General features: G+C 46.2%; 4 protein-coding genes across 6 annotated transcripts; 2 read left to right on the plus strand and 2 right to left on the minus strand.

The window, feature by feature from the left end:
• Positions 1–9,666: 9,666 nt before the first annotated feature.
• Positions 9,667–17,344, minus strand: LOC126530991 (uncharacterized). The gene is made up of 3 exons (XM_050178347.3): positions 16,615–17,344; positions 15,723–15,896; positions 9,667–10,014 (listed from the first exon to the last, which is right to left on the minus strand). The coding sequence occupies exons 1-3, from the start codon at positions 16,895–16,897 to the stop codon at positions 9,848–9,850; spliced, it is 624 nt and encodes a 207-aa protein (XP_050034304.1). The 5' UTR covers positions 16,898–17,344; the 3' UTR covers positions 9,667–9,847.
• A 165-nt stretch (positions 17,345–17,509) lies between these two features.
• On the plus strand, positions 17,510–81,899 carry LOC126530987 (mothers against decapentaplegic homolog 3-like). Of its 3 annotated transcripts, none has more exons than XM_050178340.3 (8): positions 17,510–18,264; positions 24,166–24,380; positions 31,022–31,159; positions 38,707–38,775; positions 44,835–44,870; positions 53,291–53,503; positions 63,207–63,344; positions 67,755–81,899. In XM_050178340.3, the coding sequence occupies exons 1-8, from the start codon at positions 18,068–18,070 to the stop codon at positions 68,021–68,023; spliced, it is 1,275 nt and encodes a 424-aa protein (XP_050034297.1). In that variant the 5' UTR covers positions 17,510–18,067; the 3' UTR covers positions 68,024–81,899. The 3 variants fall into 3 exon arrangements, with proteins under 3 accessions (XP_050034297.1, XP_050034298.1, XP_050034299.1); XM_050178341.3 differs by having other exon boundaries at positions 24,187–24,380; XM_050178342.3 differs by lacking the exon at positions 17,510–18,264 and adding an exon at positions 18,833–19,215 and having other exon boundaries at positions 24,187–24,380.
• Positions 81,900–95,742: 13,843 nt separating this feature from the next.
• LOC126530984 (uncharacterized) lies at positions 95,743–106,312 on the minus strand. The gene is made up of 5 exons (XM_050178329.3): positions 104,753–106,312; positions 103,856–103,977; positions 103,237–103,423; positions 98,330–98,492; positions 95,743–96,597 (listed from the first exon to the last, which is right to left on the minus strand). The coding sequence occupies exons 1-5, from the start codon at positions 106,310–106,312 to the stop codon at positions 96,299–96,301; spliced, it is 2,331 nt and encodes a 776-aa protein (XP_050034286.2). The 3' UTR covers positions 95,743–96,298.
• A 350-nt stretch (positions 106,313–106,662) lies between these two features.
• On the plus strand, positions 106,663–112,214 carry LOC126530993 (E3 ubiquitin-protein ligase RNF180-like). The gene is made up of 3 exons (XM_055070899.2): positions 106,663–106,789; positions 107,263–107,470; positions 109,855–112,214. The coding sequence occupies exons 2-3, from the start codon at positions 107,279–107,281 to the stop codon at positions 110,089–110,091; spliced, it is 429 nt and encodes a 142-aa protein (XP_054926874.2). The 5' UTR covers positions 106,663–106,789; positions 107,263–107,278; the 3' UTR covers positions 110,092–112,214.
• Positions 112,215–144,179: the final 31,965 nt, after the last annotated feature.

Consider the following 144,179-nt stretch of genomic DNA (forward strand, 5'->3'; position numbering starts at 1 on the left):
AGCGGCCATGAGTGGAGTGAGCCAGTGTGTCTTGATTCACCTCCATCTCCCGAGTACCGATACTGTAATTGGTTCATAGAAACGAGTATGCTAGCAAATTATTTAGGGTGATCTGGCATTTGCTGTATATTTTTCTTTTGTTTAGAGGGCTTTGACATTTATTTAATGCAAGAGAAGGTCACCAGTTGGAGATGTTGCGTGGTTTCCTTTAATGCAAACCTGCTTGCAAGCTTTGGTTCTCATAATACCTTAGTGGGCTGAATAGTTCGGCAACAACAGAGTGGTCATGATCCCATAAATACTAGCGGATAGATTGTGCCCAGAAAGCCTTTAATGCTGCATACATGGCACCTCACGGCTTCAACTGTGTTGTAGACTCCAAAGAATGCCACTTAATTCATATGTGCAAGAAAGTTGTTTTCATTGAGAGCTAAATAATTGTAAAGCCATTGTCGCAGTGTCTAGCAATCTTTTCTTTAGGATAGCAGGAGGGACGAAATTTATCAATACATGGCAGCCTAACCTATTTTTTTCTCTTTAGTGTTTGTTTATCAACTGCCGCCTTCTCATTTGCTAGAAGACTGGAGGAATGTGAACTTGGAGTCATAAATAATCGCCGAGTGGCTGGTGTCTCCGTGCTGTCGCACTGGTCATGACTTCATATGCAGGGCACGATAGAGGGATGCATAGAGGTCGCAGGAGGGAGTGTGATCTTTGAGAATATGGGCTCTCTGCTGTAAGCAGTGGAACAATTTGGGGCTGGTGTGTTCATGGCAGCATTGCCTACAGATCACAGATGCTTTCTAGCAGTGTTCAAAAGAGTTGCCCAGGTGGCCGGCACGGTTGGGAGCATGGCCCTAGTGACGGGAATATTGCTCGAACCCATTTTTTTAGTTGACAAGAAATTCTCGCTGTTGTGTGGTGTGTAGTTTGTGTATATGTGCTCCATATGCAGGGGAACTGCCATTTGTTGGCAGCCATGCAGCGTCTGCAAAACGGCGGACAGCAAAGTGCCATACCGCTATAGTAGCATGGTTGTACGATTACCGCATTAATTCAGTTGTCCATTATTTTAATTTATATGTGAAATTCCGCTATTTCGTGACACAACAAATATTTTGCTTTTTCATTTCACAAGATACTTTGGCCATAATTTTGGATAGAACGAACTTCACATGCAATGAATCTTTCTCGCTAGCCTTTCTGTTTAGCCTTGCGATAGGGTATAAGACAGGGCTGGTTGGTGTTCCACCTTGCTTAAACAGCATAAAATGAGACAAAGGACGGCAGGAAAGGTGGGACGAAAACAAATACTGTCTTTGTCACACCTGTTTTGCCGTCCTTCGTCACATTTTGCGCTGTTTAACAAGATAGCCTTGCGAGCTGTGAGAGTATACCATGTTTCCGCTAATAATAACATTAACAATAATAATAATTAATATTCTTATTGTTTGCTTTACAGTCCCTTGTAACAAATGTGTCAATTGTGCTTTCAGGATATGAGTCGTAGCAGGGAAGATCTACTAAAGCAGACAATTGCTTTTCAAAATTTAATGTCGGGTGCTTCACAAGTTCCTCCCACACTGCACCTTTGTAAAGAAAGCAGTTGCTGCAATGCATTGTGCAAGAGATAGCACTAAAGGTATAGTAGGTGTGTAGCCAAGAAACATGGACACAACCGAACCTCGATATAACAATCACGGACGTAGCATACTATCAGATATAAGGGAGTAAATATAAAACGGTTCTCACCAATATCAGCAAGTAACGAATACCTGCCTATAGCAAAGCTTGTATATAAGCAAAATATTTTGGTGCTGGGTGTCACTTCGTTACAAGTTTTGACTATATATAAACTGTTCTGTACTACTTTAGTTGCCCGCACACTGAGCAATAGTCTTTCTAAAGTACTTGCTGAAAGATGTGCTTCCAAAGTTTTGATAATGAGAAAAATTACGCGTAATGGAGGTAGTGGAAAGATGTGCACCCGCTAGAAGTGGGGGAGGTGGGGGGGGGAGGGGGTGGCTTGGTGCGCATCTACTCTTCCACTCCGGTGGCTACCCGCACCCTATCTCCTATCTTGGAGGCAGCCTGCGATAGGTTCGAAGGCTAGGCGATCGAGATAGCTGATGGCTTTGTGTGTGTAGTGTTCTCGTGTGCTTAGTTCGCATTGAGTGAGAGGCAGCACGAAGGGGAATTTGCTCGCTGCTGCTGGCCGCTCCTCATTGCGCTAGCGTTATGACAGCATGTGTCCGCGGTCATTGATTGAGGAGTATTTGTGTTTGCCTGTGCACGTGTGACAGCGTGCTTGTTAACTTAGTAAGCGAGTGTTTACAGCACACACAGTTTATGCAGCTGATAAAACTACTAACTTTACTTATTTTTGTATAGCTGTCTAATAATTTGCTATCACAATCAGTGCTTCGCCTTTTGGGTGAAGCTGCGGCTTCTTTATGATATTGCACGATTGTTGACCACACGGCATGTCAGCGTCCTTGCAGCAGTGGGCCTCTTGGATAATTCGTTCCCGACTGTGCCGAACTGTCCGCGAGGCGGTGTTTTCAACCATGTGAGCATTGCATATGTAGCGTCTCGGAACTGTCTGGCACAGATCTATAATCGAAGAGGCCATATATAGATAGGCGGTGACCAGCATAGCACGTGCACACTCACATGCGCTCATATATATATACGCACATGCTTGTACATTTAAGATATGTGCATCACGTATACATGCAGTATGCTCTAAAATTAAAGTTTGCGCCCTTTGAACAGCATGCGTCTCATAGCATTCTTGACAGAGATAAAAGTATAGCGAGCACAGACTTTTCAAGAATCGAGAAGCAAGCGAGTTCGAAAGATGACGATTATTGTTTGAGGACAAGATACGTGTACATTCTAAAGAGTAGTAGTAGTAAACGACTTTATTGGGGTCCTGAGGAGCTAGGCGGGGACATGGTAAGTAGGTCCCTACCCAGCCATTGGCTAGTCCCATGTTGGAACAGAGAGGCCATGCCTTTCCGCTCGTTCACGGGCCCTCTGGACAGCCAGGAGGTGGACGTCTTGTTTCGGGTCTATGATGGTCTTCGTCCAGTCTTCTTCTCTGTTAAAATCCTGTAACACAGGGCACTGCCAGAGCATGTGATTTAATGAGCTAAATTCAGTGCCACAATCTGGGCAGAGTGGGTCAATGTCCGTGTGGAACATGTTCAGAAAGCCCCTAGATGGGTAGGACCCCGTCTGGAGCATGCTAGGTTGTGGCCTGTTGAGCTTATGATGGGGGAAAGGAAAACTCTGCCTATTCCCTCTGTAATGAGATGTGATTTCATGAAAAGTAACCAGAGGATCACTGTGCACGAGCTCTCCCGAACTCACCCGAGACACCATCCCATCGCTGCATACGAAACCTCGCGCACGGTCGTGGGCTGTCTCATTGAGATTCGGGTGACCCGGTAATATGTCTGGTCCCATGTGAGCTGGGAACCATACTATGTGGTGAACAATTTCAGAGGCGTTTTTGCCGTACAGAATTCTGGCTGCTTCTTTGGCTATCAATCCCAATGCGAATGCTCTAACGGCTGCTCGGGAGTCCGTGTACACCGTAGTGCGTTTTGAGTCCAGTAATGCGAGAGCCATAGCAGCCTGTTCTGCCACATCGACTAGGGAGGTCTTCAGTGAGGCTGCCGAGAGAAGTTCTCCCCTGTCATTGACTATGGCTACAGGGAACTTGTTCGAAAGATGATGATTATTGTTTGAGGACAAGATACGCGTACGTTCTAAAGAGTAAATTTTTAACAGTGTATACCGCAATTTTCATATTTCATTAACATGGAGGTACTACATATGTGTACGTGCCACTGGCACGCCATAAATTTAAAAAGACAATCCCTTTTTTTGGGGGGGGGGGGGGGGGGGGCAGGGGATACGTAGGCCGCATCCCTTGCGCACTTTTCCTGTCTGGACTGGACCAACGCATGCAGGGTGTCCAGTCTGACCGCATGTGCTTCTTCACACATATTTCGCGACGTCACCAGGGTAATAAAATGCAGTCGATTGGTCAGCCGACGATGAACAATAGCGCCATCGTGACGAGGGACGGCAGAGAAGGAAGAAGGGCTTGCCCATTTTGCACCACCAATGGCATCCACATTTTTTCTGGGGGGGGGGGGAGGCGGGGTAGCTTGGAAGGCCGCATACTAACACAGAAATTTCTGGTGGAGGGCGAGCACGTACCCGGTGTGCCACCCCGCTAAGCATCTGCGCCCCTGTGAACCTTTATCAAGCTTCCATTCAGTCGGCGTCACGTGGATCGAGGGCTGCAATTAGGGGCAGACAATGGAGGAGCCCTTTCTTCTAGTGTGTCGACGCGACCCGCAGCTTTCACTGCACTGCGTGAAGTTCGATAGAGAATGCGGCGAGCGCCAGTGGGGAGGCTAGCGAATGCGATTAAGGAACCGTGGCGGCCATATAGTTGTTCATCAAATTCCAGATACGCTGGTGGTAGAGTGTGGATTTTCCCCGAAGCTGTAGAGCGGTGATCGCATCCCGCCTTATGCAGCGCCTGGAGCATGTCAGCACCTTTAAGAGTGGCAATAAACAATGGATGGGTGAAAAAATGGCCGCTTGATCATTGTTACCCTGCAGATATTGTGGAATATCTGTGAAAATAGGTCTGCACCATTTTCCAAAGGTTAAGAAAGGAAAGAAGTGTACAATAAAGGTGAAGATTGCAAAAAATGTGAGCAATGAAATCGCCATGTGCAGCAAACATTTCAAAAGGACATTTGGAGCGACTTTGGCTAGTGTTTTGAATATTGTTATGGATTCATTCCTACTTCCTTTTTCTTTTGCAAGTTATTGTGATATGCTGTTGAAATTGAATTCACGTCCTAGTGAATGTGGCTGTAGAGGAAAGATGTTCTTTCAAGAATATACAATATAGCCGGTAGAATTTCATTTAACAAAATTTGACCCTAAAGCCCTTTTGCAAGATCACTTTATACCATACGAAAACACTAATCGCATGCATTGACGGTTGTAACAGCGCATGCTGGCACAGCTGATTGTCTCATGTACATATTCTTACTACTAAACTGAGCTTGTATACAAACAAACAAAAAGTGCTTACATTTGAACTGTTCATACAAGTAGATGCCAACCAGTCATGATGTCGAACATTTTGTTAGCAAAGACTTTCGTCAAAAGGCAAACAATACTTTAAACAGAAAGCTTTGTGTATCAGGCCTTGATTTAATTTTAATTTCAGGATTCTTGAAAAGCTTTGCACCGTTAAAGTGATGGAGTTGGACATGCCTCTCTTCGTGAATTAATGTAATATTTATTTTAGGTAGCAGCACGACTGCCAGCCCTAGCTTTGTTTACACCTGTGGTGTACCATGCACAGTGTTCAACTAACTTGTGGGTGCCTGTATACTCCTAAATGCTAGAAAAATATTAGAAAACACACAAGATTTACTGATGTTTACAGTATTGTTTCCAAAGTAAACATCAACCTTGATTGTATGAAGCAAGCTTTTCACTATGCTTATTTAAGAGCAAAGAACCTGAAAATTGACTGCGGCGTTAGTGGTCTCCCTAATTCCACTATATGGGCAGCTGATGTTTGATGAGGCACCTTTGTGTTCGTTTAGAATGTGGTGAGCAACACTAAATACTTGTAAGCCGCCCTATATTTTAGATGCGTGCTTGATCCCACTATCCCCATTATGCGCTGCGTCTTCATTCCCTTCTGTTGTCCTCGTGTTTTTTTGCGCTTTACCTGAAGTTATCCCCATTATGTTGGTATTCTGTCGCGTCACTTATTGGTGCTGGAAAGTGTGAATAACTTTGCTTTATAGCATCATTTCAAAAGATTCTTGCATTTGTACGACCATTGTGGAATGGTACACAGCTGCCTCTGTATAACAAATTTTGGGGCTCAGAGTGGTTTAGGGGCTAGTACTACTGTTTGATTTGTGGAAAAAATCAGTTTTCCTCCCCCGTTTCTTGCAGATAGTATTCAAGCTTTTTATACATCATTGCTACAGTGGGAATGCATATCACTCTAGTAGATATGCTTACTGCTGCCCAACACTGCTCAAGGGCCTTTAAAGAAAGTTCGCAACAGTGATGTTTCACTGTTAATCATGCATATTTCTGGTGATTCATCACAAATCACACCTACGTAATAAGGGTGTAATGCTTCTCGCACACTCCGAGTTTGTATTAGAATATGTCATGTAGAATTTAGGCCAACATGACAGGTACGGTATGAGAGGGCATATAGTGAATAGCTATAAGCCAGAATTTGTCATCCTTGTGCCAAGACAACAGAAAAGTCATTGTAACATAACTTCATAGAGGTTGGAAATGTATTGGCGACTCTTCGATTGCTCTGGGCAAATAAAACCCACACAGGAGATAGGGTCAGTACAACAAAAGTCTGAGATTGTACTTGACAGAGTGGGCATTAGTGTTATAAACTTTGCCACATACAGCTGCTTGTAAGGGAAGATGAATCGCTGTTTTATTTACCACGTTCATTGCGAAGTCACTCATGGGTGGGTCACGGCAGTTACTCCCACGAGCGGCAGTGCAAAGCTTTCCTGCAGTGTGCAAACATTGTCAGCAACAAATTAATGGAGAGAAAGAATTCTTGTTTATGATTCAACGTATCGTGGTTGGTTTTCAGTGGTTGAATTTTATTGTGTTTCATCTGTTCATGATAGTACATGGCGTTATGTAGGGGTGAGCCCGTGTACATGCAACGTGGACACAAACTGTGATTCAGCACTGCTATCTGCCTTCGTAAAGAGGCAGTGCGATTGTCTAGTTGGCCCAGAGTTATGAGTCTTTTTTGCCAGACATTGGCAAAAATGGCACCCTCTCTTCTGCGTGTTAGAGTAACAAAAGCTGTGCTGTCTCATTCCTCATGACAATTAAAGTACATGCTGCTTCCAGGTTCAGTGCGTTGCTGGCAGATACTCACCTAGTGTATGCAAGTATACAGGCTTGAAAAGTGCATTGAAGTACCTATCCATCCAACTTGGGATAAAACCTTGGAGTGATTAGGGTGTTCCCCAAGAAATATGTTTAAAACATTTTTCAACAAGACCAGATAGCGGCGCTACAACTAAGAAGGTACGGTATGATGAGATAGGAACGTGATGGTTACGTTCCCTTTTCCTATCGGAAAAAATAATGCACCGATTTCGGCAAGGAGGGGTGACTGTCACTGCAGATATTTGGTGAGGCAGCTCAAGGGTAGGCAAGAACCCGTCTTTGACTCCCAGCCCCCTGCACTGTTTACCCTGATCTACTTATGGCAGATGTGTGTGGGACTTTCACTTGGCATCATTTGGCAGGACAAAATATGGAAAGAGCCACATTTTGTTTAAGCGGGGAATACAGCTTAGGGTGTCATTTGTTTGCCCCAGGGTGTTATAAATTGGCTTGGAATTTCACTATTCTGGGCCCAACTCTTGGTATGCCAAGCTCAAGAGGCAATACAGAGTTCCCTCTGTCATGGTGCACTGATGAAAGTTTCTAGGCCACTATCTTGTAGCGATGCCTTTTTGCGCTCTTGGCATTCGTGAGTGATCAGAGCGATGTCGAATGCGAAAAGGCATTAGTGTCAAAAAAGGCCTAGACAAAGAATGGTGTGAGTTAGAGTGCAAAAGGTCTCAAAGCAAAGATTATTAGTGAACAGCATAGTAGTTGGCATGAAGACCTGTCTACCAGCCAGAGCGAGTCACTGCATTAAGCTGATAATTCACTGTATACCTCTTCCTGTACAATTACAAAGGGGGTATACTAAGTTGTTCTTGGCTATTAAGTTTACAAATTTACATGTGGCTCAAATTTCATCAGAAAAAACAAATGCGAAGGATCTCAGTGCATCTTGCTCATCTCATGTTATATTTAAAAAAAAAGGGAATGGAGGTACAGCCAGGCACAAAGCCTAGTTGATGTCATAGTTTTAATTATAATCCCATTATTTCCAATTACATTGGCAGAAGGTCTCCTTGCTGGTCCGAAGGCATGATATGATCTGTGTCTTAGAAGAGCTTATTGCTGGGCTAGTTGGTATACTGCATCGACCTCTAAATTTTTTTATTACCACAAAGCCAGACCACTGATGAGAACGAACTGTACTGTCATTTTCCTTGTACTGTCTTTTTTTTATTGAGAATGAAATAAACAGATGAGTTGTTGCAGTTTGCTGGCAATGGCTTTGCCTTTTCGCTTGGTTATTAATGCACAATAAAAAAAAAGAAAAGATACATCCTTGCATTAGCCAATACCTAAATGAAACAGAACATGACAGCACAGAATAAAAGTCTCTATTGGAAAGTTCTCATTGTAAAAATGTGTGCAAATGTCTCGGTACACAAATTTCAGATGGAAGAATGAGACACATGCACTGCGCAATCGAGTCAATATTCATCACAAATGCCAGTGTCTTCAAAGAAACACTGAAGTGATTTCATTGCTTTGCGCTGCAGCACTTCTGACGGGCACGGGCCCAACGCTTTGTCAAGTAAAAAAGTTGTGTGAATTAAGCTAATGGAGTTCATGTTCAATGCGCTGCCTATGTGTAATGTGTTTGGGATATGTCAAGGAATAGGGGGTATACATCCTTGTCATTGTGACCAAAGCATGTGGTTTGTACAAGCATTTCCAAGGCTGAAACAATGTAAGAGGGTCTCAACGCATCGTGATGGTACTCAAGATGTGGGTGAACTGCATACAAGATTGATTCTTTCGTGCTCTCTGCCAACCATTTCGACACGAACACAGTTTTTGCTTGAGACTTCACGAGCTGTTGGTTGTGTTATGTGGCACAAAAAGAAACCTAAAATGTCAATGTGATTGGTGTTGTAAACATGACAGTGTTAACAATGGCAAGGTGACATTATGCTTTTTAGAGGGCAGCTCTTAATGGCCCGTTCCTGCGGCAAACATCGGCAACGTAACTGAGTGAACGAGCACAACAGTGAAAGATGGAAGAGCGAATGCAAAGCGACAGATGAAAGACGCGAGCTGCGAAGGTCGAACACCAATGAGAGTGACCCCTTCAGTGACAAGCATGCAGAAAACTGGTTTCATGCGGACCCGCCTGGCCGCTCGATGCGTACTCATATATGGTCTCAGCCGGACTTCTAGTTTTGTAATATCGTCTACACGCGTCATCTCTCGCTCACACTTGTTTGGTTTGGTTACGTTTGCGCTTGTGTCGATTGTCATGGTTTTGTAATCTGATTGTATGCACAATACAAATTGTATAGTTCTTTCTGGAAGCCAAGTGGTGCCAGCGATTACACTGGAATCTTCGACAAGCCATATATAAAAGCCTATGCGCTTGACCCATGATCACATTTTCGACAATCGCCGACTCTGCTACATGTCTCAAATTCTTTACTTCACTATATCGCAAAATGAAAACTCGTATAGAGCTGCGCTCAAATTTCGCATTAGGGAGTACTGTAACAGTCTGTGAACTTTTTTTTTCATCTCATCTCAATTGAAATGCTGTTTCGCACACAGGAATTGGACCTGTGCCATCATAACCCGAAGCCAAATAACTAACTTGGTTTTAACAAATGCACCATGCCAGATACCCACCTACAACAAATTATTGAAACAACCAGTGAAAAAGTACTGATAGGAAAAATTACAAAAAGCTTTTAATTTATGGAATCAATACAATACAGTAACAACTAAAAAAAGTAATAAAAGATCAAGAAGTTTGCTATTTACAAGACAGAATACTTGCACAGCACTAACAATTCATATATATGTACAAAAGTACAAAAAAATTAAACGGAGTTCATGGTCCAAGCAGCACTTATGCGTCAGGGGTGCTGAAACCACCGTAGCCGAGAAGACTCGGGTGAGCTTCGGCAACACGCTTCTGGCAATGCCTGGCACTGCCGTAGAGGAGAAGGCCCCAGAGTAGAGTGATGGTGCTCAGAATAGCTGCAGGGTACAGTGCACCACTAGCCATGGAAAACACTGCAAAGACAACATGACACTTATTTTGATTCACAGATTGATCAATCAACAGAGTAACGTCTCGGAGCATCACAGAGGATATGACAGGCAGTGTCAACATAATTAAAGGCGGCCCTTGTCAGTGGATTGCTATAACCACTGTGGTGGGATCTGCCAGCAGCAAGCATGGGAAGAGGCTGAAATTCAATATTTAATTATTTGTGGGTACGCGTGCGTTAGATTCATCCGAGTGTAAAGACAAAAGATTGTGATGTAGCTTTAGCAGACAAGCAGAAAGAGCACTGCTACAATGTTCATAATGATATTGTATTCCTGCATGATGGAAGTGGATGTAACAAGAAACCTTAGATACATATGGTGTGTTTCGATTCACACACCTAATTGAATGAAATTAGCACACACATAAGGGCATTGATCTGAAAAGGTTCCGATAACCTTGTTAGTCATCATACAGCACATCTGTTTCCATTGTTCTTTTATGAGCGATGATAAGTGCACTGCAGCTTGTCCTTGACATATAGAAGGGCTGCTGCAATGTGGGTTGAATTGTATTGATTTTGTGTAAGAGTGATCGGGAGTCTTCTTGAAGTTGTCAATCATAAGCTGGAGATTTCAGCTTGCGTTCACAAAGCTTCTCTTTTGTAACATCATTTATTTGTCAGGAGTCTCGTGCCTGCCAATGAAGATGCTAGTGACCAGTGTGACAACGAGACGATTGCCGTGGCAACAGCCAATCATGGACAGAACTTATGCAAGAAAAGTTGTGAATACAGGCCCTGTCCTGCAGACATGTGATAAAGATGAAGCAAAATACACTTCATGTAACGAATTAGTACACTACCACAGCTGCAACTTATAGCCACTGTGCTTAATCCCTTATAACAAGATGGAAATGACAGCCTTCCAAGTGAAGTTATGGGCTCCCAAGTGCATCATAGGAGTGTCACGTCATGACAGTACTGTCTAATGACTTAGCAGATTTATTAACCACTTGCAAAAAATATTGCGTGACAATGTTTCAGAAGAAGAAACTGCTCATTTTTTGCTAGATAAAAAATAGCCTGAGACCATGCACAAAGCACCAATACCTTGACTTGCTTGCTCTAGTTGCCCATTGCAAAGTCATGACAGGCAAGTTTTCATTATGCAAGCAGCTGATTATCTTTGCTTTATTAAAGCATGATATAACAGCATCTATTATAAAATGTAACTGTGCCACTATAGATTACAATATGTCATTGAGTCAGAAAACTCTGCTCACGCAGGCAGCATGCTGACACTAAGGGTTAGCAAAGCTACACAAGTTTTCAGCTTTGTTCACAGTAATACTTGGAAAATGGTGCACATAGCACGGCAGGGTGCCTTTTACTGTAACTGTCAGCGGTGCTTTAAAAAGCAGTTAACATTCTATTTACTAATTAAAAAATGCCTTAGATAGTTATGGCAGGTTTGGAGAGAGAGAAAGAATCACCGAACCTTAGAACAGTCAACATGACTGCGGCCACATTGACATCACCTGGCAGCAGAGGCAGACAAACGAACACAACAGCTAAGCAGGTTTTCAAAAGCCGTTTTCTCGCAGAACTACCCAAACCAAGCTGTGATGTGTTGAATGAAATGTGCACCGCTTTTCTGCACCAAACCACGCATAGCATGGCTACTCAGAATCGAACAGGTGCACCATAAAGCATTGAACCAGGGACCTACTCAGGCCCCTGCAGCTTTGATGACAAAGCCAGCCTCATAAGAAATGTGACATAAAGACAAGATAAGCTGCATGCCTGTGAAAATTGTTGCGCATGCTTGATGTGCTCAGATTTAGGCAGTCTGTGAACATGCTCAAATGCAGGACTGCTCATGCTCCTGAATTCGTGGTATGTTAACGCTTTGCTGTGCTGGACATGGGGAGTTGTGGCTTTGGCAGGCACCAAACACTCAAGCGTCGAAATAAATTTTCACAGCTGGTTCACAAACCTTCTCAAACTGTGAAAAATGCTATATTAATTAATCTTAGTGCATGTGAGCATTTAAAGATTTGGTGTCTTGTTGCCAAGAACTGTGGAGCTTAAAGGCTGAGCTGGAATGCAACATAAAGGTGAACGGAATGAGGTCAATGACACAGTTTTGAAAAGGAATGCTTGGCCAAATTGGATCTCCATACACTGAGGGTAGCACTTGTCATGCCCCTTTATTCACCTATTTAAAGAGCCCGTTACCAGGTTTGGCCATTGTAAACAGACACTTGCGGTGCATAGATCAAGTGGTGACAATGTGCTCTGAAAAATCAGCTGAAGATTCGACCAAAAGGCCTGCATGCTCTTCTCCTTGAAGGAGCCACTCTGGGCACAAGCGAGCTGACGTGACAGGCACGGTGCTTTCATGTTGCACGCCGCCTGCAGCACACCACTAGCCTGCAGAAGCGATGGCAACAACACAGGCATTCCTGCAATATCCAGAGCACACAAGCAAACCCACTTTTGGAAATGCGTTGCTCAGTAGGAAAGGAGGGGAAAAGATGAACAGCTCGGTGATGAAAGGGGGAGGTGGGCCCTGGTCGAGGCAAAAGAGCCTCTGTGTTAGAAAGGTAGCTTGCCTCCTTGAACGACTGCTTCACAACATTGCTTTGCTTTATCTCAGCAACTACTAAATGCTTTTTAGAAATTTTTGTAGTAGAACGCTACTTTGTAAAATGCTACTTTTCCCTTTACAACACCTAGTACATAACCACAACTTCCAATAAGGCCTGGTGAGAAACCCTTTAACCAAGATTTTGCTAAATTTCTGGGAAATGAAAGGCTACAAAGCACTGAATGGTCCAGTTTGAATCTTTCTGCCTGTTACTAATCAATAATAGCAATGACAGTTGGGGAGGGTGCCGGGAAAGGAAGCAAACAGGACATCTCTCCACCTTAAACTACATAAATGTCCTCGACATGATAGCATCACACATGTAGTTTATTATTACTGATGCGTCACCAACAAGTTACGTCATGCGAATAAGATTTGTTTGTCATCCCACGCTTATCCTCCTCAGACCTAATGGAATCCTTGTGACATAACTTTATGATCGGTTCTTCCTCACAATTGGCCTCTTAAGAATGTGAAAAAATAATTGATGAGGAGATTGCACAAGTGCACATGCAAACAGCAGTGCCTCTATGTATGTGGAGAAAGAGTCCATTTCTCCAGTTTACTGGAATAAAAACACCTTTTGTTTGCCTAAACACAAAAACAAAGGTATAAAATCACATGGTGGTTCGTTACTGCTGCCTTTCATCCTGGATGGCTGCATCATGATGTGGCATTCGAAATGCAGCACACATTTTTCATTGTCCCTGATAATACAGTGGTACGTCTCACACATAGTATACATTCTCTTGAAAAGCATTGGGAGCAAAATGTTTGAACACTTGATATATGCTGTCACCTAGCTTAATATTGCACTGAACTTTTAAAAATTTTTTATAATATTTAAATTTTTTTAACATTTTCTCTGCTTTAATATTAAAATGGAGGAAAGCCAATGTCCACGAGCATATGGACACTGCCTACTAAGGCAGCAGCACAAAAAAAGATACGGACACAAGAAGTGTCAAACTGATGTCATGAATATTGTGTTTACGATGCCGTTTCTTTTTCCTTGCTCACCACACCAATATTTTGCACTTATATATGTCTGTTCATAAGCAATAAATCTCTGTCATTAGTAAGTGCTCATGGTGTCAGTTTTACGATTGTGTCCATGTTTTTCTTGGTCTGCTGCCTTAGTATGTCAAATCAACTAGCCCATCAACTAGTGCTCGTGGAACCTTGGTCTGAGGCGGTTAAGGAAAGTTTGACAACGGGTCAGTTGGTTTGATGCAACACGACAACAGCTCCACTAATGCGTCACTGCCCATGTAATGTTGCCGCTTATGTTGTTTTTTCCAACTAAAATAAACTGCCGATAGTTATGCTATGTGTCATGCATTGCACTGCTCCCCCCCTTTTTTTTTTACACTTTGTTTGTAACCTTAACACATAAATTTAACTGCCAGCCTTCTTTATTGCAGTAAGAAAATGTTCCTATGCTGCAGACCCCTGCAGTCATCAAGCGAGGCGACCTCGGCGCGTCGATACGGACAACGAATACAGCCGAAGCAGAAGAAGTGGCCGTGGCCCTCGCACTCGCACAACCGGGAGTGAGGACCGTGGTCAGACTCCCAGACCGCCTACGCAAGCTACCGCAAGGGGAACATCTCTCCCGCGGCACTAGCGATTCTCACCAAATGCAAATCACCGGGACGGGCCGTTGAGTTCGTGTGGGTCCCGGCTCACTCGCAAGTGGAAGGCAACGCACTCGCCGACCACTATGCCCGAGAACTGTCAATGTGGGCCGAGGACGAGCCAGAGCTACCGCACCCTGTGACAAGCTACAAAGAAATCATGCAAATGTACAGAAGCGGCAGATGTAGGCTTCCCCGTCCGCATCCGCAACTCAGCCGAATGCAGCAAACAATCGTGCGACGCACGCAAGCGGGGTCGCTAGCGCATCCCGTGCTCTTGCACAAGATGTTTCCAACAGAGCAGGACACTTCATGCCCTTTTTGCAGACGGTCAAAAGGCACTCTAGCACACATCCTTGCAGAGTGCACTAAGCTCAAGAACCCCCCACCATCCCTACCCCCCACCCTCCCCAGCCCCAACCCCCCCGAGCGATGGGAGACCTTGTTGTCCAGCCCCGACCTACCGACCCAGCTCGCGCTGGCGGCTAGGGGCCAGGAACTGCTGGACACATATGGGACCTGAGAAGAAGGTTCCACCCCATCTGGTGCCAGCGCACACCAACCGTCACTAAGGGCTCACTACAAAAGTTGTATCTCTCTCTCTCTCGGTTGATACAATGGCAAACGGTTTGTCCTGCTCCTGCACCCATACATTAGCGATATCATAGTGCTCTTGTTTACAAGCTAAAGCTGAAGGCACATGGTATGACCTGGCATTACAATTTGTGCCAAAAACTGAATCCTACAGATTCCAAACAAATCCCAGTGGCACGTCCTCTCTGACCTTGGTTTTTGGTACAATTCATATGCCAGATCATACAGGTAGTACTTCTTGACAGGACTTATTGGGCGATCTGTTGGATCTCCTTCTTGGCACGGCAAGTCACTTGTAAGATTAGACTTTGGTTTGTACTGTGTCTTCTACTTGACAATGAATTCAACTGGTTCCTACTTCACTCTGGTTTACTGTGATGCGAAGCCCTCTCGAAATGGTAGTCAGAGAACGCCTGGCTGAGTGAAACGTTCAGCAGTTCCCAGAGCAACCGGAGGAGCCCCGTGGCCATTCTGTGGGACCTCTAATGTGCTCTCAGAATGAAAAGAGAGCACCTTCAAGTGCTTCGAGCTGGAGCGTGGTGCCCTCAACGAACCTGGCAAATGTGTTCAATCAGCCGAATGTAAAGTGCACCACCAAAGTGCTCGAAGGCTACGAGTCGAACATGCCGTTAAGTATGTACGAGAGACCTCAGCCCAAAGCCCCTGCTTCCAATAGCTTCTGTGTGCTGGTGCGATGCTGTCAACATGGTAAGTGCTATCAAGGTTGCTGCAGTGCAGTGTTCTGTGAAGAAACAAAGTTCAGACTAATAAATTTTGAGTGTGCATTTCTCCTTCCACAGGTATGGCAAGTTTTCAGCTTGAAATTCGATGAACAGTATGCATTTTTACCTTCATGCCTAGTGATGACAAAGGCCCAGTATGCTGTGGATGAAACCAGGCTGCCAGCAGACACAATGACACCAAGAACTTTCAGTCCTCCGAGCGTGTGCACATCGTGCCACATGTCAAGCCTCTTTGCGAGGTGCAGAATCTGAAGGTGAAGGACACCTCCTGCAAAGATTGCTGAAGCACAACGTGGCCACAATAAAGTTACACAAGTGAATGTTGCCTGAAATTAATTGTGGTATTTCGGTATTTAGCTAGGAGCTTTGATATGACACTGTTGCATGGTCACATGGTAAGCACACACAGTTCACGCCCCCCACCACCCACATTTATTAAAAACTATGACAGGCAGTTTGACAGACTCATCAGGCACGAATATGAACAGCAGAAATATTTTCTACGCAGTTATGGGCAGACCGCCCTGTTGTGCACATGTGTAACCGATTGTGTTAATTCACTATAACGTTCGGCAGGAACAAGATAACACAAGCGATGACGCAAGCGGATAACCATAGCCTCCTCCATTTATTTTTTTTAAATATAGAGGAGGCAACGGAATAAGGGGCGGGACAAATGCGGTGAAACGTCAAAATGTTTCTGTATTCAATGCGATTAGCGCGCACGTATTGCTTAGAGACATTTACTGACATATGAGGCGGACTGTGAATACTCCGGAAGACGTTTAATTGACATGCATGTTTAGAAGGCGGCATCAAAACTGCAACATCTCCATAATCCCGAAACTCGCAACATGACTACTCGGCAACACATCATAAACATGAAAGAAGTACGGGAACTTTCTTTAGACAATCTAGCGAGACAAGCAAGAAACACGAATGAACAAAATAAAGATATAGTGCAATCATAAACGGCCCCATACTCCGGGGTCACTCACCCGATGCCAAGGCCCATATCGCCGCATGGTAGTGCTTGTAGAAAAAGAAACACATGCCAAAAATCGCGACACCAGCAAGAGTCCACGCAGCGGACAAAATCAGTAAGCCAAAGAAGAAAACACCTGGCTTGGGCGGAGGCATGTTTACGGTCACATTCCCTTCGAACGCCGAGCTTATCGACAGGCTAGTAGTTGTCCCTTTCTCCGAAAGGGGCTGCAGGGGAATGAAGTCACCCGCTTGGATCACAGGTGCCGCAGGAACCGCTTCCTCCGATGGATACATTTCGCCGTAATGCGTCGAAGACGCGGTTGACACCGCAATGAAACATTCATGATGCAACCGTACTGCTTATCGTAATATAAAGGAAAAGTTAGACTCGTTGAGACAAGCAACGCACGCTGAAGTTATCGGCTGCGCGCGCTATCTCCACAGCTACACGCCTCCCAAAAGTACCGTCTGCCGTGAGCTGTGCTAGCCTTGATGTGGAATTTGAAGTAGTACAAAACAAAAAGCAGTTCGTAGGACAAGTTAAATTGCCGACTCGGAATAAAACAAGGATTAATTAGTATTTCGCGTGGGCTTCGACCTGTCACTGTTGTTTTGTTATTTGAAGTCACGCGCACGCCTCATGTCATGGCATCAAAAACAAAAGCACGAGTTTGCGAACACTTGAAACGACCTTCCTTTGCACGGCCACGAGTCCGACCTCGGCACTGACTCTGTTCTTTACATCAGTCAGGCTCAACCAACCCACTTAGCAAACAGCTGGCCGCAGCCATGCTCAGCTGAGCAGCTGGTTCAATTCAAATCATGTTAAAATGCTACGCCAGGCTACGCCGCCACACCCTCACATCCTTCATCTATAATTCATATTGACTAAAATAGCCAGTTGTGCATATACTTGTTGAAAATAAAAAAAATATATATATAATACACTTGATAAGTTTGGTTTGTGAAATTATCTTCTTATAAATGTTCTGTAAGGTGGCGACATCTTTCTATTCTACTCTGTTATCATTAGGCGAGGCAAGCGTCGGTCTATCAAGTGGTGTCTGCGTATGTGTTTTCATTGCATCTTCGTTTGTGGTGGGTGAATTGGTCGCGCGTTCGCATTAGAGCGATTTTGTCGCCTCGGGCAGCTGAAGTTGCCGTGTCTGCAACGTCAACACAACCTGAAATCCTCCGAGGGCTGTAGAATGCAGCGAACTCTCCGGGACATGCGAAACAGCTCACTGTAAGCTCGCGCTTCACATGCGCTGCGCAGAAGAGGTATTCTGTGATCTACAGTGTGGCTATGCTCGGCAGTTCACTGTGATCGGAGCCGCCTAAACTGCCCGTCGAAGCCGCTGCCGCATGCCCTGTGCAAGCGTTTGAACTATTGCAACGGTGTCTACCTTTTAAGTTATGCGTCTCCGTTGAAGAAATAGCTGTGCAGTCTCGAAGCCCTTCAAAATGATATCGATTTTACCCTTCACACCCCCGGTTGTTAAGCGGTTGTTAGGCTGGAAGAAAGGTGAAGGAGAAGACAAATGGAGCGAGAAAGCCGTCAAAAGTTTGGTGAAGAAGCTGAAGAAATCTGGAGGAATGGACGAACTTGAGAAGGCGATTTCGACTCAAGATGCTCACACTGCATGCATCACGATACCCAGGTTGGTATTACAGTGGACTGTGTTGTTATTATCTGTCATGTAGTGCGTTCTTGTACTCTAATTGTTTTTGGCAGCAGTTTTTCAGTTACTTCACGATGCACCTTTGTGTTGGTGACACGACGAATTGCTGGCACCTGCAGTTTTGTCCTTAAATGAGGACGAAAACAACAAAAACACGCGTATTAAGCGGAAAGTGATCTTTTGGCACGGTGTACGGAAGGCTTCGTAATGCGAGAACGCAGCACCCAGAGTAAAGATGAAAGACCGCTGCCTTTCTCGAGTCGCCTCCCTCTTATCAGTGGAGGGTTTGATAAAAGCTGTGGTCCGAAGCGCGATCGCTTCGCTTGCGGTGCGGAGGGAACCGCACAAGGGACATGCCGCTAGGACGCCCTAGTCTTGTGGCGCTGCCAGCTATTGCGTTCCGCCATCTCTTAACAGAAGAGATCTAGGGGACTGGCCTTATCTACCCGCGCTACACAGATAGTCGATCTCGACAACCGAAACATGTTTTCACCACTGTTGGTGCGTAACGACTTACTGGGCGCGCACTGTTAAGACACTGCGTTTACAAACTTCGCGACGTCGTAGGGCGCCTGTTCCATTTTCAGTCATTATTTACTTCCTTTCCACCAGACCGTAATTGCTGGATAATCGTCGCGTGCCTTCGTTCGACCTCATTCTGGCCCGTCGTTAATCGAGGAATTTGGTCGGGTCGGTTCGGCAGTTTCCGCCGCCACCGTGATTGCTGCTATGAACGCATCGCGAACCTCTCCTCCTCGTCTCTGCTTTTGGGCCGAGGGCGAGAGAGCAGCACATGCCGCCTGCGGGCTGCTTTGTGTTGCAGTCAAGCCTAACTCGCGAATGCTTTCTTGAGCGTGCGCCGGACAGTTTGCCCGGGTGTCGTCGCCGTGAAAACGGGCTCGGAAAGATTCGTCGTCGTTGCCGAGTTCGGTGCGTGAGTGCATATTCGAGTGTCGCGTCTGGTGACCAAGGCTTCGCGCGACATTTTCGCCTTTGTTGTTGCGGCTGACACGATTGGTGGGCTGCCGAATTTTTCGGCCGAAGCGGCGCGCTGGTCGGTCGCTGGCGTTGGTAGGCCTTTGCGGTAAGCCTTTGCTCTCTCCCACCGGGTTTTCGCTCAGCACAGCGTGCAGACGAGCTGCGCTTGCATGTTCGCTCGCGGTCCACTCAGACCCGGTCGTCGTCGAAGGGTTGAAAAAAGTGTCGCAAGCTGGCCGGATGGTGTGTCGTGTTTTGAACTTGGTGCAAAGCTAACCGGGAAGCAGCCGTTTTCCTCGTACTACGGATTTTACGCCGGCGGTGTCCCGTGGGACTAAATTTTCGTGCAAATCGAAATCAACAAGTGACTCCTCGAGTGTTAGAGGTAGGGGCGGTGAGCCTCACTAGTCTCCTTGTCATTCGCCCGCATGCTCAACTCCCGTCTCGCAACGATCAGCGGTACACCCGTGCCTGTGTGCCCTTGCATGTGGTGTTGGGGCGGGCCGAACGGTGCTGAGCCGCTCCGGCGGTCTCGCTACCCGCGCGGCGAACTCTCGTTCGGAGGTGCCTCGCCTGCAACCGTGTGGTTCATGCCGGTGGCGACAGCCCGTTTCTCCTGATGATCGGGTGCCGTGGCTTAGCCCGAAAGTCGGGCGAGCATGTGCAGGTTCTTACCGCCGATTTGGTGACAGCTACGGTCGTTGTTTCGCCGTTTTCGAATGTCTAGGCGTCTGAAGCGGCATCGACGTTAGGCCTAACGCGATCGCTCGGCTGCCGAGAAAGAAAGGGTGCATTGCTCCCTCCCCCGCTGTCTGCCGAACGTCTCCCGTGGACGTCGGGTCTTGAGCGGGCTTTCCCACGCGTGAAGAGATGGTCGTTTTCGTCTTTTGCCTTCTCTTCTTATTCTTTTCGCGCACTATTTCTGTTTGTAGCGAGCTCTAGGTTTTATTTCTTTTTTCTTTACGCTTGTCGCTACGGCGATGTACCCTCACTGCGTATTTGTTCGGCATGCGAGTCGTACAGTCGCTTTCATGCTCGAGAAGGCAACATTAACAAACGGAATGTAATAAAGCGCTAGAAAAGTGGCGCGATGGCCGGTAACGTGCGGTGGGGCTGAGCCCTACCGCTGGCGACTGAAGTCGGCGAGGTCATAGCACCGTGGGTCAAAAGCATGCTTGTGTGCACGGTGCATTGTGGTGCTCCTTTCCGATAGAAAGGCGGGGAGCACAAAATAGACATGATTGCGCCGAGTTCTACTGACATGCGCTTTGGCATCGTGCCTCGTCTGTCACACGTAGCAACAGCGCGCGTATTTTGAGGCAAAGTAGACGCAGCGCGATAATAGCCGCCACATGCAACCGACACACGCAGTAGCCGCTTGTCTTTTTGTTGCCTCTTGTCGGCACTGCCGTGCGGCATTTTGCACAGTGAGCGAGGTCTACACAATGCCAGGTCTGTGTCTGACGTGCCCTTCTATCGTTATCGCGCATGTCTTGAACCGCTAGTGCGCAAACAAGAGAGGATGTCATCGTGGAAAAGAGGGTCGGAAATGCCCATGAGCAGCGGGGATCGTTCTGCTCAGTTAGCTTTCTTCTGAGGCTTCAGTCAGCAGCACTTAAAAACCCCGATGTAAACCTATGCAAAAGTGAAAAACACTTTTTTTGTTCTTTGCAAGAAGTAAACTAAAAAATTTACCTCCTTTTGCTTGTGCATTACTTTGCAGGAGCATAAGATCGCTTGAACCTATTTGTACTTGCATGCAATGTTCTCATTTTAATTTATTTTGAATTCCTGGCAAGCTCTCAGAATTGAATTTAAGAACAAGAGCTGGAAACTGGCCAAAGTCAAACATTGTACATTGCTTAGCAGCTGCTTTCACTAGCTGAACAGTTGGAACAGTATTCACATTGTCTAAACTTTTTTGGTCAATGAACGCAGCACTCTGTTAGAACACATATGTATTAATTTTTATTGTGACTTGTTTCTTTATGTATTTTGTCTAGGGAAACAGTTACCTCCTAGTAATTCTAGATCTGTCATTCTAGTTTTGTCAGGCGGCATATTCTGTGTGCAACAATATTTAATAAATGTAGTCTTAGATAGGTGATTGTCATAGTGTTCAGAATGAATGACTGGGCAACATGTTGTGTGTTGCCAAAGGACTGCACAAAAAGTGTGAGGCATGGAGTAAGAACATGTGAGCGGGCACTCGCAGCAGAATGTCATGGGTTCGATTTGCAGACGCCGCAGACACATTTTGATGAGGGTGGAAAGTAAAAGTGCTTATCTGCTGTCTTTTGGTTGTGCTTTAATATTCAGATTCTGCCACTGCAGCATCCATCATTGCTTGCGGGCTGCCTTGGAATGTTAAGCTCCGTAATGTAACTTCTGTGAATCATGTACGGCGACTTGCAGTTTTAAATTGGTACAGCTTTCTGTTTGTGCTTATGAGAAAACTGTTCAGTGCTCATGCTTTATGTTTGTTTGCATGCTTTACGTATATGTGTGAAGTTGCAATGACTGCACAGCGACTTAATAAGGCCAGTGAAAGCATATTTTTCTAAGTTCTCGGCTTGCAAATAGTGTTGTGAACATCACTGCAAACATGACTGAGGTTTCTTACTACTCAACCAGTACTAAGAAGCTCTTCATGAATAAATTCTTTGACTCGGCTGTGCAGAATGTTTTGGGTAAGCAAGTGAAGTAATGCACCAGCAAGTAAAACAGGCAAAAGTAAACATCCACTAAAGGTACCCACTAGGCACGATTCATTCCTTCACAGGGTGTTTTCATGAGCAAAAACTGAAAGGTCTGCAATGCCACATTCACAATTTTTTTCGTCTTTGACATCACTTCAATCTTTAATAAGCTGTTGCAGGGACAGCTTGCAGTCTTTAGTCATGCTCATTAGCCAAAGCTAGGGAGGCCCATAATGTTTGTAGAGTACCTATTATAAAATTAACTCAAGTTTCTTAGTTCTTTGTGGAACTGCGGGGAGCACGAAAGACTGAGGACAAAATTTATCATTACGAACTTGCCGAGCGTTTGGTTCTGTCACAATTCTCAGTTACATTTATGCGTTGTATCTGTGGGCAGAATCTCTTAGGGAAAACCAAGAGAAACCATGCAATCACTGTTGAAAAGGTACCGAAGTGAACCCTGCTCCAATTTTTGTGCAAGAAGCACAGTCTGTGGTTCCAGTTGTCCAATTGTGCTATGTAGCCTCACGCATTGTACCACATTTAGACAAAATTTTAGTACACATGCAGCTTGCCCTGGGACTTCACTTTTGATGTTTCTTCACATATTAAAATTCTCAAATAGTCTTGTATTGTACATCTAAAGTGTAGTGTACAGAGTTTGTGGCTGTCTTTGAAATGTGTGAATACCAAAACCAAAACTTTGAGAAGTAATTTTATGGAGTGCTTAAAAATTGGATTTTCGGTTTTTGCCTAGTCTGAACAGATTTTATTTAGGTATCTAGGTGACCAAAAAGTTAATGCAGTGCAGAAGTCAAGCCAATCCATTTCCATAGGGGTTTTATGGCAGTTGGCAACAGTTGTTTCAGGCATTCTTTACATGGGTTAATAAAATAAGTTTGCTTATTGTAGTAGACCATACCTTGATTTTTTTTAAGCTGTCAAAACTTGACATTGCCTTTGTCCTTGGAAATGCTTTGTCATGGGCTCAGAAGTTCTTTCAGTCCCAAGACTGTTAGCTATTGTTGTTTTGCATGTTTTGCCAGCATGCTCCTCTATGGCTGGATGCTACCCCCTTTTTGTCGTGCACAGCTATGAAAAAAAAAGTTGCAAAATACTGACTGGCATTTTACAACTTTTTGTTTGTTATAGTATTGTTACCTGTGAATGTAAAGGAGGTGCAGTGTCTGAAGGCTTTGTGAGAGCACGCACAGGTTTAGTCTTTTTTAAAGGACAAATGATGCTAAATTTTTCAATTGCAATGTGACATGTGTTGTGTGTGTTGCCTTGTGAGGTTGTTATGCACAGGGTGAGAAACCTTTTGGAGGAGAAACTTCAATTTCAGTGTTAGTGGGCATTCTTGTAACATTGGATAAAGGAGTGCTTGGAGCAAAGGCATGGGGTTGGGGAAGGCTTATGTGTCATCAGGTGACTGTGAAATGCGAGTGGGCACTTGGTTATGTGGTAGCAGTAGTGGCTTGGGGGGGGGGGGGGCAGTTTTAACTTATTCAGTCCCCTAGTGGCACCATACCCTGAGTGGGCATTACGTTCCTGTATACTGTGCCATTCCTTCATGCTGCTGCCAGCATCCCATTCTTATTTGCCTGTCAAACTTGCATTTTTTTCATAAAGTGACTGGCTGGTAATAGGGTCTATAGTGATGATTGGTTCAATTTGGAACCTGTACAGGGAAACATTAACAAACAGCAGTAGGGATTGAAGTACAAATGCTGGGAGCTAGTTTACATTAAAACAAATAAGTGGACTTGGATGGCCCATGTAATGCAAAGGATAGTTACAGGGTGTGCCGAGGGAAGTGCAGTGTAGTTCAGGGTGGATAAGTTGGCAGTGATGAAATTGGAAAAATTTGTGTAACTGGCGAAGGATGGAGTTGTAACTGGAGGCAAATAAGAGCTGATGGGGCAGATCGGATACCCGAACTAATTATGGACACTCAGCCCTGGAGGATGGAAAGGTAGAAAAGACGAGGTCACTGGGAGAGCCCTTCATTCCACTGCGGTCTGAAAGGCTGGTGGCACCAGTAGTATTGATGACAGGTGGCCTACTGTGGCCCTGGCAGACGCAGTAATTGGGAGAGGTGAGCAGGTGCTTCCTCCTGAAGGTTTCTTGCCATGTGCCCTGTCTGTGCACTGTCGTTGCTGCTGTCCTTGTTGTGCGCCACTGATGTCCTAAGGGTGATCAGTGGGGGGGTGGCCGTGGGCAGGTCGCTGGACGGCCGGCTGCAGGTGTCTCATCGCAAGGGGCTGCCGCACGTCATCTATTGCCGCCTGTGGCGCTGGCCCGACCTGCAGAGCCACCACGAGCTGCGCGCCACAGACCACTGCCAGTATGCCTTCCACCTCAAGAAGGACGAAGTCTGCGTCAACCCATACCACTACCAGCGAGTAGAGACGCCCGGTGGGTGACCCTTTCTGACCCTCCTCTGATGGCACTTGAGAGTAGATGCGTAAGTCAGTGGCTGACATGTGCATCGTTTAATGAACAGTGAGTTCATGCGTGAAATAAGTTCAAGAGTAGCACAGATACAAGGCTTTGTAGTTTGACGTTTGTGTGTCAATAAAAAACAATCAACCAAATCGGGAAATGAAATTTCAAAACAGACCACTAACCTAACCCAACCTAACCTAACCAATAAAAAGAATCAATCAACCAAATCGGGAAATGAAAGTTGACATAGTAAAACATGGCAACATTTTGTTGTCAGAATCTTTGGTTGCATTCTCTGTGTAGAGGCAAGCCAGATGGAAATCTGAACACGAAAGAAAACAGACTAGGCAGCACACCCCACTTTTACTCATTTGTCTGTGTTGTGAAAGCGGTGTGATTTGTAGAGATGCTGAGTGCATGTTTGGTGGCTGGTTAGGCCAAGCTATTGCACTCCAATTTCAAGTAATTAGGCGCAAGAGGTGTTACATTTTTTTCATACTGTTAGCATTTCAATCCAGCCTGCCTGTACCATCACAGCTAACTTAGTGAAAAGCAGTGCATGCGAAGATTCGAGACAAAGGCTGACAAAACCCTTTTACTCTGCTCTTTGCATGTCAATTATGTTAGTAAAATTCAAACTCATATTGACTTACACTTGTACTTGACACATGCACCTTTCATATAACTTAGTTGAGAATTTTGCCTGTTACTTTATTAACCTGGACTTCATCATTTTTTCGTGCACCCGATTTTCATTTCTGTTACTGTTCTGTTTTGAAATTTCTCTTGTGGACTGTGTTTTGTGCTCTGTCATGTTTCTATCTTGTAGCCTGACTTGCAACACTGTGAAATCAGTCTTTTCTTTCTTTCCTTTCTTGAAGAGAGTGCACATGTTCATTTTGTAAACAATTAAATGTACTACTGTGAACGTGAAGAGGATACCAACTATATCACATAAGTACATTGTTTGGTGCCAGGTTGCAAGAAAGAAGTTGTCATATAAGGCTGTCAAATAAGCACCACCTTGTTGCCACTGCTAACTGTAGAAGCTGTTTGCCCACGTGAGGACAACTCCATAGGCACCAGAAAAGGACGGATGTGCTGTTAGTGTGGGCCGAAAACCATTGAGCGCCATGAACTTTGCCTGCCGCTCCTTGGCTGGGCCTTCCGAAGCACTGCAAAGCTAGTTGCCCTGGTTCTTGGATTCTTGCGCCTAACTTGTTGTAGGTCTATGCGAGGAATTTGCCACCAGTATCCAGGATCTCGAGAACCTCCACCTTGGTGAACAAGATTTCGCTGTGACTGCGTACGTTGACTGTCCGCAAGTGCCTCTGAGGAACATCTGAACAATCTTGTGGCCTGCGGTCGAAAGCCATTCTCCACGCTCGAATGTTGGGCAAGGCCACCACCATTCTCATAACCTTCTCCGGTCGGACAGTACCTTTCTATATCATGTACGCCAGCAGAGAATTGTGCTGTATCCGCTACTGCCACACTACAAAAGTATGTGGCATATGCCTATAAGTTAGCCACCAAACCGATGTGTGCCCCACCCCGTACGCTCAAATCTGCCCCGCCTGCGGTGTCGCAAATGTGCTACTGGGACATGCGTGCACACCAAAGTGCATGCTATGTGAAGGCCTGCATCCTACAGCCTATAAGGACTGTCCCAAGCAGCTCCAACCCGGCCCACCGTCATCACACCCTTCGAGCACGCGGGACCTTTGTGGCAGCGTAGCTGTTCCTGCTTGGCTACACAACGACTCACATCGGGACAGTGTCCACAGCTGCACTCCCAATCGCGAACCCCGTCCTAACCACTCCTGCAGCCTGGCTCAGCACCCCAAATTCAAGCCCAGGACCCACCAGCGTATACCAAGGTCTCCCAGATGGTCTGGGCAGCATGGTGCATTTCCCAACCACCCAAAACACCATGCACATCTTCCTTAAAACCTCCGATACCCCACAAAAACAAACCTACACACGCGTCTCAAGAAAATGAGTTTCTTCAGATGGAAAATAAACTTTCATTTCATTTCAATACAGGAACTACGTAACAAAAACGTTGCCCTACGTGCACAGATGCAGCAGCTCCGCACTAAACTAGTTCAGCAAAGCAGCTCTGCCTCCATTAATCCAACCCCCTGAACCAACCTGTGGAACATCTGAACCCATCTCACAGAACATCAACCCACCTGCCACCCTAGCCAATATGGTACCAGAAGCCGGAAAGAATGAAATAGAGGTAATGTTGTGCAGTGGCTTAGCCCCCCCCCCCCCCCCCCCCCCCAATGAAATCGCCACCCTTTCCACAAAGATCGCCCATACTGAGAAATGTGACGTGTTTTGACGTCCAACAACTTTGGTCCATCCAACAGAACATGTTCACCATGATAAAAGAAGTAATTAAAAGCATCCAGTCTGGCAAAAAAAAAAAAACTACGAAAAGAAAAGCCACAGCTTACCAGCACCGCAAAGCATTTCTGTAGAATCAGGCAGCTCCTAGTAACTAAGATGAAGAAAAACCGTAAGGAAAATTCTGCCCCCCCCCCCAACCCCCCTTGTGATTTGGCAGTGGAATTGTTTAACCTTCACTCGTAAAGAAAACACCCTCCAGCAATACATCATTAAACCACTTGAACCACTTTTTATCGAAGGGAAGTACGACATTTAAAGTAAAAAGGGTTATTTCAGAAATACTTTTCCACAAAAAGTACTTCACTGCATCCAGCAGAAGCAGAGTTATTGGCAGTCAAACATGGCCTCTGCTGTGCTCTCGTTCCTTCTTCAGTGCCTTGCATTGCGATGGATACGGTACAGTGGGCGATGGATACGGTACAGTGGGGCGTGCCCACAATGCTCTGCCTTCTAAATGCCACTGTGGCGCGCAGTTCAAATTTCATTTCGGATGTTAACGTAGACACCACGACTTCTGCCTTTGGTGCCTACGACTCACTAAACATAAGCCGAACGCGGTTGTCCTCAGTGAGCTGCAGTATGCTTAGACGGTGGACTCATGGCAGCACCCTGCTGCGGCCGCAGTATCTAATCTGTGTAGCCGACAGCAGCTTGATGTCAGCTATCGGCCAATAGTAGCCGTCGAAGGGAATGACAAAATAAAGCGCCCAGAAGAGAGTGAGGACAGGGCCTTCTGTTAAAAAGAGAGCATTTGAGAGAAAGGCGACATCGGCATACGCTTGCGAGCTCCACGCACCGCATACGACAGTAAAACTTGGCTGATATGTTCACAGCAGCGTATGCTACCCAAGAACTATGTTATTTCACCAAGCGCGAGGGTTGGTTCAGGGCCCCTTTAAGAGTGACGCCCCACTGGACTTTATTGCTCTACAGGAAAGTGGCGCATTGCTGAAGCTTTCAGGCTACTACACCCACGCAGTAACTCTGCACAGCAGAGTTACAATCCCACGTGTAAAACTCTAACAACAGTTACCCACTCCGTAGACGGCATCGCCAGCGACCACTCCCTTATTGAAATTCTCCGTGGTTGGAAAGAGGACAGCGGTGTCTTTATTCTGAATGTTTACAGCCCCCCGCAAACAGACCTATCGGAAGTAGAATACTTCCTTCGACAAATAGTGAAGCTTGCCCATCACCGTGCGTTGATAGTGGGTGATTTCAACGCTGCCCACCTAGCATGGGGTTACACTAAAACCACATCCAAAGGGCGAATCCTACACAACGCCATCCAACAACACTCGCAGCATCCCACACAAATCTGCAATAGTATGAATAGGTACACCTGCCCGGACCTCACGCTCACCCATTGGATCTGGCATGCTGAATGGTCAAACATGAAAGCGACATGCTGTAGTGACCATTGCCTCCTGGTCACCAAAATCCATATTGACACCATTCCTTGCCAGCGAATCAGCCACACCAAGCACCAAGGGATGCCCTTCGCAGTGAAACAGTGCAGCTCCCAACACACAATTGACAATCTGGAATCATGAGTGAACCACCTCCAGACTGCAGTCAAAAGGCAGCCGAAGACTTGTGCTCACAATAGAGAACCCTGCTGTCGCCACACACTTACTCCATCTCTGGGAGGCACGCCATGGCCTTGTCAAGCAATGGAGACTCAAAAAAGACAATCGACAGCTTAAACTTAAAATCACCAACATTACCGAGACAGCGGAGAAATACGCCATCCAGCTAATGAGGCAGAATTGGCAACATTTCTGCAACATATTGCAAGGAACTGTCAATACCACCAAGGCATGGGGCATCCTACGCCATCTACTAGATCCCTCCAAGAACAAGATTACTAACTACACCACAGAAAGGATTCTCCATGCACACCCAGGCACTAACATGAATGTTCTCCAAGAACTGGTGGAGATAAACAAGGTCAGCGTGCTTCTCAGAAAGGCGTATAAGCAAGCCTTGGGTCTCCCCCCTGGAACTGCCACCCTCCAGTTAGAATCTATTGGCATCCCCAATACTGTTCAGGAAATCATTGAGGCCCACCTGACAAGCCAACGTGAACGCCTTGCCCTCGTGTCACCAGGTCGCATAGTACTCAGCTGCCTAGGATACCCCACCACCACATCTACTCACACAGTTAGTAGCCAGCTTATGTTGGCAATATGAAACTGCATTCGAGTCGCCCAGAAATATGCACCCAGACCATCACGTTCACCGTCGCTAGGCTACAGCCTGAGCTCTTCAGAAGCGTTAAGATATACTGTCAGGTACCGTGTACACCAACGCTGCCACGAATGCACACCGCCGCACTCACACGGCCAGTGTGGTTGACGGCAACTTGCATGAAGTGGTGCCGGCCTCCTTCACCTACACAAGCATCACAGAAGCAGAGGAAGTGGCCGTCGCCCTGGTCATCATATCCCGCCCCGCACATCAGTACATCACAGTCATCACGGACTCTCAAGCTGCCTGCTGCAACCTTTCGAAAGGACAGATCTCCGTTGCAGCCCACTCTATTCTTGATGCTTCCCCATCTTTTCCCCTCGAGGTACTAACTGTATGGAACCCTGGCCACAAAGGTCTTTGCGGAAACCAGCGAGCTCACGCTGTCGCTCAAGCGTACGTCACCTGAGCCCCACAACATGAAGACCATGACTTAAAGGTGGACCCTATACCTCCTTAGTACACCACCATCCTCCAGCACTATCATCTCTCCTGTCGCATCTATCCCACCCTCTACACAAATCCCTCCCCTGTGACGACGCTGTCGCCTGGCACCAGCTTCAGACAGATTTTCCCACTCAGCTTATTATTTATCACACTATATATGCCACCCTCTATACCTATATATGCCCCCACTCTGAGGCGTACACGTCACTGTACCATACTACCTGGTCATGTCCCGACACACCGACGCTCCCCCCATTTTCAACCCCACACCCGAACAGCGGGAGGCCGTGCTGTACAGTTCAAACCTGTGCGACCAGCAACGGCTGGTGTGGTGAGCCTTGTGGTGGCTGAAGCTGCCGGAGTCCTGGAATGAGGCCCACCCCCCTACTGGGATGAAGGCTACAAGATGGAAGACACAAGAACGCCTGTATTTTTTTTTTTTCATTTTGCTTGAATAAATATTTTTTCCTCCTCCTCCCACCAGACTTTGAGCTGGTCGTAAGGTTACCATAGCAACAAGGTAATTGTAGGGATAGGTTATAGCAAGAAGTCGTAAAAACAAGTCATTGCAAGAGCAAAGCAACACAGCAGCGGCCGCTATTACAGGTGGCACCGAGGTTCCGCTTCAATGGCCGTATATAATTTTTTCGATATCTTTACATAGTTCAGGGCTTGTTAATGTGGATGATGCTGACTGAATTTTTAGCTGGTGTTGGCACATCACTGAGTTTTTCCTTTAAAGGGGCCATGGAACACCTTTTTCGTAGACCCAAGAAACATGTTTACCTAGCTGAGCGTACTGTATTTAAATGGGAAAAATTCCTGAAATAATTTTTGAAAACCTAACATGAACAGAAAGATCAGTAGGGCAAACCACCCCCATTCCCCTCTGTTCACAGGGGGGGTGGTCATAGAGCCACATCTTTGCTTTTATGTTTCTTTCTTTATTTTGTGGTTTGCTTATGATAACCTCTTCAGATAGGCCACTGCCAAATCTACCAAAGAGCGATGGATGAGTGGCACAAGACGACTCAAACGAGTGCTGCTTTCCGTGTCCTAGTTACTCGTGACAGATCTGGCTAGGTGTGCACGCATGCGAGTTTGTATGCGTGAGTAATTTGTGGTCGAAAGATGATAACCCATCATGCTGCCACCTGATGTCAGTTGGCAACCAGCTGGCTGCCAGTATAAAAAATAACATGGAGTAGCACTCTTCAAAAAGAGGGGGAAGCTGTCCTTCTGTGCCTTTTGTTAGCTCCACGTATAGCTACCTACTGAACATGACTGAAATGATCGAAAAGCTTTGTGCAGTATATGTGGAATTTGTCTGCTTGCTAAGCTGAAAGGCCCTGGAAGGCTGTAAGGCCCCTGGAAGGAATCGTGAGGCAAAGGATGCAGTGTTACAGCGCCACTAGTTCACTGTGCTCATGTTAGAAGTACATGTTAGGAACTGCTTTTCCTTGAATAAAGTCATTATTTTCCCCCTTGTATTTCAGCATTGCCGCCTATCCTTGTGCCGAGGCAGACGGGTGACTTACCTACAGAGCTGCCCAGCTTGGATGATTATGCCAACTCGGTGCCTGACAACACTGATTTTCCGTCGAGCCTAGACGTCCAGGCTTTTCCTCTCACAGGTACTGGGTTGCCTCTGAAGTGTGGCTTTGACCACCTCTTTATGGTTGCCAACTCTACTGTGCGCAAAGACGGGAAGAAAAGTAAAGATGCCTGTATACTAGAATGTTGGTTGATACTTTAAAAAGAAGTGCGTAAAAGATGGGTTGGCTTTGATTCAAGGATGCCGTTAGACTCTGATCGCCACAGGAAACTCAATACCATGAGGTGGGAAAATATGTTGCAGATTTTATTAGAACACAGAAGCGGCTATGTCCGATCGTACAGGCGAAGGAGGCCCCCAAATGTTTGAGGCGTTGCTCAAGACAAGTTAAGATACCTGTGTGCACTTCGACATGCCTACTTCACTTAGTAAGGTAGTGAACAGGATTGCGGTGGCATATGGTGAAATTAAAAACAGTGATAATGTAAGCATTCTGTAAGTGCAGCATCTGGAATGCGCTAGACAGAAGAGAGGACATTGCACTGTGGCTAGAAATTAGTGACAAAGAAGCCAGTGGTGTCGCTGAAGAAACCGACAAGTGATTGTTGCCCATGCTTTCGACAAACATCAGCAACTGTATTAAAATGCACATTATTTTTGCAGGTGAATGCCTTTTTTCTTTCGGCTTATATTTGAAAAAACTTCTTTTGACGTTCCTGATTTGGAGGGTCAGGCTAGAATCGAGGCTGTGTTGTAACAGTATTAAAGTGAACCTTTCTTTGCCTACTTCCCTGGAATTCGACATGGCTGAGTTTCTCGATCAGTAAACGTGGACGATTCTAAAGGCAGTGTACAATTCGGTCAATCCAGTGACGCAGGCGGCGCCACACAGCCCACCTCTGAAGCAGTCACCCGGTGATAGAAATGTATGACGCAGTTTGGCGGTGCGGTCTCGCGGTTGTCATGGACGCGTCGAAGAGGAAAAAAGCGAATAGTAATCGCACGTGCAGCGTGCCGCAGTGCTCAAACCGTGCCGCTAGTCAAACAGCTACGCTAAATTTCAATTTATTTGCTCTGCCATACGCTGCTCGAGGCTTTAGACGAACGTGATCACCCCTGTACGTTACGAGTTCTGTAAATTGTAGTATTTTACAGCCTTCTTTTTTTAGTTTACATTTGGAAATACACTAAAGTTTGTTTCTTACTGCACAGCATTAATTTGTTGAAAACAGGAACGCTCGATCGTAGTCTGGGGCAGCAGCGAAGACGATGTGCAAACCAGGGGTGACTCCACTCAACGCACTCGGCAAACACTAAAGTAGTGCAAGGGAGAGGAATACTGCATGCGCATCGCCCACGTGGTACGATGTTCAACTCGGCTAGCAAAAGATTGGGCGGCTACTCAGATGCTAAGTTCACGTGAACGAAGCTCGCTTCCTTGAGTTGAACGAGTAATTTCAGTTCGTGTGAGGCTAACTAGAAAGAGGGAAGCAAAGTCCACCAGGTTGTGTCTCTACACGTGCGACAGGCAGCTTCGTAAAGCCTTAGGCCTAAAGGGTCGCTACACTAACAACAGACATAAAAAAAAAACCCCCGAAATGGGCGCAATACAGGCAGCCGTGAGGAGACGTCAGCTCTGTTAGGTGGTCCTACTCCGCTCGGTGCACACAGCATCCGAGTTGACGGCACCCACCGTCGCAGACAGTGTCGGAGTGCCCGGTGCCAGGCCACAATGCCAGTCAGCCTGTAGTGGTACACGTGGCCTGCGGCCGCCCGGCTCCCTGGGCTGTGACTTCATCAAAGTCAAAGAGATAGAAGGAGCTATTTGCATAAGAAATTCGGACCACCCACGTGGCTTCCGTACTCACTCGCTTCAGGCTTGCCAATGCTCCGCGGGCACAAAGCCTTGCTCTCCCAGGATGTAAACCATGTCGCCCTTGTACCGACGAATGTCATAAAAAAAAAATTATTTGCAAAAAGGCTTAGCATGTTGAAAAGCGTAAACACGCTACAGCCACCGTCGCCTCGCTCAAGAAAGCACACCGCCGACGCTAGCGATCAAAATCCACGCTAGCCCTATGCTTCGGTTCAAACAAAGGTCTTGAATGAAGCCAAACTGTTAAAACTATCGTCCGACGCCCCAAGAGGTCCACATTGGGCAGCCAGATCTGGAGGTTCCACTTTGAGTGCGGCTAGGGCTGAAGGCGAGCTCCTTATTTAGCCCCGTACATTCGCTTTGTGGTACTCCCCAACCCGTAGCGCGGGAATCGCTACTACATCGGGTTCGAATTAATAGGGCAACCGGCGGCATCAACCGTGGCCGTGCCATACGTTGCAGCCGCTGGAGTAAAAAGCTTCTCCTGTTTGCGCCAGTCCCACACGCTAGTTTCAGGAACTCCGAAAGCCTGTGCTGTGGCCAGATTTCTGTCCGTCTCCGCACATGTGATCGCTTTCCTTTTAATTGCAGCATCGTGATGAACTAGGCATGTCTTTGCTATTGGCACTTTCATGCTGATAGAGCAAAGGCAGAAAACGGAAAGACCGGGAAGACGGACAGCGCATTAGCCTAAGCACCCATACTACAGCACCTGGAGAAAACTACGGCAGCTAGGCTCAAAGTGTGTGCGAGGCGGCCATTTTGAAATGCCAATGGCGATATGGTAACGCAGATTTAGGGTCATGCTCGATGCTAACGTGCAGGCTATTTTTGGACCCATTCTATCGGGAAAGAAAGTGCACGTTAGATTCGAGTAAATACGGTACGTCGCGAAATGAGAACATGTATACAGCTGTGCTCAAATTTCGCATTGGGGAGTATCGTAATCGTCAGTGAATTTTTAAAGAAAGCTACTAGTAAATGGGGGGGGGGAGAGAAATCATCAAAGGTCGTCGATTAACTACGACAACTTTACAAAGTGTGTTTTTCTTAAACTTGTGACAATGCTTTAGGCCATCCAAGTATGGTACAGCAAGTGTCTTTATTTTCACTGCAAATAGAAGTAAATGGGAAGTAGCTCACGCATTTACTGGACTTGTGAACTTCCTTAAAAAGATCTCAAACCTATGTTTTTCAAGCTTGCTCATATTTGGGACTCTGTTCCTACTTTTCTGTACATTCCAGCTTGTTGCAGTTTACAGCAAAGGTGGATAGCAAACCTGTCCATTTTTACTCAACTAATTTTTAAAGTAATAAATGTTTTTACCCATAACATAAAAATTGCAAGAATTTTGCTTTATTGAAAAATGTTTACAAAGTACCCCCCCCCCCCCCCCCCTTTTCAGTCTCATTCAAGGTCACCCAAATCGTCCTCTGGAGACTGCGGAATAATGTTCCTATAAAAATGATGATGATACAAATATTCAACTATTGTGTTTAGACAGAGTGGTCTGTAGTGCAGAAATGAGCATTTCCTGCAAAAATGTAATGCAAGGACGTGTGTTTTTTTCTTCTGAGCCTTGCTTAACGGCCAGAATGGGGTACTTATTTTTGGTGGAAAATGTTTTTGAAAAGAAAAAAAAAAGGAACAAAATTCACTCGTGTAGTTCGTCACTTGAGTGCAGGCACCGATACTCATCGCCAAGAGGCAGCACTCCAGTAGCTACTTTCCTTTCTCTAATCTGATTCTGTGGAATGGAATTCACATCTTGGATGCTCACATATGCCTTCACTCAATGTGTTGTTGAGCTATTCTGAATTTATTAGTTGGTTATGACAGGCAAAAATAATTCGGGCTCCTAAAAAGCAGTCGCCAAGAGGTGGTTTAGTAAACACAAGGGTGTTCATTTTCTTACCAGATGCAATCAACTAGAGTTAAAAAATTTTCGATTGTGTGAAATATGGCGGCAGCAGTTTTGGCCCCAGACAAAACATGTTTAAAGCGAGTTGCATTTCGTCGGCATAGCCAAACATGCCATGAACAGATGTCTTTCATATAGGTCACGAGTTCCCACTCCTTCCTTTTATCAGTCTCGCTCGCAAGTGTATGAATCGGCCAGATGTTTTTAAACTTGCCTAGAAGTTATGTGACCATTGGAGATGCCAACTGTATCACTTTGCCATGTTCTGCCCGTAGGTTGTGAAGTGAAGCTTGATGTTTTACGACTCCTCCAACTCCATCGCATGAGCTTTCCCCACGTCCGGTCACAGAGAACAACCACTTTACTGACTCATAATTTTTGTGTAAAAGCTCATAAAAACGAAATTAAAGGCACCGTCACTTATGTAGGTGACGTGGCTTTGTGAATGGAGTTCAAGGCACTCGTGTATCGGTTAATGCAAACCAAGCATCAGCTGTGCCGTGCAACATGTGATTGCTTATAACAGCTTAACTGCATTGTTTTTCTGTTACTTACAACACCAGTGAAAACTGTCACTTGTTGCGCCAGTGGTAGGATTACATCTCATTTGAAGCAATGGCAGTCCAGTTTTCTGCATTGTCAAAACGCAGAACGAGGGATGCTTAATTGCCGCTCGCATTGTTTTGCTTCACAAATGGCTGCAGCTTGTGTCCGCCGCATATAGTCATGCGGAACCCACTTGGAGATCCACATAGCTAGTTTTTCACAAACGAAGTCAGTTGCAATGTTGGCTGCATTAGTGCCAAGCCAAACTAGCCTGGATCATACCACTGTTTTGTTTTTCCCATTTGCTGTTGTCTGCTTTCAATATGTTCTGCCCTGCAGCTGTACCATTGCGTAAGCAACTGGATAGGCCTGCTTTTCAGGCACCATGGCAGCGAACGATTGCGGTGACGCTGAGCTAGATCCCGTACTCCTCGTCTGTATGGCCAACGAAAAACGGTGACCGAAGTTTTGGACCCTGTACTGTGTCTTGCTCGATTTTTCGAACATAACGCGCACAATGTCGCATACATGTGGGCTGTGAGCAAAGTTGTTGCCAGTCAATTTGTCTCCTATCCCCCGCTTTTGTTGTCAGGACGATTTCACGGCTTTAAGAATGCTGCATGGATGCTACTAAGCTTTGGTCGACTATGCACCAAACAGCAACAACCGCGTGCAAGTATAGCACCGTGATATGTTGCGCGGCGCAGTAGGTGTGGCCTCTGAGGACGTGATTTCGGAAGGCATGCCTGCACGCCTAGCTTCACCAGCTACGCACTGCAGCAAGAGAGAAGTGCGATAATGAGCCGCTGCTTGTGCCTGGGGCCATGTGTGGCAGTGACAAGGACCCGTGTTCCTTGACAGTGTGTTAGACACGGGAATATTGAATTTCTTCGCGTGATTGAGTACCAAACCTAGCAAAAAGCAATATGCTCGATGTGCAAAAATCGGTATTCTTTAAAGTGAAGCTTTCTTTACCTACCGTCCTACGGTTTCACCTGGGTCGGTCGGTTGGTTGCTGGTTCGATTCTCACCAAATAGATTTCTCCTCACTCATACAAAAAAATTTAAAAAAGGAAACAGCGTCCGGTGGCGGGACTCGAACCTTCATACTCGGTGCCTCTAATGACGTTCCAGTGTACAAGCATACTGTGCTTGTACACAGGGTTTGCAAAAAATGACTACACCACCAGTAGTTCGGCAAGCTGCCTTGCGGAAAAGCTAGGTTTACAATTATGAAAAGTGTCAATTTATGTTTGTTGAATTCTATGAAAAGATTTTTTACTGCAGAAAAGGAAAAAGTAGTCTTGAACTTGTCGGTGGTGTTGCGATAAAATTGTTTTTTCACAGAATTGCAAGAATAATTTGTGTCCTTGTGCAGCATTTAATTGAAATATGTTTCTTAACGTAGATTCCAACATTTGCATTGGATCTGCTGTAATACAGTCGCCGACTGATTTTCCAGACTCCAAAAATTCGGACATGCCCGATTATTCGGTCAGCTTCGCGGCACCGCCATTCTCCCCATAGACCATAATGTATAACAACTGCCGAAAATCCGGACACCTTGCAACCTCTCGTCTGATTTTTCGGACACTCCTTGAGCCAACTTGATCGAGAGCACCATGCACCGACTCTGACCGGTGCATGGTTCGACTTGCTGAACGCCATTTTTGTTTTGAATGGAGCCTCCCTGCTGCCCCACGAAGTGGCGCTACTGGAAATCCCCGCTCATCATCATCGTTTCTGTCTGGTTCGATAGAGTGGCTCTACAGCAGTTCCGGTTTCAGCTTAGTAAGCCATGTCAAGACAATCCAGCAGCTGAGACCGCGTTTTTCGTTTGTGCGACTGGTGTCGGCATAGTGGTGTTTGCTTTGTGTGCTGTGTCGAGGTTTCGGTGATCGAACGCGGCATACGTAAACATCACGTCAAGGGTCTAATGGCGCCGACAGTGCCCGCGCAGACTGCGCTAGGGAATGCCAGCAAGCGGGTGCCGGGAGGCCTAAGATTTGTCGCCTTCCGATGTGCTACCTACTGACACGGAAAATGTTCTGCCGAGACCTGCGCAGTGGTTGCATTGTGATTCTGGACACAGTCTCATTTGACAGTGACACGTGTACTTATCTTTATCGGGCAACCACGTTTCGCCGCTTAACAACTGTAATCGCACAGCGAGGGATGCGCCTGCATGTATCCGACGTTTCTGGAAAGTTATCGACGCTTCTATCCGCGTGTCTGTTGTCGCCGAACCTTGTGTTATCAGATTTTATCGCGTGACACGAATGGTGTAGAACTTTGTGGAAGACACGCGGGTCCCATCAGTTAATCTGGAACATTCGACGACTGATCTATAAAAGCCGACGCACTTGACCCGCTAATCAGTTTTCCGACGATCGCCGACCGTGTTCGCCGCTATCGTTGTGCTATAAGTGTAGCCTGTTTTTGTGGGCACAGGTTCGCCCAATAAAAGCTAGTTTTGTATTTCACCGTATTGCTTCTTTCTTCACCGTCACTACCACGTGACAACAGTTTCATAGGTGGTGACACTGCTGTATTGACATGCGCTGAACTCGACGACGGCGAGATCATTCGTCAGGTTTCTGTTGCACCGCCGGACGATGAATCTGAGTCGGAAGATGACGCACCATGTGCTACGCTGCCATCGCATGCGGAGCGTGTACAAGCAGTGACTGTGCTTTCAGCCGCCTATAGTGACCGTACGACCCTCTCCGAGATTCAGGCTTATCTGATTGCACCTAAACGGAACAGCATGCAACGGCGCATTCACGATTTCTTCAAGCCTACTGCCGAGCCCGAATAAGTGCGTGGAAATAAAGGATTTCATTTTTTTTCTTAATCTGCTTTTTCGCACACCTGTTTATTCGGACATTTCCGCAGTCCCCGTCAGGTCTGAATAAACGGTCGGCGACTGTATTTTGCTCTTTGTTGTCGTGCTGGCAAAGCCCCAAGGTGACATGGGCGTTGTTGGAAAACGTGGCCACTCACAAGTTGTTGCTCTGTTTGCTTTTTGCTGGTGTAGCTGATTGGCATACATTGTAAGTGATCAATGCAGCCAATTTTCACTAGTATGGTTCAAGTGTAATGGTTGCTCTGTATTCAGCGGTGTTGCATTGGTGAAGAAAACGTGACAAGGAAGTATGCAGCAATTTGTGCACTTACAAAACCCCGCTTAGCTGTAACAGTTTTGAAACAAACCATTTCATGGTGCCCTGTTTTGCAGAGTGTACAGCTCAGCTGGTACTATTTTCTGCCATGCCTTCGCAGAAACACCTCCGCCGGGTTACATGAGCGAAGACGGAGAAACCACTGATCAAAATGGCGCTGACAGCATGGGTGAGTTTTCAGAAAAGCTTGCCGCAGTAAAATTAGACACATTGCTAATATGCAAACATTGAATTTCGAATGGCTCTCAAACAGATTTACTTTTACTCACCTTTATTATTCTGAGCACCTAAACTTTTTGAGACACAGTGAAATCATGATTAAGATGTTCAGCAAACCATTGATTTGGCTTTTGGTGTTAATTCTGGCATTTTTCAAAAATTCGTTCCTCTGTTGCCCACGGGTGAGGGATGTTGAACTGCTAGCTGTTTTTCACTGTGCCAGAATGCCAAGCTATGGTTGTGTCTGCATCATAAAGGGCTTCGTGCTTTTATTTGGTGTTGTTCATACATTTTTTTTTACTTGAATGCTTGCAGTCAGTCCAGTGAATTGTTAACTCTTTACTGCACAATTTTTTGCTTCCTCAACATATTATTCATGGAGTTGTAGGGAAGCATAACAGTACCTGTACTCACATCGAAACTTACTTTAGCGAATGTCTGTGGTTTCAATTTGCAGAAAAAGGGTATGTTGCATATTTGCAACAATGTGCAAATAAAGAAGAAGTTGAAAGTAAAAGATAGATTTAGTGCGATTCATACTCAGATGCTTATTTGCACGAGACAATCATTGGTGCACCTATGATTTAATGTGGAACAAAAAGAAGCACTTGTACATGCTTGTGCAGCACAGGTGGTTCCCACACTTCGTGCAGTATGTCACGCAGATTCCCGTGCGACCACGAAACATTGCAGTGTTTTCGGGTTATTGTCAATATGTAGAACATCGAAGCACAGACGTAAAGCTGTGCCCGTGACGACGTGACGCAGCAACGTGCGGAGGCACAGCGTACTTTTGAAAAGAAAAAAGGAAATTCGACCAGAGAGCATCTTGTCCACATATTGAATCGAAACGGACTTACACTCGTGGCTGTCGTGACTACAGTAAAACCTCGTTAAGCCGTACCCGCTTAAACAGTAGTTCCGTTTTAAAAGTAGTAAAGTGAAATCCCCGACTCGGCGGCCATTGAACATAATGCATTTTGTATCCGCATAAACCGTACCAGCTTGTCGCGTACGTATCGGTTAAAAAGTAGTGTTTTCACTTTTCGTCGCGCGATCACGGCGGTACATCGTCCCCGTCGGGCGGCCCGGCAGAACAACAACAAGCCTCAGAGATCCGAACGGCCTCCAAGCGCAAACGCAGAGGGCGCTTGGAAAGGTGAAGCATTCATCCATCTCCCCGTCCGAGAAGCCACATCAACATCAACATCACTTCGGCGCCGTGCCAGAGAGCGTTCTTTATTTGCTACGAGAAAGCGTTGTGACGTCGTACGAGTTAGGACTCTCGTCATGCCGAAGCTCGGGCAAAAACACCGCGTGCTTAGCATTCAGGAAAAAATGGACATCGTTCGTGCCATCAAACGTGGCATGAAGAAGTCGGCGCTGGCACGCGAAAGGGATTTACCTTTAACTACCGTGTGTGGCATATGGAATGCAAAGGAAAAGTTGTTCGGCAGTGCTGCTGCGACCGCGAAAAGATGTCGTATACGAGGTTCGACTTTTCCTGACGTGGAGGAGGCGCTGGTGAACTGGTTAAAAGCAGCGCGGTCGAAGAACTTGCCTGTCAGCGGACCCCTACTTGTGGAGAAGGCCCTGGTTTTCGCTTCGCAGCTGAACCACGATGACTTTGTATGCAGCAATGGCTGGCTGGCGAGGTTCAAGGCGAGGCATGGCGTAAACACAAGAGTCGTTTCAGGAGAAGGTGCCGCTGGCGACGTGGATGGGGCAGAACAATGGCAAAGTGGTCAGCTGAGGCACATCCTGACCGACTACGCGCCCGACGATATCTTTAATATAGATGAGTCGGCGCTATTCTTCAAGCTGCTGCCAAACAGGACGCTTGCGTTTAAAGGTGAGACGTGCACCGGCGGCAAGCATGCCAAGGACCGGATTTCGGTTGCGTTCGGTGTAAACATGTCGGCAAGTGAAAAACTTCCACTTCTCGTGATCGGGAAGTCGGCCAAGCCGAGATGTTTTAAAGGCGCCCGACTGCCCTCCGGAGTTGTCTACCGCAGCAACACGAAAGCGTGGATGACGTCGAAACTTTTTGAAGAGTACATGCGCCTCATCGACCGCCGTTTCGCAGCGAAAAACAGAAAAGTTGTTGTTATCTTGGATAATGCCTCGGCGCATGTCGCGCTTGATAACCTTGCGGCTGTAAAATTGGTGTTTCTGCCTCCTAACACCACAGCGATTGCACAACCCTTGGACCAAGGTGTCATTCGGGCTGTGAAACAGCTTTACAAAAAGAATCTGCTGCGCAGAATTCTTCTGGCCTTTGAGTGTGGCAAGATTTTTTCAATTGATCTGCTGGGCGCAATTCACCTGCTCGAATACTCGTGGCGCCATGTTGAATTGGCGACTGTGCAGAACTGCTTCAAGCGCGCTGGCTTCACGGTGTGTGCGGGTGACGCCGAGGATGCTAGCGACGCCGTCGACCAGTCATCTGACGCCGTCGACCAGTCATCTGACGCCGTCGACCAAGCTTGTGAAACACTGCTCGCCGAAGTGCTGGAGCGGCACGGTGTTACCCAAGGCATTTCTTTCACCGACTTCAGGGACATCGATAGCGATGTTCAGACTTCTCCGGATATGTCCGACGAGGCTATAGTTGCCTCTGTTGCCGAAGTGTCGCGTAACGACAGTGACAGCACGGGCGATCCAGGCCCGACAGTGGCAGAAGCTGCACGTTATGTGAGCCTCATGCGGGTGTTTGCCGAGAAGAGGGGGCTGGTGGAAAAGCTGGCTCGCGGCTTAAGGGGAGATGTGGGTCTTAAAACCAATTTTGTTAATTTTAGTGTGAACGGGATGATATTTAACAGTATTGTTCAGTTCTTTCTGCTGATTGCAAATATATAATTAGATTTTGTATATCTTCATTAGAACAAATGATGCAAAGTTTTTAATACAGAAATTCAATCAATTTCTTACGGGACTTTTCAAAAACTTAATTTTGTCAAAAGGAAAAACAAAGTATATGGCCAGAACGCCAGAGAGTAGCTCTAGCCGGTGATGCTATTTTTATTGTTCTCAGTGCAATTATAATGCAAAAATAACAGATGTAAACATAATTCAAATATTTCTGCTAATTTTCGTTTGTATTTAGTGGCAATTAAAATTTAGCCGGCAGCTTTAGAAATAAATAGCATCACCGGCTAGATCCATTCGACACAAATATATTGATACCAAACATTTTGCTGGTACTTCGAAAGAACATATGAAGATCCCCCGTAAGGCAGTGTGCGGTGTCCAAAAAAATGAAGCTGAGAAAAATGAGTTTGAACTTTCAGTTCACTGTAACTTTTAATGGGCTAACAATATGGCAATATTAATTGCACCACCATGTAGCCCTGTCTTTCAGCAACAAGTTCATGACATATATATGGCCATTCTGCAAAAATAACATTGAGATATTGGTTGCAAAATCATGCATAGTCATTGAAAGCAATGCCAGAAAGCTAGCACCATGAGCTTCACATTCCTATTTTAGTTCCTTGTTGAACACAAGGCACACAAATGGCATCCCTATGCAAATAAAGTTGTGCAGAGTTCATGGCCACAACAAAATATGTCCTTTCCACAAAGTTTACGGCTACAACAAAAAATTGGGATCAAATCCCAGTGGTGGTCGCCACATTTCAATGGAGCTGAAATGCAAGAAACTTCATGTGCTTGTGTTGTAGCGCTCAATCAAATCACGGTTTTGGAACGTAAAATCCCAGAATTTAAATTGTAAAAAAAATTTATATCTCTTGCACACTCTCACAATTGTGCATTCAGCAAAAGGTCACACCTATACCTATAAATGCCCAAGACTGTAGGCAGAGTCTGTTGGTGGCTTGTGCCTCTTTGCAAGCTTGTTTATCAAAGCATTTCTGTTTTTGTGATCCTTGTTGGACATGTGAACCTCCGACGATCCTTTCGCGCATGCCACACGTGGAGCACTCCAGCACAAGCTTGGCACAGAGCCCGTACTCCTTGGCGGGGTCCTTCGAAAGCATCAGCGTTTTCTTGGCGCACACGGGACACGGCATAAGTCCAAAAAAGTATTGCACCACGGATAAATCCACGATCGCAAGTTCCGTTCCGCTGTCGCTGACGTCCTCTTTCGTGTCAACACCCAGCAGCTCCAACTTTCGCTCCGTTGCAGACTGCGACGCCGGGCGCGTTTTCGCCTTATCGGCGATCGCTGCGCGCTTGCTTCTTTCTTCGGTCGTGAAGAAAACGGTATCTACACGGTCTGCGCCAACACGCGAGGCGTGGGTGGACGAAGTGTTGATGCTAGACGTACTGGATTGCAGCTCGGAACTCGATCCGGCAGAATCTTCAGGCAGACCAGCAGCCGGCAACTCCGGGTACACGACAAGCTTATCCGTCTTCTATCGCGCATTCCACGGCCGCCATCGCGCCTTGCCGAACGCTTGACGCGTAGTAGTCTTCAGACGACGATCTCCTCCAGCCATCAGGCAGCGAAAAAGACACTTCATCGAACGTTGTCGAGAAGCGAGCGGCGCGATGAAACCACAGAGACAAACACGCAGCGCGCACGAGAGCGACCAGCCTGTCGGGAACGCGGGAATCGGCACTCAAACGGCGCTGGACCAATAGGAGCGAGGCGCGCGGGGGGCGTGTGTGCTTTGGCCAATCAGCGGCACGGGCGCATCCTTCAGAAATGACGCGATAGCGTCGGTTCCTCCTCACCTACGCCATTTTGAACCGACGCAAAATACGCACAAAGAAAGCAGCTTCCAAACAAGCTCAAAATGGCGCCCGCCGGCCAACGCGTTCGCAAATGACGACGGCGCGAAGTTCGAACATTTTTGGCGAAGTTTTGCTAATTCCGCGGCCACCGTGGCCCGTATAAGTGTGTTTTTTTATTATTTTCCGATTAAATTTAGGTTCTAGATTTCGCGGAGGGATTCTTGAATGTATAAACGTAGCGAAAACGCACTTTTCGGAAAATCGACTTTTTTGCGATTTTTTGTCATTTCAAGACCCGCGTCTCCCCTTAAGTGAGTTTGAGGCGGCTGTCGTCGCTGCCAGGCCGCCGCGCCATCAAACAAAGATCACAGACTTTTGTCGCCCAAAATGAATAAATAGTGTACGTTTTTTGCCCTTTCATTGCATTCTCTCCGAGTTCCGTTTTTGACAGGTAAGTGGGCGATCTCACGCTATTTCGGTTAAGCAGTACTACCGTTTAGTACGTACCTTTTCCGAGCTCCGGCCAACTACGGTTTAACGAGGTTTCACTGTACTTGAATAGTCCCTGCCTTCACTATCAGGAGGAAGTTCTTGGCCATACCAGCGTTTCGGAGCCATTTCACTTTTCCAAAGAAAATAAACTATGTACACGTTGTTGCATTTGTGCAACATAGCAATGTTCTGTCGCCAGGAACAAACTATTCCGAAATGACAATGTTTTTTTGTACCTACAGAGTCGGAAGGATGTGGAGCATAGCGTAAGAATTTTTTTTGCGCTTTGTCTTATGGAGAAATACATTTACAATTTGTAAAACTTACCTATATAACTGCTCGCGCGCGTGCGCAGCCTCCGTCACGTTTGTTTTAGTAGAAGATGCGAAGGATTAGCACAGATTGCAGCACAAGGTGGCGCGTTTTACAGACCAATGTTGCGGATATGCAACAACGTGTACAGGCAGCTCCAAACTGACTTTGCTTCGGTTTTTAACGCCGTTCATCAGAATGTTGCGTAAATGCAACAAAGTGCAGTAAAGGGTTAACACTGCAGTATTGAACGTTCGTAAATGTTCAAGTTTTATCTGAGCTTACCAGTCATTGTGAACAAATCTGTGGTAGAGATGCAGGACTTGGGTAATGTAAAGCTTCTTTTAGACCAATTTAATTCAGTTCTTAACACCCACCACTTTGAGTCAACTGATTCTGATACGGTAGTCTAAGCATTAGAAAGAATTGCAAAATAGTGTTATGTAATGATTTTTTTTTGTACTTAGCACTGATCCACTGATGTGGTCTTTCCGTTCCTTACAGATACGGTACTCCTCTCTTCACCCAGCCCTTCACCAGGTTCGTAACAATTTGTTTTTGGTCACACAGTAGCATAATCATGAATTTTCACTTTTTTGAAATTGGTTATAATGCTAAACTAGTAGTATTGTGGGCGTTTGTTATGCACGTATTCATCTGCACCCTACATTGATGGATCCTCATCTTCAGGGCCATGAGGTCATCATCGTTCGGCGTGTGCCTTTGCTGGTTCGATGTCAACTATTCAGGCCAAGTGGCCAAGTAAACATTCTAACAGAGACTTCATACGTGATGGAGGCGACTCTTCGATCCTCAGTCCTCTATCCGCTCGGCCTACCCCCTGGAGCTTGGTTCAGGCTGCCGCTTGCGCCCACTGTCCGCTAGCATGTCTCACGTCAACCCACCCTCCACTTCTACTGCTACCATTCCGACACCGCAAGCCACCCTGTATATTCTAAGGAGCCACCAGCAGGACCCCCATCTCTTTGCTGGTCTTCGTGGGGAAGATGTGGACAACTGGCTGGACAACTACGAGCGAGTAAGTTCTGCTAATTGTTCGGATGACCCCCTCAAGCTCCACCATGTCTCCTTCTACTTGATGGGTGTGGTGAGGGCTTGGTTCTTCAACCGCAAGATAGACTTTACTGACTGGGCTGCTTTTAAGCAGCAGCTCCGCCAAGCATTTCGTACACCGGCGGGTTCGTTCTACCATCGCAAAGAAAACCCTTGATACTCGCCAACAACAGCCAGGCAAGTGTCACACGTTGTATATCGAGGACCTTCTTGCGCTCTGCCGCCGTGCGAGTTCATCTATGTCAGAGTCGGACAAAGTACGCCACATTGTAAAAGGCATTAGAACAGTCACCTTCAATGCCGTTGCCACCGAGAACCCCACTACAATCGCTGACAGTCACAGTGTGTCAGCGCCTGGACGAACTTGAGTCTGTTCGCCTTCAGCCGGACGTTGGCGAATATGCTTCTACGGCGGACCCACAACTGCGTATCACGATAAGAACAGTGATACGCAAAGAATTACAAGCAATGGGCTTGTCATTGCTGTCTGTGTGCCCCAGTCTGCCTTCTGGCGCAGCTTTGCGTGACGTCATCAGCGTGTAACTGACGTGCAACCCTCCATCTCTATTCCCCTCCCAACATATGCGCAAGTTGTTGCCTCGCTTCCAGGCAACTCCAACTCAACGGTGCCGCTAACAATGTATGCGTCTTTTGCTGCCTTACCTCCACTGGACATACTGTCCCATGTGACTGCACTGGATCCCGGAGTACTTAGCACTATGTACTACCCGCACTACAGTCGCCGACCGTTTATTCGGACCTCACGAGGACTGCGGAAATGTCCGAATAAACAGGTGTCCGAAAAAGCAGATTAAGAAAAAAAAATGAACTCCTTTATTTCCACGCACTTATTCGGGCTCGGCAGTAGGCTTGAAGAAATCGTGAGTGCGCCGTTGCACGCTGTCCCGTTTACGCGCAATCAGATAAGCCTGAATCTCGGAGAGGGTCGTACGGTCACTATAGGCGGCTGAAAGCACAGTCACTGCTTGTGCACGCTCCGCATGCGACGGCAGCGTAGCACATGGTGCGTCATCTTCCGACTCGGAGTCATCGTCCGGCGGAGCAGCAGAAACCTGACGAACGATCTCGCCGTCGTCGAGTTCTGCGCATGTCAGTACAGCAGTGTCAGCACTTGTGAAACTGTCAAATGAGACGGTGTCCGGAATCACAATGCAACCACTGCGCAGGTCTCGGCAGAATATTTTCCGCGTCAGTAGGGAGCACATCGGAAGGCGACAAATCTTAGGCCTCCCGGCACCCGCTTGCCGGCATTCCCCAGCGCAGTCTGCGCGGGCACTGTCGGCGCCATTAGACACTTGACGCGATGTTTCCGTACGCCACCTTGGATCACCGAAACCTCGACACAGCACACAACGCAAACACCACCGTGCCGACACCAGTCGCACGAACGAAAAACGTGTTACTCGCAGCGTCGTGCGCGAAAGAAAGAAATCAGCTGCTGGATTGTCTTGACATGGCTTACTAAGCTGAAACCGGAACTACTGTACGACCACTCTATCGAACCAGGCAGAAACGATGATGATGAGCGGGGATTTCCAGTAGCGCCACTTCGTGGGGCAGCAAGGAGGCTCCGTTCAAAACAAAAATGGCGTTCAGCAAGTCGAACTATGCGCCGCGGTCAGAGTTGGTGCATGATGCCCTCGAACGAGTTGGCTCAAGAAGTGTCCGAAAAATCAGACGAGGGGTTGCAGGGCGTCCGAACTTTCGGCAGTTGTTATACATTATGGTCTATGGGGAGAATGGCGGTGCCGCGAAGCTGACCGAATAATCGGGCATGTCCGAATTTTTGGAGTCTGGAAAATCGGTCGGCGACTGTATAACCACGCCGCCTCGAACCGGCACACAAGCACGCAGATCCGCTGGCAGTCGTAGCCACCACCGCAGCGATGCTAGGCCTAGCTGCTTCGACGTTCGGTATTAAGCTTCTTGCCGTTCTGTACCGAGTTTTTCATTAAACGCCACTGTCAGCCATGGCACCGACATCGCCTTTGTGGTCATCGTGATTCGCTTCGAAGTTGGCGACGCATGGCACATTGCATAATGCTGGTTCCCGAAAGTCAGCTTCACCTCATTACAGCAATGGTACGCTGTGAAGCATAACAAGGGTGGGAAGGTGCAACTGTTACGGGACACAATATGTATTCCTTAATTATGCACGCATGCATCCGCCATGTTCTGTCACAAAACAAGCACTGATAGGCCTAATAAGTATACTGGCAGGCCTTCAGAGCTTTTTCGGGCGTGCCTGTGGCGATTTGAGCCCTTTAGGGCTGTAGAAGACATGCATTCATTTTTTCGCATGTTTTCGTGGCCCCTATGGAGTCTGAAAAATCGGACGCTGACTGCACAACTGTCCAAGAGGATGCTTCAAATAGTCTGTGTGGCGAACGCACAGCCGAAAGAGAACAAGAAGACAAGGGACCTATGCATTGAGAAATGAACGGGAAATGAAGCATGCCGCCGCTTTTTTGAAGGAGCTTGCACTCTAAAAGCAAAGTGTTGGCTGACACCGAGATGCAGGTGTCCGTCCCTCATCCAAGCAAAAAAACTCTTTATTAAAAACAGTGAAACGCAACACTGAGGCGTTGTGCGCGGGCTGAGGTGTGTCAGGAGAATTGAGGTTGACTTACCAGCTGTTACGAGAGAATCTCACTTGTGATAAAGTTCAGGCCTCATACCAATTAGCTTGCTATCAGTTGATAGAAATAGCTCATATTCAAAAATATTTTGTGTGCATCTCTTTTTTATTCGTATTTGAGAATGTTCGACTCAATTTGCAATGGGTTTTGCTATTTCTTTCGAAGATATTTTATTTGCTGGTCATTTTACTAGCCCCTCCCTTCTGTTTTCTTTTGAATAAAATAGACACTGCCCCTTACTATTAAAATTGGATTGTTTTTTTATTTTCTAACATTTTCTAACATGCTTACTAGAGAGTGACACCATTGGGCTACATGATGTAGGGAGCCCGTCTTGAGATAAAACAAAGTTCTGTGTCACTCAGGGAATATCACAGGGGCACTCGGGGAAAACCTGAAAAACTCGGGGAATTTGGGAATGTCAACTTGGTAGACACCCTGAACAACTGCAAAAGGAGTGACGGGCAGCACGTGACATACGAGCGCCGCCGAGGCATCGCTTTGGTGGCCCGAAAAGATGCCTTTTAAAAAATGCTGGAACATTGCCGTGGCAGCATCTCAGCTCGAGAAATCCTGAAGAAACCAAGGACGTGATCGCCAAAAGCATCTCGCCACGTATTTCCAACTGGCTTGCACGAGAAAACCGCATGTCCATCAGCCTTGCTTGCCTTATGCGAAGCTTTGCCGACATCCATCTCCAAGGCATCCAGGTTCTTCACGTAGTGAAGCGGAAGGTCCCTCACGAAAACAAGCCCATGAGGGACTACTTCATCTACAGGACCTCCCACGGGGACAATTTTGGGGCAGTCTTCCCTACAATGTCAGCACTACCGTTGTGGCCATCGCTGTTGCTATACGATGCAAGCATGTTCGCGACGATTGCCTCATCGGTTAGAAGCACTTCGTTTCCATATCTATAGCGGTGTGCTTTCTTTTCACCAGCAACGTCGTGCATTACTGATCAGCGAGCGGATCAGCCATCTTCTGTTTCGGCAGCGAGTAAAACAAGGCTGAGAAACAGTGTGGCCAGGAACTACTTTGACACAACAAACAAAGACAAGCACGAGTGACTTAATCCACTAGCAGAATTGCACAGAATGAGGGCCATTCAATAAATAACCAACTGTGAGGGCCCAGCAAGCAATCTGGGAGCAGCGCCGGCAACGTTGTCAGCGCAGTTGGTGCTGTGCAGTGGAAGGGCGACGGGAGAGATGTGCGCGAGGCTGGCGTGCATTACTCATTTATGTTGAATTCCAATGGCGGAGTCGGAGTAGCCGGCAGACTCCACGAGCGAGCACTCGATTCTGGTGTAGAGCAACACCTCCAAATCCGCGAGTGGAACACAGCCTGCGCCGCCGGAGCAAAGCGGAAGCGGAACTTATATTGCCAAGTTACCCAGGATACCTTGCGTGTTGTCATTTCCATCCGCTTTTTGCTCCCAGCACCGCCGCACCGGTCACTTGTCTCTTCAGCGCCGCTCACCTGTTTTTTTTAAAAGTGCGGAATGGATATCTCGCCAAGCGTGCAGCAGCTTTTGCTTCCTCGCGAGTCGTGACCTGTGGCGCCTCCCAGCAGACAAACGTGGTAAAGGAAATACGTCGCACAGAGTTCCGGTCCACTCCGCTGATTTTGTCGGAGCATCTTTTTGTGCTCCGCGGAGTGACTCCCGCTCTGAATCCACTCTGACTCTCTCATTGAAACACCTTACTCCCACCCTCACTCTGTCATTGGAACAAACTTGCTCCGACGCCGTCATTGGAATTCAACATTAGAGAAGCATGTGGCGGCAGTGGGGGTGGCGGGAGATCGTGCAACTGCTTGCGTTTCACTTTTTCTTTTCAAGGATTTCGCATTCTATTACCTTTCGGTACGGACCCCCAGCAGCCAGACTTAATCATTATAACCGATAATTCGGCATTGTAGTAAGCGGGTTATTTCCCTATAGAAAACATAGAAAGGTTGATGATGCAGCAGCTTTTCATTGTTATAACTGATATATTGTTTAAACCCGTGTCGTTTTAAGTGGCTTTGACTTTATCAGCTTGGCCACTGTGCTCTCGGGCTTCTCAGTAGGCCCTTGTTCTTAAACATGCACTGAAATGCATATCATTGAACAGTTTAAGTCACAGTGAAGATTGACTCATTGCCTTGTTCATTTCAATCTTCCTTACGTGTAATCTGGCCAGTGTACATGTTATGCAGATAAACCTCAATATAATGAACTTCAATATAACAATATTCTCTGTATAACGAAGTATTTAACTATTTGTAACCTCTTGTCCATAGAACACAATGTATCTAGAACCTCAGTATAACAGAAGTCTGTATGTGATTTCAATACAACGAAACTTGGCTGCCGCTGCTGAGGCATGGAGAGACAATAAATGGAAGCTTTCGTGGACGCAGATGGTCATATCATTGAATTAAAGATTGAGTTACAGTCGGCTGCTTGCAAATGCACCTCTCAAATCTCGCTGTGCGCCAAGAGCGACCGCTGAAGTGGAGCCACATCGTGTTCCATATAAAGTCCAAGTACAATAACATCTTGTCGCACCCTGTGCGCTGTGTACTTTAGGTGCCAGTGAAGGTTTGCGAGGGTGAGGCAAGAAAGATGGTGGCTTCAAGAGTGCCGCCTTCCAGCACGAGCAAAGGGAAAGAGGGAGAAGGGAGTGAGCCAGCGGTAATGTGATCAAGCGCATGCGCGCATCTCAATTTCTGGCGTGCGTAGTCTCGGCAGTTGCCACACATGGCTGTAAACGTGGCTGAGTGCATACGCAGCCGTGCACCCTGCTTTAGAGATAATCTGCGGTGTGTGCAAGGAGTGGACGTGCTGAGACAGTGTGACATCGTGTAAGATGTCTTGCCGCATGTTTAGTATCGGAGGCTGTGTAATCTCGAGTTTCAGTGAGCCGTTGGAGCAAGAGGCAGGCGAAGCATTCACTCCGCTGCAGGCACTTTTCATGATAGCGTTGTCCCAGTGCGAGCCACGCTATCAGCTGCAGGGACTGAGTGCACACGAAAGCCTGGATGGCTTTGCTTAAGGGGAGACCTGGGTAATTTGAATTTTCAGTCTTTATTTTCTGCGTTCCTGACGCGTTTCCACGCCTATCTCCGAAATTTGGTTACAAATTACCGTGTAGTTCTTCCATTATCGTGATCTAAAGATGCGAATCCGCAAGCGTTGCTCTTTAAATTTGGGCAAATCGCACCCAATTTTCGTTACGAATAACTTGATAACTACACGCTCTGCCAGCGCCATTTTGGTATCATTCGAAAGCGCACGTTTCTGGATTTTTTTTATCCGTCCAGCACTGCGGTTATGAAAAAAGCAACAGCAAAAAAAATACGCCACGCACGCTATTATTGGTCGGTTTGAGCACGTGACCAATATGGCGAGTCACAATTGGCTCCAAGGACCACGAGCACTCAAACGACGAAAACAGCCACCATTTTGCCTTAGTCTCGCGACTATGCTGGGTATTCTGGAGGTCCGACAAGGTTTCGTTCCGTGAATCGTTATGGGTGGAAACATACGAGACGGAAGAAACTTCTGAAAGCGATTCCGTCGTCGCAGTCGGCACAGGATACCCAGCAGCTCGCCGCTGAAGTCGTATCGCCACTGAACATCAACGCCTCGACTGCTTTGCTGGATCACGTATATCCACACACCGATTACACTCTCGTAAGAATCAAACACGGCTGTTGTAACTAAAGAGCAACTGGATAAGAGCATATGAGAAAGCTACGCTCGACAAGAGCGAAAGATTTGGTGTTTTGTTGAAAATCCGACTGCCTATAGTGTAATAGCCTCGGTCGCGAAGCCCGCTACTCCATACGTTGTCGTTGGACTTGCAGTAGTGAACAGTTTTCTAGGCATTTCCTCGTGCAATACTTGTGGTGGTTCTGCGTAGCTGGTGCGGAGTGATCAGGATTACGGTTTTGCTACTAAAATGACTGGTTTTCGAGATCTGCGGGGAAGTTGTATCGGGATGGAGCTCGCGGGAATTGATGGCCCGAAAACATGTTATCCTTTTGAAGTGAGTGTACTCGCAGTGCATGCTATGTCGTTGATCGGCAACGGCCAAATGGCCGTAAATTATACGTAGTGCCTACTGATAGGCTTTGGTGCCGTTTTTTCAGACTTTCTTTCAATATATCAGTTCTGAAATCTTCTTTGTTTTCTCAAAACCACAATTTTGATGATGATGCCGTATTAGAGGTGCATTATCTCTGCTTCCACTTGTGCTATCACTGTAATTCTATTTTTTCCAGAAAGGCAAATCTGTGTAGAGTGCAAATGCGCAAAATGACTTTGTTGCATTTATTAGAAAATGTTTTTAAATGTTTTTTTTTTTAGCAGTTAGATGGATTTCTCTCACTGAAGTTTGCAATGTTCTCATTTGATATAAAAATGGGTTAGAACACTATACATGCTTATTTGCACTCGTTAGTTCCACATCATTTTCGTATGTCAATATTTATTATGCCATCCATGTACAGTTTGGTAGAAAGCTCACTTCCAAGCAAATTATGCAATCAAGCTTAATTTCTTCAATTTCTGGAAAGTTATTTAATTTACTCTGCAAGAAAAATGGATGTATATTTAAAACTAGCACATTGAAATACATAAACTCGGTAAGTTTCATCAAAATCGACAAAGAATTTAAAAAAATGTTTTCGGGCGCAGGGTCCCCCCTTGAGTCGTACCGCCCACGTGAAGATATCGTCAGCGTGGCATGAAAGTGTATCATTCATCACCAAGTCCTAAATCCATCAAAATGAATTGTTTTCTTATTCAAGTTTGCTTTCTTCTATTGCCTGATAATTGGATAATTCTGCAGTCCCTTTCCATGTAAGAAAAATCGATCGGCGACTGTACTTGTTTACATGAAAGGTCAAATTTCAATACAACAAAATTTCGATATAATAAAGCAAATTGCTGATTTTACTGACTTCGTTATATCGAGATTTAACTGTAGTTGGCAGCCAACATTGTCTGTTGTCAATCTTGTCAAAATAGCATTCACAAGTTGCACCTTTAAGTGGTTGCAAAAAAGGAAGACAAGAAATTTGTATAGGGCAGATAAACCAAATGTGTCACAAATAGCACTGTCAAGTGCTATTTTTGCCAAATTATCATTCAGATAATTTCTACAGTGTGGTGTGAATGGGTAAACATTCTGTTGATATCCTGTGCGGAAAACAACTCTCACCACTGTTATGCAGAAGTGCAGCCGGTGACGTACACGGAGCCGGCTTTCTGGTGCTCCATCTCGTACTACGAGCTCAACACGCGGGTTGGGGAGACGTTCCACGCTTCACAGCCCTCCCTCACCGTTGACGGCTTCACAGACCCGTCGAGCTCGGAACGGTTCTGCCTCGGTCTCCTGTCCAACGTCAACCGCAACTCGGTCGTTGAACAGACCCGCAAACACATCGGTGGGTTTCATGCTATTCCTCCAGTGAAACTGCTGCCACCCTCCTGTGGTGGCATAGTGGCGTGATGGCTTTGGTGTTGTGCTGCTAAGCCAGAGGGCACGAGATCAAATCTTAGGCATGGCTGCTGCATCTTCATGGGGCGAAATTTAAGGCCATCCGAGCATTCTGTCGCAGTACCGAGCATGTCCAGTATTCCGGTAACCACAGGCGAGCTGAGTGTTTTGACGGATGGGCGGAGGCGTAAACTAAAGCCCCTCCATACCGCTACTGCTGTGATGAAGGGGGTAAACATGAGTGGCCTGAGCAGCCTGTATGATGCAGCCACTTGGTGGCGCATAGCTTAACTAGCCACAGAGCTACTATTGCTGTAACCACATTTAAAAAGGCGTGTTCACGATTACACTCCTGCCAAAAATTTACACCAGCAGCAAAGCAGAATACACTTGGTTACTGCCATGTTATCTCTGTGTTTGCATGGTTGAGCTCTGTGCTACCAGGTGGCTGCACCGTGCACGACGTGGTCGTTCACGTTTGTGCCTCTGCTCATCCGGTGAAACGCCCAGTCCACTTCTGCCTGCACTTACCTGAATAGCAGACACGCTAAAGCTCTGTTGTTGTAGTACCGTATTTACTCGAATCTGACACGCACTTTTTTCCTATAAAAACGGCTCCAAAAAATGGCGTGCACGTTAGAATCGAGTACGACCCTAAATCTGTGTTGCCATATCGCCATCAGCATTTCAGAATGGCCGCCTTGTACGCGTTTCGAGCCTAGCTGCTGTAGCTTCCTCCATGTGCTTAGGCATTAGTCCACTGTCTGTCTTCCCGTTTTCTGTGTTTGCTCTATTATAGCCTCCAGGATAACTTTTGTGCTGGATGATCGGCGAATCAACGGGAAGTGGCCGGAACTATGGCAGTATTGCCACTTACATAGGGTGGTCTCGAGCACACTTTTACAGTTTTGGTGCTAACTGCTGACAAAAAAAAATGCCATGTGCATCAATAAAAGAGCAGCAGCATACTTCTGCTTGCCGAATTATTAGCAAAGCAATAAAAAAGCAGCCGCTGTTGGAACTTCTGCTGGGATGCGCCACTTACGTTGGGGTATCCGGCTAGGTCACTTTACTCAGGCGCGCTATTTGAACTGCCTGCAACTGCCACTCAAAACCATTATTATGGGAAGAGTGCAAACAACTTTGGTCATCTGCTGCCGCTACTCTGCCGCAGTGCTGCACCATGATCGCCTAGCGCTTTGTGAGGGTTGTTGCTACCTTTAATATGCTGACTCACCGTACGTAAGTGGTGCCTCCATAGACGATGGCCGTTTTGCGTTCATGTGACAGGCAGGGAAGTTATCTAGAGGGCTATGGCTCTATCAGCATGAAGTGCTGAGTTAATCGTGATGCCGCATTTAAAAGGAAAGTGACCATGTGTGCGGAGATGGATGGAAATCGGGCCGCATCATGGGCGTTCGGAGTACCCGAAACTTGCATGCGGGACTGGCGCAAAACAGAAGATGGTTTTTGCCAGCAAAGCAACACAGTGGACTGAAGCAGGACATAATTGGGACGATCCACTTAGGAGATACAATTGCCTCTGTCCTATCTTGAAAGCGATCTGCGACGGGGACAGAGTCAGCCATGTGCTGCGTTTTCGCTGGTTATAGTAGTTCGCATTGAAGTGAGAGGCAGCTGCTGCCATGCTTACTCACTGTTTTCACAGTGAGTTTCAGCAGTCGTCGAGTGAGATGTGTTCATGTTTGCTTGTCCACATGCGACACCATGCTTGTTAATTTAGTTAGTGCTGTACTGTACTGGTGCGCATTACAATTGATGCGCTTTAGAATCAAGCAAATAAGGTATTAGTGTTATGCGCAACCACGGCTTTGACGTATGGCATCGACATGCATGGCAGGGTGTTTTGGTCTGCGGCCTTGGACTTTGCGGTTCTGGCGACAGCTCTGTTCCACATTGGAACTCCATTAATTCAGTATTTTTGCTAGCTTTGATCACGAATATAGGTCGATAGCTAATTATGGGTAACATTTCTGGAAAAAAAAAAAAAGGTCGACCTGTATTTGAATAAATAAGCTACTGTATTTACTCAGATCTAACGCGCACTTTTTTCCTATAGGACGGGTCCGAAAATTGCGTGCGCGTTGGAATTGAGTAGACCCTAAATCTGCATTACCATATCGCCATCGGCATTTCAAAATGGCCGCCTCGTACATGCTTCGAGCCTAGCTGCCGTAGCTTTCCCCATGTGCTGTAGTATGTGTGCTTAGGCAATGCTTCCTTTGGCTTAGGTTAGTGCACCGTCCACTTCTCGTTTTCTGCGTTCGCTCAATCAGCATGGAAGTGCCGACTGAAAAGACATGCCGAGTTCATCACGATGCCACAATTAAAAGGAAAGCGATCACGTGTGTGGAGACGGGCGGAAATTGCACCGCATCACAGGCGTTCGAACTTCCCGAAACTTGCGTGCGGGACTGGCACAAACAGGAGAGGCGTTCCACGCCGGCGGCTGCTACGTACGGCGCTGCTGCGCGGCCCCTATCTTGAAAGCAATCTGTGGCGGAGAGAAGAGTCTATGCATCTAGGCTTCCCGCGCTTTGTTCTCGTCGCTTAGTTCGGATCGAAGCGAGAGGCTGCACAGAGGTCAATTCCCTTGCTCCTGCTACCGCACTTTCTCACTCCAGCGTTTGTGTGCGTGTGACACCATGCTTGTTAATTTAGTTAATATGCGAATGTTTAAAAGTTTATACGGCAGATCAAACTACTATCCTTACTTTTCTTATAGCTGTCTACTAATTTGCTATTGTAATCGATGCTTCACCTTTCATGCGAAACTGCGACTTTCTTTATTTATCTTTTATTTAAGTGCATTGGGAGTAAATCTCTTCGTTCCCAAATGAGAGAAAGTTGTATTTCTGTATGAAAGAATGAGGTGCGCGGTACTGTAAAGGATTTTTATTTCTTTAGGTCACGGTAAACGGATGTGCGTTACAGTCGTGGGCGGTTGTTTTTTTTTTCCTAATTTTTCGGTCACGAAAAATGGGTATGCGTTACAATCAAGGGCACGTTACAATCGAGTAAATATGGTAATTGTTATCAAAATCAGATTTTCACTCACTTCAGCCTGCTTATTAAACTGCATCAATAAATATACGCAGGAGCAGTAGGAAGAAGCACACTAATCCAAACACCCTTCTTGATTGATGTCAGCTATTTGCTAACAGTAGCCGTGCATGGGAATCTGCTATATGACGAAATAAAGGGTCCAGAAAGGAGTGAGGACAAGGCTTCTGATGAAAAGGCAGAGTTTGAAAAGAAAAAATGGCTTTGCACCCCGCTTGGGAGCCCGATGGGCTCCGCATGAGTGTAAAATTTGGCCGAGATGTTCACAGCAGCCATATGCCATCCGCTGAATGTGGTTTTTTGCCAAACCTGAGGAGTGATTCAGGACCCCTTTAATACACTTTAATATTAGCCCTGTGATTCTAGGGCTGCTACATGCACAAGGTATGTTAGGGAAAAAAAGTGCTCTGGGACTACGCATCCTCGTAGTTGTCGGCCTGCTGAGAGTATTTGACAGCCTGTCGACAGCAATATTGAATCGTACAGTCTAGGGGTGTGTAAATATTCGAACCTTTCAAATAACTAATCGAACAGTGTCCTATTTGATTCTATCGTCGAATTGAATAGTCATTATTGATAAATGCAAGTATTATTTAATGCTTTTTGAATAATGGCGAAATGTCAACTGCGTCCAAATAAACATAAGATTGGAGCAGAAGTACGGTAAATTCTCAACGCCGTGATTGTAGTACAGTGAAACCTCGTTAAACCGTAGTTGGCCGGAGCTCGGGAAAGGTACGTACTAAACGGTAGTACTGTTTAACCGAATACCATGAGATCGCCCACTTACCGTATTTACACGATTGTAAGTCGACCCCTTTTTTTTAATTTGGAAGTCTGAAGTTGGGGGGTCGACTTACAATCGAAACCGAAACATAGCCCCGCCAAAAAAAGCGATACCAACGGGAGCTTCAATGTAGTTAGAATTTTATGTTTGCTCTATGGCCCTACCCGTATCTTTTCGCTATCCCGCGTGTTTGTTCGCTTTTCGGAAGGGTTTTTCAACATTTTTGAGAGTTTTACAGTGCATGCAACACTCATGGGGGGGTGTCGATAGTTGATGGAAGCGCCGCTGTTCCCATTTGCGGCGGCACCCTCAGAACGGCGGCGCTCGCGGGGAGTATCGGTAGTTCATGGAAGAGCAGACACCGCTCGCTGGTTTCTCTTTCTCGGTTTGAAGGCATTGGTATTGGCATGGTATTGGTTTGACGCGGTTCACTTCACTGCCGGCTACGTGCTACTTCTATGCTTCCCCAGTCGTCATGAGTGCTCCAGGCCCACTAATCGTTCGGCACTCGTTCACAGCAGCGTTCAAGAGGGCTGCCATCCTTTACGCCGAAGAAACAAATCACTGCACAGCGGGCCGCAATTTCGATGTTTCTAAACGGGTGGTGCGAGAATGGCGACTGCAGCGAAGCGAAATTTTCACCTGTGACGACAAGTGAGAAATTTCCCACGTGCCAAAGTCTGGACGCTTTCCAGAGCTGTAGGCTAAGCTTGCGGCGTATGTCGCTGAAATTCGTGATCAGTCCCTGCCAGTGAAGTGCGACGTGGTCATGAAACAAGCCCGGACCTTCGCCTTAATTTTAAGGTTCTGCTCCGCTGCGAGTACGAATGGCTGACGGCAGAAGACTGCGAAATTACGCCAACCGGACCTGTCAAAAGAGCCTCCCTGACGGCTGCGTGTAGTTGGGTGCATTTGGCGTGGGCTGCTGTTCTGCAATATGTCCTGGTGCGGTCGTTTGCCAAATTTGAAATTTCGCTGGACCACGACGCGCTGTGGGACCGCAGCAACGATGACGATGGCAGCACTAGTGAAGACGAGTAGCCCAGTGACCATGTCAGCTACTAATAAATTTTCGTTATCGAATGCGCCCTCGGGTATGCTCTCTAATTTTTTTTTTTTTTTCGGTCACGCGATATGGGGGGGTCCACTTACATTCGAGTCGACTTACAATCGTGTAAATACGGTACCTGTCGAAAACGGAACTCGGAGAGAGTGCGATGAAAGGGGAAAAAACATGCAGTTTTTATTTACTTCGCGCTACAAATGCGTTATTTTCGTTTGATGCCGCGGCGGCCTAGCACGAGGACGACAGCGGCCTCAAACTTACTGAAGCTGCGTGCCAGCTTTTCAGCCAGCCTCCTCTTCTCGGCAAACACTCGCATGGCAGATTCCTCGTTGGCGTTACGTATTCACCGTGCACTTGCACAGTAGTGCTGCAGAAGTCCCGGGGGCGCCTTTTTCATTGCCGGGTGCCGGAGTTTGGAATAATTTTCATTTGGAATAGAGTTACGTTATCGCGCCCCTATTGTCGTCGCGACGATTGCATTCATGAGGCTGACGTAACGAGCAGCTTATGCCACTGTCGGGCCTGAATCGCCCGTGCTATCGCTTTCCGTGTCGTCCTCGTCACTGTCGCTAGTCGACACTTCGGCAACAACACAGGCAACGATGGCGAAAAGTTGAACCTCGTAGCCGACATATCTTTGCGGTCGCGGCAGCGCTGCCGAGCAACTTCGCATTCCAAATGCCACACACTGTAGTCAGCAGCAGATCCCTGTAGCGTGTCAGCGCCGACTTCTTCGTGTCACGTTCGATAGCACGGACGATGTCTAATTTTTCTTCTATGCTGAACACCCGGCGTCTTTTTTATCCAAGTTTCGGAACGACGCGAGTCCTCGCTTGCACAACGCCATAACGCTCTCTGGCACCGCATCGAAATGATGTTGATGTTGATGTGGCCTCACGCGCAAACGCACAGGGCGCTTGGAGGCCGTTGTTCCGATCTCTGAGCTGTGTTTTTCTGCTGGGCCGCCCGATGGAGACGGCGCAGCGCCGCGTTTGCACGACGAAAAGTTGAAACGCTACGTTTTAACCGATGCGTACGCGATAAGCTGGTACGGTTTATGCGGATACGAAACACATTATGTTCAATGGCCGTTGAGTCGGGGATTTGACTTTACTACTTTTAAAACGAAACTACTGTTTAAGCGGGTACGGTTTAACGAGGTTTTACTGTATAGACATAAAACATCAGAACTTCTGTAGTGAAGCAGACTATGTCACTTAGGTAGCCATACTTTACAGGCTGTACTGCGATTATTTGCACTCTATAAAGAGCCCTGTGAATGCGAAGAAACTACAGTTGAACCTCGATATATTAACAGCGTGGTGATCACGAAATAGTTTGATATAGCTAGAATTCTATATATAAAATCGCATAAACAACACGTAAAAAACTTCTGCAGATCACTCAATGAACCAAGGGTGCGATCGGCAATCGTTGTTTGGAGCGCGCAGCGCAACCGAATGTGTGCTCAGAACAACGGTCCCCGATTGTGCCCCAATTATGGCGCAGTAAATACTCACTTCACACAAAGTATTTATTTATTTATTTGGCTGAAAGTACTGCAACAGTGTAGCCTGCTTCTTATTGGCAGCAGCGTGCTTAAACACGGAGTCCTCAACATAGTCTTAAAAGATCCAGAAGCGATAGGCCGAGGCGGCGTAGAAGGGCCAAAGCAGCTACAGCCTTGGTTGAAGTTGGGAGCGGGGCAACATCAGCGCTTGCGGGATCAACCTCTGCAGCGTCTTCGTTTGGCCGCTGTTTCTGCTGCGGGTCTCCATGTCCGTCAATTGAAGCATTTTGAAGCACTGCCGATAACAAAATATGAAGTGGTGTCTGCCAAGGTGTCTATGAGTGAACCCATTGAGCGCGTGCTGTCGCACGTCTTTGCGGATGCAAACCGCCATTCCTCGCGGGGTGCGGCAGGCGCAGAGCGCGCACCGAGGAAGAGTCAGTGTGGCAAATGCAATGCATCATTGGTGTCGAACTAGCCAAGCCGCCTCGTGTGTAAGCTGCTACGTTCAAGTGGCACCCTTGGCGCCATCAATGTGTGCAGCTATAGTGCGCATCAGTCGGGAAAGCCCATCGTGCCACTGCTACATTTGAGAGTTTTATGGGAAAGCTCACCGCCCGTCAACAGAGCACACTTCGTCTAGTGTGGTGGAATTCGATGTATCCATTTTACATCCGACACTATTAGAAATAAAATATTTAAAATACATGCAATTTGCCAGGTGATATGGATATACGCAATTGATTGCGTATATCCATGGTGATTCGATATACGCAATTATTCGATATGCCGTATTTACTCGCGTAATGATCGCACTTCTTTGTCCAGAAAAATTGTTGCAAATTCAGGGGTGCGATCATACGCGGGCTAAATTTTCCGCAAGAAGAAAAAAAAGATTTTTTCATCTCGTATTTGCTGCAGGATGACAACAGGTCAACAATTAGGCGGCTGCCGCTATATGTAGTGCGGGACACAAAAAAAAACATGGCGGCTGGCGGAGCAAGCCGAATGTGCCAAACGCGTTTTTTTTCTTCTGATGAGTACATTACGTGCAGTGAAACAGTTTCTTCCATATCAGTAATGATCAGTAATTTCACAACATACTGTGGCTCTAATTTTGGATAGAGTGGACTTCGGATATAACAAACATTTTTCTTTAGATTTTTATGGTCTGTTGTAACGAGCATTGACTGTATAACGAAGTAAATGAAATTCTCCTTGAAATCTCCGTAGAGCTTCATGTTCGGTACATGTAATAATGGTTATGATTAAGTAATTCTGGCTCCTTCTTCAACTTCGGTATAATTAGGTTTTACTTTACTAATAAGTTGCCTTTTTCTTTGCCTTCAGTTGCAGTTCCACTTTCGGTTGCAGTTTATTCTGTGCACAGTCTTCCGCACTGTCGTGATTTCGGTATGGCTGCGTGCGACACCTCTTCTCGTGGCCACTGCTCAAGTGTTTCTTCTGATTTCATTTCTTTTTGTGATGAAATATGTTTTTAGGAGAAAAAGGTGTTAGGTGTAAATTTTGCTGGACATTTTTCCTGAATCTTGTGTGCACAGTGGAATCTCGTTGATACAGTCCTTACGAGAACCAGCAAATTAAACGTTCCATCCAAAAATTGTATTATACAGTCGAACCCGACTATATCGAACCCGTTTACATCGAATTATTCTATATATCGAACAATTTCTGGTCACGGTATAGTTACAATGAGTATATATAGCAAAAATTACGCTTACATCGAACAAATATTGCAGTGACTCCCGATATATCGAACGTCAGGCGGCGGAAAAGTGCCCCCAGAGGTTGGCTTTCCCTCGTGGTAGCGGGGAAACCCGGCGGCGCGGCTCCATCCAACTGCTCTCCCTACCGTGACCGCGCTATCTCGGGCTGTTCGGGCGAGCCGTCGACACTCCCCGTATCGCGCATAGTGGAGTGGAGGCCACCGTCCTCCCTCTTTTTCTATCATCTTTCACTTGCCACCCCTCTCCCCTGACGACTCTTCGCCGTGCTCCCACACGGGTTGCAGAATCAAGCGTCCTTCCTTTCTTTAGATCACTATCTAGCGACACTCCCCAGCAAAAGATGATCCTGGCCCGCCTACAGCGCTTGCTCAGACAGCCAATCAGAAGCTCTTGTGCTCTCTTCGTGCAAGATGGCGAAAGTGCGAGTTGTCTGGCTGCTTCTCTGGTTTATCGTGTTTGCGCCTTGTGGGCCTTCTCCCGCAGTGTTGCCGTGATGAAGCGGCAGAATTCGCCTTTCGTCGTGAAGCTGGAAATCGTAAATCGCGTCGAACGCGATGAGAAGTTGGATGTCCCCGCAGCGTGCAAGATTCCGAGGAGCACTCTCGGCACGATTAGGGCTAAAGTGGCCAGGCTCGCAACCCGGTGCCCATGGCGCCCGACGCATACGCACGGCCGTGTACGAGGGGTTCTTCATACGTGCCGGTTTCCGCGTGCTCGGTGAGGACTGTAAATTCTGATGAATGCGACGAAGCCGTTGCCGGTGTTGCCGAAGTTTGGGGCTAGCTGACAAAATTTCCGGGACATTCGAATCAACGGTGGACGAGTTTATGGGTGCAGATGATGGTGTCGCGACCACGGTAGAGCCCGGAAACGAAGACTACATCGCCGACATCGTACCGAGCACAAATGACAGTAGACACATTGAGGAAAGCAACTACGGTCCTTTGCCCATATCCTCCGAAGTGATTGGTGCACTCGCATTAGTCCGGCGCTTCTGCGCGAATGCGGAAGGTTGCGGCCTCAGCTACTCCGACTCCTTAGACAACGTGGGGAAGTGCGTGCGTCGCAGGCAGCGAAATTGCCCAAGCAGAAGAAAATGCAGGACTAATTTATGCCAAACTAAGCTAGTTTCGTTAATAAAGTGATTTTATAAATGGTATGTGCTTTTATGACATCCAATTATTTAGCAGGCTTATATCGAATTATGCTCTATATCGAACTGATAGGCGTTTTTTTGCGAGTTCGATATAGCCGGGTTTGACTGTACCAAGCAACAGGCACTTTGTGAAACTTTGTAAAAATGGCTGCTATGCCCCCTCTCGTGGTCGTATTTGTGGGATGTTTGCGAATTGTAAAGCTGTTAAGGGTAGCAGATAAGAGCACATTTGACTCCTGTCTACATTTAATGATGTTGAAGGGGCGAGAGACCCATTCAGTTTCCTTAATCTTTTTCAGGGCGTGGTGTGCGCTTGTACTACATTGGTGGTGAAGTGTTTGCAGAGTGCCTGAGCGACAGCAGCATCTTTGTGCAAAGCCCCAACTGCAACCAGCGGTACGGATGGCACCCTGCTACGGTGTGCAAGATACCTCCAGGTGAGCCCTCACGCTCCCTGTGCAGCTGCTGTGGTCTGTTACACTTACGGAATCTGGCAATATAGCCTGTAAGGAAATTAAAGGCCCATGCCAAGGAAATTTCACATTTGCTAAATTTGTTATACATGAGCAGCATATACCACTAAACCAACCAAGAGGTGTTCAAAACTTGACAGCGATAACGCACTTTGCCTATGGGCTTCGAGATTGGTTTCCATGTCTCTGAGGGCGTCGTCACTGATGAGTGCAATGCAGACACCACTTCTTGGTTATGGGGGGGGAGCTGGTAGTTTTGCTATAAGTTTGCATGCTTTTAGACAATGTGGACAAGCTAATACAGCAAAGGCTCGTTAATTTGAATTCCGCAAGGATGCTACGAAAGTTTGAGTTATAAAAAATTCAAACTAATGAAAGGCTGAAAAATAATTGCTCGGTGAAGTCTGGCGTAGCGTGAGTGTGCGTGCACACACATTATGTCACATTGACAAGAACGTCTGCAGTTTGGAGCCTTGGTGCTGCCCAATCTAACCAGACGCGGCCAACGCAGTCCGACGTGCTTGACGTCGACACGGTTCTTGCTCCATCCGTGCATTCATTGCGCTGTCCCACAATGCATGGCACAGAAAAAGGAAGGTGCCCATGCCACTTCGCCGACGGTCACAGACGGCCGTGCAAAGCGGCGTGTGGGTCGGGGATCGTCCTGCGCATGCTCCAGAGAGAGCAACCGACGGCACGCACTTCGAAGTCTAGAGGGGACGGCATTTCGGCTGGCGCCGCGCAAGTGGCATAGCGTAACTGGCCACAAGCGATGCGCGCCAAAAACATCGGACTATAAATGCGCCTTTGCGCCACTAATGCTCGCCGCAGCAATAACGGCTGGATTCTAAAATGCTCTTGCAAAACGCGCCACAACCTGCTGCAACGTTGGTCTCCGTTGTACTTTCATAGCTGCACCGGCTGCACAGTGCTGAGTTCCACTATTCCGTCACGTGGAGTGACGTATGAAGAACACAGTAGCAATACTGTGAAAGACGAAACTAACTTTTATTGGGCAAACCTGTGCCCACAAAAACAGGCTACACTTAAAGAATGGCAACAACGGTGAACACAGTCGGCGATCATCAAAATCTGATCAGCGAGTCAAGCGCGTCAGCTTTTATAGATCAGTCGTCGAATGCTCCACAGTAATCGCTGGGACCCGCGTGCCTTCCACAAAGTTCTGCGCCATTCGCGTCGCGCATGCATGCAATCAGGTTACACAAGGTTCGGCGACAACAGACAGCAGATAGAAGCATCGATAACATTCTAGAAACTTCCGATACACGTAGACGCATCCTGCGCTGAGCGATAACATTTCTTAGATGGTAAAAGCGCTCACCCGTAAAAGGTAAATGAGTTCACTTGTCAATACGTATAGGTAGCGTCCAGACATATATCCCAGCGATGCTTTCCTTTTAGTAATAGCCATAAATCTCGAAGGCTATGCTCTTTGGTACTGTGAGCTCCAAAAAAAATGATACGGTCGCCATGCTTTAGACATTACTTGGTGCCGCTACTCGGCAGAACACCTCATAGAGAAAGAGCATAGCCCCCAAGATGTAACATAAAAAAAGAAATTAAAAAATGAAAAAAAAAAATATGAGCGTCTGCATTCTTAGAGAGTTTTACGGCAGCCATGTTTTAGACATTGCCTGGTGCCGCTTCTCGGCAGAACTCCTCATAAGGAAAGAGCATAGCCCCCAAGGTGTAACATGAAAAAAGAAAGAAAAAAATGCACACGCGCACCCACGCCCCGCATTCGCCTTTTTAGAGAGCTTTACATTAAGGGGGGACGCGGGTTTTAGATCGCGAAAAATGGCCAGAAAACCGATTTTTTGAAAATCACATTTTCAGTTTCTATAACCCTTTTTCTGTGTGATACCCAAATATCATCCCTGTAAACCACCTAGAAGTGCTCTAAAAAATTCGTTTCATTAGCCAAGGTGGCGAAAAATCTCGCGGAAATCAAGAAATAACAGCGTTTTTCACGCCACAATATCTCCGGAACGGCGCGACCGAGCGCCGCCATCTTTGTCTCGTTGGAAAGCGCATTTCTCCGTCTTCAAATTTGCCGCTTCAGCGATCTCCTCCATACAGAAACAAGCGCACAAAAAGCAAATGATTGAAGGTCGTGCCGGAGTCTGCGATTGGCCGCGCCCGCCACGTGACTCCAGCGCGGTTCGCCATTGGTCCGGCGCTCGCATCGTCTGCTCGGCTCTTTACACCTCGCGAGTTTGGCGTCTCCACTCGCCGTAATCTCGACGTGTCAAAACGGGCGCTACGCGGACATCGCAGTAGCGTGGCCGATCCCTACGCTTGTGGACGTTTCAGACTCGTGGCTAAGCATTCCGAGCGTCGGCAACGCGGACTTCGCGACGAAGATTCACGCGCGGAATTCTCGGACATGCGGCTAAGCCTTTCAGCACTCGGTGTTTCGAATTCGTGACAAATTCGTATCGCGCACGCAATCCTCGGAAACGCGGCTAAACATTTCGCGCATAGGGAGCCTCCGACTCGGCGATCATGCACATCGCGCGCGGACTTCTCGGACCGTCACCTAATCATTTTGTGCATCGGCGCCTCCGACTGTGCGAACCAGCGCATCGAGTGTCGACGCCTCGAGCCCGCAACTAGGCATTTCGCGCGTCGGCACCTTGAACTGCGCAACTAAGCACATCGCACGTCGGCTCCTTGTATCTGCAGCTATGCATTTCGCACATCGGCACTTCGGACTCGCAACCAAGCACATTGCGCGTTCACTCTATTATCATATTGTTACGATAGCTCGTAACAATATCTATCATACCACCCCTTCATAAAGAGAACCTCATCATGAGCTCTGTTCACTAGGCCCCTTGGGCTGGTACACACCTGGCTGCAGAAGTGATCGAGGCATCATACAAAAGTAAAATTCTGGAAAGCACCTAGCAGCTGCATATCTATCACTGACTCTCTGATCCTAAGTTCCACAGCCACTGTCAGGTGAAGATGACTTGGAAGGCTACTTACACTCGGAGCCTTCATTCAGTAACATGGTCAGTTCTACCAAATGAAAAAAAAGTGCCTCACTGATTGTAATGGAGACTGCTATCAATCAGGCAGCCTGCATGTACAACACTGGAACTATATTCATGCCCATACAGAGTTCTACACTTCGGTTTGAAACCCAGGCACCATGCTCTTTGTAGAGTGTGGTGCCTAATAAAGTTTCTAGTGCTAGTTCAGTGGCCAGTGTGCTATTATTGTGAGAGTGTGCAGTCACACATTTAGTATGGCCATTCTTACAAAACACAGCTTCAAAATGGTGCCATTTGTATTGCTGTAGATTCACTTCAGCAAAAGCTACATTTGTTTGAAACTTCAAATGCGTTTATTTCAGTTCGATGTTTTTGCACACTGTACTCCGCCTTACGGGCGTTTTTTCTGGGTTGTTTTTGGCCAAAAATGACAAGGGTGGTATCATTTTATTCGTATTGAAATGATCTGGGGGGTGATGCTATTTTTATTACTCTTGCGCCGTCATGAAAATTACATTCAGGTATAGTAATCACTGCTAATTAGAAAAAAAATTTCATAATAAATGCAAGATTGTTTTCTTGTCCGCAAAATGCTTCCAAATGAATAAAAATAGCATCACCCCCTACAGTAGGTCTTTAGCAATGGTGTCATGCATTTAGTTTTTCGTTTAGCAAGACGGAATCATCAAAAAGCCCCGTAACGAGTTTGAAATTAATTTGACTTCAGACCTCAATATTTTTTGAACTGCTACAGCTATCAGAAATCTAATTGCAGATCTGAAATCAGCACGAAAAATTACCCCAGACAGTGGAGTTTATTAAAGATTCACCCAAAAATAAGAAAAATACTTTTAAGACCCACCTCCCCCCTTAAGGGGACGCAAGGCGTTGCGTGCCCCCAGTGGCTTGTGTACCCCTAATCTAAATCTTCTTTCTTAAAGGTCTTAACAGAGGGAGAGAACCGACCTGCAATAGAGGTCTTGGCCATGCCTGGTGAAGGCGCACGCGCCTCTCTGCAGTCGCACCTAAACAAAGGGCCGCAGATGGAAAGAGCAAAGCTGCGTGGCCTGCGCTGTGATGCCAGCGTTGCCGACATGTTCCCGTGCACTAGCACTCTCCCCATCCACGATGACACGGAGTTTGAATGATCACTGGTGGTGCGGATTTCAGTACGAATTGGCGGGATGCATTACATATTGCTTTCAATACATTGTTGGACGGATCGCGGCGGCTGCTTTGAATTATCCAAAATTTTGAATTAACGAGTTGTGAATTAAGCTTTTACTTTAGTAGTGCAAGCAGCAGCAGAAAATTACACTGCTTCCCTGTTCTTCTCTTGGCCCCCCTCTCCCAGGCTGCAACCTGAAGATCTTCAACAACCAGGAATTTGCGGCCCTGCTGACAACGTCGGTGTCTCGGGGCTTCGAGGCGGTGTACCAGCTCACACGCATGTGTACCATCCGCATGAGCTTTGTGAAGGGCTGGGGTGCCGAGTACCGGCGCCAGACGGTCACCTCCACCCCATGCTGGGTCGAGCTTCACCTCAACGGCCCCCTGCAGTGGCTCGACCGTGTCCTCACCCAAATGGGGTCACCCCGGGTGCCCTGCAGTTCCATGTCGTGAACTCCTCCTGTCGCCTCTTCCCGACGTAGCGGTTAGCGGTGCGTCCTGTCTCAGGCGTGTGTGTGCGTGTGTGCGTGTGTGGTTTTGCAGTTTTTTTTTTCTTCACTCTCTCGTGTGTGCCTGTTGCGTTGTTAGAGGGGCGGTGAGAGGCGGTTTTTGTAAGCGCAGCATTTGTCGCTTTTCTGCTCACTAGTGGGGCAGGGGTGGACCCTCTGTTTTTCTTTTGGCTAGCAATTGCTGTAGAAGCTGCGTGAATGGGAAAACGTGCCTCACATGATAGTTACGGCATCGGGGCGCGCTGTAACACTGTTACGACTGTCATGCAAATGCTCGAGGCAGTAAACTCTTAAGCCCAGACCACCAGTCTGCTTGCTGGCCTGTGCTAGCTTGTGCCTTGTGAGGAATCGCGGTTTGCATCTACGAGAGATACGTGTGCCCACTTGGCTCAATCATAGCTGTTTTGACAAATCTCATCTTGTACTTTGTTATTCACCGTGCTTCAAAATGCTGAAATACTGATAAATTCAATTGTTTTATTTTTAGAGCTGTAGACCAGCACAAAAAGTAAAGGAAAAGCACATTCTTGCCTGACAGAAATCTGCCTCGCCAAGTGTTGATTCAAGTACTACACGGAAGCGAGGCACGTGGAAATGCAAGGCAGCCACGGCCTGTTATCTCTCTGGAACAGATATCATTGCTTGCGCTGCATACGGATGCATACAAACGGTCTCGCACCATCTGCGCATACATAGGTGCGCCTGCACAAGCTTTTGCACACTGGCAAGCATATGTGTGGTTTGGCCATTAGACATTTCCACACACAAGCTCTTCCATAATATGGAGAGGAGGTGGTGATTGCAAGCATTGCATCACCACTGGCATATTTGCTCTGTTGCTTCTTGAACGAGCATTATCGACTTTCTGGTTAGTGAGTGTGGGGCTACTTAAATGGAGAACTAGATTTGTGCAAAGACGTTATTTTGAGTTTTTCATGTGTTCGAGGAGCTATTCGATGAGCGGCAGCCGATATTGTGGCTGCTTTGTGAACAGGCCAGATCCGGTAGCAGCAAAAAGCTGGACAAAATTGTGGGAGTGTAAACTGAAAAAAAAAAAAAAGAAAAAATGAAAGCTTGTGCTTTTTGTCTTTGTTCATGCATTATTTTATTTTTTTGTAACTATAGGCATGAAGGCTTTCTTGTCATTAACAAAAGTGTGCAATGCTTCTCAAAATGTTAGTGAGTATAGTTAAACTTAAGGAAAGTTGTTGCAATTTCACATCACTGAATCAATGTTGTCCTCTTATTGCAGCTGAGACAAATACACAAGGAATTTCTGGGCAGCATGCGGTTATGTTAAATGATGTCGTGGTTCTTAAGATGGGCAAATCGAGTTTTTGATATGTTAATACTTGAGAACGTGTTGTTCTGTGCTCACGTCATTGCTCGTTCATACTTGCACATGTTGTAATCGTTGAGTAGCCTTTTGCTCTTTATGATTGAGTGTGTCCTTTTGGGTGAAGAATGTGGAAGCGGTGCTTGATTCCCCATTTTGTGCCGCACCATCTCGTAGTGCCCGCAACTGCCATTTCCTTCTTGTCTGCCTAACTGGTTAATTCTAGAATGTCGTAGCACTTGCCTGTGGTTATATTGTAGAGGATTATTGTTGAATCTTTGCTACTAGCATTTTTTTTTTAACCTTGCTTGCTGTTATGTCACAATTCGTGAGCCTGACCAGCTGGGAGAGAATCCACAACAAAGGCTGAACTTTAGATGGTATAGTTTATTTGCGTACTGTGTAAGAGTTCTCAGTTTTAAAAGCCGCCCATGCCCCTCGTGTATGACTGCACTTTTCTTTGTGTGTGTGTGTGAGTGTGTGAAAATTATGCCGCAAGAAAATTTCTCAATGGGAATTCTGCGAAGCCCTCTTTTTTAATTGATCAAAATTGCGAGGGAGTTGAATGCGGCTGCTCTGCTGGAGAGCCCCTGTTCTGTTGGCATTCAGCTTGCCCCCCCCCCCCCCCCCCCCTTTCCCCCCGTTGTGTGCGTGTGTGTGTGCATGCCGGTTCGACTTGTTACACCTGCGTTTAGTTGTCACGAAACTTCCCTAGAAGGGCAGTGGTCCTTACTATGATGTCGCAGTGCCTAGCACTGTTTTCATCAAAACATATTTTTTTGGAGGGGGTGCTTCGTTTGCATTCGGAGGCTTGTGCAGGCTGGTGCTGATATGTCTCGCCCCCTGGGAGCGCGTTTAAGCAAGCTTTGGTTCTGAGCCACGTGTGCTTAAGTTTTTTCTGCATTGGGAGCCAGGATTGAAGTTCCAAGGTGTCAGGAAACAAGTTTACCATCCGTGTATGTGTTTTTCTTTTTTCAAAAACGTTCCAGCTATCATTTGCAAGGTCATGGAGTCAAGGTTGTTCCCTCGTGTGTCGTTTCTGGGACACCGAGAGCAGTGACAGAGAGACCTTGTCCCTGTTCAAAATTGCCTCTGCACGGCTTATTCGGCTTGGTGCGCAACAAATGTGCAGCGTACTTCTGGCCTTCAACCTGTTTTTTGGTTGGCTTCTTAACTGCTAGAGGACTGATTATGGTGTAAGCTCAACGTTGCAGAAACATTGTATTGATCACAATCTTGCAGGAAGCGCATCATTTGACCTGTAGGTTATAAATGTCATGTTTACACAAACACTCCTAAAAAGGGAAGTCTTCGTGGTGAGCAATGCCATTCCTTTGCAATATCACAAGTTTTCGTTTGCAGTGTAATGTGACGCACACAGAAAGACTGAGGGGGTATACTACACTCATTTTGATGAAACAGGGTATATACTATAGCTCCTCCATTTCCCTCCCGTTACTGTGTACATTCACTGACAGCTGTAAATGAGAATGTAACCTCTTTTCTGTAAAGGCGTTGCTAACATGCCTCACATGAATTACTCCATTCTCTTGTAGCATTTGTGAGTGCTGCTTCTGCTTGGAGGGAAAGGACTGCTGAGAATTTGAGGTGATCCTGGAATTGAGGATTATGGTCGGGCAATATGCCATACTGTTGCGAAACATGGGTGAAGACTCCACAGTGAGAGAATTTGGCGCTGTCATGGCAGGCGAGGCAATAGAGAGTTTTAGCTTGCCCAATATTTCGGTAAACGAAGGTAAGCTGGGTGTTTTACTGGATGAGTGGAGGCCTGAACGTGATTGGTTGGAGCAATGCAGTCACCTGGTGGCACAGAGCTCAACCATACAGAGACAGAGCTAATGTTGCAGTAACCAAGTGTATTCTTTTTTGCTGCTGATCTAACTTTTTGTAGTGGTGTAATAGTGTCACAATTCACTGCTGCTGAAAATTTACCCCAGCAGCGAAGTAGAGTACACTTGGTTGATGCAGTATTAGCTCTATGTTGGTCTGGTTCAGCTCTGTGCCACGAGGTGACCCCACCTGTCAAGTCACTCCTGTTCATGCCTCCCGTACATTCGGTAAAACGCCCAGTCTGCCTGCGTTTACTGGATTACTGGACAAGCTAAAACCCTCTAATGAAAGCATTTTGCAAGCAGTAATGTCATTCAGCATTTTCGGTGGGCTCGTTGCTTATCATCCCAAAAACCTGCTTGCTACTTTCTTGAAACCTGCTTTTTGTAGCATTGTGAGCGCTATGGTTTATTGTATGGCTTGTTCTTTCTCCACTGATGCCGTAGTTTTGGACCTTCATGTGATTGTCGTCGATTATCACTGACCCACGGGATGTTATGCAGCTGTTAATGAGTCAATCATATATTTTTTTTTCCTAGGGTTTCCTGGCTCTTTATATGTGCTCCTCTACTGTGCCATACTTTAGGTCAAGCTTACAAACAATGCTGTCTGTGCATGTCCTTTTTTTTTTTTTACCCCTATGGTGTCTTAGCTTTGACATGTTACGCTAAGTAACCTTGTGTCCAGTGCCAGATTTAGTAACGATCCTTCTCCCAACCCATTCTTTCCACAGTTTTGTTCCTGGCCGTCACACTCGCCTTCACACGTCATTTATGCCATGATCGGCCACTCTGTGTAATTGTCGCAGGCTTACCCCGTGCTTTAACAAGTCATGTTTGTTGGGATGTGATACTAGGCACAAAGGAGGAAAAGCAATTAACAGAAGGAAATAATCCTTACAAAATATGGCCCCAGGATTCTTTCTTCAAGTCATTTACGAGTGCACTTGTCTTTGTTTGCGAGTTGCGCGGGCCTATACGCCATGTGCAGTAGAAGGGTGGCTCATGTTCTTCTGTCTTGGAACGTAGGAGGCAAGAGGTGTAGGTCATTTTAGGTCCATTTGTTTTCAAGAATGAATATTCAAGGGGGGAGGGGTTACAGTGTACTGCTATTAATGTATGCACGCAGCAGTTTTAGGGCTCACAGGTTATGCAGCTGCCTATGCTAATGAAATACCACCAAGGATTTTGGTTTGGCAGTCATGCGCACCTTTTGCGGCTGCGTTTGTCAGATGTGCAAGTCTATTGCAGTGGTTGGAGAGGCGATCATGATCCTCTCTAAGTTTCCTGCAGGGCAACAGACAATTTATTCTGGTGATGATTTTTACACTGGCTGTTCCCTTTGTGAATTTCACCTGAAGGAAGCATTGCTATTAAATGTGCTAGTTTAATGTAGTGGTTGAACTTTTAGTATTGTATCCAGCATTTCAATGAGTGAAGTACAAGACCCGCACCTGGCTTGCTGCTGCCGTTAATTTTTTCTTTTCTTGCTTTCACTCAACAGTGTAGACAAAAACGGGCATAACATGCACCAAGAAAGAATGTTTGTCTAGTGATTCAGCTAAGTCTAGCTGCAGATGAATAACTCTGGCGACATTCTATATGCCATTGACTTTCCTTAGTTCTACCCTGGCAGCACTGGCGAAATTGATAGAATTATCTGGAGGGTCGAATGAAATAAGATGGAGAAAAAATGCCAAAACACACCACTGATTCATTTGGCAGCATTTCCCGGGTTCTAACATGCTTCGAATCAAACGCACACATACTTCCTATTTGTCGAAAGTACAAAACTAATGTAGAAATGACGTTAATGCTTCTAAACAAAGTAAAAATCTAACGTGCACCCAATCTAATGGCACAGTGGAGGCCAGTTCCCTAAAGTCAGCTTTGCCACTCTAAAGGCATGTTGTGCGGTAAAGCACACGAACGCTGCGAAGGCAGGTTTGGTTTCAGGTGCAATTGCATTGTGCAGGCAATTTTCACTCCAGTTTTCTTAAAAAATGAAAAAGGTATGCATTATAATCGGGTAAATACCGTAATCAGACATTGTGAGCTACAGTTATTTCCTGAAAATCTTCCTTAAAATAGGCATTTTTGACGGAGATGACATGTGCTCAACACATTCAGTGTCTCTTAAGCCCTGCCGAGTCAGACACTGCCACTAAAGGGGTTGTTACTTGGTTAAACATAGGGGTCAGGTGCGTGTGTGTCGACTGGTCAAGTTCGATTTACCCGGCAAAGGCCAATTTTATTATTGAAATTATGGAAGTTTGGGCCCGTAGAAATGCAGGCATGGGCACCGGCCAGGACCTTCGGTCGGTATTGAATTAACTGGAGTTGAATTAATGGAAGTCTACTATACTAATCAACCCTTGTCAAAGAGTTAAGTAATACGGTGAGCTGGTGTGAAAGAAGCCAAGTTTACCAGGCTAGCAACTGTTAATATTAATTCCGTTTCTTACTGCACTTAGTGTGCAGCAAGACAAAACGAGGCTAACCATGGACCAAAAAAGGATGTTTGTCCCATTGATTCAACCATGATTCATTTATGTTCAGCGATTCAACTACTTTGTCTACAATTTAACAACTCTGGCAACAATGTATACTGAACAATCTTTGTCATGCCTCAGATGATAAATGTATAGAATCGATGGAAAAGGATTCATTGTAATACAGTTGCTGGGCAACAAAATGTGATGGCAGGTGCTGCAAAAGTTTGGCGGTGGAGTGTCAGTGTGCTTTGGCACCATTTGGAAGAGACAGTTTCTTGTAATCTGCTTTCTGTTTTTAATATCTTCATTGCTTTGGTAGAGCAGTTGGTGGAAGCACCTTTTGGAACTTAGTCATTTTCAAAGCGTCGTGTTTGGTATAGGTTCGGCTCCGTACTGAACTTGGGGACCCTGTGCTGTGATCGTCAGTTTTTTGGGCATACTTTCATTTTTTTGTACAGTGCCGTGAGAATTTGTTGCCTTGTGCCATTGTTTTTCTGTCCTCTGCTGTTGAGATTGCTTCCGGGCAGGCACAGTAAGTTACTTCCTGCTAATATCGTTCAGGTAGCTTTGCTGTCCAGATTTTTTTGCCCATGCTAAAATTACTGGCTTACTGCCTCAAAGAAGCGGTGTAATTGGGACTTCGAGTGCTCTTTCCTTCTTGTAGGCATTGGCTGGCAGTGTTAGTTTTGATTGGGAAGGCAAACTTGAGGTTGTCCACTCGCCAAGTGTGTACCGGCTACATTAGTTCACTTGAACTCTACTTTTGTCATGAAAAATATCATAAAGGTGCAAGTTTTATAGTTTAAAGTTAATGTGCGTGCCATTACCCTAAATGGTAGTCGCAGCTGTGGTAATGTTGATCTTGCGATTATGTTGTCTTAGGTCAGAGGTAACTTTGATTAGAGCAGAATTTACAGGAGCAGCCTACGGATGACTGTGGCACCAGGTGGCATGTCGTATGTGTTATAACTTAATGAATGCCTGGCACTTCGGCTACCTATAAATTGCTCCTGGCAATTTTACTCTGATAGGTGGCATCCGAATCACACCCCTCAATGGTGGCTCCTCGGAGTAAGTAACCAATCGCGAACGCCATGCTTTTTGTGCAGTGCAGGCAATGGGAGAGATTGAGGGAGCTGGAAAAGGCGTCATGGATGTCATGTTCGGACATCATATCTATGGATGCTCTAGGCCTTATGGAATGTGACCAAAGCATCAGCACCAGCATGGTTGTTACTATAGACCTTCTATAATGAGCAGTCCGTGCACCAGGGGCCGCCACAGACTCACCGCCATTCCAAGCGTTCTGAACCGAGAGCAAGCAGGCATCAGCTGTCACTCCAGCAACATTTCATTGAGGGTCCAGAAATTGTTTAGTGCTACTGTTATTTAAAATGTGTAAAAGCAGCAGAAAGACGGGGTATCCTCTATCATGAAGTTTGAAAAAACAGAGGCAGAAACATTATTTGGGAAGCTGACTGGAAAACTAAACGCAAATAAGTTACACAAGGAACTCATGAGAAGTGCTACTACCAACTGTTCATTCCTGTCAACACCCACGGGAATAAAGAAATAAACAGTTGGTAGTAACTCTTGTCCTCGTCTGTTCCATGTGTCTTGTGTGTAATTCATTCAAGCTTAGTTTTGCAGTCAACATGTTAGACCAGCTAGCCAAAAGGTTATCCTTCTGTGCGAAAAGAGACTGCGTACGAGCTTCATCTGCCTCAGCTTCACAAGAAGTACCTTTATTTACGACTGTTTGTCATGCACACACTTCTGCAAGGCCAGTACAACAAGCTCTTATCGCCAGCGCTGAATAGCCAATTGCCATCAGTGACTGCCAGGCTAACACCACCAGCAGCAACGATGCAGCATTTCTGCCACCGCTGGCACAAAATTTCACAAAATGTTGAGCTTTAGTGAGCATGCAAGTCATCTTTATGTCCTCCCTGTACAAGCGTAACTGACATACTTGAGCAACTTCACCTTCTGTTACAGCAAAGTCAAATGTGGAAAAATAGATGGGCATGCACTGCAAGTTTTCTTCCTGTGCCGGAAATTAAACTGCGAGTGAGCGAGCGAATTGCAGCACTTTTGTTCATGTGGATGCGAATACATTTTAATCTGCACTGTAGGTCATCAGGTAACCTTTCCCAAGTTATCTGATCAGCAGCGTTGGCGACAAGAATTAGTCTGAATCAGCCGCCAATCGTTGGAGCAGATCACGAACGCATTTTTTTGCTAGGGCACTCATGCCTATTTCCAAATGAAATTACACATGCAGTTAACGACAACAGGCGCACTGCTGTAACAGCCCTACAAATCTACCTCTGGTAAGACTAGAATGTAAAGGGCAAAAGCAAACATCAGGCTGCTACATTCGTCATCCTTCAGCACAGACAATGCACAGCAAGCACAGCACAAACCAAGGGTACATTTGCATTGTGTCTGCAGCTTTGGCCAAAGTCTTATGTTGTCTACCCACTCGCTGCTCACCATGGTGGCCATCTAAGCCGTGCCTGAGGCCCTCGTGGCCTTTGTAAACAAGTGAGCAAACATCGATCGGTAGGGGCCCAGTGGCTGGCACTGTGACGTGAGCAGATATGGCGGCGCCCATGGGGTAGTGCTGTTGTAAAGGTCCTGGATGATAACACGTGTTGCCTTTAAATGTAAAAATATGCTGCTTTATGTAAATACTACCATCATAAGAGTGTAGGTTTAACTACCTTTCTGTACTTCTACAGTTAAGGTTGCTAGAGTGCGCGCATTAAGTTCTAGAAATTAGACAGTTTTAGCAAGGCATGAATAATTTGCTCTGCTCGAATGCACGTTTCAGTATTGACTGCAAGCAGTAGCCATGAGGAAACCCTGCAGTTTTGCATATACAGTGCCTGTGTCAGCAGTGGAATATGAAAGGGAAAAATTTGTGATCCACCCGACTGCAGCACAAGGCTACAAAGGAAACCCCATACGGGTTTCTCGGAAAGTAAGTTCACCTTACCCTGCTTGTTGCTTTGCAGCTATGTTAACTGTGTAGCACTTGTACCTTTATGGCAAGCACTTATTGAAACAGTTTTGGAAGGTATGCGCAACGTTCAACAACTACACATTATTGACCGCAAAGAGCGACCAGTATTCCTCGGGTTGTTTTATCTAGGTGGTCTTACAGCAGCAGCTGTACAGCAAAATCTGCAGTTATACTCTACATTTTGCTGTATGATGTGAAATCCTGCAGTTCTTTTTAGTGCCTGAGCATGCCAATTTGAGCAGTGAACTGGACGAAGCTGGGAGCATAAGTAGTCTACTATTGGAGGGGGGGGGGGGAAGAAAAAGAAGAACCCGGGACTTCGTAGCATTGATAGAGGTGCTTTGTTTAACACTTACTTGTCCAAATAGCTGGCATGCATTGTTGCAGGCAGTTTTACTAGGAGGCACCACATCTGTTCTCATCATGCTGCTTCTGCTACTTGCACACAGCTTCTGTTTTACGGTATGCCAGTTCTGCAAGTTTGTGTGTATGCTGGTTCCTGACCGTGTGGACTTAAACGGTTGATGAACTGTCCAGCGTGAGAACTTTGGAACTGGTCTAGGCTGGTAGCTAGTAGAATTTACTTGGGCAGTTGCACCAAGGTGGGACTGAGTCCAGACGCTGTTTTGAAATTGTTAATCTAGCGTGCACCAAGTGCATGCATACCTAGTCAATTACCGATACTTGGATGCAGGCTCGGCCGTTTCCAGTATGCGCTATTACATTGATCATTTCTCTGGGGACAGTTTGCTGTTCTGAAATCAAAAGAAGCTCCTTTCTTTTACGTGGAGGTTTAGTTTTTCGTGAGTCTGTATTGGAGATGACCAGTTTTTTGGGAGATCCTTTTTCTCGTTTTCTTTTTCCTTTGTGCTGCAACTGCGTGTGCAATACTTGAGAGCCACTTTACCATTTTTGTGTTTGCCCCGAAATACCTTATAGCTGATTATTTCTTGTGGCTGCATCTCCATGTGCACTGTTTACGTTTGTCGAAACCCAACATTGTGGATAAGAGTTGCTTGGGTCGTTGAGTGGCCAGCAAGGTGAATTGCTTGTGCACTGTCTGCCAATTGCGTAGTCACTTGAAAACCTGGTGCAGCAAATTTGCCACAGTATGCTGCTAACTGTTGCGTCGTGCCGACTACTGTCTTCTGTGGAGGCTGCCATCCAAACTTTTTGAAATGGCCATTTAACAAGCTGCCGAGACCAGCAAAGGAGTAGATACTGTTTGTTATCCATCCATCATTTTTCCCATTGCAGTAAGCATTCGAATTTAGTTTTCCTTCATAGTTAGTAGCTATGGCGTTCATGTGCAGGGCACAAGGATGCGGGTTCGATACCCGGCTGTTTTGCCAACATTTCGGTAGGGGCGGAATGCTGAAACAGCCATTTCCAAACATGGGTGCACATTGGAGAGCACCAAGCAATCAAAATTTGTACAGAGCCCTCCAATATTGTTTTGTTGTAGTCAAGGGTACGATGGAGAACCATCTGGACCAGTTAAGTAATAGTATAGCGATTATAAATCTTGTCACTGAAGAGGACAAAGAATTTGACATTACGGTGCCCATACGTGAACCTCGTGCACAACGCAGGAAAGCGAAAATGGTCACCGCTAAAACAGCTTACATATTCTTGAATGTGCGATGAAGTGACTCCGCATAGGTGAGGTGAAAACGACCATCCATTTTTGAGCTCCATGCGAAGTCGCTTCATTACATTACATGTAAATTCACCAATTTAGTGACAAGATTTATAACTGCTATATGAATGTTTTTGTGTGTGTGTCATCTAGAGCATACACTAGTGTAACAATGTCAGGAAAAGGGTTGTACTTCTGTCTCTTCATTTGTGGTTAGCCAGGGATTACCACAGTGCACACAGAAACGCAGCGCAGTGTTGTGCCCATTTTGCACTGTGTTTTTGTGTCTGCGTTAGTCATTAAGTGCAAGTCACCTGAATTCACTAGCTGTAAGTTTTGAAGGTGTGAGCTAGATGGGGAGTACTCTCTTCGTACTCTTGAAATAAGCCAAGCCATTGGAAGATTGCACAGCGAGCGCACCTGGGTTGCCATTAGCATGTCTTGGATGCCTACCAGAAGTCTTTACACTTCCAGCATCATTGATGGCCAACATTGGTTTTCACCATTGCTTGTGAAATTCAGTCCACATGCATTGTAGGTTGCCTGCTGGCCAGGGTTTGTGTCGATGAAAGATGTGATGTGAATTACTTGCCGTTAAATCTATTCACCGAGCAGTTGCTTGCTGCGCAAGTTGCCATTGCCGTGCTTGGTTCTACACCCTTTAAGTGTCTTTCTTTTTATTATTTTGCTTGTTCCTGTATCTTCCGAGTGTGCTTCCAATATATATATTTTTTTTTCTTCACAACCAAGAGTCACGGGGTCCATATTTGGTGGGAGGTTTCCCGGGAGACAGCGTGTTCTGCTAACAAGAACAAAACCGTTGGTTTGAGCTTGCATAGACAATTATACCTCCGGGTGTTGTTCACTCTTTAGTAATGTGTGCTTGCTTGTCTTTTATACAGTGTGCTTCTTTTCTTTTTTTTTTTCTTAAGTAGTGTGTGTATGCATGTGTGCATTACATCTAGGTGTTGAACACTGTTCTTCTGGCAGTTCCAGTGGTGCCTGTCTGTCGTTTGTTGTCCCTTTCAGCTTCCCTTACCTCCCCCCCCCCATTTTTTTTCTTCACCATTTTGTATGCTTTCTACATAGCAGCTGACCATGTCACACGATGCCACTTGTGATATTTCGCATTGGAGTAGGCTAGTGTTGCTGTGGGAAGCAGTTGTGGGTGTTGTCTAGTTCACTGCCTTGCCAAGTATGGAGTTTTTTCTTGTTGGCAAGGTGCATCGAGGTGTTGTCACATTGTACAGCGACTCTGTCATGGGGCCCACTGAGAGAGAGAGAGAGAGAGAGAGAGAGAGAAAGAGATGAAAAGGAAGGGAGTGTTCGAACTAATTTTCGTGCTTGTGGTGATTGAACTGCTGACGAACTTGTGTCGTTGGTCTTGGAAGGGCTGCACTACACTAAGTCAACTCTGTAGCAACTCGCATACAGCTCCCAGAATTTATGTGATGGAAATCAAGGGGCAACAGTCTTGTGAATGAGGATGTTCCGCAGTGAATTTTTTCTTCCTTTGTTTTTTTCTTTGTTACCAGCTTACCTGCTGGTGTGAGATCATGCGGTTGAACCGACTTGCAGCAAATCGCAGCGCAAGTAGACAAATTTGTGCATAGAGAAGGTGTCTGGTCGCAAATTTCCTGTAATGCGAAAGTCCATTATTGCGAAATTAACATTATTGTGAACCATGCATTGTAACTGTATGCAACTGTAACTGAGTTATGAACATGTGATTTGTCATCCTTATGCTAAGTGCAGCCTGTAGGTGACGCTTGCACTTTTAGTACTCCAAGTCTGAATTCAAGCTAAAAGACTAAACATGACAATTACAGGGCAACCTCACTCGGCTTTAGCTTTGTCATGGAAATTTCCTGGAATGAAGTGCCAACAAACCAAATGTTGGATTTAAGTAATTACAAACAGGGTTTGGTTATATCTGTGATCGCTATAGCAAGGTTCAACTGCTACTTGCTGCCCCCCACCTGGTTGATAGAGAAGAGGAGCAAGCTGCGTGTTTGCTCTTCTTACTCGATTGAATCGTTTAATGGCTTCATTAGGCCTTCTATGCCCAACTTTGTGTTCAACCTTATATAGAGTTTTGAACTAAAAGGACTTCACTATTGATAAGGAATCAGTGTCTGTCAGTAAAGTACCATACCTGTGTGTAAGACATGCACTACGCGCCCCCCCCCCCCCTCTTGTAAAAAATTTGGTGGTCTACTGGGCTTGCATGATGAGCCTGAATTTTGGCTACGTTCCAACACTGCATGTGCAACCACTGAATACTATGCTAAAGAATTTGCTTGTAGGATGGTTTGGCACGTAGTTCTTTAAAACTGAGAAAATGTGTTCTTGGTTGCTGTCGCTGAACTTAGCCTGCTGTGGTGCAGGTGTTTGAGTGCTCTTTAGTGGATTCCTCTTCTCCCCTCCGTTTTCTAGCTCCCAAGTAGGAAGTGCTGCAAGCTTTAAATGAGGGCAGGATTTTCTCGGGTAAATACAGCGATTGCCAAGATTCATACTTTCCATTGTTAAAACAAAGCTTTTTTTTATAGCTGACATTATGCCAGCGGGTTTCTGTCGCTCTGTTTATCCTGAAATGCTGGCATAAGAACTGATGTTAAATGTTTAGTGATTATGTTGCTTAATGTCACATCTTCAAAACCACTGCCACGCATCCGTATAATCATTCGACAAAGTGATGTTACAACCATTAACCGTAAACAGGTTAAAATGCCTTCAGTCTTAGTATAAATGCGTTATTTATACAGGTGGCCAAGGGCAACTGATTGCAAGGTACTCTTACTTACAGGCCTTGTAGTTGATGCCTTTAGGCTTGATTCGTGCAGCTAAAAGACATGCAGGCTTATCATGCTACCTGGAAAAGGCTACTCTACAAAAGAAATGTGTGGCACCATCCTGTGGCAGTGCTGAAAGTGCACATTTTATGATTGAATGAATTGTGGCCGTCGCACTAAATAGCAAATGGCATTGGGACAAGTAACATTTTAACCGTGCGGTGCCACACAAATGGTATCGAAGCTTAAGGCAATGAGCATTTAATGTAGTCACTTGTGCCCCTGTGGCAGATGTTGCTTCCTTGGCTGCTTGTATGTAAAGCAAACCTTGAAATCCTTGTACCAGGAATGTTTGGACATTCTAGATGTGAGCTAAAGGAGTGCTATATATATTGCTGGCTGCCATTGCATTGTCGCAGTGGGTGGGCTTAATGTACTGCAGCCCTAACATAGATTGGCCTGTGCTGTGCATGCATGCGCCGTGTGTCCGATTCGTTCTTCCTGCAGCCTGTCGCATCGATCGGTGTTGCAGCTCAAAACAACATTGGTCAACTTGGCTTTTGCAATACTGTATCCATCTTTTCAGGTGTACATATTACATGGCTGTCTTTTGTGTAATGACATTTTGGATAGCAACTCTTTTTCTCTGCTGTGACATAATAAAACTGCTCGACAATGAACTTGAGCGTCTCTTCTTTCAACAGTGAAATAGCTGTCAAGTGTCAAATACATGGCGTTGCGGTTCTGCAACGTGTGTAACCGATAGTGTCATTACGGGAGTACACCGGATGGGGCGCTGACAAAAATGCAGGGTGGCAACAGCAGATTCATGTTGTAGCTTGTTGGGCCACGATCTTGTGGTGTTGCCTTTTCCTGATGCTGATACCTTTCGGCGCTTTTCGCGAGTGGTCAAATCAAAGCTGTGCCTGTGAGTGGTGAAAGAGATGCTCCATCTGGGGCACAGCATTGCGTTGGCCACTCACAAATGCCTTTTGGCGGAAAGCGCCAAAAGGCATTAGCCTTAGGGAGCTATGGGAGCCTTTTTAGCCTTAGGGAGCCTTTTTATCTATAAAACAATTGTGCAGGGTTACGTTTTGCACAAGACTGCATGTAATTTACAGAATTTGCGAGCTGGAACAGCAGTTTGCTATGTCTACTGTATAGGATTCTTTGTCAAGCTGTTGTCGTGAACTTAAAGGAAGCAACTCGTCCCTGTTGCCATTGCAAGGAACACCCAGGCAACGCAAGTGTGGAGAAAATGTAGCAGTGATCGAATTGTTACGTTGAAGCTACAGTGGTGGAAATTTTTTTTGTAATGGGTAAGGCATTACTTGAACATCTTGAAGGGGCAGCGCAATATGACGAAGACAGGAGGCAGGAACACACAGGACAGCGCTGAACTCGCAGCTAACTTTATTTGAAGGCTTACACAAACTTTTGTACACAACCCATAGCCACGTACTCTCCCATCCATGGCGTCATTATCAGTGTGCAGGCAAAAACTCAAAATCCTGTAATGTAATGCTACACTACGAGGTGGCTTAAAAATTCAAATTCACTGTCATGAAAATTTAACGATGGCATGCTTACGCAACGCGACCCTTTTTCCCCGATATAGTCTGCCTCAATAATCTTCCTCGTGGTCCGATTTCAATACGCAGAAAGTATTGTGGTGTTTTTATAGATTGGAGTACACCCATGCTCGGAGCAATGCCGCGCTACATTTGAGTAGGCATTACCCGTTAGCAAGTGCCTATGCTCAGACGATCTAATGTTCAGGCAACGACTTGTTTGGCCGATATAGACGTGACCGCAGGAAAATGGAAGCTCGTAAACAACTCCAATTCTACAGTGCACAAGCGGGGACGTATGCTTAACAGTGCAGCCTTTCTCAGCATGAGTGGAGGCAGCCTGGGCCAACTTCCCATCAATCCTACCGCAAATTTTGATAATCTTGTTAGGGGCAGAAAAAACAGCCTTTACATCAAACCTGCCTGCTACATTCCTGAGGCTGTGTGATAGCTTGGTACATATGGAATTGCAACCAGTTTTTTCTTCTTGTCGGCAGGCTCTGGATTGTTCATTCTTGTGGGTGCTGCTAATTTTACACACTTAACAAGCTTCTGTACGGTCATGCAGACAGCATCCTCTCGAAAACCTGCCGCTCTCAAATGCTCCAGTTGTTTTAAGAAACTCTCAGAAGTCTGGTGAAAACACAATATTGAAAGTGCAGAAAATAGAACCGAAAAAGCAATGCCATTTTTCACCACCTTCGAATGTGCGGAGTGAAAATTTAAAATTGGTTTTTCTGACCTTGGGCAATACATCCAGCACACATACTTATCGGTTAGTTTAAGCCTCATATATAAAAATTGTATCTCGTTATCTGGCACTTCATGTGTAAAATCTAACCCTGAGCCACATTTGTGGAATTCTTGAAGTATATTGTGAGCCATTCGCTGGAAATTAGAACTCCACAAAGATCAGAAAATTATCAACAAATCTTAGCACTTTGATTGTTTGGTCATCTAGGTTACTTTCTAAATTTTTATCAACCCTACCTAGAAAAATGTTAGTACCGGAGCAACCTTGGAGCCAATGCAAATGCCAGATTTTTGTCTGTATAAATTTCCTTTCTAATCAACAACAGTTGAAGCTATGCAAAAAGAGAGAATCTCAAAAAAACTAAGATACCCCACAGCTGCTAGAAAATTTGAGCTCATCATTGTCCTGGGTGATACACAGTTTAACGCTTATCATTAGTTCGTCATGTGGAATGTTATAGTACAGGTCTTGAATATCGATGCTAAAGATATTACCGTCGCCAGTATTAGATTGAACGAGGAAGCTGATGAGATCATCCGAGTTTTCTACCACAAATAGGATCTCTGACCACCAATTATTGCAAATGCCTTTGTAAGTAATCCGAGACAACCCGCTGCCATGTATAATTTTCCGTGACTATTGCTCCAAATGGAATGTCAGGTTTGTGGGTCTTTGCTACGAAGAAAATATCGAAATTAAGACTTTTTGCCTTTTTTACTGATGAAGCTAGTTGCTGAAGGTTGTGGCTGTGGAGCAGCGACAGTGCGCGCTCCTTAACTTTAGCGGGCTTCAGATCTACTGCTCTGAAATTCTTTCCTATTGCATCTAACGCTTTTTGCAGAAGATACTCTCGGGCACTACAACAAAGAAACCTTCCTTATCAGAGGTCGAAACATGAAGGTTTCTACACTCGGCATATCAGACCACGAGGGAAATTATTGAGGCCTACTATATCGGGAGAAAAGGGTCGCGTTGTGTGAGCATGCCATCGTTAAATTTGTATGACAGTGAATTTAAATTTTTAAGCCGCCTCATAGTGTAGCATTAAATTGCAGGATTTTTCGTTTTTGCCTGCACACTGATAATGACGCCATCGATGGGAGAGCAGGTGGCTATGGGTTGAGTACATAAGTTTGTGTACGCCTTCGAATCAAGTTTGTTATGAGTTCAGCGCTGTCCTGTGTGTTCCTGCCTTCTTTCTGTGTCATATTGCGCTGCCCCTTCGAGATGTTCAACCAGCACCAACTCGCCCGATTGTCGTTCCTTCTACAGTATCTCTCTATTACATCGGGCTCTTTTACTCGTCCTAACAACTACGACCCACATAACCCAAGTAAGCTCGCGTCTATGGTGGCAGTATACATCTGCAAGAGCAGGATCCTCTCATGGCATGCTCGATACGCTCTTTGCCCCCAAGAAGTGCAGTCGTTGAGCGGCTACCTACAACCATCGACTCGTCACACCAAAAGGATTTGCAGACTTCTGTGCACGGAATGGATGAATCAAGCCCGATACCTCAAAGATTGTCTCCGTACAGCCTGCTGACAGAAAAAAGACAAAGGCAAGAGCAGAAGGGAGCAGAAGAGCTACAATTTTTAGATACGAGGCTTAAACTAACCGATAAGCATGTGTGCTGGATGTTTTGCCCAAGGTCAGAAAAAACAATTTTAAATTTTCACTCCGCATATTCAAAGGTGGTGGAAAAATGGCATCGCTATTTAGGTTCTATTTCCCGCACTTTTGAAACCGTGTTTTCTCCAGACTTCTTGGAGTTTCTTAAAACAACTGGAGTGTTTGAGAGCGGCAGGTTTTCGAGAAGATGCTGTCTGCATGACCGTACAGAAGCTTGTTGAGCGTGTAAAATTAGGAGCACCCACAAGAATGAACAATCCAGAGCCTGCCAACAAGAAGAAACAAACTGGTTGTAATTCCATATGTACAGTGCTCACGGAATGAAATAGGACGCGGATCATTTAGTAGAACCCTACATATGTGCAAAGTACGCGAGAGCACCATGTCATGTCGCTAGGAATTTCGTCGCCAAACGTGACGAGGACTCCGGTGTAAGCGTACGCGCCAAAATTACGTCGATGTGACACGAACTGCAGTCAGTTGAAACGAAAGTATGCGCATTACTTAGCCCTAAACTGACGTGTTTCATTCCGTGAGCACTGTATGTACATAAGCTATCACACAGCCTCAGGAATGTAGCAGGCAGGTTTGATGTAAAGGTTGTTTTTTCTGCCCCTAACAAGATGATCAAAATTTGCGGTAAGATTGATGGGAAGTTGGCCCAGGCTGCCTCCACTCATGCTGAGAAAGGCTGCACAGTTAAGCATACGTCCCCGCTTGTGCACTGTAGAATGGGAGTTGTTTACAAGCTTCCATTTTCCTGCGGTCACGTCTATATCGGTCAAACAGGTTGTCGCCTGAACATTAGATTGTCTGAGCATAGGCACTTACTAACGGGTAATACCTACTCACATGTCGCGCGGCACTGCTCTGAGCATGGGTGCACTCCAATCTATAAAAACACCGCAATACTTTCTGCGCATCGAAATCAGACCACGAGGGAAATTACTCAGGCCTACTATATCGGGAAAAAAGGGTCGCGTTGTGTAGGCATGCCATCGTTAAATTTGTATGACAGTGAATTTAAATTCTTTAAGCCACCTCGTAGTGTAGCATTACATTACAGGATTTTGCGTTTTTGCCTGTGCACTTATGACACGATCGTTGGGAGAGCACGTGGCTATGGGTTGTGTACAAAAGTTTGTGTATGCTTTCGAATAAAGTTAGCTGCGAGTTCAGCGCTGTCCTGTGTGTTCCTGCCTTCTGTCATCGTCACATTGCGCTGCCCCTTCAAGATGTTCAACCAGTACCAACTCGCCCAAATGTCGATCCTTCTAAGGCATTACTTCTACACATCATTAACGTAGCTGTGCAATATTTTTTTGAGTCAGTAATTTGATTATACTAACATATTTTTCCTGCGTGTCTGTACAGGAAAAACTTTATTCAATGGGGTTTGTGCATACAGGGAATGTGATTGCATTGTACAGACAGAATTGAAAGAATAGTGTTTTTATGTTTCTTTGCTGAAGCTTTGTTTCTTCAAAAAGAGAAGCTTGATGAACCATGTTCATCATCATCATCAGCCTATTTTATGTCCACTGCAGGACGAAGGCCTCTCCCTGCGATCTCCAATTACCCCTGTCCTGCGCCGACCGCTTCCAACTAGCACCCGCGAATTTCCTAATTTCATCGCTCCGCCTAGTCTTCTGCCATCCTCGACTGCGTTTCCCTTCTCTTGGTACCCATTCTCTAACCCTAATGGTCCAACGGTTATCTAACCGGTGCATTACATGACCTGCCCAGCTCAATTTTTTTCTCTTGATGTCAATTTGAATATCATCTACACCTGTTTGCTCTCGATTTAAACCGCTCTCTTTCTGTCTCTTAATGTTATGCATAGCAATCTTTGTTCCATCGCTCTTTGCGTGGTCCTTAAGTTGAAGATTCTTTGTCAGTCTCCAAGTTTCTGCTCATATGTCAGCACTGGTAAAAATACAGTAGGTCGTGGGTAAAACGCACTGATTGTACACCTTCCTTTTCAATGATGAGGGTAAGCTTCCAGTCAGGAGCTGATAATGTCTGCCATATGCAATCCAACCCATTTTTATTCTTCTATGAATTTCCTTCTCATGATCAGGGTTCCCTGTGATTAATTGACCTATGTAAACGTACTCCTTCACAGACTCTAGAGGCTGAGTGGCGATCCTGAACTCTTGTTCCTTTGCCCGGCTATTCATCATTATTGTTGTCTTCTGCATATTAATCTCCAACCCCACTCTTGCATTCCCTCTGTTAAGGTCCTCAATCATTAGTTGTAACTCGTCTGCATTGTTGCTGAATAGAACGATGTCATCGGCAAACCGAAGGTTGCCGAGATATTCGCCGTCGATCCTTACTCTTAAGCCTACCCAGTTCAATGGCTTGAATACTTCTTCCAAGCACGCAGTGAATAGCATTGGAGAGATTGTGTCTCCCTGTCTGGCCCCTTTCTTTATAGGTATCTTCCTGCTTTTCTTGTGTAGAATTAAGGTAGCTGTAGAACCTCTGTAGTTATTTTCCAAGGTGTTTACGTAAGCGTTCTGTGCTCTTTGATTACATAATGCCTCTACGAGTGCTGGTATCTCTACTGAATCAAATGCCTTTTCGTAATCTATGGCTTATTGTACTCGGCAGATTTCTCGATTATCTGATTAATGTTAATGACGTGGATGTGATCCATTGTAGAGTATCCCTTCCTGAAGCCAGCCTGTCCCTTGGTTGACTAAAGTCCAGTGTTGCCCTTATTCTATTGGAGATTATTTTGGTAAATATTTTATGTAATACTGGGAGTAAGCTAATGGGCCTATAATTTTCAATTCTTTTAACGTCTGCCTTTTTGTGGATTAGTATAATGTTTGCATTCTTCCTGTTTTCTGGGACCCTTGCAGTCAATAGACACTTCATATAAAGAGCCGCCAGTTTTCAAGCATTATGCCTCCTCCATCTTTGATTAAATCTACTGTTATTCCATCTTCTCCTGCCGCTCTTCCTCGTTTCATGTCTTGCAAGGCCCTTCTGACCTCATCACTAGTTATAGGAGGAGTATCTGTATCCTGTTCATTACTGTTTCAATTAGAGGTATCCTGACTCCTCTGGGTATTGTACAGGTCAGTATAGGATTCTTCCACTACTTTTACTACATCTTCGAGATTGCTCATGATATTACCCTGCTTATCTTTCAGTGCATATGTCTTGGTTTGTCCTATGTGAAGTTTCTTTCTCAAAGATTTCACGCTGCATCCATTTTTTACGGCTTCTCCAGTCCTTCTCACGTTTCTCACCAAAGCATCCACATACTTTTGCCCAAGTTCTAACCCTCTCAAACTCTTGTCCATTTTGGGTTTGTCATGCAGAGTTTATTGGTACCCCACAACGTTAATTGTGGAATTACTAAAAATTACTTTTTTACTTCTGTTACTGTCCTCCCAACTTATATTAACATTGCACAAATGCAGTAAATAGAACGAGCTGATCTGGCTCTGCAGCTCTTCATATGTTATCTTCCCTAACAACCGCTCTCCAAAATTTTTGTCATGTTCTCTCTTGCGAAGACATCAGCGATGACACTGGAAACTCTCTAAATGTGCGCACTGAAGGAAGGGCGGTGTTATAACATGCAAGCATCCTGCGGACAAGACTTGTTACTGGATGCCACGATGCTCGCATTTGGGTCCTCTAGGAAGTGCAGTACTTCATGGTTGTTGGGACTATGAGAAGGCAGTTCTAGTTGCACCAATGAAAAGCTGAAAAAAAAAAATTATCTATAGTTAATTTAATAAAATCAGTGTTTGAAGCGGTCATCGCTATCGAGCCATAGCAACCTACATCTGGGGGAGATTTCAGATCTCCACCAGATGTAGTCAGTAATCTGAAATTTCAGATTTCAGATTACCGACTGCCTGTCTTTGCTTGTCTGAACATGTTGCATATATGAGCCTGCTCCGTGGCAACACTGCAGGTATTTTACTGCAGTTCCTGCCCAATTCAAGTGATAAAGCTACGTTGCGAGTTGTAGCTTGTTTTGTGAATAAAGCAAGTGGTTACGTGTAATTGGTTACTGAAAAAGGCAATTGAATTACAGTGAGCCTTGTAAAGAAAAATATTCAAAAATCTACCAAGAAATGTAATTGATTACAAGTAATAATTTACATGTAATTCATTATGTGCAAGTCTGGAATTAAGCCACTTACAAATGCAGGTGAACCTAGAAATAGAACAATGCATTGGAGTTGTTTCAGAATTGTACGCATTTGAATTCATGCTGATAGTCCATTACTCTCTTGAAAGCCTTGATTTCCTCTGCGAAGTCTGAAAGGACTTCGTAGAGAAAATTGTGAATGAATGAATTCAGGGGTTTTAGGTGCCAAAATCGCAATTTGATTATGAGGCACACTATAGTGGAGGACTTCGGATCAATTTTGACCACCTGGGGATTAATGTGCCCCTAATTCATGGGACGTGGACGTGCTCAGCAAGGTGCGCTGCAGTGACCATAGGATGGTAAGAACTCGAATTAGCCTAGACCTGAGGAGGGAACGGAAGAAACTGGTACATAAGAAGCCGATCAATGAGTTAGCGGTAAGAGGGAAAATAGAGGAATTCCAGATCAAGCTACAGAACAGGTATTCAGCTTTAACTCAGGAAGAGGACCATAGTGTTGAAGCAATGAACGACGATCTTGTAGGCATCATTAAGGAGTGTGCAATAGAAGTCGGTGGTAACTCCGTTAGACAGGATACCAGTAAGCTATCGCAGGAGACGAAAGATCTGATCAAGAAACACCAATGTATGAAAGATTCTAACCCTACAGCTAGAATAGAACTGGCAGAACTTAGTTAATCAACAAACGTAAGCCAGCTGACATAAGGAAGTATAATATGGATAGAATTGAACATGCTCTCAGGAACGGAGGAAGCCTAAAAGCAGTGAAGAAGAAACTAGGAATTGGCAAGAATCAGATGCATGCGCTAAGAGACAAAGCCGGCAATATCATTACTAATATGGATGAGATAGTTCAAGTGGCTGAGTAGTTCTATAGAGATTTATACAGTACCAGTGACACCCACGATGATATTGGAAGAGAGAATAGTCTAGAGGAATTCGAAATCCCACAGGTAACGCCGGAAGAAGTAAAGAAAGCCTTGGGAGCTATGCAAAGGGGGAAGGCAGCTGGGGAGGATCAGGTAACAGCAGATTTATTGAAGGATGGTGGGCAGACTTCTAGAGAAACTGGCCACCCTGTATGCGCAATGCCTCATGACTTCGAGCGTACCGGAATCTTAGAAAAACGCTAACATAATCCTAATCCATAAGAAAGGGGACGCCAAGGACTTGAAAAATTATAGACCGATCAGCTTACTGTCCGTTGCCTACAAAGTATTTACTAAGGTAATTGCAAATAGAATCAGGAACACCTTAGACTTCCGTCAACCAAAGGACCAGGCAGGATTCTGTAAAGGCTACTCAACAATAGACCATATTCACACTATCAATCAGCTGATAGAAAAATGTGCGGAATATAACCAACCTTTATATATAGCTTTCATTGATTACGAGAAAGCGTTTGATTCAGTCGAAACCTCAGCAGTCATGGAGGCATAGCGGAATCGGGGTGTAGACGAGCCGTATGTAAAAATACTGAAAGATATCTATAGCCGCTCCACAGCCACCATAGTCCTCCATAAAGAAAGCAATGAAATCCCAATAAAGAAAGGCGTCAGGCAGGGAGATACGATCTCTCCAATGCTATTCACAGCGTGTTTACAGGAGGTATTCAGAGACCTGGATTGGGAAGAATTGGGGATAAGAGTTAATGGAGAATACCTTAGTAACTTGCGATTCGCTGATGATATTGCCTTGCTTAGTAACTCAGGGGACCAATTGCAATGCATGCTCACTGACCTGGAGAGGCAAAGCCGAAGGGTGGGTCTAAAAATTAATCTGCAGAAAACTAAAGTAATGTTTAACAGTCTCCGAAGAGAACAGCAGTTTACGATAGGTAGTGAGGCACTGGAAGTGGTAAGGGAATACATCTACTTAGGACAGGTAGTGACTGCGGATCCGGATCATGAGACTGAAATAATCGGAAGAATAAGAATGGGCTGGGGTGCGTTTGGCAGGCATTCTCAGATCATGAACAGCAGGTTGCCATTATCCCTCAAGAGAAAGGTTTATAACAGCTGTGTCTTACCAGTACTCACGTACGGGGCAGAAACCTGGAGGCTTACGAAAAGGGTTCTACTTAAATTGAGGACGACGCAACGAGCTATGGAAAGAAGAATGATAGGTGTAAAGTTAAGGGATAAGAAAAGAGCAGATTGCGTGAGGGAACAAACGCGAGTTAATGATATCTTAGTTGAAATCAAGAAAAAGAAATGGGCATGGGCAGGACACGTAATGAGGAGGGAAGATAATCGATGGTCATTAAGAGTTACGAAATGGATTCCAAGGGAAGGGAAGCGTAGCAGAGGGCGACAGAAAGTTAGGTGGGCGGATGAGATTAAGAAGTTCGCAGGGACGACATGGCCACAATTAGCACATGACCGGGGTAGTTGGAGAAGTATGGGAGAGGCCTTTGCCCTGCAGTGGGCGTAATCAGGCTGATGATGATGACGATGATGAATGCATGGGACATGGGCGTTTTTGCATTTAGCCCTCACCAAATGCGGCCGCCGTGGGAAATCATTGTTCAGAATGAACTTTCTAATGGCATCTGGTTGGTGGTACACACATTTTCTGTCGGAGCAGCTAGATCTGGAGCCTGAGGTAAAGGCCAAGTGAACAAGTCGAGTAGTATAGTCATGTTTTCAGATTAATCTGTGGAGGAAGGGAAATGGCGTTCTTTTATTGGGATATTAAACAGCTGTTAGCTGCAACGCTACTTGTTTTTGCCTTTGGCTAATAAAGGTGACTGACATTGCAAACTGTATTAGATGAAAAGGAAAAATTGTCATCCACCTGAATTACAAAGGAAGCCCATATTGGTTTCCTTGGTAGTTTACTGCTACAATTGGGGTGGATGACAATTTTTCCCTTTTATCTACTTTCTTCCACCTAGCCTGCTTCTGCAGAACTGATTTGCCATAAACTGTATTAGGGCTGTACTTTGGAGACAGCGAGATAGTTTGACCAAGAAAAGTCAGTGTGTTTGGAAACACACCTTCTCAAAGTAAACAACACCAGTAGAACAGGTTGAATGCATTTAAAGCACTCTGTTAAAGACGACAACGCCAGTATGAATTTTAGAATGCAGCTCTTAGGTGCCCATTCCTGTGGCGAGCGTCGGTCTAACCGAGCGAACGAGCACAGCGAAAGATGAAAGCGTTAGCGGCACGCAGTGGCGAATGAAAATGTGAGGAGGGAAGTGGAGGAAGAGTGTGCCGAAGAACCATGACGCGAAAAGCAAAGCAAGGGGGTATGGTAAAAGGCGAGAAGAAAAGCGTAGTGTGGCAACGTTGGCTACGAGATGGCGCCAGAGCAGCATATGTCATCTCTCTAGGAGGTCTGTCGGCGGCGGCTGCTGTGAGTCGCGCCCATGTGTTGCCCATGAGCTGGCTCTTGTGATCTTACAATCAGCGAGGCAGTATTGCCGTAGCGCCACACTTCGCTCCGTTTGCAACATGCTGCACAAGACAGATTGTCTGCGCCAGCCAATATATCGCAATATAAAACACGTAGGAGCTGTGCTCAAATTTCGCATTAGGGAGTAATCTATACTCCTAGGTAATCTAATTAGGGAGCATAGTATAGTAAGCTAATTAGTACAGTAATTATCTTGCAAGTGGTCGTCTGGACTTTCCATAAATGAAAGATGCTCTGGCATATCAAAAACGTTACTATTGGCTTCGTTTCATTTTCTGGGCTTAAAGCAGAATTTTCGGGTATCAAACTTGGTGAATGAAAAATTAGATACACTACATTGGGGTCCTTACAGATGTGGATGAATTTTCATCATGGTTGACAGAGTTAAATTATTGTGAAATATTCAGAGAAGCGAGCCCCATAAGAAAATCCACATCCCTGAAAGATAAAAATGTTTGTGGCCTCCTTGGTGCTACTGCCAAGAAAGCATCTATGACAATAGAGTAGTCCATTGCAGGGTAGCCAACTAGGCTCAGTCCTGGTTAATTTCCGTCTTTCATTTATAATTTTCTCTCTTGTACACACTAGTTGTAGACACTTAAAAGGGGCACATAGTACATTTTTTTCCACTGCATGTACTGCAACATTAAAAATTAATTTATGAAGTTTTACGTGTCAAACCAGGATCTGATTATGAGGCACACCATAAAGGGGGACTCCAGATTAATTTTCACTGCCTGGGGTTCTTCAACGTGCACCTAAATCTAAGTACATGGGTGTTTGCATTTCGCCCCCATCGAAATGCGGCTGCTGTGGCCGGGCACTAAAGCCTCTAGGCAACCAGGGCAGGTTACGCCTACTGCAGGTCGATGGAATGGTATATACAGGGTGTTTCAGGAGGGCTAACACTTTCAAAAATTCTCAAAAAGGTTGCCTGTGGCAGACAGCACAATTCTAGTTCCTGAGCTGGCCTACTCGAAGAGGCGGACGCTACCTGCACAAAAATTAAAGTGCATAATCAACTAATTAAGGAAAATTCTATAATTAAGTTTTTAACTAATTACTTTATGGCCCATATTGCAATTTACTAATTCTAGCCATGGAGTCTGCAAGGCGGATCCACTTGGAACAAATTCTTAAGATGGCACCAATATCGAGATACTAATTCCGTAACCTTGTGGAGAAATGCATTGGCGTTCCAGTTACTTTCTAATCAAAATGCCGTTTTATGCATTCAAGCACAAAAGTAACAGGAATGCTAATGCATTTCTCTGCAATGTTCAAGAATTAATGTATCGAAACTGGTGTCATCCTGAGAATTTGTTCCAAGTTGATCTGCCTTGCGAACTCCATGGCTAGAATTTGTAAACTGCTATATGGGCCATGAAGTAAATAATTAAAAAACTTTTAGTCGATCATGCATTTCAATTTTTTGTGCAAGTAGTTTCCGCCTCTTCGAGTAGGCCAGCTTATCAACTACAGTTGTGCGATCTGCCACAGACAACCTTTAAAGAATTTTGAAAGTGCTTGCCGAAACACCCGATATGTAACCCCTAGGTGATGACCACTTTGTACATATTGTTACTAGCATAAATTTTGCATTGACATTTTTTTCCCTATTGTGGAATTATTGGCTGAGAAACATACTTTGTGTTGGTCTCAGAAGCACGTTTCAAATGTCTCTCCTATTTTGCTCTTCCGAGCGCAGCATACTCAACCACCAGGCAACTGAGCTTTGCAACAGACTGTTGACTGTGGGGCTAGTTGTTGATGCATTGCAGACATTGTGCTGATCAGAAAATTGCAGTAAATGAAGAGAGGCAAGGTAGATGGGACAGACCGCTTCCTCGACGTGCCGAGTAAAGTGAGCATTGTTCCATCTGCCTTGCCTCTCTTCTTTCTTGCAAATGTTGCGATCAGTGCAATATTCACTTTGCAGCAAAGCCAACCTTGATCTACGCAAAATTAAGATGCACATTCATTGGCAGTGCTGAAGTTCACCTTCGTTATAATGAGGCCATGTATGATGCGAAAGTATGTTCATTGCGCTCAATGTTTATAAGCATATATTTGTTACATGCCGATATCGGTGTGAAACATATTTATGTACTTCATTACATCCACATTTCGTGCCATCAAGGCTCTACTGTATTATGCTGCTGCTCTAAAGAAATGCCGAAGAGGCTATGTCATAAAGTTGAGCCTGCCTCGTATGTGCACATCTCATTCGCCGTTCGGGGTGACACGTGGTCCTGTCAAAACGTTGCCATGGTATGCATTAGTGCATCATGGTATGGTGTAGTGCTGTACTTTAAACAGCCCACGAGAACACTTAAAATTTCGAGACTGTTAAAGAGCATAGTTTCCTAGAGATGTTACTAGCGGGCACACTGGCGCTGCAATCGTTACCACGGGAATGATATAGTTATCCACGGATGCGTCTAATCTTCATACTTGTGTATAGCGATTCTTCTTGTGGCATTATTATGCTTGACCTTTAAAAGCCTTCAAGAAATCACGTTTTTCTAAATGCACGAAAGCAATAAGTGTCTGCACACATGCATGCTCACTGCGAATGGTTGCAATTACAATGCGACATTTTGTTGAAAATGATCAATTTTCAAAGTCGCAGAGCCGTTTGAAGACAGACGGATAATGTTTAGGTAAACCCATGCACAGATTGTCATGCTGGCTGGAACGATCGACTTGCAGTTCCCACGGATAATTAGCGCTCGAGTAAATTTTGGTAGAAGAGTCTGTAACTAGAAGAACTAACTTGTGTCATTGTCGGCAATATTATGCAAGCACTAACATGGCAAGTGTGCACACTGCGGCTTAATTAAAGTCTATAGAAAGGAAACGTGTAATCACCTTTTGTGCCTTTCGTCCATCCAAGTGCTTATCCGTGGCTGTGCTTAAGATACAAAAGTGCTGCAGTGAAACTTCCATGGTAAGCTTGCAGCTCTAGACTTGCTTTCAAATAGGAAGACAAGAATACCTCTATTTCTTCAATTATAGAAAAGAAATTCCCATGTATTTCGTCAGAAACAGGACAAACATTTCCATGCGCTTCATGGCACTGTCCACAGAAATAGGCTTTTAGTGTATGGCCATCATTTAACATTATACCGAGAAACGGTAGGCCACAATTACAGCATCTTGCGTGCTTTTGAATGCACAATATAATTATAACAAAAACTTGCTTATATTTCTCTGAAAAAGAGGAAAAGCATCTCCATGTACTTCATGGTGTGGCTATCACAGAACGGTAACAGAACAAGTAATGACAAGTGAAAAGAAAGACACTTGAGGTATGATTTGTGCAGAGGTTAACGTTACCCTGCATGAATAAATTACACAATACCTCCAGCGTCTTAGCTGGTATGTAAAACACTGAACAATGGTTTATCAATGGCACGGGAACATGATGGTCCATATACATATGAGATGTCTCTCCAAAGTTTGTAGGCTAGAAAACTTTGCAAGGCAAAGTACAATTGTGATGGTACAATTGTGATGACTATGGGAAATGATTGAGTAAGGCACCAAATGAGCACAACTATAGGTCCCACAGCACTTTCTGCCGTGGAGGTTTCTTGGGCGGCTTTGGAGGTGACTGCCCGGGAGCTAGGATGGGCATGCGTTTCCGGGATGCCGTTGGCGATTTGACTGGCGTTCTGGGCTGAACATCGATGTTGTGGCTGCTACCTGGAGTCTGTGAGCGTGGAGAATGAACCGGAATGTTCTTTGTGGCTTGTACGGGCAAGGGATTGCCTCCTAGTGGTGCAGCCGCACTCCTGATGACAATAGTTTTGATTGCCGCAGGTGCTGGGGCGGTGTTGGGACGATTTGCAGAATCTGCGCAGTGATAGAGTAACAACAAACATGAGTGGTGGATGAATGTTTGATAGGGTGCATCCTAAAGAAACACCTAGTGCTACATGAGATGCCATAATGGAGTGTTCTGAATTAATTTCAGCCACATGGGGTTTCACTATAGGGACCCTAATTATATTTAACTGAGATCGAATACTGACCAATCAAATAATTCGTTTGACTTGAAGTACCTCAAAATTTACACAGAAATAATCCACGGTCACTATCCAAGTATGCAAATAGCCTAAACGTGTCATGTATGAGGCATTTCATGTATGAGGCATGTCATGTATGTACCGTTCCATGCGTCATTATGTCGCAACTTGCGAATTGTGTCAGTGCCAGAAGAAACCTCCCATGCCACCTGTCGGACGACTCCATCCAATTGAAGTTCCCTCTGAATCGTTCTTTTGCATAGGCTTTAACCTGCTTGGGCCTTTTCCGAAGACAACTAGAGGGAATAAGTAAATCGCCATCGCTACTGATTACGCGACACGCTACGTGATAACAAAGGTGTTGCCGACTAGTTGCGCAACAGACGTTGCCGATTTTATCCTCCACGACGTCATTCTTCACCACGGTGCACCTCAACAGTTATTTACAGACTGCGGCTGCTCGTTCTTGTCTCGAGTTGTCGACGACCTCCTCCGCTCTTGTGCCACTGAGCACAAGCTGTCCACCGCCTACTACCCAACAACGAACGGTCTTATGGAACATCTCAACCGAACAATCACAGAGATGATGTCGATGTACATCTCTAACGATCACCGCGACTAGGGTGCCACGCTGGCCTACGTGACGTTTGCGTATAACTCGTCCCAACATGACCACCACAGGATATTCACCCTTTTATCTTTTGTATGGTCGCGACCCCACACTGCTGTTTGACACCATTCTCCCTTCTGTGCCACGTGTTGCAACCGAGTATGCTCGTGAAGTCATCGACTGCACTCACAAGGCACGTCAAGTCGCCCTATCTGGTTTATTAGCCTCACAGCATATACAAAAAGAGCGTTATGACTGGTGCCGTTGCTATGTTAAGTTCGTGCCAGGTGCTTGGGTGTTCCGTTGGTCACCATGTCGTCGGGTTGGCCTCTCCCAGAAGCATCTCTCTCGCTATGCAGGGACTTAAGTCCTACATCTAGTTAATGACGTCAATTACGAGATTGCGCCACTACAGTCCTCAAGTCCGACGGCTATTGACGTCATCCACGTTTCACGGCTGAAGCCATATTTTGCTCGCAGTTCTTCACCTACCATGCGCCAAGGTGGCGCTTCACCACCCGGGGGTCCTGTTACAGAAGGATGAAAGAAGAAGAAGAGAGGAAGAAGAAGATCGCGGGACGCTGGCTGCTGCGTGTTTATGGTACATACCAACAACACGTCTTAACCATCAGCCATATTAACTACTCTGAGTCATATTGTATATATATATATATATATATTGTGAATACAATCTTCTATACTCCCGACAGCCCCGTAACAATACTGAAGAGTAGAAGATAGGTGCCGTGGGGTCCAAATAATCAGGCAGGTCAGAAGAATCTGGTGTCCAAACAATCGGTCCGAGACTAGCTGTCAGTAGCACTTTGAAACGAAATTCCTGCTCTGACGTGGTAGACATCATTTAATGTGATCACATGGATACTTCATTTCAGAAAAAAAGTTAGCCACTTTGGAACATTTGCTGTACTTGCACATTCAGTGTACCCACCAAAGTCTCCTTTCAGCATTCTGTTCAGCAGCTGCACGTCCAGTGTCCTTGATGTTGGGTAGTAGATGACCTTCCTCAAGAGGTTGTCCAAGTGCAGCAGTTTCCGGTGCCCATGAACCAGAAACTTGACTTTTTGAGGCAGCTTCTGGTCCATCCAAGTAATCTGAGAACCAAAAATAGAGAATAAAGACAAAGACAAGGCAGAGATGGAACAAACGTGTGAGGTAACCTGCTTCAGTTGGATGTTCTTGAAAGAACAAAGAACAAACTAGACAGTGTTACTAGAACATAGAGAAAGCCACAAGCAGGGATGTGGAATTGAAGGCCCCTGTGCAGTAGTAGACCTGAGATACGGGGTAGACGACACCATGGAGTGTAGGTACCTGAAATTCTGGATGATGCTAAAGGGATACTAAACAAAAATATAATTTGATGCACTAAAGAATTACCCTTCCACAATGCCAAAAAAAGCCACTCTTAGCATGAGAAATGCCTTGGTAAACGAGAAATGATGCAACAACTGAAGATGGGTGGCACCGCCTCGAAGTTTGTCATGAATTTTCATGGTGTCTGCTTGAGCCCAGCTAATTTTGATTGGTAAAGATAAACCATATTGTATTCTAAAAGAGCCAAAGGCTGAACCTGTCAAGGTTAATAAGACACACTGGCCCAAATACGAAAAAAAAAAAAAAAATGCTTTGAATTCGGTGACGTTACACTGACTGGGATTTCGGTGTGCAAATAGAAAAATCTAACTTCGACCTTAATTTTTTCTCCTTAACCCTTTCAGGGTCAATGATGTAAATATACAGTGCCGCGAACAAGTCGAAAATGCTTGATGCCGTATATTTATGGCGCCATCTGTAAATTTAAAAAGCGCGCCTACTTCCTAACGTTTTCTTTTGTGGCATCTGCTGCCACTATGTGGGAATACAGGGAATTCTTTTCTCGCACCTCCATCCCTCGGTTTTCGTTGCATGGTTTGTTTTAGAGCGAGTTAGCTCTGGTGCGTCTATATACTATCGCTCGTGCGTTGGCGCACGCGCTGCCAGGCGGCGGTTTGAGTTTTGCTCCGTGGGTGGTTTTGGCTTCTTGCGCTCGCAAAACTTATAGCTATCTCGTTACTAATCGCTCAAAGGGCGACCGCTTGTTTCTCGCTCTTTTAGTGCTCACAGGGGTGCGCATAGGAAGGATGCTGCCGTGCATGCGAAGTTTCCTTTCCTTTTTTGGAGACGCGCGAAAACTAATTGCCTCTGATTGGCGATAAGATGAAAATTAGCAGAAGTTTGTCACACGTATTGCTTTTTTTGATGGCCACACAACCACACGGATTTCTTGCTTGCGCTCACCTACGCAGTTCAATTACACTATGTACGTAAATATTACTGTAAGAGCAGGAACATTTGAGACTTTTTTTTTTTTTTTGATGCGAGGATAAATGCCTCAGGGCATACAAGGGTATGTGATGGGGGTGAAAAGGATGATTAAATGAATGAAAAAAGATTTGCTGACTTAATGAAGTCCAAGAGAGATCGATAATGCGGTCCCTGCGTCCAAGCAGTGTAATGGCTCAGATTATGCGGCGAGAGTCCCGCTGCTGCGAGGTGCCGCAGCCTCGTCGGTTTCAGTGCAGGGCAAACCCACAGCAGGTGGTGGATGTCGGCTTCAACATTTCGCGACTTGCAGAGTGGACACTCAGGACGAGGATATAGCAGGCGAAAGTGCGGCCACTTCCTAGTCACGGCAGGAGTGAGGGCTACCCCGACCCGGATCCTCCGAAGCGCAACCTCCTCTGCACGGGTAAGACCGCGGGGGAGGTTTACCGCACACGGAGGTATGAGAGCACGTGTGCGGCGCCGGAGGTGCTCCTTTCTTGTTAAAAGGAGGGTGGCATCATCTAGGTGAAAGAGTTGAGGCAGTGACGATGGAGAGGTCGCTAGACGGGTCGCAGAATCCGCACGGCTTTGGAAGCTTAGAAGGTCGCGTGGGATCCACTCGACAGATATTGGCTGCGGGATGCGTGCCGCCAGAAGATGGATCTGTTGGCATATGTCAGGGCTGCGACTGACGCGTCGCAGAAGCCGCGTCGCCTGGAGGGCATCAGTGCGGATGACGATGCGGGCCGTGGGGACCATGGGAAAGGCGGCCACAGAGCACAACGCTTCTCGGATAGCAAGGAGCTCAGCACAAAAGGAGGAAGGAGGTTCTTGGACTTGAAACCGGGTCGTCTTATTAAGGGCAGGTGCGCATGGGCAATAAATTGCAGTGGTTGTTTCGCAGCCCTTAATGCTTGCATCAACGTAAAGGACGATGGAGCCAAGCGGCAGGTGGGCATCTTGAGCTACAATTCGGTCACGAAGCGACGCCGCCGCGTGAGTTGATGTCGGGCGATGTATATCAGTCGGCTTGTTATCACTCAGCTGTACAAAACTCCAGGGAGGAAGAACTGGCGACGGTGGTGGTAGAAGCGAGTTCGAGAAAGCGTAAGCCCTGAGAGCACACGGTGCGTGTGAAAGGCTGGCCTTAAGCTTGCGAGCATCACGTCGCTGCTGCACCAGCTCATCTAGTGTGTTGAGCTGTGCATTTTCTTGGAGAGCCACGATCGGGGTGATGCGGGGAAGGCAAGTGATGACCCTCATTGCCTCGCGATTAACAGCCTCAAGGCGATCCCATTGTGCCCTCGTCAAATGCTGGAATTGGGCTTGATAAATAAGGCGTGGTTGCACTACCGCCTTCACCAATTGTCGCGCAACATATGAGCGGGCGCCGCCCATTTTAGGAGCAATGCGCCTAATCAGACCCAACGTCTCAATTGCCTGCTTTTTAGCGCTGGAGAGCCAAGCAGTTCCGGTTCCCGACTCGTGCACCATCAGACCCAGAATTTTTATAGTTGAACATTGTTGAAGAGGGGTTCCGGATAGATGAAGACGAATGGGTGTTCCAGAGAGTTTACGCCGGCCCCAGCGATTGGCGACTGACATGTAAGCAGATTTGCTGACGGAAAGCCTAAGGCCGACCGAAGAGGCGTAAGTCGCCGTGATATCTAAGGCTGATTGAAGGGCAGCGGCTTGAGTCTGCAGGTCGTGATGAGTGCTCCATACCGTGATGTCATCAGCGTACAACAAGAACTTTATGTCGGGTACATCGTGCAAGCGCCATGCAAGCGGGATGAAAGCAATATTGAATAATGTGGGTGATAATACAGATCCCTGGGGTACGCCACGAAGAGGGACAAATATTTGAGACTTACGAAATATTCTCATGTGCGCATTTTCTAAGCCTTGAACTATGTGTATAACAACGCATCATATTTTTAATTCTTATAAGTTTACGGTACATATATACCAATGCAAAATATTTTTTCTCAATTTATGGTTACTCTAAAAAAATTACGGTATATTGTTTTTTAAATAGGTCCCTCAGAAGAATCGGAATCTGCAATAAAAAAAGATTGACGCTGGATAGTCGCATACGGCGAAAAAAATCGACCCTGAAAGGAGTAATCATATTGCTGCAAAGTTAACAAAAATATTGTTTTGAAAGATTGATTTATTAGTCTTAATAGACTTGCCCCTGTATTCAGAAATGCATGACTGTGCTTGACTTGATCAGAATAATGCCTGTTAGGAATGCACTGAAGGAAGCGCAATGAACGTTTTGGGCACGCTCTAACCAGGCATCTTTAGATCAAGTTAAGCATGAACTTCAAGTTAAGATGCATTTGTGAATACGGGGGTTAGTGTTCCTTTTTAGTGTCCCTTTAGGAGAAAGAGGTGGAGTTAGGTCACGTCATGTAATACATACAACAGATGGTCACCCATAAGAACGACAACAGAAAGGATGGAGGGGAAGTGAACACGCCTGAGGGTGGCAACGGGTTAGATGAAGCAACAAAGCTAGGAAATCTGCAGGCAACGGATGAAATTAGTCGTTCACACGGGGTAGGAGCAACTGGAGGTCACAGGGAGAGGCATTCGCTCGGCAGCAGACTCAAACAGGCTGGCGATGATGACGCGACGCAACCAATGATGGTGTACAAAAGCCATCAAGTAAAGTGAGTGTGAGTAAGGTCAGCTTTTCAATGTTGCTTGCCGTCCAGCAAGATGAGGGGGGAAAAAGAAAGTCTTGTACCATTAATCTGTCAATTGACAAAAACCACTAGAGGGAAATCTGGCATCATGATCATTCAGCTACCATGGCAACGATGAGTAGCATACGTGGATTTATCTATTCTTCGAATTTGTGGCTTCAGAGATTCTTGCGGCATTACTTTTTATGCTTTATGCTTAAGGCAATAAATCTTTGCACACATGTCTAATCATTGCTAGTTGGATTTATAATGAAATATTTTGTTGAATATGAGCAATCTGCAAGGTCGTAAAGCCACTTGAAGCAAATAGGAGTAAGTTTAGACAAATCCGTGTATTCTCCCATCATTTCCTTGCTGGCTGAGCCCACCATATCTGCAGCTACCGTAGTCGCTAGTAATTTTCATAGAGAAACTCTATCAGAAACCAGCGATGGCCAGGAGCTGCTACGGCAGTTTGAGTGTCCCTCTAAGATATGTCAACACCATCCGGCAGGAAGGCCCCCCCCCAAGATTTTGTTATTTCAAAGGAACACAAACACCTGTGTCATTGCAGGCTAATGCCCAACACACCCAGCCAAGCTTTATCTACGAGTATGCATGTTTCGAGGAGCATATGTGTGCCTGCATTATAGCACACCTGTGCCCTTTCGGGTCAGACGCTGGAGACATGTGCCTCAATATGACTGGTGAATTTGCCAACATGCAATCGCAGCATGTTTAAACCATTTCTTCCACCTGCTAGGCTGTGTGTTACGACACTTCTGTTGGCACAAAAAGTTTCGGCAGTGGTTGCCCATGGGTTCAACGAAGTACTCACCACGGCTGGTGCAGCCACCAGGTAGGAGCCGTACTCAGTGCCGCAGTCCGGATAGAAGTGGGCCCAGCTGCCCCGGTTATCCTTGTAGAACGGATGCTCCCTCGTGGGCAGCAGCACTGAGGGGTCACCGTAGAACAGGTACAATAGCGTGCCAGGCAAGAATGGCTGTTTGACTTCCTCAAAGCAGCTGCGTGGAAAACTTTGATGCTCAGGTGCCAGGTAACTGATGGCTTGCGAAGTTAAAAAACGGGAAGCAGATACAACTGAGCACCGCTGTGCAAAACATACATTTGCACCCTCTTGCAGCAGTCACTAACTGCGCATGGAGGGCTTAGACTCTAAATGTTAAGTGCAACATTTTCTCAGTGGCAGTACCCAGCCAAAAGGTGACAGGGAGGAGGTATGCTAGAAACAAGGTCAAGGTGACGTCTTCTCTAATGTAAAAATAATCCCAACCTGGCAACAACCTAGTTGGTATAGATCCATAGTTAATCTTAGCACAAATTCACTGCACAGTGGTTCCCTTGTCGGCGTATCTTGAATATACACAACACAAGCTATGATCCCATCGCTTAATCCGTCTGCCATGTGAGAACAATATGGCTACAAGTGCACTTGCCTCCTCTTATCTATGTCCAAGAAAACGACATAGCTGATAGCTTCTGGTTGTATGCCCGTTGGCAAGAGCTTGCTCTCATCAACTTCATGGATGTCAGGTGCATGCGTTATAGCAGGATCACTCTGGAAAAAAAAAATTAAAAAAATTCAGACAGGAAACATCTCAGTATGACTGTCGACGTTAACGCGATTAGCACTGAATCAATGTAGTGACACACCATATCCAGACAAGATTGTACAAATACACATGATGCGGGTTCGATTGCGCCCCCCAGCATTGAAGAAATTTTAAAGGATTATTTTTCTGCCTTTTTTGTCATTTGCTGAGCAGCAAAACCCAATGGCACTACCCAGTGATCAAAGTTGCCATCAAAGAGGCACACTGAAGAGTGGGGCATACCCAGTGACCCAAGTTTGCATGAAAGAGGTTAGAGACAGACAAACATACAGGAAACTTGGTGAAGTACGTAAAGAATGTTAATTGCATTAAAAATTAGCCAGCAGTTACACTTGCATCATCTTGTAACTACGTATTACAAGCACGGTACAATATCTGCAATGGAGCTTCGCGACTGTCTAAATGCAAATTGTAAATATTGATATACCACGACAGAACCAACTTGTCGTAAATGTGTAGCATGTGTCATAAACAGTAAAAGCAATACCTGAATACAACAATGCTGAAAACAGCTGTCAAGATGCCTTCATCTCTACTGGGCTACACACATGCATTAAGTATTTTCTTTACTGGTTTGCTGCATCATAGTTGCCAAAATATGTTGAACAAATAGAATTTTCTAAAAAGAAGAAAATAAAATGGAAATGTGCCTCCGCAAAACAACTTCCAAGCAAGTGGCCACTACAAAAGCAACACCAAATGCATAAAGTTTATCAATACCTCCGAGAAATGACTTTCAACCCAGAGCCTTGTGTTGTGTTGCACACTCTCCTTCATGACCTTCTGACTAGGGAACCGAGACGGGGCAGAAGCTGCTTTGTTGGCAGGCTGTTGCTGAGATGATTCTGTGTTTTCTTCGCTATCTTCTTCAAAGGTAGACTTTCTTTTCTTGTCAAGGATGAGGCGGGCATCACCGATGTTCTGCCTCTTGGCAGCCACACGACCTGGAGCTTGTTCATGCCTTGCTTCGAAAGTAACACCATTCACCCCGGACTCCTGGCAAGCTACAAAGTTCCGTGTACTGCTTCTCACTTTGTTTGCCTGGGACTCCTGGCCAGTTACAAAGTTCCTTGAACTACTACTCATCTTGTTTCCCTCTGGCCCTCTTCCTCTCCATGTTCCCTGAAAGCCAATGGAGGGAACATTTTCGGGGCCACTGTCATTGCCGAGGAAACGGCTGCAAACTCCATCGTTCTTGATGCGAAAGTCCGTAAATGTGAGTGTCTCGTCGGAGCCCGAAATTGTAAAATTCAGTTCGCGGGGCGGTGACTGCCGGGCACAGTTCACAGTCGGACAGTCCACTCTGAAACTGCTCTGTGGTACATCATTCCTACCAAATAGGGTTTTCTCTTGTTCGCGATGCTTCAACGACTCGAAATAACCTCGAGTTCCCACATCGCATGGCGGCGTTTCCCAGACGGCAGGTTCGTCCGGACAAGTGATCCTAGCTGGCGTGTGAGGCCGTACGGGATTGGGAGTTCGCGGCCGAACGGGATTTGGAGTTCGCGGCCGAGTAGGATTCGGAGTACGCGGACGAAGGGGAATCGGCGAGCGGTCGGGCGTAGGTAGCAGTCCTCTTGAGACGGGACTGTTAACAGTCGCGTTGCTGGGGCACTGAGGTGGTGCTCTTGAGGGTGGTCTGCGCGGACTTGGGCTGCCCGCGCAGTCATCAAAAATGGAACTGTCAACATTCGCTTTCCTCGATTGGTGAACTTGCACTGGTGCGGCGTCGCGGCCGGCGATGTTTCCAGTGCTGCACTCTTGCGCCTTCCACGGGTTGGAGGTTTTGTTCTTCAATATTGGCTGCGGCTGCTTCTGTTGCGCTGCTGTGGCAGACACCGCCCGATAGGGATTCCAGTTAGAATCGTGGTTGTGTCTTTCTTCGGACTGATGTGGGCGGGAAGAAAAACGAAAGTCGGTGTCGAACGCAGCTTTCATCAAATCGTGAACCTCATAGCCCGGCTGCTCCACGACGTGCCTGCCGACGCTACGCGACGCGGGGAATGCTCGCTTGCCGGCTCCAGAATCGGCGTCGTAGGAATCCAGACTTTGAAAGTTGTCCTCTTGCTGTCTACGAAAACCAAATTCATTGTCATCTTCACTGTACTTTACGCTTTCCTCAGAAGCGCCTTGCCTGTGGTACGTGCTCGGCGACTTGTCGTTGAGCTCATGACGGCGGTAGCCGAAAATGGACACGTTTGAACGGGGCTGCCAACGCTGGCTGTTGTTACTTTGAGACCATGGAGGGCGTCTGGTGTTTCTGTACCTGTTGCCATTCATGTCCGCGATAGTTGTCACAGTCGCGAAATAGCAGCGCGCGAAGCCGTCACTGTGCTGAACACGCCGCTGAACACGTTTTTCTCAAAGGGCGCCTAAACAACCATGTTTCTTACTTTCGCTGCACGCAGTGAACATTGGCCGTAGTTGCGTCTTTGATTTGCTGCGCGTCTCGAAACAAACTATTTGGCTTGGTGCCTGCACAACAACGAGTAAAATATGCCAACAGTAAGTGGACAAAGTTGACAATGGCACGTGCCGTCAAGCACGCATAAAGCTACATGTTTGTTTTGGCTAGCACAGGCTAGCATAGCGACTGAGGCTAGTCTTTAGCCACGTTCAGTTCAATCCAATCCTAGTAAGTTCGATGTTCAATCCAGTTCTGCGACACGCGCTATATGTGCGTTGTTTCGGTGTTTCTGACCAGTGAGGCTGCTCGAAGTCGTTTGAGTTTTGTGGATTGACAGCTTGTTGTCTCGTGTAAGCATGTTTTGGACTCCACAGGTCATGCATAAACCTTGTGGCACGTTCGAGTCGCTTGTATGTTTAGCGATGCGCACCAGACTTGTATGTGGAATGGCATTGGTTATCTGTTTCATTGTGCTATTGGCCACAAAATTTTATTGAACGCAGAAGCCAAGTAAGATAAGAAAGTGTAGGATGGTAAAAAATTTTCTGCAGCTAACGCACCCGTCCTGAAACTGGGAGGCGCTGTGCGTCATCTCTGTATGCGACTGACGCATTGCACCTTTCAGTCGAAGGTTATGCTTTCGGCTGCTCTTGTGGTTCCGCTTCATGCAGTAACGTGTATAGAAGTGGCAAAGTGTTTCTCTGAACTTCGTGAAAATTTGTTTTAACCCATCTTTTGTGTTTCGTTTATTTGACGTTGGCACGAATGCTCGTGTCCACTTCTAATTTAAAAGTTTAGCTTAATTATTATTATCTTTTTTCAGGTTTGCGGCCATCAAAATGAGTGACGAAGCGGGCTTTCGCTGCAAAAAATGTCGGCGCACTTTGTTCAGCAGCAGCCACATGGTTTCGTCCCACGGTGATCCGTGGTCGGGTCATGTGGCCTTTTCATGCCCACTGAACAAGATCGACACGGTCTGGTATGTGCGAGACGAAAACCTTCCCGACTGGCTCTCGGAGCAGCTGGACAACGTGAGTGCGATGTGCAGTTAAGTCAGTAACAAGTAAAGAATGGAAGAGGTGTCGAAAAAGGGGTGATACACAAGCCTTTCGTCCTTGCACGGTTCAAAACATGGTACTTTTGCAAGCGCCAATGACTCGAAAGTGAGGGAACACAAATTCAGCAGCAGTGAGAACGCCATGGTTTCGTACCACCTGCCATATTGTAGAATGTGGGTCGGACGAGAGCTCCCAGCACAAACGTGTTTGAAAAAGAATTAGCAGAGACCTCTTGTACAAAACATTCCGTTTCAAACCCCCATTCCTCGTCCTGTGTGTAGGTGCATGCCACTGCTAAGAAGGCTGAATTGCCCACACCATGAAAGGCTGCATTGCCCCTGTGGTCCCTTCACAGTGGTTATCGCTCGCACTTGAACAAAAGGCTTCCTCCGCAGTGTGAGAACTTGCAGTGTGAGGCAAAGGCAGAGACATGGATACAAAGGAGAAAGAAGATGAAGCTTAGGATGGGACTTACCACTTCCTCCAATTGCTTGCAGTGCTGTGAAAGATGCAGTGTCCAAACCAAATTCTAACAAAACTGGTCTTGTCTGTGGGCCTGTCTCAAAGAAATACTTTCGATGAAGAAAAAAAGAGCTCGCATTGGAAGTGCAATCAAAGAAGAAACAATGCCCTTCTCCTTTAGTTTTCGCATCTCGCCGTAGAACAGTGCAACATCTTGTCAATGAGGCTATTTGCCACACCTTTGTATGTTCTTTTTCATGAAAATGACAGTTGTGTAATATGTTCTCGTTGAGGGCATTTGTTGCTGCATTCTTGACCAGTCGCAGACTAATGTTTGAACAGTATTTCTAAAGGCTGCGTTACTGGTACTATTCTTTTCTTGCAACTTGCATGTCTTTTTCAGCAAGCACCTTCATACAGTGCTAAACACAGAATCCTGCACACCAGAGACATGTGTCACTTTTGTTTCTGCCACTCTTCACCTACAGACAGAATGTACTCATGGATTAAGCGTCATGTGCACAAAAGTAGTCTTTGTTTAAGCCAAAATATGTAAGAGGCTGTTATCGGTTGTTATTGCGGCCAGGTAGCATCTGAAGCTGTGACTGTCTCCTGACACTGCTGAGCATGCGCTAAAACCATCGTGCACAGTTTGAACAACGGGGCAGGTGTTTCCAAACTAAGGCCATACAACATCTCAAGTAGTAAGGGAAAGCACACACCACTTCACGAATATAAGATGTTTGCATTGTTCGGTTTACTGAATATACTGCTGCTTAGTATAGACAGTGAAAAGGAAATACATCTGCGTTCATTGTAAGTAAGCTCACTTGTAGAATATCACACTCGGAAATGCTCATCCACACCACCACCTGCAGTTGCTGATGTAGTCAACAAAATTTCTAGTTTATACTCACAATCTCTTTGCTGGTTGAAGTGCCACTGTGGGACACGTCATAAACTCTACTAGTGCTCCATGTACCTAACGGTGATGTTGTAGAAACTGTAGAGTGTGGGAAAGAAAGATGTTGGGGGGGTGCAAATAATCCAAATCAACCCTTCTATAGCATGCTTTGGACGTGCTGTTGATGTAAGCGAATAAATGGGTAGTTCTGGTTTTTCTGTTCTGAATTCGCATCTATTACGACAGGAGCAAACACAGAAAAGGCTAGGTTAATGCCTCTGACTGACACATGATGTTTTATATATGAGTAAGTAAATGTAGAAACATTTGTGTGTATAGTAGCTCGCATAGCTGTGATGACATTCTCTTTTGCACCCTATACATCATGGAAGCAGACCTGCCACTAATGGTTTTGTGAAAGTTCATCCTCAGTAGCCATTGCTGTGATCACACTTTTTATTAATGTTGATGTTTTGTGTTTCCAAGTTTTGACACCACCTGTTGTTCCATGCAGCCTCTCACTTTTCTCCATGTTTGTGCTTGCCAAAGATTTACCATTGCCTTTGTTTTTGTGTCCTGGAAAAAAAAGTACAATATTCAGTGATACAATTGCGATAGTCTACCTGCATGGTGGCTGGCGCCTATGCCATTGGTGGGCATCAGTGACATTGTGCTGATGTATTGTGGTATACGATGAAAGCAGGGGCTCTTGTGGATGCATTGCATCTGCATTTGGCCCCCCAGCATTCATTCACTAGTGGCACAAAAAACGCTGGTCACCGTGCGTACCAGTTATGGTGTTTAAATTGCCGAGCACTGTACTTTGGCTACAGATATTGGAAAATGTGGATAAAAAATTTAGCCACCGCCTACTCATGTTTCTGTGAAACATTCACATGCAGATTGCTAGGTAAATGCAGCTTTCACTTTTCTACTTATGTGGTGATTGTGTGTCTACATTATTATTATTATTATTATTTTTTTTTTTCAGGGTGAATGGGTCAAAGGAAAACTCTACTGCCCCGAGTGCAATGCTCGACTTGGATCCTTTGACTTTGTGACGGGTGCAAAGTGTGATTGTGAAGAGTTTGTGCTGCCTCCAATACACATATCCAAGAGTCGAATAGACTGTGATCAAACACACAAAATGGCATCAATCCTTCAGCACATCGTGAAACCACCAATTACACAGTCAGTTACCAACTCCAGTGAACTGAGTGCAAGCTGAGTAGAGAATAATAATAAAAAAAAAAGCTGAATTGTTTTTAGTTTACTACAAAGTAATTTGTTTAAGTTACTATGTAAATTGATTTACAGAAGAAGATTCATTTCGCACAGTTTCACAATGCACCCATTGTGGTTCATGCCTACCCATTGCAACTCATCAGCTGTTGTTTTGTGGAGCTGTATTTCTGATTGGTTGCTTTTGGAAATGCTTTCATTTTTGTGTGATGTAATGTCCAGCCTGATTTTTCACTAGTTTTAAGGGCATTTCATCACAGCACTCGCAAACAATGCAATATCAAAGCAATGCTAACGGGAGGTGGGTGTTCTTTTGTTTTTTGTTTTGCCACACCTACTTCCGTTGGCTTATCCAATCACTGAGCCCTGCAGGTGATATCTCAGAAAATGTGAGATCCAGAATATGGCTCCTGTTACTTAGTGCAATGCTATGGGTTCAAAATTGGATAAAGAAAGCAAGAGAAGCGTGTAGACATGGATATTGTAGTTCTAAGGGACCCAGGTTGTAGAAATGCCCCGAGCCTTCTACTTGGACACCTTTCATGTCTAAGGTGTAATGTGTGGGCATTAAACACCACAGACTATATTATTTTATTAAGGCTGGTTGGGTATATGGCAAATAGTATATAGACAATGAAACCATTTTCACAGGCCACCTGCATCTACAATTAAACATCAGTGGCTTGTGCAGTGCATAGTTACTTGAGCAAAACATTACTGGCTTCCATTAAGCAAGTGCCATCTTTTTGCAAAATTAATTTTTTTGCTTAACATTTCTGATACTCTACTAAATAAATTGTCATGTTATGCATACTCATACAAAATGTTCTATAGTACATCAGTTGGCAGTTCCATTGTTCACAAGAGAGGAGTTAATCTGCACATTACACCAACAGCTTCAGAAAGAATATGGAAATTTAAACTGGCGCATATATTCTTTTTAGTCTAGAATGGCCACATGCAGTTTGTCATCAGCCAAACTGAAGCATATTCACGTTAATTTTTCAACATCTTTTAAGCATACATGTAGTGTTTGTAATGTGTGCTTTGCTGCATATTTTGGGAAGCTTGAATGTTTACATTTTTGGAACTCATTTTATGTACGTGAATTTATTTGCCGTCTCTTTATTGGATTTAAACTATAATTTATTAGCCTACAAGGGCTTTAAAAAAAAATGTCCTGCTCTAGTGCAAACATGATTCTTGCTGTTAATACACATGGCTGTAATGCAAGTATAGAACGTGGCGATTTTTTTTGGGGGGGGGGTTCCATCGATGGTACTGTTTGCCGTAACTGCTGCCTCGTGTTGCTGTGCATAGCAAAGTAGTTTGGCAAGAAGCAAAGGTAGAGATGTCAAAGTGCAATGGCAACGTTGACACAAAGTAAACAATAGTTCTCCGGTACCTCTGCGAAGTGGCACTACACGTTTTATTTTTGTACCTTTAATGTGAAGCTTTCTTTGCCAAGCCTCCTGGGTTTTGTGTGGCTGCTGCTGCTGAGTCCAGTAGTATCTCAGTGGATATATTTGTGAATATATATATATGAAGACAATGTACATGTGTATTGAATGCAAGTACCAGGAAGCAGGCTTATATAACCCCTGTGTGCTGACTGATAAAGTAGAGCCATTAGGGGGCACCTCTGTTCTGCATACTAATAATAAAAAAAAATATGCCTGCATAAATCCTGAAGGTATAATGTTGGCTTACAGCTATCTTTTCAGGTATCCCCAACCTCTTAATGGAATAGGCTAATTATATTCAGTCAATTCATTTATTTTTGTTAATTGAGCCATTCAGTATGTGCCATTGGGTGTGCCCATTTTTGGCCAGTCCTCCACAATGGGCATGTAGCACTGTGACAGAAGCGCTACAGAAACCTTAAGTGTTGCTAAACATGTGTCAGGCGTCTCTGTGCACATGCCTGTCACCGCAATTCCTCCCTCGACAAGCATTATGCATCGCCTTCGTCTTGACATCACAGTGTAGTAGGGGGGGTGAAAATGTTCGAAGGTTTGGAATAATGAAACTAATATTGCCCTATTTGACGTGCTCTTTGAATCAAATAATCACTATTTGTGAATATAAATATTTTTGTAATATTTCAAATTGCCAATTGTGCACTAAATTTCATCTTGATGGCCATGGGCACCAAGCACGGGATGAGTTTGGGTCGATGGCGCCTTCATGCGGTGGCACCACGAATGTAATGGCATGTGACGGTCGGGCCGGGCTGGACTCGGCAGGCTCTGCCACCAGCTACGTTGACCGAATATGTTCCGTCATTTTTTTCTGTTCTGCATTGGGGAAATACCACGTGAAACCAAGTCTGATCAAAACATAATTTTGGGTGTGCGAACAGTTACTGAAACATGACTGAAGCTGGTTAGGCCATTCAGTTCAATCGTTTTTCATTGCGGCCTCACCAGATGGAACGGGGAAAACACTGAAGACGTGCAATCTGTAGGCAACAGTACGCACAGTGCTCAGCAATTAAGACGTGATACTTGAAGCACGTGGTCGCCGGCGCTTTTTGCACTGACTTTGCGCTGGGGACACCGAGCTGATGCATCGTGGTGCACAATGAGAGTGAGAGCCTTTGTGACGCATTGTGACTGCATTTGGTCCCACAGCAGTCACCGAGAGCTCCTCTGTGGTGCAGAAAAAAAAATGTGGCGGCCGCGCACTCCGAATATTGCGTTTCAGTCACTGAGCACTATAAATTTCTGATGCTGGTCTAGTAGTTCTAACATTAATAAAGGAGCCATTCATACGCAACAGCTTCGTGTCCCACGGGAATTACCTGTCTTCGTCTCCGCAGCTGTAAGGGTCTGGAGCTTGGGCAATGAAGGCGAACACTCACATTTGTAGTCGCCATTTTGCCGTCTTATCAGTGCATCAGTCTTCCCTTTAGGGTATATTTTCCTTCCTTGCGCTTCCCAACTCTAGTTGCATCCGGTACGTGACTGCATGTGCATTGATAGCGAACGCAAACGCACTGGCGTGTTCACACCACCACCTCCGGCTCTCGTCACGCCAAGCTGTGTGAAATGGCCCATGACTGAAGATTGGGCTAGTTTCTAAGATATTAAGAACGACGAAGCACTGTAAAGGTAAACATTGCAACGGACAGAGAACGGGAACGTGCCGACACATGTGCGATCAGCGAAGCAGCTAAAGAAGCAAAAGAGGGAGACGCACATTTACTTGTCCACACTTTTAGAGTGCAGCTCTTAGGCGCCCGTTCCTGCGTTGACCGTCGGCGTAACCGAGCGAACAAGCACAGCGAAGAGTGAGAGTGAACGCGGAGCGTGAAAGACGGCGATAGCGAAGAGAGCGCGAGGAGGAGGGCTCTGCGGCAACGACCGCTACGAAACAGCACGCTACGAAACAGCACCAGAGTAGTGCGCCGTCGTCTGTTCACCGATGATATGCGGAGAGCGCGCCGACCGATGCCATATACAGAAGCAAAGCGCTGCATGAGCGGAGGTATGTCTGCGACAGCTGCTGTGAATCGCGCCCACGCGTCACCCACGCGCTGCCTCATGATCTCGATTAGCGAGGCATTCGTGCCACACTTTGTTTCATTTGCAATGGGTCGCACGAGACAGATTGTACTCGCCAGCCACTATATCCCTAAATAACCCGTACAGATTTTGCGTTAGGGAGTATTGTAATTGTTGAATTTTTTAGATGGGGCGTCTGGGAGGAGGTGTAAACAGGAGCGGCTTGCATGGTGCAGCCACCTGGTGGTGCAGAGTTCAAACAGCTAATATTTCAGTAAGCAAGTTATTTTACTTTGCTGTCGGTGTAAATTTTCGGGCAGCATCACGATTACGCCAGTGCCAAAAATTAGCACTAGCAGCAAAAGTAGAATACACTTGATTAAGGCAATAGTAGCTGTTTTTGGTCTGTTTGAGTTCTGCGCCACCAGGTGGCTGCACCATGCAGGACTCTCCCATTTATGCCTCCGCCCCATCCGCCTGCGTTTACCCGAACACCGGACAAACTAAACCTCTCTAATGTGCCGCAGCATCTTCGTAGCGTTCGGCTACGGGGAAAGGACTGAGGGATGAGAGACGATCCCGAAGGTGGGGGTGCAGTTTAACAGTGTCCCGTAGCGTTAGCTGCCAGGAGGCGAGAATGGGCCAAGCTGACACGCACCCGATCGTGATGCAAGGAAGAAAGGCATTAATTCTAGTGGCCGAAAGGAAGCTATAGAGCGCACACTAGTGCTTTAGCTCGTGCTGTATGGGACGCAAAGTATACGTGGCAGTCGTGTGAAAGAATTGCAATACAGTCCAACGCCTTTACGACGAAGTGGAGGCGACTTCTTTGTAATGGTCGCGCAGCACACAGGTCACACAACAGGGACAGAGCTTCGTTGTACAGGTCATTCGTTTCTACAAAAAAGCTGCTCGAATGTAGCATGCGTACGATTTGAAGATCGCGGTGCTCTGTTGCGTCAGCGATTTTATCCTATCGTCTTGTAACCAATTCTCTAGCGCGCCCTCATCGCCATTGCAGCCAAATAACGCACGCAGAAGCCTACATGTTAGCGCTCATAACCACTGCAGTCACTATGGTAATATTTGTAGTCTTCAGGCAAATACTGTCGCTGCATAGTTAACGAGAAAAATCAGAACAGTCTTTGCGCACCGCTTCGGTAACAGCAAAAGCCTTTAAGCCAAATATCTTCCATGCAAATAAAGATTGACGTCAAGAAGGGTTCATTGATGAGCGGCAGCCAACCTTTAGCATTTGGCGTGCATACCCAGTGGCACACACCCAGCGTCCCCATGACACATGCATAATGGTATGTATTCTATAAATTTTTCATACATCGTCGGTGAAATTTTTTTTTGTGCTCATCCCCTATCTACGTGATTAAGTACGCGATAATGTTAACGTATGTGCACAGCAAATAACATCTGGAATATAGATGCTGGAGCTCCACGTCTTAGCTTACCGCGGTGAGCTCTGTTGGCGGGGTGCATTTGCATCGTAGTTTGCACTAGTTTTCTACTTTATGCAGGGTGTCCGAGCTAACTTTATCCAGAGCTTAAAAATATGCGAATGCCACGTAGCTGTACCAGAACCAAGGTTATATACTTGCCGTCGCTTGGAGATAGATAATCTTTTCCATTCTACCTACATACGTAATTAGTCTTAATTAATAAACTTCTCAAATATTATAATTAGATGAAAAATGTCAATAAGAAAACTGTGGAGCGACAGCTTATGCCAATAGAGCTATTAGCTCCGAGCATTATTTGTTGTTGCTGATGCTCTTTGTTGCCTCTGCGCTCCCCAGAATTCGCCTCGTTCCCAAGCTATAGAGTGCTATTCCAAGCGGCATAGGTAGCGAAGTTATATATATATATATATATATATATAGATATATATATATATATTATCCATTTGTTCGCTGTGCTGGCCACGATTTTCCTGACCACTCGTGTTTCGACGATCGATGTGGACGAGCGATATCGTGCCTTAGCTATATAGCTATTTTTTTTTTTGCATCGCTCTATGGGGAACCAGCGCTGGAGTTTTCACGACGACTGCAGCGCCGCCCTGGCGGTCAGAACGTGCACAATCAGCCGCTCCCGCGGACGAAAATTGCTACCGGTAGTGGCGTTGCGTGCCCCGAAAGTCGAAGGAAAACAAAAGGACGCCGACGATACTGTTGCGTATACAAGTGCCACAACTACGTCGGGATGAGGGAGGATGTATCCTTCTGCGTCTTTCCATCTGAACCCTAAGAACAAGAACGGAGGCGGCGTTGGATCCAAGCAGTCAGGCGAGCGGAGTAAGTTCCCGTCTTGTCGACCTGTCAAGCGGTGTCGGGCTGGTTTCTAAATCGAATTTTGCGTGTGTGCTTGGTTTATTCGATAGCGAAGACGGTCAGCCATGGCAGACAGTACCAAACAGCAGACTCTGCAGTCGGTATTTTGTCGGAAAGAAAATGAGCAATAGCATGCACCATCCGGCATATGTACCAACCATTTTTCCTTCGCAATACCACCGCCAAGCCCCTTCTAACGCCACCGCACCAAGCGAACGATACGAAAGGTAAATATTATCCATTCATTGCCAAGAATTATATGGTAGGGAAGCTGCCTTGTAATACGAGTTGTGTGCGCATACTGCCGGCGCACGCGCGACTAAGCCGCCTATGTATTTTTAAAAATGCGCATGCGGATGAGGACTCGGCGCTGAGATGCATCCGGTAAATTTATGTAATTAGTGCTAAATGTAGCCAGCGTTGTTACGGATCCTGCAGCGGAGCACTCAAACCTTTGCTTGCGCAAGTCAGCTGATGCGATAAAGCTTTGTTCTCCATTGACTACTGTGGCGAAGTAACATCAGAATTTTTTATGTCTAGCCAGATAAATATGGAATGTCTCCAGGCCAACTAATACTTCCGAAACCATAGCGCAGCACGACCGGAGCCATAGCTGCTAGATTTGCGAGGCAAGCTGCCACGCAAGCATGGCAGCGGACCACGGCGCAACCGTTAAAGAAACACACGTGCTCGCCGCGACACACTGTGAAAAACATACAAAGCTTAAAAAAAGCTTCTTTCGTCATTTCTTCACTTGATGGCGCTAGTTTCTTTACGAAAACTGTCCACTTGAAGCGGCGCGAAAACGGAAACATACGAACTATAATACGGCCGCGCACGTGTGTGTCGTCTGGTCGAGAGGCTGGAATATGCCGCGTTTCGTCGCCAGGGCGGCGTGCAACGCACTCTTTTCTAAAGCCCCTCGGGCTTTACTCTTTTCGACGCGCCGCCTATCCAGCGCTGGTTCCCCATATACCTCTTGTGTTAAGGCACTTTCACGCCGAAAGCGGAGCGTCTAAGCGGACAAGCGGATTTTCAAAGCGGCGAGGTGGCGAGCGCCCGCGCGTGTTCAGACCAGCCGCGTTGTCTGGCTGTCCGCACTGCCGGGAAGGCGGGGCATCTCGCAATATCTTTAGCAATTTCCAAGGAGGATATATATATATATATATATATATATATCCTCCTTGGCAATTTCAGGGACGTGCCGCCATCTCGCGGCACTTTGGGTTTGTACGCGCACTTTCGATATTTTTTTCGTCGTGGGTTGGCGCGCTCCCGTCCGCTATCTACTTCTGCAAAATTATGAGCTCAGACGAAGAATACGAGATCGTTGGCATTTTACTCGCCACTTGCATAGTCGCTGTTCAAGATTTGTTACAGCGCAACACAAGACACGGACAAAAGAAGGTATAAAGCGACGACACGGCGCGGTCCGTATCCAACAGCCTATAGAGCCCCTGACGTCAAACCGCAATCCATGCTAAACAGTGTCCATTCCGGTTTTACTTTTACAGCGAAGCTGTTTATGCGGACCCTGTGCCATCGTTGTTGGACTTCGCTAAAAAAGCGGCCACGTGACACCTAGCGGGAGAGGAAAAGAAGAGATCAACAAGGGAAAGGGGTAGGAATGACCCCTATCCCCCTGTGATAATGCTATCTTGCACGCGAATCTTATACGGTTGTCATACGGTGCATTTTCGGCGATTGAGCCAGATCGGCATCGAATGTATCGACGAATGATTCTGCCCTGCCGCGAAAGAAACAAATGTTATGCTGGCGGTTTGCGGCCAACAAACAGTGCCCAGCGATTGAAACGCGATAACAGGAGCGCGTGGTTGCCGGTGCTTCTTCCGCCAGCAAGAAGGGCTTTAGCTCACTTAGGGCGGCCGCCATCTTTTTTGCCTACGCACACGAACCACCGCAACATAGCGTGTACCAGCTTCGCTGTAAAACCAACTCTGAGAATTTGAAGAGCGCCTGACAGCACAAGAACAGTATTCTAGAAGAGAAACAGAACAGGAAAGTGAACGTGAAAAGCTTCATGGCATCATGGAGAAAATTGTAACTGCTACAAGTTAATGTACCGATAACAGGCTATGACCTTGACCAGTGTCATCGCGGTGTGAAAAAAAAAAAGAAAAACTCCGCACACGTGTTTCACGCGCGACATTGTATTGGACAGATGTAGACATGTAATGATCACCTCAGACAGCTTTGGGCTCAGAGAAATAAGCCATATCTACATAAATGAGAACATGAACCCTGCTCACTGAAGGTTGATGGGATGGCGGTATCACGCAAAAAAGTCCTAAAGGCCTAAAATACGAAGAGAATCGTTCTTTTGAAAACGGAAAAGGGTACTTAGGCGTGTCTATGGTGAAACAATAAAAAAAGAATGATATTTTGAAAACATTTACACATCACCTGAAATATTTCCGTACTCAGTGAAAATTCGAAGGCTACGGTATCAGCTGTATTCATTCCTGAGATACAATGTGATGTCATCGGCGAAGGCTGTCACCTTCACAACACCGCTACTAGGCAGTGGGAGACCACATACGTAAGGGTCTCTCAGTACTGAGCGCAGAAATGGCTCAAGGCTGAGCACAAAGAGTACTGGGTATAGAAGGCACCCTTGACGAACACCACGAGTAACGGGAAATGGTGCACTTTCCCGATCAAGGAACAACGTACTCGGGATATTTGAATAGGCAGTCCTAATAAGTTCAACAAAATTTGACGAGAAGCCGAATGAGGTCACTACATTAAATATGTAGCTATGTTCAAGGCGATAGAATGCCTTTTCTTGATCTAGTGAAACTAAAAGACCACGTGCGGACCTGGTCAGCGAGTATGTCAGTATGTCACGCGGGACGAAAGAGAGACTGTGTATCTCTCTGCCAGGGACTGAGCATGCCTGATGGTGTCCTATTAAGGGAAGGCATCAGGCTTCCCAAGCGTCGGGTGAGAACAGCCGTGAAGGTTTTGTAGTCAGCGTTGAGAAGCGTGATTGGCCTCCATTCCTCTGGACGAACTGATGATGTATTAGGTGTCAGCAAAATACGACAGTCGCGAAAACTAAAGGGGAATTCAAGGTTCTCAAAGCAGTGGCTGATAACGGGAACCAAAGTGGCACCAATATCTTCCCAGAATGTTAGATAAAATTCTACGGGTAACCCGCCCGGCCCTGGGGCCGAGCCACGCTTCATAAAAGATAATGCTGTTTTCACTTCGCCAGCTGACGGTCGTACACAAGGACGTTCAGCGATCTCAGGTGCAACCTGAGGCAACTCACTAAGCATTTCGGCATTACCATGATCGATTCGCATATTCGTACGCGCCATGTTTTCAACATGCGATACAAAGAGCGAATAATCACGCGCGGGAGGCGACCTAACAGGAAGTACTTTTGGGGCCACAGAACCGAGTACATTCGGCTTTCTAAAAAGAGGGTTTCTTGCAAAGCGCGGAACTTCATGGTGTGCACACGGATTACGTCTGCATTGCCAAGCAGCAGCTGACAAAGACGACGCTGCGATGAGGCGTTGGAAACGCCTCCGTAGCTCACGCTGCCATGACCGCATCAGCGGAGTCAGTTGATTGACCCGAAGGGCAATACGGAGCTTCGTGGCATTACCATGATCGATTCGCATATTCGTACGCGCCATGTTTTCAACATGCGATACAAAGAGCGAATAATCACGCGCGGGAGGCGACCTAACAGGAAGTACTTTTGGGGCCACAGAACCGAGTACATTCGGCTTTCTAAAAAGAGGGTTTCTTGCAAAGCGCGGAACTTCATGGTGTGCACACGGATTACGTCTGCATTGCCAAGCAGCAGCTGACAAAGACGACGCTGCGATGAGGCGTTGGAAACGCCTCCGTAGCTCACGCTGCCATGACCGCATCAGCGGAGTCAGTTGATTGACCCGAAGGGCAATACGGAGCTTCGTGGCAGTATCCGCCAGTGCTGTCGTGCGTCGTCTGAGTGCACGATCTCTAACTGAACAATGCAGACGCCACTTAACCTTGAGCGCGTCCCAGGACTCTAGGTCAGATCTAGAAGGAGAGGCGCGCAATATTCTTAAACAAGACCGCCAGCGCGCGTCATGTAGAGCGCGCATGTCTAGACGCCAAGGTTTTACTGATGAGTAAGCAGGGAAGCAAATTTCGAGTATAACTGACCTGTGATCGGAAATATAAACAGGATGAAAAGGTATAGTTAACACATCAGATCGGGTGACATACTGAGCTAAATTGCTTGGCACATAGGCACGTGCGGTCTAACCTGTTTGACGACGCGCCGCGTCGCCACGTCCAGACAAACGAAGAACCATGAAAAAGTCGATATGTATCCAGCAACGAGAAGTACGAAGAGGCGACGCAACTCTCGTGTGTTCCAATCAGGGCGACCCCAACCCGGAACTTGCACGCAATTAAAATCCCCAACAAGCACCACGCAACGACTATCCAGGAAATACACCTCCAGGTCACGAAAAAAACTGGAGTTCGTGACCTACGCGGGTTCATATATGCTCAAAATCCGTAACCTAAATGACGATAGTACTAAAAAAAATGTCAATATCCGCGCTGTCCCATCATAAAAAAAACATGGTGATCTCGCAAGAGAGCTCTGTTGAAAATAACAATACCGGCTCCACTAGAGCGTGATGTCGCGCAAGATAAAAAAGTCTAGGTTAAAAGTGCATTTGAAAGCAAGAACACGTCCAATGGTGAAAAAATGTGTTTCTTGCAAACACAGTATGTCACAAGCTTTAGCGCGAGTCACGCTGATAATTCCAGCTTGTTTTATAGGACTTCGGAACCCATGTACGTTTAATGAAAGAATATCAGGGCGTCAGCCATGCTTAATTAAGTGTATCACCTGTACGATACCCGCCATGGTTACTCAGTGGCTATGGTGTTAGGCTGCTGAGCACGAGGTCGCGGGATCGCTTCCCGGCCACGGCGGCCGCATTTGGATGGGGGCGAAATGCGAAAACACCCGTGTACTTAGATTTAGGTGCACGTTAAAGAACCCCAGGTGGTCGAAATTTCCGGAGTCCCCCACTACGGCGTGCCTCATAATCATATCGTGGTTTTGGCGCGTAAAACCCCATAACTTTTTTTTTTCACCTGTACGATGTCGAGTGCTGACATACGCTCGCCGTGTCTACCGAAGTGACTCGGAGCCGAGTTGACCGAACGAATGCCACACACCTTTATTCGACAACCACATATATAAAACGCATGGCGCGTAGCGCCCTCTACGTCACGAAACTGACCTGGTCGTGTTGTTCAAGTCGATACCCTGGGAACAAGTCCAGGGGACATGCAGTACACACGTCACTTCGACCCGCTCGCAGAAGGCCGAGGTTTTATTGGCCTCTGTAACTCGGCGCGGCCATCCGGGGCGCCGTCTGAGCCAGAGGCTGACGCATAGGCACGCTTTACGTCTTGTGGGGCTGCCATTTCTACGTCGAGTCCATCCAGGCTTGGCGAGAGTCCAACGATGCTGTCAACTACCAGGCTGAAGTTGTTTTCTGATTAGGATGATGTCAATAGCGGTAGGGCTGCGGGATTGATTTCTTCGCGGCCGACAACTTCGGCAGCCGGGGCTCATTCAGATGCAACGGATGCGGCGTTGTAGGCGACCCAATTGAGGCGGACGAAGCCACAGCAGATTTCGTGGTTGTGTCGACTGTAGTAATCGCAGGTTCAGGTGCTTTAGGTGTGTTTAAAACCTCGGTGCGGTAAGGAGGACTGATGGTAGCAACCGATGTGGAGGCGCTGTCAGCCACAGCATGCGTGTCCTTCGCGGCTTGGAAGGCCAACGAACGTGGCATGTTGCGATCCGCCACGTCGTTGTTGTTGTCGTTGTTGTTGTCCTGAGTGGCCAACAACAACGACAACGCCACGTCGTCAATAGCACGGTCTTCTTTTTCGGTAGAGGAGGCCGGCGAACATGGCGCGTTGTGATTGCCCGAGCTGCATGCCTCTTCTTTTTCATTAGCCGACGCTGGTTGATGCGGTAATAAGGCAATTTATTTAGTTACCGCTTCAAGCGCAGTCGCGACCGCACCTGACGCCGGCGGTAAGGGCGGAAAGGCACCAGCAGCAGCGTCCGAGCATGAACGCCGCACAGGGTACGCGACCGTAGGGTGAACATCCCCGCAACGCCGACAAGGATGGTCACATCCGTCGCTTTCGTGGCCATGGATACCATAACGGCCACAGAACGCTGCGGTGCACTGTGTACGGTAGTGGTCGCTGGTGCCACACCGACGACACACGCGTTGCAAGCCGCGGTAGTAAAACGTCACACGATGACTAAATACCTGCAGGTAATTGGCGACAGGAGTTGTGGTGTTCATTTCCACCCGAACGAAGCGGGTGCCCATGAGCACGCCACGTCGTCCGCTCGATCATAAGACCAGCGTTGACAGACAGAACCTTGTCGTATGGTGATAGTGCCTGGACGATCGAGGACTTCGTTCGGAACGAAGGACGGCAAGAAGAGGCAGGTTACGTTGGTGACCTGCGGGCCGACGGGAACGACAGGACAACGCTCGCCCCCGATGACCAGGGAGCCAGTATTGACGATTATAGTCGTGGAAGCCATGCTCTTGACGGTGACTTGGAAGTTGAGGCCTCCAATGTGCTGAACGCAGTAGACTTCAGAGAGGTCAACTATTGAGGCCGTCGCGTCGACGATGGTCTCGGGAACAACGTCGAAGACTTGGTCCTTCGAGGGAGCTCACGACGCTGTAGGCGCCATGGCGTGAGAGGTGGACGTCCCCGACGTGGAAAACGCAGGGACGTGAGCAGAATCTCTTGCTCCACTACTGGGACATTGAAAATACGGTTTATGGAGGCGGAGGGACGCAGCCGCGGCTAACATACTCTATGTTGAAGAGCCTCCGGGCTTGCTCTGGATAATCTGGTGATTTCGTCTGCATATCTAATTAGCATAATGGACAACTGGAACATACTTATTTAGAAATTACATTTTTGAAGCTTACTTTATGTCCTTTAATATAATATCTCAGAATGGGAGGTAAATAAGCCTGAAGCTACGCCCTCAAAATGTTTGTTACTAACGGATACCGAAAGAAGTCTGCGTGATGTCGAAGTTGACACTTTCTTGTGAGAGTTTTACTACTCGATGCGAGTTCGGTTGGTGCCGCCGAAGACGTGCGCTTACGTCAACGAGCTGCCTATACTGGTCTCAACGGAACGGACAGTAGACTTCAAGCTACCAACGCTGACGGTGTTCCTCCTCTCTCTAGGTAGCGAGATCGGCACCCGCAAGGTGGCATGCGCAGCGCGATTGGTCCGTGGACGACATATGCGGACGACATTCTGTTTCTGGCTAACAAGCAAAGGGATTTGCAACGTCTGGCTAATATCTGTGGACAGGAAGGAAACAATTTAGGTGTGAAATTTAGTGTTAGAAAATCAGGTGTTATGGTATTCAATGAAAACAGTGAACGGACAGTGGCAATACAGGGCCAGGAAATGCCTTGAGTAAGAGAATATAAATACCTTGGTATATGGATAAACGAAGGCAATAGATATATTGGAGACACAGGAAAAAACTATCAGTGAAGGGGAAGAGAAATGCAGCCACAATGAAGCACAGAGCGCTATGGGGATACAATAGATGCGAGGCGCTCCGGGGTATGTGGAAAGGTGTAACGGTTCCAGGACTTACTTTTGGAAATGCGGTTGTTTGCTTTAAATCAGGGGTACAACCAGGACTCGATGGAAACCAAAGGTCTGTGGGACGCCTTGCACTGGGCGTTCACGGAAAGACTACAAATGAAGCTGTACAAGGTGATGTGGGCTGGACTAGTTTGAAAGTGAGGGAAGCTCGCAGTAAAATTGATTATGAAGAATGACTGAGGAATATGGAATAAAGTAAATGGGCTGGGAGAGTGTTGAAGTATCTGTACAAGAAAAACATTGATTCAGAGTGGAGGAAAAGAACTTGGAAGCTTACCAACAAGTATGCGGCCTGTAGGGTGGGCAACACAGCAACAAAGAACGTCAAGCGGAAAGTCAGAGAGGCTGAAATAATCTCATAGGTGGCGGCAATGGAAAAGAAACCTGCCATGAGTAACTACTAAAGAGGAAGAAACGAAATCCGGAAAGAAAGAATTTATGATAATTCAAAGGGAAGCTCATTACTTTTCAAAGCGAGATCGGGATGCCTTGGAACACGCGCTTACAAAGCGAGATATAAGACAGAAGAAGCATGTGTTTGCTGCGTCGCTCTGGACTACGCAGGGATACTTTACTGATGATTTATAAGATGTTTGTTCGGCCCATGCTAGAATTCGGCTGCGTAATATTTTCCGGTGGCCCCGCCTACAAAATTAAACCTCTCATAATTTTAGAAAGAGAAGCTCTGCGGTCATGGCTCGGGCTACCTAGATTTGTTGCCAACGCTGTTCTATATCAGGAAGCTCATATACCAACCCTAGATTGCAGATCTCTCATGCTTACGCTTCACACATTTTTAAAAATTTATGACTTTTTATAAAAACGTACGCAGTATGCATTTATCACTGAAATGTCTGTTTTTTCAAGTATCCTGGTCGAGATTTCACAGTCCTCATATAATATTTGTGCAAGCACAGTTACAAAAATTGAATGTGCCCATACGCCAAGTTTGCCATCCAAATGATGCCTTACCAGACCTCAAAATTGAGTTCGAGGACATATTTCCAGATCATGCTAAACTATTACAAAGGCGAGATTTAATAAATATCTTACGCGGCCACCTACACCAGCTAACCACTGACAATGTAATAGCTACTGACGCTTCTGCGTGCAATGAGAAGGCAGGGGTGGATATCTTCTCTGAATATCTTCAATGGTCTTACTCCCTTTGCCTTCTCGACTTCACACCTATATTTCAAGCAGAATTATTAGCGATTATATTAGCATTACGAAAATTCTCCCAAAATGACCCATTAGCTGTTATTGTGACCGACTCGCTGTCTGTATGTACAGCACTAACTGCATCTTTAAATTCAAAAATTCAAAGAACATTTCGTTTGATGGTACCTCCGTACTTACGGAAAGTATGTTTGCTTTGGGTACCGGGACATCATGGGTTGCACTTAAATGAAATGGCTGATTCACTCTCACGAGCATCCCTCGACGGCGCTATCCTATCTGTTTTGCCGACATCAGCTTATGTCACTGCGGCTAGGTACAGAAATTTCGCTATATCTCAAAACTCTGCAATATCCATGCCAACACCGTCTTCTGAATTCCACCATCTTGGCTTCCCATGAAATAATAATTGGTGTCCTTCAAGGAATTGGAAGTTTCCTTTACAAAATTGAGATGTCGTATACCTCCCCTAAATCTTTACTTACACAGGTCTGGTCTCGCAATGTCCCCTCTATGTTCTTTTTGCAGTGCAGCTGAAACTATCGCACATTATTTTCTCTTGTGCCGCCGCTTTCTAAGACAAAGAAAACTATTAGAATACTCATTTACCAAACGTGGGCTATCGCTAACCTCGCCAATCATTCTTTCTTTTGGGCCACATGGATGCTTTTTTTGAAGTTTACAGTTTTATTAGAGAGACAAAAAGAGTACCTTGCTGAATTTAAAAATATTTATCAATAATTTCTACTATTTCATTTCTTTACGTTAACTTACGTTATCAACATTCTTAACAATTTTTCATTACACTTCTAAATTACAGTTCTAGCGTCCCACGCGCCCCTATTCAAATATACTTTCGCTTTACTTCTAAGCATACGGAGACCCGCCTGCTTCTTGGCCAATCCCTCAAAGTGGGTACGCGCCACTGTTGAGGATACAAGACACGACAAGCTAGGGAAATGATGGAGCATGTTTTATTAGAATGTGAAGACGTCTGCCCAGCGGCCGGTTTAGGCACCACTGGCCTTCTTGAAGCCCTTGGGTTCAGCTCGAGCAGCGGAAACGTAAACATGTCCGCAATAGAGATTTTTTATTTATTTACATACCTACTTCGCCCATTGGGCATTACAGTAGGGAGGACAGATAATCAATATAAAATACAAGATTGCACACTCTTAAAAAGGTTAAACACTTCAGACCATGGGTACAATACTAATCATACATGTGTTACATTCTGAGGGAGCGCATGAGACAGCACTAAGAACAAGTTTCGCCCAGATAACAAGATACTCATTAACACAGCACGCTGGCTAACATTGCAAAACATAAACATCAAAGAAAGTTTCAAATGGCGAGTGCATTTTTATCTGCAAACATATGCTTGGAGAGCAGTGGGGAATGTGACATCAGAAGCAACTTCAATTAGTTCAGGAGGCAGCAGGTACCATTCGTGTATTGTACGGGGAAAAAAGGAGTTTTGGTACGTTGTTGTGCGCGCGCATATTTCTTTTATCTTAAGTAAGTGGTCGCGGCGCCCGGATATGTATGTTGGTGATTGTAGATAAGTCTCTTTGCTTAGTGGTGTGCGATTGAAGACGATATCTCGAAGGAAAGAGAGGCGGGAAACAACACGGCGTAGTGAAAGATCTTCCAAACATATGTGCCGTTTTATTTCTGTGATGCTGCTAGGTTTCGCCAGATTAGTAAGAGGCGATTGGAAGATTGGTGGAAGAAAAGCAGGGAAACGTCAAAAAAAAAAAAAAAAAGGAAGAACGGAGACGTACAAAAGCAAAGTTCGCAAAAGGGAATCAGAAAACTTGGCTATGCCAGTTCATAGGTTTTTTTTTCTTTTGTTATTTTTTAACCTAGGTAGGACGTTAGGCAGTATAACAGCAAGAGCTTGGTGGCGCAACCCACCGCCCCGTTCCAAAGGGGGTGCTCATAACATCCATCCATCCATCCACCCACCCACCCACCCACGTTTTGACGTTTTGACCACTTCTCAACGACAACATTTCAAGATCTTTCCGAATAGCAGTGAAATCCGGAATATTAGAAACTTGTTAGGACGCCGCTGTTAGGATACCGCCTTCCCCACTTCATCGGCGTGACGCTGAAAGTACGTTGCGTGCTGCGGCAGAGCCCGTATTTCACCTTTGGCGCGATACCACATTTCGGCAATCATGACATCGAAAATATATTCTAAAGCGTCAAAAATTACTCGAGCTATTCTTCTCTGCAGCTTATTGACTGAGAATTCTAATGAAAAAAAAAACTACTTCACGTTATCGTTTTTATTACATATAAGACTGAAACGTGCACTAGAAGTTAAAAACGGAGATTGCGTGAAGCAAGCGCAAGCGGCGTTACATCAACGTGCTCACATAACTTCGATTATGTCATCCACGCAAGCAGTTTGAACAGGCTGCGCAGATTATTCTTTCTTCGCGAAAATACTCCCATTGCGCGTCCACATAAACTTTCAGTGCGTTTCTTATTCACGTACGTGATACCGCCATGCCCATGAACCGTCGGGGAGCAGGGGGAACCAATGATTCACCGCGGCGGATAAAATAGTAGCAGTGACCACGCTGCAATTGGCGCGAAGAAATTTTCAGGTATACAAGCGAGCATAGCAATATTATTATCTGTGTAAAATTTCTAACCAACGGCCGAGATTATGTAAATATTGTATTCCAATTTTAATCCGTTTCCCGTTTGGTCAGTACTCCGAGCCTATATAACATTCCGCCTACATTATCACCCCTAGATTGTCCATTCTCGATTGGTGGATGATAAGAAAGGTGAAATTGAAATTAAATTTGTGGTATCTACGTGCTCAAATCCAAGATGCGATTGTGAGGCATGCTGTAGAGGGGGGGGGGGCGGATTAATTTTGACCACCCGTGGGATCTTTGACGCGCCACCAATGCACGGCCGGGACACGGGCGTGCATTGTCTTCGATGTCAAAACGTCTCCGACGTTCTTGAGTCAGAATATGCAATATTCCGACTGATTTCTAAGAAATCTTGCTAATTTTAAACTATAGTAGGTTTAATCATGACACACGTAGCGACAACATTTGGTATACTGCAGCAGTTGGAACCGCTTACGGCCATCAAATGTTACCATACATGTTGCCATGTTAATTAAATAGTTGATTTAATAATGAACAGTTATCCAACCTGAGTGCATGTAAATGTACTCGCATTATCGCGTGTCATGTATACTTTGTGCATTTATATTATGTAGTTCAATTATTACTAAAAACTGTATAAAAGATTTACGGATCATTGTCTTTTTCTGTGATTGTAATCGCATTGATTTCTTGGAGTCGTTACGTTGTCCTTAGTTCGTTTGTTTCAATCTTTTATTGCAGCCATGTTGTTGCTTTTAGTTACTGTTTTTATGCGTGCAACAAGAAATGAAAAGTTCCTGTAAGGCGTGCCGACTCTTAGTCAAGCTCTTATGGAGGCTTTTTGTGTACGCCTCTAACATGTTTGCGATGAGAAATAAATTTGGTTTGAGTTAAGAACGGTACAAAAAGATAACAATATACAAATAAGGTGAAAAATTTCAAAAAAGGAAATTAAGGAACAGCAAGTTCCTGTCATTTTACGAAGTGTATTGGTAAAAAATGAAATTGAAATGAAATTGAATTAATGAATTGAAGTACCAAAGCTACGAGAAAACTTTATTGCGCCTACTTGTATCTTTTGTATCTACCTTGGTAAAAAATTGACCGCCTTCCCACTACTTGAACAGGGGTGCAAACCAAGCTCGGGAGCCGCGGCTCTTCGTTGTGGCATAACGCCTCGACTTCGTGCTCCTTCACGGCGAGATCGGCACGTAAACAATCAGCGCTTTCTCGAGTGTGTTTATGGCGACGTTCATCAAACGCCGCCACTTCTTCGACCGAACGCACGAAGCGCGGCCGACCTGTCGCGACTCCGACAGTGTTCTGACGCGAGAAACACTCGTTCCTCTCACTTTAGCTGCTCACACGACTCCTCGTAGAGGAGAGAAGGACGTAAGTAGCGCAGCGGCGCAGCAGGATTCTCCGTTCAACAAGTCTATTGCTTGTTTCTTTGTTTTTTTTTTTTACAGCGAAGCTGCTAAGGGCTACTTTCCCCAAGATCGTGTCCGTGTGTTAACACAAAACTGTCTCATCAGGATTGGCTCCAGCGTCGTCGTCTTCTTCCACAGCTGGCTGGTTGGCGCGAACGCGCTCGTGCCACTGCACCCGCGTCCTTCGGCGTCATAATTAAATAATAATAAATAATTAATAATTAACAAGCGCAGACAACACATTTTACAGCGCATTACAGGGAAGCTGTTAAAGTCGAATTCCACCATGACCGTGTCCGTGTGTAGGCACAAAGCTCCCCATATGTGGGCCGAAACCGAAGATAGCGCAATGCCGGGCCGACCTTCGGTGGAGGTGAAGCAGGCGATACTAACCATGTACTTGGGCCGAACACGAAGATAGTGCAATGCAGGCCCGACCCGCGGCGGGGGCGAAGCAGACGTTAAGCACTCCCAATACGTGGGCCGATCCCGAAGATAGTGCAATAACGGGCCCACCCGCGGCGGAGGTGAAGCAGGCGTTCAGCAATCCCCATATGTGGGCTGAAACCGAAGACAGTGCAATGCCGGGCCGACCCGCGGTGGAGGTGAAGCAGGCGTCAAGAACCATGCACGTGGGCCGAACACGAAGATAGTGCAGTGCAGGGCCGACCCGCGGCGGAGGTGAAGCAGACGTTAAGCACTCCCAATACGTGGGCCGATCCCGAAGATGGTGCAATAACAGGCCTACCCGCGGCGGAGGTGAAGCAGGCGTTCAGCAATCCCCATATGCGGGCCGAAACCGAAGACAGTGCAATGCCGGGCCGACACATGGCGGAGGTGCAGTTCGCCATTAAGGGGCCCACATACGCAGCTTCGCTGGTTATCCTTCGTCACAGAGTGGAAGGGTACTGAGATTTTTTTAAATACTATCCCTGCACGTGTGCAACTCTGAGAGCAGCTGGTTTTTTAGCGTTTCATCACTGGCGCAGGCTAGCGTACACAAGCTTCGCTTGCAAAAAAACTATTTATTAGGAATCTTCTAGAATGATAATAATTGGATGCATACTCTTGGGGTATATTTAATAGTATGAAGTGACATAGTTATATTCTATTTTGTTTATCTACTATTACTCACTCATCTTGGAATTGGCATCTGTAGATTACTGTAAGGGTCCGTGCAATAATGCGGAATCTGAAATCGCATGGTCATAATTTTGAAGGCAAAGAGGAAACTAGTACGAGCTACAGAGATTTCGGACGGACAATCGGTATGTTCCGATAAAACAAAGTACCCCGCTGTCAGACCTCAAAACATGTCTTCACCATTCGAGGAAACATTTCAATCAAGGGGACGATTTTATGTTATACGTTGTTATATAATAGTATTATTTAGGATATATCGTTCAGTTAGGTTCGCAACCGCGTGGTCTTCTTGGCTTTGGTCGAGCTTATAGTAAATGTGTTTTTTTTTTACTTTAGAAAATTAATTCACTCCTTCTCCGTAAGAATGTACTTTTGACACATATCCAATTAATCTTATATTATTTCGGCAGCCTGTGGTAGTTAGGCGAAACAGGCAGGGCAAACATTTGTGTTCTTTTGGGTAATTTATTTTTGCCCCACACTTATTTTCTGTTTTTGTAGTTCTTGGCTGGGTAAGGCAGTTGGGCCGATGGTGGAATCTGAGTGCATGTAAAAGCTGATTCGTACTGTCGACTCGCAGAAGTCGTGCGACGAAATGTCGTCGCAATGCGACAGGTCGCATATATGGCCGCGCAAATCGTCCCTTTGGTCAAAAAGTCACTGTTTTGTGCCAGTCGCTCGGCTGCTCCTCGCCGGTGGTAATAGGCTTTAGCACAAACCACGATGTGTTGGCGGGTACACACAGGCTGGCTTCATTCCGGTGGGAAGTGATAACATATAGGTGACGTTCTGATTGGTTCCTCATTTAGTGCACACATCTATAGCTTGGTTATGAAAGATGTTGTAGCAGAGGCCTCTGTATTTATTTTAACAACATTGTTTTTCCGTACTTTTTTTGTCGGCTGCGAAATTTGCTCTCTTATGCGTTTTATGCGTGCTTATGCCTCATTTTCCATTGTTTCTGAACTTCGTTATTGCTCCGGTCGGACGTGGTTGGCGATGCTGTTATAGCTGGGATCGTCTACTCGGCGCTCCGAGTGATGAAGACTAATCGAAATCAAAACGTTAGAAAATATGGGCCCAGATAACTTGTTCGCGAACGTTCCTGGTGATCGTGGCGAAAACCGTCCCGTTCTCTTCTCTTATGTGTGTCCGATTATTTGGTGTCTTTATATTTTATAATGAACAGTTACCAACTAGCCCAACGAGAAGTGCTTTTAAACCACCGCGTTTGTCGATAAATCGAAGCAGGAGGCTCGCTGGGTTTTTTATCCGATTCGCTACCCCCCATGTAAAGCATATCTTTCTGACATTACACTGGTTGGCGGCACTGACAGCGCGGCTGCAGCAACTACAGTAAGCAAGATGGAATTTTCCTCTTATCGACAGCTTGTAGCGTGGCTTTAGAATCGCCGCTGGCTGAATCGGCACCCGATTCTCGTGAATCGTCTACCTTTCGGGCTCCAGTGGTTTCGTCGAGAACTGCGAGGCGCCAGTTCTTCCGCAGGGTGTCTACCCGGCACCAACACCGGGCACCATGACTACGACGAGGATGGAGACTTCACCTGCGCAGTCTGGCAACTCTGGCGAACCGGCGCGGCACCCATGGTCGAACGCGCAACGGTCACGTTTAGCCAAAGCGGAGGCTCTGTATACCTCGGGGCTACGGCAACGTGCCTGGGTACATCACGTGCAGCTGTCCGAGTAAGTTCCAACGAAAAAAGAAATCATGTCTAGAAAAGATTATGCAAAATAGAACAAGCACTCAAAGTAGCCTGGAGCTCGTGCTTTCCTCCTATTTATAGGCATAGTGCTTTCACTGAAGGTATTCATCTATACTGGCCTCGTAGCAAAGTTGTGTCGCTGAGATTTTTTTATACGGGCACCAACACCGGCACCAACACCGGGCACCATGACCACGACGAGGATGGAGACTTCACCTGCGCAGTCTGGCAACTCTGGCGAACCGGCGCGGCACCCATGGTCGAACGCCCAACGGTCACGTTTAGCCAAAGCGGAGGCTCTGTATACCTCGGGGCTACGGCAACGTGCCTGGGTACATCACGTGCAGCTGTCCGAGTAAGTTCCAACGAAAAAAGAAATCATGTCTAGAAAAGATTATGCAAAATAGGACAAGCACTCAAAGTAGCCTGGAGCTCGTGCTTTCCTCCTATTTATAGGCATAGTGCTTTCACTGAAGGTATTCATCTATACTGGCCTCGTAGCAAAGTTGTGTCGCTGAGATTTTTTTTATACGGGCACTTGTGCCGTACTGAACAAGAGCAACCGTCAGCGCGTCCCTCGGCGTAACCGCGCCAACGGGCCCGCGCAACTTCTCGCAAGTTCGTCGTCGTCTTAATTCCACAGCTGGTTCCGATGCCGCCCATTATGCTTGCGTTCCCACAGTACCCCTTCCACTGCGAAGGCGCTGACGGCATTGGCCGACCGCCAGTCAGTGCGGTAATTTCGGCGTCATGTTATCTGCCTCAATATATCGAGAAATGAAGTCACGCACGCAGCTGAGCTCAAATTTCGCCTTGGGGAGTAACGCAAGCGTCAGGAACTTATTTTTTTGTTGTTGACACCGGCAGCCACGCCACCCGCAAGGTGGCGTGGCCAGTACGATTTGTCACTATAGAATAAAGACAGTAACGAGCGAGTAAAGAGCACATGACAGAGCGCTGACTAGCAACCAAATGCTTTGTTTGCAGAAGCAGCACATAAAGACATCATTGAATGTGACATAAAGAACAAAAAAAAAAGAAAGGATAAGAAGGATAAGCGTCAGCCACGGAGGTAATTCAGTTCTTTTGTTGAGAGCGTGAGCGACGCTGAACTGACGCACGCGTTGCCACTTTCGAATATGCAAAATGCCTCGAAGAGTTCCCGCGCGCGCTTTTTACTATATCTTCCAATTATTTCGCACTTAAAGATTGGTGTGCAACCACACCTGTTACAGTGGGCAGCCTGATGACTGTACGGGTTTGCTTTCAGTGAAGCGGCATGTTCGCGCAGGCGAACATTAATGCACCTCCCCGTTTGCCCGATATAGCAACGTTTACAGTGAAACGGGATCTTATAGACGACCTGCGTTGTACAGTCAATAAAGCCGCGAACGTAAACGTTGCTGTATTGGGCAAACGGGGAGGTGCTTTTATGTTCGCCTGCGCGAATATGCCGCTTCACTGAAAGTAAACCCGTACAATCATCTGGCTGCCCACTGTAACACGTGTGGTTGCACACCGACCTTTAAGAAGTGCGAAATAATTGGAAGATATAGTAAAAAGCGCGCTCGGGAACTCTTCGAGGCATTTGCATATTCCAAAGTGGCGACGCGCGCGTCAGTTCAGCGTCCCTCGCGCTCTCAACAAAGGAACTGAATTATCTCCGTGGCTGACGCTTTTCCTTCTTATTCTTCTTTTTCTGTTCTTTATGTCGCATTCAATGATGTCTTTATTTGCTGGTTCTGCAAATAAAGCGTTTGGTTGCTAGTCAGCGCTCTGTCATGTACTCTTTACTCACTCGTCCTGTGTTGCGCTGTTACTGCTTTTATTCTAAAGATGAGCCAACCAGGCCCATTGAACACACTGCTAACCGATTTGAAACCTTCGCGTTTGCACCAAGAGCGTATAGTGTTCGCAGCGCAGCTTGTGGCAACAGAGATAATTAGCTCAGAGCATTATTTTATTGTTGCTGATGCATGCTGTTTGTCGCCTCTGCTCTACCCGCGATTCGCCTCGTTCCTAAGCTATAAAGTGCCATTCCAAGCGGCATCGGCAGCGAAGTTGTCCATATACCGGATGTCCTGGGTAACTTGGACCAAGATTTAAAAAAAAAAGAGCTATAGAGAAATTGCACCGACGGCATAGTAGCGGCAGTAGTGTGTACTTCAAGCCAGTATTTTCTTTAATCGCAAAGCACTAATTAATTGCTTTCCAATAGTTAACTTTTTAATGTTGCTTCAATCGCAAACATGTCAATTGCAAAGTTGTAGGGCACCTTAAATAACCTTTGAATCAAGCATTTATTTCGTGCTGAAGTGTGCCTGGTTGTCTTTTTCCAAGAAAAAAACTATAGCCCGCGTAATACACAAAATAAGAAATAGATGCGCGCTCGAGCGCCGCTACTCAAGCGCCTCCAAGCCACCTTTGAATGATGTACGGCTGCGTTCGTTTATCACCGCATCGTACAAGGCTTCGTCATGTAGGATGGCTTGAGAGGTTTCACGACCTAACTAGCGTAGTGCGATAATAGTCAGCATCTCCGGACGCAAGAATGTTGTGCTCGGCCTTGAGGCAGGCACTCGGGATAGCTTTAATCTATGCGTATCATGAAACAAAGCTACAAGAGAAATTCAACCGATGTTTAAAAAAAGGCAGTACGCAAAAGAGCACGAAAACATAAAAAAGGCAGCTTTTGGAAGAGCAGAAAGAAGCTACTCAGGAGCTTATTTCAATAAAAAATAAACCAAAAGCACATGAGTCGTCTTAGCCGTCCACAAAGAAACATCATATGGTGCAACTGGTTTAGCTATTTAACATTTCTGTCTCTTGAACTCCGGAAAAGAGGCAGTACAAGGCAGATTTATGCCTATTTCTATCTCTGTCGCAAGCACCCGCCGTGGTTGCTCAGTGGCTGTCGTGTTGGGCTGCTGAGCACGAGGTCGCGGGATCGAATCCCGGCCACGGCGGCCGCATTTCGATGGAGGCGAAATGCGAAAACACCCGTGTACTTAGATTTAGGTGCACGGTAAAGAGCCCCAGGTGGTCAAAATTTCCGGAGTCCTGCACTACGGCGTGCCTCATAATCAGAAAGTGGTTTTGGCACGTAAAACCCCATATTTTTTTTGGTCGCAAACTTTTTTTACGTAAGGACCGGGTGATACCATGAGGATGCGTTAAACAGTCACGTTTTACGCCAGTTTTGAGCGGTTATCTTCCACTGCCACTTACAGCACATGCTCAAGCAAGTCACTGTCTGAAGCCAATACAGTACTTGCTTCTTTCCAGCACTTGTGCTGTTGCAGCTTTGACCAACGACGTTAGAAGCTCGCGGCAGACTTTGCTCATTTTCGCCATTAGGGCGTCCGGTGGGGTAGCTTCGCCGCTATACACGCGATCTTTCATGTAGCCCCACAAGAAGTCCAGCGGTGTCATTTCCGGTGACCTTGCAGGCCAGGGTACAGGTCCGTGCCGGCCATTCCGCTGTCCAGGAAAAAAGATTGTCGTACCAAGCTGGTGACTGACTACTACTATGCGTAGGAGCACCATCGTGTTGAAACGCGATGTTCCGAAGGTCGCAAGTGGAACGTTGCAACAGGCGTCGTTCCCGGGGCCCTCGAGGATGTCGTTGACGTCGTTAGTGTGTTGTCAAAAAAAGAGGGGTCCGATGACGTTGCCATCAAAAAATACCGCACCACACATAAAGGCCACTGATATTTGTGGGGTGTTTGTGCCAGCTAGTGGGGTTTCCTATTACTCCAGCAGTGCGCGTTGTGAAGATTAACTTGTGCGTTTCTGGAGAAATTAGCATCATCCGTCCCAAGCACGCGAATGAGAAAATCCAGTTCTTCACATTTCGTTAAACTCCCATTTGCTAAATCAAGTTTGTTTTCAAAATCTCGGTCTTCAAGTTTTTGATGAAGATGTGCATGGTACGGGTGCATATGACGTTTAAAAAAAAAATGTCCACACTGATGACCTTGAGGTTCCGGCCTCCGCACTGGCGTCGCGCACACTATCGTGAGGGTTAGCAGCATCCGTTTCCGAAACATTCATGACATCCGTTTCCGCTTGTTGAACTGCCGTCGCCGCTTTGTGTCGCTTTCTTGTGAAGCAACCCGTCTCGCAAATGACTTCGTACGTTCTAAGTAAACAGACTAAGGCGTCCTTCACAATGCCACATCCGGAATAGCTTGGCTGCCTTTCTCTTGTCGCCATGCGCCGCCTCCAGAGCCAGGACCATTTTCTCCTTCTGAGCATTCGTGAAGGCCATGGTGTTCTGCTTGAAAAGCAGGTCACTGGCGTGATACAGTTGAGATCTTCCGTTATTATCCACGCACTGACGTGTCAAGCAAAAATGATTTACGTAATCGACAACAGCATATGCTGGCCGTACAGATCCGCCAAACCGCATTAGATCGAAATAGCCTGTGCAAGGATCGTTTCTATTGCTAAAGGGAACAAAATGAACATACGTTCCGGGCGCGCCTACCTACAGAACATGAGTGCGCAAAATTACGGTTCCAAGTGCGCCGTCACGGTTTCCCAGAAGAAGAAAAAAAGATTGAATCGTCTCTATACGGTACCTCACATGTCGTCGTAGGCGTCGAAAACTCCAGTTACAATGAAATTGTTTTTGAACAGCTCTGATAGTCCACGCTACAATGGTTGCTTGTGTCCCGTCAAATGCTCATATGCTGCGGCCTAAAGGTCACGGCACGAAGCGAAACATTGTGCGCGGACACGCATGCAGATGCGGAGTCGGCCGCTGCAAACCCATGCGATCGCTGAATTGAGGCTTCATTCTTTATGCTGAATTTCGTTATACAGACAACCCACTATAAAAACACTTTTTACATAGTTTGCTCTCAGCGACTGCCTACTTTTCACGCAAGAAGCCGGTTCGGGGGACTGCATCGCGGCGACCGCGCGCAGTGGACGTGCACTGTACGTATTCGGTAATGACATGGCGTCTGTAAGCCATTCCGTGCTTTCCGTTTGCCCAAGATTATTATTTTGACAGTAAAGAACTTCTGCCGTTTCGAGAGTACTTACAGAAATGTCCAGGAGTTGCCCCCCCCCCCCTCCTATTCATCAAAAATGATCCAGAGCACCATCCACTACGGCGTGCTTCACAATCGTATCTTGGTTTTCAGCATGTAAATACTCTGAATTTAATTTTAATTTAACCTTTCCCATCATCCACCAATCAGGAATGGACAATCTAGGGGTGATAATGTAGGCGGAATGTAATGTAGGCGGGATGTTATGCAGGCTCAGAGCACTGACCAAACGGGAAACGGATAGAAATTGGAATACAATCTTTTCATCATCTCGGCTAGTGGGTTTGAAGTTTTACACACATAATAATATTGGTATTCTCGTTTCCACCTGAAAAAAAAAAAAAAAAACAATTTCTTCACGCCACTTGCAGCGTAGTCACTGTTATTATTTGACCCATCGCGGTAGCTCAGTGGTTACGTCTGCTCCCCGAAGGTTCATGGGGATGGCGGTATCACGTATGTAAAAAAGAAAAGCAACGAGCGTTTGTGTGGACGCGCAATGGGCGTACTTTCGCCAAGAAGAATCTGCGCAGCATGTTCAAAGTACTTGCGTGGATGACTTGAAGTTATTTGAGCACATTGCAGTAATGCCACTTGTGCTTGTTTCATACAGTCTCCGCTTTTCACTTCTAGTGGACGTTTCTGTCTTATATATAATAAAAACGAAAACATGACGTCTTTCTTTGATTTGAATTCTCATTCAACAAGCTACAGAGAAGAACTCGATTGATTTTTGACGCTTTAGAATATATTTTCGATGTCATGATTACCGCAACGTGGCATCGCGCGACAGGTGAAATATGGACTCTGCCGCAACACGCAACATACTTTCAGCGTCGCGCTGATGAAATTGGAGGCGGCGTCCTAACATCTGCAAATAAACCAATGAAATGTTTTTATATTGCGGATTTCACTGCTATTCAGGGCGACCTTGAAATATTATCGCTGAGAAGCGGTAAAAATGTCTTCGCTGTTGTTGAGTCAGAATATACAACATTCTGACTCATCCCTCACAAATCTTGCTAATCTTAAAGTAAGTTTAACAATAACACACGCTGCGACAATCTTTGGTATACTCCAACAGTTACAACCGCTTGCGGCCATGAAATGTTATCATACGTCTTGCCATGTTCATTAAATAGTTCAAAAAATCAGCTGACTGGAAGGAGTGGGCAGCACCAGTCATCGCTCTCTGTCTTTGAGCGCAGCTCGACCGTTCCTGGGTTGAACGTCGGCGTCCCTCGGTGTAACCGCGCGTTCGTCGTTGTCGTCTTAATCCCACAGCTGGCTCCAATGCCGCTCGTCATGTCAGCGTGCCCACGCTGCTTTCCCTCTGCCAAGGCGCTGACGGCACTGGCCCACGGCCAGTCGGTGCTGTGATTTTGGTCTCAAGTTATTACAGCGAAGCTGTTTATGCGGACCCTGTGCCGTCGTTGTACGACTTTGCCTAAAAGGGGCCACGTGACCTAGCGGAAGAGGAAAAGAAGAGCTCAACAGGGGGAAAGAGGCTGGAGTGGCCCCTTTCGCCATGTGAGAATACTTTCTTATTCGCGAATCTCATACGGTTGTCACACGGTGCATTTTCGGCAGTCGAGCCAGATCGGCATCGAATTTATCGATGACTGATTACAGCATGCCGCGTAAGAAACAAATGTTATGTTGGCGGTTTGCGACCAACGAACAGTGCGCAGTGATTGAAAAGTGACACTAAGAGCGCGTGGCTGCCAGCAGTTCTTGCTCCGGCAAGAAGTGCCGTGCTTTGGCAAGAAGTGCCGGCAGGCCCGTCAATCGTCAAACCAATCCAATCAATCCGCCAAACCTTGCTTTCATTACTGGCGACAAAAATAGGGGCTGAGAAATTTGCACGCAAAATAAAAAAGACAAAAGTGCGGCAAAACACAGAATGGTGAAACAAAAGATTTACAGTATAGACTGCTTACGAAGTTTGACTTGCATGGTGTAACACTCGGTGCAACTTACACAGCTTCAATGTACGGCAATTTTCACGGACTGGAAGGGGCGGTGATTTTTTTCCTCAGTATATCGGGAAATGAAAACACGTATACAGCTGTGCTCAAATTTCGCATCAGGCAGTATCGTAATCGTCGGTCACTTCTTCTTTTGTCGTTGTTGATACCGGCCTAAAGCCCTATTCTTGGGACATACTCCATTCCATGCATAGCAATCAACGCTGTGGAAGCTACGCAAGAAGTTCAGTCAAGAAAAGTTATCACTCCGCGCGTTCCGTCCATGCTTCGCTGCGCGCCAACAGCGTTGGCTCAAGCGAGAATGTTTATTTCCAACCCATCGCTCCTCGCGATGGGTTGGAAATAAAAAAACCCGAAAAGAACAATAAAAAGATATCAGACCCTTCCACTCTGTGAAGAAGAATGACCAGCGAAGCTGTTTAGGTGGCCCCCTTAATTGCGAACTGCACCTCCGCCGCGGGTCGGCTCGGCATTGCACTATCTTCTGGGTCAGCTCACGTATGTGGAGTGCTTAACGCCTGCTTCACCTCCACCACGGGTCGGCCCGGCATTCCACTATCTTCGGGATCGGCCGACGTATGGGGAGTGCTTTACGACTACTTTCCCTCCGCCGCGGGTCGGCCCGGCATTTCACTATCTTCGGGATCGGCCCAAGTATGGGGAGTGCTTAACGACTGCTTCACCTCCGCCGCGGGTCGGCCCGGCATTGCACTATCTTCGGTATCGGCCCAAGTATGGGGAGTGCTTAACGACTGCTTCACCTCTGCCGCGGGTCGGCCCAGCCTTCCACTATCTTCGGGATCGGCCGACGTATGGGGAGTGCTTTACGATTGCTTTACCTCCGCCGCGGGTCGGCCCGGCATTTCACTATCTTCGGGATCGGCCCAAGTATGGGGAGTGCTTAACGACTGCTTCACCTCCGCCGCGGGTCGGCCCGGCATTCCACTATCTTCGGGATCGGCCGACGTATGGCGAGTGCTTTACGACTGCTTTACCTCCGCCGTGGGTCGGCCCGGCATTTCACTATCTTCAGGATCGGCCCAAGTATGGGGAGTGCTTAACGACTGCTTCACCTCCGCCGCGGGTCGGCCCGGCATCGCACTATCTTCGGGATCGGCCCAAGTATGGGGAGTGCTTAACGCCTGCTTCACCTCAGCCGCGGGTCGGCCCGGCATTGCACTATGTGCGGGATCGGCCCAAGTATGGGGAGTGCTTAACGACTGCTTCACCTCCGCCGCGGGTCGAGCCCGTAGCACTATCTTCGGTATCGGCCCACGTGTGGGGAGTGCTTAACGCCTGCTTCACCTCCGCTGCGGGTCGGGCCGGTAGCACTATCTTCGGTATCGGCCCAAGTATGGAGAGTGCTTAACGACTGCTTCACCTCCGTCGCGGGTCGGGCCGGTAGCACTATCTTCGGTATCGGCCCAAGTATGGAGAGTGCTTAACGACTGCTTCACCTCCGTCGTGGGTCGGGCCGGTAGCACTATCTTCGGTATCGGCCCAAGTATGGAGAGTGCTTAACGACTGCTTCACCTACGTCGCGGGTCGGGCCGGTAGCACTATATTCGGTATCGGCCCAAGTATGGAGAGTGCTTAACGACTGCTTCACCTCCGTCGCGGGTCGGGCCGGTAGCACTATCTTCGGTATCGGCCCAAGTATGGAGAGCGCTTAACGACTGCTTCACATCCGTCGCGGGTCGGCCCGGCATTGCACTATCTTCGGCATCGGCCCAAGTATGGGGAGTGCTTAACGCCTGCTTCACTTCTGCTGCGGGTCGGCCCGGCATCGCACTATCTTTGGGATCGGCCCACGTATGGGGAGTGCTTAACGCCTGCTTCAACTACGCCGAGGGTCGGCCCCGCATTGCGTAATCTTCGGGATCGGCCCACGTATGGAGAATGCTTAACGCCTGCTTCCCCTCCGCCGAGGGTCGGCCCGGCATTGCACTATGTTCGGGATCAGTCCACGTATGGGGAGTGCCTAACGCCTGCTTCACCTCAGCCGCGGGTCGGCTCGGTATTGTACTATGTTCGGTATCGGCCCACGTATGGGGAGTGCTTAATTCCCGCTTCACCTACGCCGCGGGATGGCCCGGCATTGCACTATCTTCGGGATCAGTCCACGTATGGGGAATGCTTACCGCCTGCTTCACCTCCACCGTGGGTCGGCCCGGCATTGCACTATCTCGGGGATCGGCGCACCTATGGGGAGTTTTTGCTTACCACAACGACACGAAAATTTTCTTGGACGATAGAGGTATTCAACTTCGCTGTAAAACAAAAAATGAAATAAAACAACGCATTAGCATCCGTATACCACAGTGCGTTTGCTTTTAAGGATTGAAATTTAAACGTTTAATTCAATACTGAGCCCATGTAAAAAAAAAAAAAAACAGTAGCGCAGAATTGCCGTCAAGAAACAGAACTGTAGCGGAGTGCGAACTGAGCCCCTACGTGAAGTCACTTTAGCCTCCACAGCGTTGACTCCTGTGTATTGAGTGGTTAGAAAAAGTTTATTGCGACAAGAGACGAAAACATATAAAAAACAAAGGGTTGTTACACGGCACGTTTTCAAAGTAGTGTCGGAGTCCTCACTCGCGAACATATAATCATATAGACCAGCGCTGTGATATCCCAAAGATAGTGTTGCTGGAGCTAACATACTCTATCTTGAAGAGCTCCTGGCTTGCTCTGTGTAGTTTGCAGATCTCGCCTTCATATCTAATTTGCACAATCGGCAACTGCAACATACGGATTTAAATATTATACTTTTGAAGCCTTCTTTCGGTCCTTTAATATAAGATGTCCGAATGCGAGGGAAATATGCCTGAGACTGGGCTGTCAGAGTGTTTGTCAGCAATGGACACCGAAATAAGTCAAAACGCCCGTGTCGCAGCCGTGCATTAGGGGCGCGTTAAGGGCACCCCCCCCCCCCCCGCCCCCCCGAAGAGGTGGTCAAAATTAATCCGGAGCGCCACCCACTACGGCGTGCCTCATTATCGTATCTTGGTTTTAGCGAGGAACTCCCCCGAATTTAATTTTAACTTAACCTTTCTCATCATCCACCGATGATGAACGGACAATCCAGGTGATAATGCAGGCAGAATGTTATGTAGGCTCGGGAGCACTGACCAAACGGGAAACGAATAAAAGGAGTACAATCTTTTCATCTTCTCGGCTAGTGGGGTGGAAGCTTTATACACATAATAATATTGGTATTCTCGTTTTACTGATATTATTTTACCCGCCGCTGTAGCTCAGTGGTTATGGCATTGCCGTGGCGCGCACGAAGTCATGGGTTAGCCGCATTACAGGAACGGGGCGGAATGCAAAAATGCTCGTTTGGCGTGCATTGAGTGCCAGTTCGCGAGCTTCGCGTGGTCAAAATTATTCCGGCGTCTCTCACTAAGGCGCACCTCATAATCGGGTCGTGGTTGTGGCACGTAGGAACGCCAGAGTATTAATAATTTTATTATATTTTGCTCCGCCAGATGCACTTGTGATACCGGTTTTCTTGTGTCGCTATAACCATGGTGACAGCTTGTAGCTAGAGTATACTGGTCCGTGCTATCAAGCTGCGCGGTTGTTGGTAGGTGGGTGCCAGCATGTTCTATGTCGTGTTTTTTTTTTCCATCCGCATGTATGTGGTGATTTCCAATCTTTCGCAGTTCGCAATAGACACGTTTGCCGCCGAGACGCAGTTTTTTTTCATCGTGGGGCACAATTACCTGACACGCAGGGTCTATTTCCTTTCCCTGTCCGTCAATTGCGTGCGTGTGGTACGGTGCGTTTCAATTACGACTTTTCGAAAGTCAGAATTTAATTCTGACGTTTTACGTTCCAAAATCACGATTTTATTATGAGGCGTGCCGTAGTGGGTGAGTGTGGATTAATTTTGACCACCTGGGGGATATTTAACGCGCCCCCAATGGACGGGACACGGGCGTTCTTGCATATCACCCCCGTCTAAATGCTGTCACCGCGACCTCATGCTTAGCAGCGCGACAGCATGAGCCGCTAAGACACCACGGGGGATTTTTCGACGTTACAATTAGTAGCCTAGTCTAGCTGAAACAAGTTACATTAGTGCAGCGATCGCTAAGCCGACGGCATGCAGAGGCGAGTAACAAGTGTGCTTGTGCTTCTATCGTTGCTTTAGTTTTGGAACGCGTGTGCTGGCACTTATTCCCGGTGTTCGTGCAGATGATATTTTCTATTTTGATACTTTTCATTTTTTTATACTTCAATTTACTCGCGGGCTCCTTCACGGTCACGCACGTTAACTGCTTTATGTAACAAAATAGTCTTTCAGTACTTTGTCGGTCGTTAATTGGACGTTCAGTTCGCGTGCCAGAAACACTGGGTGCCGGCGTGTGTGCTGTTTTTGAATCGACCTACAGTCCAGCTTTGCCTTTTCACAGAATAGTAGTCACGAAAATAACACCTTAAAGAGAGCAGAGCCGGAACAAGCGCGAAGCGCGCGAACACCTTTTCAGCTGTGTAATAATTAAAGGGCAGAGTGTACTGTGACAGATGCAGCTAACTCACATAGAACGCTAACTTTGATGTAGGGGTCAGTTGGCCGTCAGGAAGCATTGTCGCGTTGTAGTGACAAATTTGTTACCAATTTGGATCTCGCGCTGAGCGATAACCCTCTGATAATCAGTTGAAAGACAGTTGCCGACAAAGAAACAATGTACTCTTGAGAGTATGTATTAACGAATAAACAAACATGAAAATATTTAATACAGATTACTTAGTGCCTTAGTAAGACGGAAACAAAATTATATAAATTTCAACAAATTTGTTTTTTTGTGTCGTTCTTGTCCGCAATACGCGGCGTAATTTGTACTAAAGGCGCACCAACAGGCCCAAATTACAACGTTATAGGAATTTAAGACTTGAAGGGATATGCACATTTCTGCGTCATCCAGAAATGCGTCTAACTACAGAATCTGCGTAACAGCACCTATTTGACAAACAATAAATCAAAGCAACCTTAATACAGAGGCATTTGAACGCGACATGTGGACTGCAACATCATCTACCGACGTTATACGTTGTAGCATTTTATTTCCCCATTATAGGCCTTCGCGCCATCCCTTAATAAATACATTTTGTCATCATCATTTGAAATCCTTGAATTATAGCTTGACCGTGATCCTTCCTTAGAAGCTGGCTTTGCCACACTATGCATCGTATTAAGGCGAAACACTCGGTCAGGGCCAAAGTAGCGCTAACTTTACACTGCTCTACGTTTAATCTCTTCATTTTCTTTTGAATTCTCAAGCTCGATGAATGTATGCCGTAGCACGAGATGGGCGAAAAGAAATTGGAA

Source organism: Dermacentor andersoni, chromosome 5, assembly GCF_023375885.2.
Source record: "Dermacentor andersoni chromosome 5, qqDerAnde1_hic_scaffold, whole genome shotgun sequence".
NCBI classification, from domain to species: Eukaryota; Metazoa; Arthropoda; class Arachnida; order Ixodida; family Ixodidae; genus Dermacentor; species Dermacentor andersoni.

Coding starts and splice junctions, on each gene's coding strand:
- LOC126530991 (XM_050178347.3), bottom strand. CDS start 16,897: ATGTATCCATCGGAGGAAGCGGTTCCTGCGGCACCTGTGATCCAAGCG. Junction 15,897..16,614: donor GATATGGGCCTTGGCATCGG/GTGAGTGACCCC, acceptor GTTGTGCTTCAG/CAATCTTTGCAGGAGGTGTC. Junction 10,015..15,722: donor TGTCATCACTAGGCATGAAG/GTAAAAATGCAT, acceptor TTGTCTTTGCAG/TGTTTTCCATGGCTAGTGGT.
- LOC126530987 (XM_050178340.3), top strand. CDS start 18,068: ATGATATCGATTTTACCCTTCACACCCCCGGTTGTTAAGCGGTTGTTA. Junction 24,381..31,021: donor CCAGCGAGTAGAGACGCCCG/GTGGGTGACCCT, acceptor CTTGTATTTCAG/CATTGCCGCCTATCCTTGTG. Junction 53,504..63,206: donor ACAGACCCGCAAACACATCG/GTGGGTTTCATG, acceptor AATCTTTTTCAG/GGCGTGGTGTGCGCTTGTAC.
- LOC126530984 (XM_050178329.3), bottom strand. CDS start 106,312: ATGAATGGCAACAGGTACAGAAACACCAGACGCCCTCCATGGTCTCAA. Junction 103,978..104,752: donor TTGAAAGTCATTTCTCGGAG/GTATTGATAAAC, acceptor TTTTTTTTCCAG/AGTGATCCTGCTATAACGCA. Junction 96,598..98,329: donor AATGCTGAAAGGAGACTTTG/GTGGGTACACTG, acceptor ATCACTGCGCAG/ATTCTGCAAATCGTCCCAAC.
- LOC126530993 (XM_055070899.2), top strand. CDS start 107,279: ATGAGTGACGAAGCGGGCTTTCGCTGCAAAAAATGTCGGCGCACTTTG. Junction 107,471..109,854: donor TCTCGGAGCAGCTGGACAAC/GTGAGTGCGATG, acceptor TTTTTTTTTCAG/GGTGAATGGGTCAAAGGAAA.